Source organism: Rutidosis leptorrhynchoides, chromosome 4 (genome assembly GCF_046630445.1).
Source record: "Rutidosis leptorrhynchoides isolate AG116_Rl617_1_P2 chromosome 4, CSIRO_AGI_Rlap_v1, whole genome shotgun sequence".
Taxonomy (NCBI): domain Eukaryota; kingdom Viridiplantae; phylum Streptophyta; class Magnoliopsida; order Asterales; family Asteraceae; genus Rutidosis; species Rutidosis leptorrhynchoides.
In genome coordinates, this window is record NC_092336.1 from 132,218,799 (window position 1) to 132,362,977 (window position 144,179).

Genomic DNA, 144,179 nt, shown 5'->3' on the forward strand with positions numbered 1-144,179 from the left:
TGTTGATAATATTAATGATAATAGATATTAGTAAAGATAATATTAATTATAAGAAGTGATATTATTGATGATAATAATAATTTTTTTTTAAATAAAATGATTATTTTTAGTAATAATATTAATAATAAACATAATAACCAAAATTATAATTTTTACAACTAATTATAATATTAATGATATTAATAATAATAGTCTTGATAAAGATAATAATAATAATACATAATCATTTGTAGTAACTAATATTGTAATCTTACATCTAATTACGATTTGCATAGTGATAACAACAATACTAATAATACTAATAATAACAGTAGTTACATAACAAATCAATTATATCAAATTTCATATTTATATATATACAAAATAATAATAATAACATTGTTATTAATATTAGATACATATTCTAATAATAATAATGAAGGTAATAATAGTCTTATTATAACAACTTTATTTTAATTTGTTAATAATATATTATTAATTATGTAATATTTAATAACCATATAATATTTTATATAGTAATTCTTATAGATTCGTTATTATTTAAGTTTATATATATTATTATACATAGATCTCATATGTCTTTATATATAGATTCATTTTATATCGTGCTTAATTATTTTGTATCTTATTTTACATATCTAATTCAAATGTTTAAATTATATTTTATAATTTCAATTTACTACATATATTTACATTTATACATATTTATTTACAAACAATTGTTCGTGAATCGTCGAGAACAGTCGAAGGTCAAATGGATTTATAATGCAGTTAAAAAATTTTAAGACTCTACATTACAGACTTTGCTTATCGTATCGAAATCATTTAAAGATTTATGTTTAAATTTGGTCGAAAATTTCCGGGTCGTCACAGTACCTACCCGTTAAAGAAATTTCGTCCCGAAATTTGAGTGAGGTCGTCATGGCTAACAATAAAAAGGTTTTCATGACGATTATGAGTTGATAAATAGAGTTTTATCAATATTGAGTAATATTGATAAAGTAATTTGATTTACTCGAAGCGTACGAGCAAAGCTATCACAAAAGATTGAGATAGAGATTTAACTTTTGACGTAGTCACAGTGAATTTCCGGAATCTTAGGGATTTAAAAAAAATCTTCGAAATCTATATAAGATTTGATTCTTCGATAATTACGGAAGTTAGGATCCTCTTTGATTAAATGCGATAACCTGTTTTGATTGCTCTGTCGGATATTTCTCTATATATCCACCCTCTTCGTTTCCTTTATATTTTGAAGTTCCATACTTTTGTTTTCTCTTCTCGACTTTAAGTCAAGCGAATAATGATCTAGAATTCTTAGGTTTGGATTTTCGAATAATCCTAATGTTCTAGAAAGGAAAGTAATAGCATGATCTTGATTGGTTAAATTACCAGAATTCAAGAGAAGAGATAGAACTATCAGGAAGATATATTCTTGATATGTTTGGAGATGAAGTAGAATGTAAGAGTCGTGTAACATGGCACATAATGATGTTATGATCTGTGAATCATCATGTCCCATTAGAAACTCAGCATGACTTACTGTAATATAATCACGTTGATCAAGTGTCATTATATTATACTAATTCATGCATCAATTTCTTTACATTTCTCCAGAATTCATTCTTAAATTAAACTTAGATTTTACAAAAGTTTCCAATATAATGAAACACAGGAAGTACGAAGAGGTATATAATTTCGGATGAGAATATATATAAAAATATCCTCAGAAATATCGAAGATATTTATGATGATATTTTAGAATTTCCAAGTTCGAAGGTTGGTAAAGAAAAATTTTCCGCAAGATTTAACATGACTTCGGAGCAAGATATTCTCTAAAGATTTCAACGGATCCAGAATTACTTGGATTCTTTAGATATATGGTATGGTCCTTGTATTTGTCCTTGGTCTCCTTCATGGTTAGCTCAATCCGTTTTCCAGTTTCAATTTTTCTGAGCTTTTCCAACATACCATTCTTTATCATCAAACTTCCGACGATTAATGTCGTTTACGGTTGTCTACAGTTTCTGCTGCTTCCTTCAGCTTTTTCAAAGTTCAATGTAATGATTCATAGGCTGGTTGCTTTTCAAAATTTTTGAATGGAAGATCATAATTCTAAGAGATACATGTTATATATATATACATATAACTGTTGATGTAGTAACGCTATGAGATTTCAAAATACTGATTGCTAGTTCTCGGTATTTGGTATGGCAATTCTCGTTATAAGATGCGGATAGGATTTTGATAAATATAATGATTTTTCGGAAAATCAAAGATCAATGAAGTTGCTGGTAAGTTTGCTGCTAACGTGATGGAATATAAACGGTTCCCCGGTAACGATGACGAAAGGCATCTTATATATCAAAGTTATAATAGAGTTTATTCGAATGAAAAGCAGAAATTTATTTGCTGAAGCTGTGACAAAATTGGCTACTTTGGAATGGGATTGCAAAGTGATTTTCGGTAATAACAACGCCAAAGAAGCTAGCAAAAATACGTATTAAACGTTTACTCAGGTTCTGAGTGTTTTCAGGTGCATAACTATATGCATCAATCTCTTCTTCCGTAGATGAAGTGCGGTTGGTTCATCCTCTGGATTGAGGTGTTTTCAAGAATCATGAAAGGTTTGAACGCAGATTGGAATCATCAAGATATAAATGAGGTTTAATATGAAATCAAGTGGCAAACTTGAAGAAATGTTTAGTTTCATATGTTATAATCAATATTTTAATTCATTTTAATTGTCCAATATTATTAGTCCACGGTCGATAGTCCACAGTTAACAGTCCAATAATTCATATATAGTTTAATTTATAATATTTGAATTAATTAATACGTATCGTGACCCGTGTACATGTCTCAGACTCGATCATAACTCAAAGTATATATATTATTGTAGAATCAACCTCAACCCTGTATAGCTAACTCCAGCATTACTGCATATAGAGTGTCTATGGTTATTCCAAATAATATATATAGATGCGTCGATATGATATGTCAAAACCTTGTATACATGTCCCGATATTTAAAGTGCGTAAAATAAATAACAGAAATTAAATGACGATAAATTAAATTGCAGAATATAAATTGCGATAAATAAATTGCGATAAATAAAATGTAATCAGTTAGCTAGGAACAGTTAGCGTGGATTCTTAACAAAATTTCTCATTGTTAATTTGTTTGTTTCTAACAAATTTTATTTTGTCAAATGTTTTCTTCATTATGCCACTTGTTGGATTCTGATAGGTCAAAATCCAAATATGAAGTTGAATAAAAATGGTTATTCTGCGGTGAACGGATATGTATATCGGTGGTTGTAAGTAGGATAGTAAATGACTGTTGAATCAGCTTCGACGAATGTACAGTGTAACTTATTAAGGTGAAATCTAAATATTCCTCGGGTATTACCTACCCGTTAAAATATTTTCACCATTAACAGTGTGTACGAAAGAATTTTTAATTACAATCTTTATGAAAATATATATACATATATATTTTCTTCAGATGTAATCATGGATTTAATGAGTCAATATGATATTAAACTCATTTGATTTACCATTAGAACAAGAATATATAATCTCTAAACATTAGAGATTACATAATCGCCATGAAGAACGAAGATAATTGATGTAGAACGATACGTAGAACGATGATTATGCTCGAGGTACAAAATGAGATGTTGAGACATGTGATGTTTGAACTTGGGTTGTTGGTGGTACTGGTGCTGTTACTGATGGTAATGTTGGTGCCTGTGATGTTGCTGAAGCTGGTACGTTTTGCACCATGTTTTCCAAGGCTACAACTCGGGCGCGAAACTCGTTGACTTCTTCCATTATTTTGGGATGATTGTCGGTCAGAACGAGCGGATGAATAAGGTTTAGAATTGTGGATAGAATATAATCGTGTCAAGCTACCATATAAATGAGGCTGAGAATGATGTTTCGGATAGGTTCGCGGTAAGTGCTTAAGGTTTTTCGTGGTGGAAAGGATCGCCTTCTTCGCGTCTCCATTGATTAAGTCGACTACGAACCCATCAGATGAATTGGGAATGGATGATTGGTTGATTCATTCTGGTGACACTGCTTCCGGAGCTTAGGTGAAACTCCATATCGGAATAGCTGTCGGAATCCGAGGAATTCGAACTGGTTGAGGGATTCATCTCATATGATTAGATGAAGGATTTTCGATAAGAAATATATTATAGGATGTAGATTAGTACCCTGCAATACATAATTTACATATGCATATATAATACTAAAATCCCATAAGTTACAGATGAATCTACGGAAGCTGTTAGGTAAAGTCTATAGTAACAGATACGCTAAAATATGAATTTTATCTATACACTATCGATGCACTAACTGCAGTAAGACGTGTTTAGACTAAAAATGATAAGTAGGTAATTTTCTAAGGATGATAGCAAATGATTTCCGACTAGAAATGATAAGCAAAACTTTTGACATGCAGACATGGTCGGAGTCCAGACCCACTAATGCATCTAAACAACTATCAGTTAGACACACTAATGCAAGACCTGGTTCGCTAAGACCACCGCTCTGATACCAACTGAAGCGACCCATCCTAATCCATCCGGACGAAGTCCATATCGATTATAAATGATTCACAACAGTTGATTACATCGTGAGGTACTTGACCTCTATATGATACATTATACAAACATTGCATTCATTTTTGAAAAGATAATCTTTCATTACATCAAAAGTTGACGGCATGCATACCATTTCATAATATATACAACTATAATTGACTTAGTAATAATCTTGATGAACTCAACGACTCGAATGCAACGTCTTTTGAAATATGTCATGAATGACTCCAAGTAATATCCTTAAAATGAGCTAATGCATAGCGGAAGATTTCTTTCATACCTGAGAATAAACATGCTTTCAAGTGTCAACCAAAAGGTTGGTGAGTTCATAGGTTTATCATAAAACAATAAAATTCATCATTTTGATAGACCACAAGATTTAAATACTGCATGGTACAAATGGGTCCGAATTATATACCCACCTGTAATGTACATGCGATATCTTTTAAATACAGTACACCTTTCTCGTGTACGAAATCATCTTTCATAAATCTTAGTAACCGTACACATATCTCGTGCACAAAATAACATACACATAACCTGTGTATAAAATCATTCTCTCGATACATAACATTCACTTTTCATTTCTTTCATAGCTTGGCTTGGTAACCGACCTTAACATATAATGCGCATAATAATATTCCCCAAAACAGAACATCTCGTCTGTATAAATATATAAACTTCGAAGTACTAAACACCACACCCACTAGCTCTTCCTTCTAGTGAACATTCTGGGTGGGGGTGTTAAACCCGCTAGCTACCTTTAGGATTCGCGTGAATTAGGGCCATACCCGATTCTAATTCTTAGGTTACCAAGCAATAATAATCAGGAGAAAAATATTCATATCAATTGTGGTAATTATCACATCCACATAATTCAATGGTGGCAATTATCACGTCCACATAATTCATTCGAGGAATGTTTTGCTTGTGTCTATCTCGTCAAACATTTATAAAAGCATTTCATGTATTCGCAGTTCAAAATGTATTTCAAAAGTATTTAATAAAGCAGTTGTAAAAAACAGCGCATGTATTCTCAGTCTCAAAAATGTAAAGAGTAAAAGGGAGCAAATGAACTCACCATACTGTATTTTGTAGTAAAAATACATATTACGATATTGAACAAGTGTAGGGTTGGCCTCGGATTCACGAACCTATATCATTTGTATATTTATTAATATACATAGTTGTAATCGAACATATATGTATATAATTTTATTAGTTACATCCTTTTTATATTAATAATATTTATATGTTTCATTTATTTATTTTGTTATATAAAAATATTAATTTTCGTTATGTTATATGTATTATATATATATATATATATATATATATATATATATATATATATATATATATATATATATATATTGTTTGTTTGTTAAAATATAGTAACTAATATAATATTAACAATGGTAAAAATGATAATGACTATAATACTTAATATTACTAATAAAGATATTAAAGTTAATAATTTTGTTAATAATAATATTGATGATAGTTTTTAATTATAAATTTCATAATGATAATAACAGTAGTAAAATGAATAATCTAGTAATAATGGTAGTGAAAATAATAATTTTTATTATTAGTACATAATACTTAATAATAATAATTATAACAATCTTATTACTAATGGTATTCTTAATAATAATACTTTTGTTAATAACAATAATAATTCCTAAATGTTTTTAATACCAATAATAATGATAAAAAAATTTACTTTGCATCATAATAGTGATAATAAATAAACTTTGCAATAATAATAATAATAACTACAATTGTAGCTAAAATCATAATAATGATAATTACTACTTTATTAGTTTTGATAATAACAATAATAATTAATATCAGTAATAATCATATATAGAAATTTTTAGTTATTAATAATAATATGTGATAACTAATATTTTTATTAGTAGTAATAATAATAATAATAACTATAATATTAATCTTAATAAAAATTTCTATTGATTACAATAATAATAATAATAATAATAATAACAATAATAATTGATAACAATAATAATTATAATTGTAGAAGTCATAAAATTGGAAACTACCTCAAATAAAGCGAGTCTCAAAAAAAAAAATATCAGTCCATGCTTGGACTTGAACTCAGGACCAACTGATTAAACTAAACCCCTTCAACCATCACACTGTTTCGTTTTATCTGCCTATATACCCCAAATTATTTATATATCTCATATTTAACAGTATCCATATTCTTCTTCTTCAACTTCTTAAATTGATCGACCATAGAACGAATCCAATAATTGAATTAAATTTTTAATTTAAGATTCGTTAAATAAAAAAAAACTGACCTATAATGATTTTAGTTTCAATCAAAAGTAAAAAAAAAATAAATAAAAAGGCCTGCTGTAAACCTTTCACGATGAACAACAACTCAAACATGGATTTCGGAATTCAGACTGTTTTAGGGTACGGTTTCAACACAGAATAAATTATAAATCCTTCATAGAAATTTATTAAATCATCAATTGATCAAACAACATCAAAACAAATTGTAAATTTCGTGATTAACCAATTGTTTGACTTTTTATAAAATAACTTTGACTCCGAAATTAATCATTAATTTGATGAATTGTAGCTTGAAATTTTTACACAGAGCTTAAATGAAATACTTCTAACATCATCACATTAACAGGATTTGAAAAACTCACAAAAATTCGATACATGGATCGATAACAGACGCGAAACAGAACATGTCAGTTTACTGACCTTTCAAATTAAATAAAACAGATGATAGAAGGTAATTAGAATTATTATAGGTAATGGAAAATGGAAGGAATCTGTTTTAGCCAAATTATGGGTCAATCAATTGATATAGATGAGGAGAAAGTTGTCCTTGGTTCACGGGACAAACAGAAGACAGAAGAAATAAAGAACAGAATCCAAAACAATAGCGTATATATATCTGTATTATATATAAATAACTGAATTCTTTTATATGTGCTTAGATATTTATTTATATAGCTGTATATTTTACATAATTGTATTGTATATATATATATATATATATATATATATATATATATATATATATATATATATATATATATATATATATTTATGTATATATCTATTTTATTAAATTTTCGTAATATTAGTTATTAATTTAATTCTATTAGTAATTTTAATAAGAATTCTAATAATATTAGAAATATCATGTTGATAATATTAATGATAATAGATATTAGTAAAGATAATATTAATTATAAGAAGTGATATTATTGATGATAATAATAATTTTGTTTTTTTAAATAAAATGATTATTTTTAGTAATAATATTAATAATAAACATAATAACCAAAATTATAATTTTTACAACTAATTATAATATTAATGATATTAATAATAATAGTCTTGATAAAGATAATAATAATAATACATAATCATTTGTAGTAACTAATATTGTAATCTTACATCTAATTACGATTTGCATAGTGATAACAACAATACTAATAATACTAATAATAACAGTAGTTATATAACAAATCAATTATATCAAATTTCATATTTATATATATACAAAATAATAATAATAATAACATTGTTATTAATATTAGATACATATTCTAATAATAATAATGAAGGTAATAATAGTCTTATTATAACAACTATATTTTAATTTGTTAATAATATATTATTAATTATGTAATATTTAATAACAATATAATATTTTATATAGTAATTCTTATAGATTCTTTATTATTTAAGTTTATATATATTATTATACATATATCTCTTATGTCTTTATATATAGATTCATTTTATATTGTGCTTAATTATTTTGTATCTTATTTTACATATCTAATTCAAATGTTTAAATTATATTTTATAATTTCAATTTACTACATATATTTACATTTATACATATTTATTTACAAACAATTGTTCGTGAATCGTCGAGAACAGTCGAAGGTCAAATGGATTTATAATGCAGTTCAAAAATTTTAAGACTCTACATTACAGACTTTGCTTATCGTATCGAAATCATTTAAAGATTTATGTTTAAATTTGGTCGGAAATTTTCGGGTCATCACAAGAAATCACACTTCGAAAATTTTGCATACAATTCTTCTTTCTTGAGTACCTTTAGTACCAGTCTTATGTGTTGCTCATGTTCTTCGTTGTTCTTCAAGTAAATCAATATGTCGTCGATAAAAACAATGACAAATTTGTCTAAATACGGTCTGCAGATGCGATTCATTAGATCCATGAATACTGCTGGAGCATTAGTCAATCCAAAAGGCATGACTAAAAACTCATAGTGACCGTAACGGGTTCTGAACGCGGTTTTAGGAACATCTTCTTCCTTCACTCTCAGCTGATGATATTAGGAGCGTAGATCAATCTTAGAATAAATACTTGATCCTTGCAATTGATTAAACAAATCATCGATCCTCGGTAATGGGTACCGATTCTTGATCGTTAATTTGTTTAATTCTCGGTAATCTATGCACATTCTCATAGATTCATCCTTCTTGTTGACGAACAGAATAGGAGCACCCCAAGGTGAAAAACTGGGGCGAATAAATCCACGGTCCGATAATTCTTGTAACTGGTTTTGTAATTGTTGCATTTCTGAAGGTGCAAGTCTAAATGGGGATCGGGCTATAGGTGCGGCTCCTGGCACGAGATCAATATGGAATTCTACACATCTGTGTGGAGGTAGCCCAGGTAATTCTTCTGGAAATACTTCGGGATATTCTCTTACAACCGGCACGTCATCAATGCTTCTTTCTTCGGTATTGATCTTCTTCACGTGTGCCAGAATAGCATAACAACCTTTTCTTATAAGTTTATGGCCCTTCATACAGCTGATAAGGTTCAGCTTCGAGTTGCTCTTCACCCCATAAATCATTAATGACGTTTCATCCTTTCGAGGGATGCGGATCGCTTTCTCAGCACAAACAACTTCCGCTCTTGTTTTGGACATTTAGTACATGCCAACGATTATGTCAAAACTTCCTAATTCTACGGGTATCAAATCGCTTTTGAAGGTTTCACCAGCGAGATTTATTTAGCAACCATGGCAAATTTTATCTGCTTTTATCAGTTTACCATTAGCTAATTCAATAGTATATTTATCGTCTAGAGGCAATGATGCACATTTCAGTTTAGAACTAAAGTCTTTACACATATAACTTCTATCAGCACCCGTATCAAACATAATAGAAGCTAGTTGATTATTAACGGTAAACGTACCCGTGACAAGATCAGAATCCTCACGTGCTTCACTGGTACTAACATTAAATGCCCTCCCACATGCGGGTTTTTTGTTCTTCTCTTTATCAGGGCATTGATTTATAAATTGACCAGGCTTCCCGTATCCAAAACATTTCTTGACATCGGTCGGTTTTGTCTTTACTTTAGAAACGGTGACATAATAATCTTTCGCCACATGTCCTTTCTTGTTGCACTTATCACATACCACCTGGCAATAACCTGAATGATGGGTGTAACGTCTTTTGCAAAATGGATGGGGTCCCTTATAGTTTGGACTAGCAGTTGCCCCATCTTGTTTACCTTTAAAAGTCTCTAGCCTCTTCAGGTGAGTACTTTTGCCCTTATAGTCTTCCCATTTCCTCTTTCCTTCAGTTGTCTTGACTTCGATAATTGGTGCCTTAATCGAACTCTCCGTGATCTGGTCCATAAGTTAGTGTACCATTCTCATGGCTTCCTGTATCGTATTCGGTTTGGATGATGTAACATTTCCTTTGATATTGATTGACAAACTGTCAATATACATCTTCATCTTTCGTTTCTCGTTTGGAACTAATTCGGGACACAACAAGGCTAGTTCCATGAAATGCTTTTCATAGATATTGAGTTTCGTACCGACAACCTTCAGATTACGTAACTCAGCTTCCATTTTTCTGATCTCATTTCGAGGACAGTACTCCTCGATAAGCATATTTTTCAATTCTTCCCAAGAGATATCATATGCCGTATCTACTCCTTCTGCTTTAGCATAATTATTCCACCAAGTAAGTGCACCATCTTGCAACGTGCACGAAGCATACTTTAACTTATCTCCATTCGCACAATTACTGATTTTGAAAACGAACTCCATCTTTTCGAACCATCGGGTTAGACCGATTGGTCCCTCAGTTCCACTAAACGTCTGTGGTTTGCATGCTTGAAAAGTTTTGTATGAGCATCCGTTTCGTGAGTTTGTATTCACAGCTGCTGCTTCGGCTGCTGCTTAGGCTGTTGCTTTGGCTGCTGCTTCGGCTGCTGCTTTTGCCGCCTCAGCTGCAACAATTCTTTCATTCACACGTTTCTCGACTAGTTCCTCAAACTCAACATCCGACATTTGAGACATGTTTTTTCAATAAACACAACAGATATAATTAATCACATAGAATACTATAGATGTAGCGGGTAATTAATGGTACATCATGACATATTAATAATATGAACCCATTATTATAAAAGCTTTTTCTTCTTATTAGCATTTTATAATTATTTCTAGGGTATTACCTACCCGTTAAAGTTCATACTTAATAGCTTATCATTTCATGCTTTATTCTTCTTATTAGCGTTTTATAACTACTACAATTCAAATAATATTCTATTATGAAAAACTAATGCATTATCATTTCACGCTTTATTCTTCAATGCATTATGGTACAACAATATAATACAACCTATTCACATAAGTTTATTTTACATAAAACATATGTAGAATAAAGTAAAGCACACTAATTAATTTTATACAATGCGTGAAGTGATGTCGTAGCGGAAATGGTTTTTAAAATCGGCGAGGCTTCTTGTTATTAGGTACTGGAATAACGCTTATTTGAGCGGTACGTTTATATTTTTGTCGGGGTTCTGATGTACTTGATACCTCAATAGAGTTGGTAAGACAAGGATGCCTAGGGGTAGCAACATTAGGAGCAACAATTGCTTTATTAATTTTTGGATTCGGCAATTCTGGGTTGGTGACTACAAGTTCCTTTCCCGTGTTAACTTCTTTTTCAGTAATCTCCTTTACTTCCTTCTCCTCCTCACTGATCTCACCTAATGAACTGTCCGAGTCATGTGTAGGAGAATATGTTCGGCTGGTGGTCATGATCCAATATCTACCAGGCGTAATCGGCACAACCCGCCCTCGGCGGTGTATCTGGCCCAGTGTCCATGTTCGTTAAGAAATGGACGGCCCTCGTTTATTCCAGGGATTACGGTACCATCGAAATGATACTGTGGCTCTGGAAAACTAGGGCTGGGTGGAGCTGGGACCTCCTCTGGGTTTACCGGGAGTTGAGATTCCCGGGCTAACATAATTTCTTCTTTAATAGATATTGAAACACCCCTTTTAGTTGTGGAGAGAATAGATTCAGTGTCCGATTCTGAGTCGTACAAAATGATAGGATTAGAAGAAGTCATCTATCACATAATTGAAATAACAATTACGTTAGCATATAAATATATCACATATAGTGTTTTTGATAAAAATGATAAGCAAAAAAATCGGTAAAAACAGATACGGTCATAGTCCAGACTCACTAATGCATCCTAACAATTACCAGTTAAATACACTAATGCAAATTCTGGTTCCCTATGACCTCAAGCTCAGATACCAACTGTAATGACCCGTCAAAATCGCTATTGACGCGGTACGTTAATCATTGATTCCACAGTGAGGTTTTGACCTCTATATGATACGTTTTGATAAAATATTGCATTCATTAAAATAAGTAACTTTCTAAACATAGAAAGTTATAAACATATTGGCGAGTGCTTAAGTATAAGAAAATCCCTAAAATACATAAGTCTTTATTTTACAGGTTGACATCACAGTCAAATTATTTATTACACAACGTATTTTTGTTTTCGAATGCAATAAACTTTATACAAAGCATGAGAGACTCCATGCAGGAAACAAGCACATCACAGCGGAAGCAGTCTAAGAACCTGAGAATAAAACATGCTAAAAAGGTCAATACGAATGTTGGTGAGTTATAGGTTTAATTGCTCGAGTCATAAGTATATAAAGATGGACCACAAGATTTCATCAAAAGTTTATCAATAGATTCTACGTAACAGAGCACCCTGGTAACTAAACTTAACACTATAATAATAATTACCCCTGTTGTTTTAATACACGCAAACCAACGTGTCGTAAACTCAAGTAACATACGTCCGTTAAAAGGCTAGCGCTCTAGCTCGGATGGGGATATCAATCCCTATGGATCCATATACAATTACTCATGCCCACCAGTCCACATCATATGTACTGGCAGTTACTAGTTACCAAAGCTAAGGGATTTTCGGTTTAACTCAGTGTAGAATTAAGTATGTACTTGTGTCCATGCGTTTAAAGTGTATTGCATGTATTCTTAGCCCAAATATATTTAAAGTACTTAAAAAGGGATCTATAACTCACACAGTTTAATATTGAGATTCAATATTGTAGGTAAAATGTGTAGACGTAATGATAGTGGATGATTGTATGGTTGGTCTTGGATTCACGAACAATACCCAATATCTTCTTAGTTTAAAATTGTTTGAAACATAAAGCAAGGTGGTTATATGGGTTCTTGATTACTAGATGATGAGGGTGTTGGATTATTTATATGCACCGTATGTAAATATATATATAGATAAATGTGTCTAGTTTATTAAGTCCGTGATTCAAAAGTAATATGATGTGCACGTATGTGTAAAAGTAATATAAATATATATAGACATTGATAGATGTTGAAATATATAATACGCATTTTCACGTGAAAGAAATTGGTCCCCATTTCTTGTCTCTTGCACAACGTGAAAAAGCAAAAACAGTAATCAAACTCGTGATTCTACTAGCTGCCACCAACTTACATTCACTAGAAAGTGATAGTTTAAAATAATTAAAGCATAAAACCAGAAACAAAGACAAACCATTAATCGGATGATGAAATGATGAGGATATATATATATATATATATATATATATATATATATATATATATATATATATATATATATATATATATATATATATATATATATATATATATATATATATATATATATATATATATATATATCGTGTACTTGATAATAATAAAAAAAATGTTTTCCATATTCAGTGTATGGACAAAAGATACTATGCAAGAATAGTATTAGCCAAATGATTAAAGGCTTTTGATAGTTCATGAAACGTGCAAAAGTAGAAGTCACATAAAGTGGCTATAATTGATATTTGTTATTTAAATTTAATTTAAATAAATTTACTACTAATTCTATATCCTATCTAACCATGTTAATTATTGTTATGTTAATAATTATATTATAATATAAGTTGGTGTTAAATATCTACATAAGGATGAGAGTGAATATCGATATTATTATGATTGAAATTATTGAATGTAAATAAAATGGGATATAGTCTGGGATTTACTTAACTTTATTATTTTATTGTTATACTTCAATAGAATAGATAGAATAAATGTAGATACCCGTAATACTTTTAGATATATTTACTTATCTCTTATGTTTCTAAAACACGATTTATAACTTAATTTATTAATATAATAAAATGAATAAAACTATTATGTGTATATTAATAAATTACATATGTAATTACTTTATATTTATATAAAATATGTTTTTAATAATATATTTTATTACATTCTTAAATATATTTTAAAACTAATTGTATTTGAAAATGGTTTTAATAATAAAATTCATTATATCAAAAATCATTAAAATATAATATTTTATTATTATATTAAAAATATATTTATATTATATCAATTTAACATTCATTGTTCGTGAATCTTCAAAATATTCAAAAGGGTGAATAAATGTATGAAAACATTTTAATGTAACACATCAAATTGCTTATCGTGTCGAAAATATTAAATCATATCAAGAATTTGATTCAAAGTAAGTCGAAATTTTTTCGGGTTATTTCAATCAGCCTTAGCATCAAACTTGCCTAGCTGATCCCTATTGTTTAGAATGAAACAGGGAGTGCCAAATATATGAAAAAATGAAATTGAGGGTCTTCCGCCTTTGAGAACTTCATAAGCAGTTTTCTGATGTCTTTTCACAATTAAAGATCTATTCTGGGTAAAATAAGTAGTGTTCACAGCTTCTGCTCAATATGAATTTTTCAACACAGACTCAGCCAACATAGATCTTTTTGCTTCAATGAGAGTTCTATTTCTTCTTTCTGCAACACCATTCTGTTGAGGTGTTCTCACAGCAGAAAAGTTCTGTAAAATACCTTTGTCAGCACAAAATTCTTCCAATATTGCATTTCTGAATTCTGTACCATGCTCACTTCTAAGCTGCTTCACCAGTTGCCCATTCAATAGTTCCATTCTTTTGATAAAATTGATAATTTCATCAGCAGCTTCACTCTTTTGCTTAAAAAAGAACACCCAAGTGTATCTGGAATATTCATCAACAATCACCAGTGTATACTTCTTCCCACTACAGCTGGCTATATTAACAGGACCAAAAAGATCCATATGAAGAAGGTGAAATGGTTTCTCAACATATGAAATATGCTTTGATTTGAATGAGGCATGGTGATGCTTCCCTTTTTCACATTCAGGACATAATCGGTCCTTCACATAAGACTTTGTGGGTAGCCCAGACACCAAACTTTTACTAGATAACTTATGAATATCTTTGAAGTTGAGATATGAGAGTCTCTTGTGCCATAACCACTTGAGGTTGTCTACTGCCTTTGAATAAAAACAAGTATCAGTTGTTGTGACTGCTGTGTTCATGTCAATTTGATACATGTTCTCATGTCTTTTTGCTGTCAGCAGTGGCTTCCATGTCTTATCAAAAATAGTGCCAATCTTCCTTCTGAACTGGACTATCTTACTTTTGCTTGTCAGTTGGCTTATGCTGAGTAGATTATATTTAAGCCCAACGACATATGCTACATTTGAAAATGTAACATTCCGATTTGTTAAAGTACCAAAACCCTTTGTGTAACCCAATGAATTATCTCCATATGATACAACTGGACCATCCTTTTCTTGATAGTCCATCAGCAGGGACTTACATCCGGTCATATGTCTCGAACAACCACTATCGAGATACCAGATTTGCTTGTTTTGAATGCCTTGCACAGTAGCTAAGAGATTAGTTCTTTTTGGGAACCCATCCAAGGATGGGTTCTGGAAGGGTCATCTTTGAGGATCTCTTCCTGTCTGCTGGTTTACTTGAAGAGGCAGCAGCAGATGGGGTTAGGGTTAGAGTACACCGGTTGGCTAAGTGAAACTTGCTGCCACATTTGTAGCATTTTCTCACATTTGGTATCGGTGACTGGTCATACACTGAGTAAATGAGTGCAGTAAGATCGGGTCTACTTTCAGATATGGTAGCTATGAGCTGGTCAAGCTTGACAGTCATTATCTCAGTGATAGATAACCCAGCACTTGATTCCACAATTTGGTTCACTTTAGCTTTTCCCTTAAGGGCAGCTTTCCTTTTAGAACCAGTACCATAATCATGGTATACTGCTTTGCCTTTGTTCGACGAGTCAGTGTGGGAAGTTACTGACCCGTCAGCTGATGCTGGTCAATTCTTGTGAATTTTGATTGCTGCCTTTGACTTGCCAGTACTGCGTTTTGCTGGCTTGTCAGCAACTACTGGTTGACCAGTATGATTTTCATCAGCTAGCTCAGCATTGGTGGAATTAGAACACGAAGGGGAATCAATTGATTTTAACTTTCTTTGATTGTTTTCAGTGATTTCTCTTTTAATGCGTCTTTATTTTGGAGTCATATAGTAAATGCTTGAGGGATCAGTAGTTTCATCAATTGAAATACTGGTTTCCTTGGTTTTTACTTCATCCTCCAAAATTTCTTTTATGGACGGTGGTGGGGTCTCAGTAGGTCTGACAAACTTATTTGTTAAAACCTTTTTACCCTTAACTATCTTGGAAAAGGTATTTGGCAAGACAACTTCAGGATCTGTTTCAAGAATGGGGTCCATGTAAGTAACTTCTGCGAGAGCAGCAGCAGCAGCATAGTCACCAGCAAAGAAAGCTTCAACTTGGGTAGGCACCTGCTCATTTACATACTTAGCTGTGCGTTGAGCAGATGTACACCATGAAGCAACAACCTTCTTGAGGTCGTTTAGCTGGTTCTTAACATCTGCTACCTCAACGTGAAGAGACTTTAAAGCAAAATTTTGTTTTTCAAGTTTTGAAATTTCATCCTTCAAGATCTTAATTTCATCAGTTTTGCTTTTAAGTTTATCATTTAAAGATTTGTTATCATTTTTCAAAACTTCTTCACGTTTACTGCCTCTACATAAATCAACTCTTAGGTAGTCAAACATTTCAACTTTTTCATCATCAGTATAAGCTCGAAAATTATCAACCTTATATAGCATTTCAGATTTCCATTGAGGTGAATCCTTTTTTCGATCAGCTTCCCTCATATCAGCCAAAAACATACTACCATTATCATCCTCATCAGACTCTTCGACTTCCTTGGCCATCAAACACAGCTTTTTACCAGAAGCATAAACAGCATCATCATCATCAGTATCACTGTTAGAAGATGAAGAAGAGCTGGTTTCATCCCAATCATGATGGTCAGCAACTAGAACCTTTTCTGGCTTCTTTCCCTTCTTATCAGCCTTTGCACTTTCCTTCATCTGAGCCTTCTTGGCTTTGTACTTGTTCTTGTACTTATCAGCTTTTGAGAAGGAGTTAGCATGTGATGTTGAAGGTTTCCTGGACACGCATTCAGCAGCAAAATGTCTAACCTTCCCACAATTGTAACACTCCGATTTAGGACCCTTGACTGATTTTCTGATATACCTAGCACTTGGTTTCTTACTCCCTTTGTATGGCTTGCTGGTTCTATTACGATTGAACCTTTTGAGCTGCCTAGAAAGCAAAGCCATACCTTCAGCAAACCCTTCCACATCATCTTCATCATCACTGCTTTCTTCAGACCCAGTACCACTATCCACCTCATCTTCAGCTGACTCGTCTTCTGCCATCAACTTTTGAACCAGTAAAGCTTTTTGAGCTTTCTTTTTAGCAGCAGCAATAAGAGCAGTTTCATCAGTTTTTGAGGATTTTGAGGTGGTAGGGGCAGACTTAAAGTTTTCCTTTAAATTCAGTTCAAGTTTAGCTTCTGCCTTCTCATGGTTCCAAAGTGTACCATAAAGAGAGGACATGTTAAAGTTCTTTAAGGTCTGGGTGGTTCTTAAGGGGTCAGTGACAGGTTTCCATTTACTAGGCAGTGAGTCAATGAATTTGTTTACTTGTTCAAAATCAGTATATGTGATTTTTAAAGTAAGCAGGTCAGCAACTAAGTAGTTAAACCTAATGAAGGTTTGCTTAAGGATCTCATTCTTATAGGCAAAGAACATTTCATACTCTCTTTTCAAAGCAATAATCTTATTCAGCCTAACCTCATCCATGCCTTCATAAGTGACGTCTAGATAGTCTAACATAAGCTTAGCATTCAGCTTTCCCTTAATCAGTTTGAACAGGTGGTTAGGTAAAGTTATAGCTAATAGAGTTCTGATCTTAGGGTTAAGTCCAACATGACGTTTGTCCTCAGCATCCCATCTGGCTAGAGTGAGAATAACCTCTCTACCAGGAACGACAGGAGTGTCAGCAGTAGCTGGGATGCTATCAATAGTCTCAGTTAGGACAAATGGACCATCTGTGGCAATACCAGGCATAAGTGGGTCAATAGACTCCAGGAGAAGCATGAACCTTGCCTTCCAAGTTTCATACTCATCTTCATCAAATTTGGGTGGTCTATTAGATTAGAAATTTTCAAGGTAAGTTGTATTTGAGTATGCAGCTATGAGAGAATTCAGATCCAAGATATTAAATTATCAAGACTGAAGCTTTGATACCAGTTGTTGGTCCCTTGATTAACAACAGGAGTATTGTAGGGGGGGTGAATACAATTTCTTTTAATTAACTAACCAATTAAACACAGTTTAGTATTCGAGCATGTAATTTAAATAGAGTCAAAGGTAAATTTTCAACTGTTATTCTTTATTGATTAAATCACAAAGAATTACAACTATCCTTGGCAGAATGATAGTTGGTTGATACAGATTTACCTAAGTATAGCTATGAGGATAGACTTAAAGCTATTACATGTTTTGGACTCTAAATAAATAAACCCACACCACTAGTTGTTACAATAGTGGATACAAAAATTTATAGTAGTCCTATTAACTGTATAATGGTTCTATTGTCCACTCGTACATATGATGTCTGTACTTGTGGGGACAACTGCATCAGAGAGCGTGCTCTCCACTTTCCTCTTTGGTAGCTATTTGCAGGAACACCCCAATTTGGTTTGACACCACTATTCATTTAAACAAATAGAATGTTGTGTTCCCTAGGCATTGACAAAGTATAGCACATGTCTGCACATGCGTTAAACTTCTGCATTCCTACGTGGTCTTGTACGGTCACTTGTCAGCCGTCGACGCGTGTCCTTTCCTGTTCAACTTTTGTCTTTGACTTTTGTTGAATAGTACAATTGATGTAGACCACTCGGGAAACCACCATGCTTGTAATGGAGCATGGCTGTCTTGTGTTGTATGCTGCTTACCAGGTTTACTGGTTCTTCTTATGCTGAGTCACTTGATATTCTTGAATTGCTGAGTACTCATCCGGTGCTGATTCGAAGAATACACTCTACCTTATGCTGGTATACTAGGCAGCATACTAAACACTTGACATAGCAATATTTGCTGTCTATACATAAACAAACTTGTGCTGGCTGCACATAACATTTTAGTGCAAATAAATTACAGTTTTGTCATAATTAAATCCTCAATTATTTTGGGGACTCAACAACTACTGATATAAGGTATATGATATGCATGTTATTGGAAAGCTGGCAAAAAATTAATAACTTTTCATTTAGAAATCGCGTGATTTCACTGAACGGAATAAAATATATGATCAACTGAATTATGTTTGACGTTAATTGAAATTGTGTTTGAAACTGTAAATTAATATTTAAACAACTTGTCTATGAGATTGATAAATTGGATTTTTAGATATTACTCATCGAGTAAATGAATTTCTATATAAGGCACGGCTCGTTTTGTTGAACAATTGTCAAAGTTGACCATCTTATCATGTTTTAAAGCTTTATAAACACTATAATCTGATTCTAGAAGTATTGGAAAACTATGTGAAATAATAAAATATTTTCGATTGCCATGTTAATTGATGATGTAGCGTGAGGGTACGAAATAGTATTATTTTTAATACAAAATACTACAAAATATGACACAAGTTTTATTAATTTACGGATGGGATATACCTAAACCTTGCTACAACACTATAGGCAGTGTACCTAATCGTAGAGTAGTGTAGTTTTTAGTAAGTCCGGTTCGTTCCACAAGGAGCTGGTGATACTTACTATATTTTTAACAACTATATTTATACAAAATATATATAATTATATAAGTAGTAATATTATTATAAAAGGGGGGTTTTACCGTTTAATGACCGGTTTGTCGATTCTATATTTTAAGCGCAAAGATAAATGACGATAATTAAAGTGCGTAAAATAATGACAATAAATAAAATGACAGTAAATAAAATTGCGAGTAATAAAATGACAGTAAATAAAGATACGATGAGAAATATAATAAAAGAATTATGCTTATTTAAACTTCCGTAATCATGATGTTTGACGTGTTGATTTTAATTTATTACCATGGGTTAATTGTCCTTTGTCCTGGTTTATTTGATACGTCTATCTGGTTTTTGTCCATAATAGTCCATCGGTCATAAATATAAAGTGCGAGTATCCTCGTCAAATTACCCTTATACCCGAAGTCAAATATTCCAACTGATTAAGGATTTAAACTGTGACGCAGTTATCACTTCTGTCAACAATTACACCAGTTATCACTGTATGTAATCCACCCCTGTTTTAATTAGTTTATGAATATTAATTCATCCACTTGATCAGAATGAATAATCAATTACCCAACCCAATTGATTAATTAAATGATTATAACAGATTCCATATGAACATCACTAAATAGGACAACCATAATCATTATTAATTATTAGGTTAATTAATTTGAAGATAGGTTCGACAGACTCCAATGAGTTGTCACTCAATTAGACAATACCCCCCATCTATTAATAGTCAATAGTTCAATTTCCACAAGTGTCGGTCTTTTGCCCAAACCTTAATTATGGTCCAAAGTTCAATAACCCCTTCTTAATATTTTAGCCCAACATCACGATTACTTCGGCTCAAATAAGCATAATAATAACTTAGTTACGATACATTAATTTAAAAAGGAAGAACATAGCTTACAGTGGTGATTAATCGCGTAGCGTTACACGGGCAGAGTTTCGACTTTAAAACCCGTAAAATATTTCTTACAATAACCTAATTATTATTAAACTTAAATTAAACTTAATATTATAAATATAAATATATATATTCTTACAGAGGGAAAGAAAGAAAAATGAAGTGAAGGTGTTCTTTTTCATTACTACGTGAATTCCATTTTATAGGCAAATGTTGATTTGAAATTTGCACTTATGACCCCTTAACTATGCTCAATTAACAACTTTTTATTATTTATTATTATTCTTATTATGAATTATTTAAATATTATATTATATTCTTGTGCATAGTTGACTTGTACTTTCAGCTCCGTTGCGTCGAGCGTTGATAGTTGGCTCAGGTACCGGTTCCGGATTTTCGAACGTCCTTTCGTATAATTTAATATCTTGTACTTTGCATTTTGTAACTTGTACTCTTGTCATTTTTAGACGTTTCTCATCAATAAATTAAACCTTTTGAATTGTATCTTGTACATTTGAGCTTTTTGGACGTTTTGGTCTTTCAAATCTTTGTTTTTGTCTTTAAATCTTCATTTTCGAGCGATTTGCGTCTTTCGTCTTCGCACTTATTTATTTAACTATTACAACTAAAAATAAGGAAATTACATTTAAAAACTTTACATATTGGAACGATATTGCTACTAAATATATGTTCATTTGGAGCACTATCAAATATCCCCACACTTGAACGTTGCTTGTCCTCAAGCAATACAGTCTTGAAACAATATAATACATCACACGAGTCACTTCTTTATCCTTCACACTTTGTACATCAGTGATTTTGATATAGCGGTATAAACAATGACAGTAACGATGGTTAAAGGTGGGTGTGTCATCCACAGTTGCCTCGGGTTTAGGTCAACGACACTTGCAATCAAATAGCCGATTTACTTTCGGTTTCCAAAGCAAAGTGCACATTTGAAAGGTGGTTTACTGTCCCACATGACTATGAAAATGTAGATCCTTAAGGAAATTGGATCTTTATGAAAACATTTGATCTTTTTGAAAATTTAATCTAGCTTTTACCCTAGATAAGTTTTCCGGAATAACCTTTCACCGGTGTTTGCAAAATATTTTTTTTGTGGGTTGTGTGGGTTTCAGATTTGAAAATTTTAGCTCAACACTTGTGGTTTTGTGTTACCCACTTGCTAACCTTGTATTGGGAAAGCAACACGTCCAGTTTACTTGTTCCGTATATTACCTTTCGGTAAACTACCGTCCGGTTGTAAAGGAAAGCGATGAACAAGAAACTGTTACGGCAATGTCTAATGACATGCATATGATTATGGTCTTAAAGTGTCGGATGCTAGTACTATCCTTTGTAGGAGCAATAGTAAAGATCATCATATGATTTTTCGGTCTGGCACAAGGTCCTGTCTCCGACCATGCTATGCAACCACCGTTTCTTACGGTTGACACCCGATTTGGTTCAGGTGACCTAATGAATTCTGATGAATTCTCAGGATTTTACGTTCAATGGTAATGAACGCATTGAAAATAGGTTTTCAGAAAACAAATCGGTTTTATTTTTGATCAAAATATTTTCTCGTTCAAGCTCGAGTTTTGATATCATTGAATTCCATGAGTTTGTAATTCTCAATCTTTAAGGTCAATCTCTAGGATTGAGTAATATCAGTCTTAAAAGCTGATTTTTGATCTTTAAGGAGATTATCCTTTCTGGGGATTTGATTTATTAGTCTTATCAAGCTAATTTGCACGGTGCCCCCCATTGTGCGAGATAAATCCTTCTCATGGTTAGGATAAATCTGACCACATGGCGACCCTGTTTGATGTTGAGGTCCGTGGATTTCCTGCTGATTTTAGAGATGAATTTTCTAGATTTTTCGTCAACCTACAGCTGGTCTGGACGACAACTTCTTGACCTAAATCAAGAAGCGCGTGTCTTTTTCGGAAGACTTTACTTCCTTTTAATGATGGAATTGATTCATCGTGTAGATCCATCTTTCTTTAAAATATATTACAGTAAACTGGGTAAAACTGATTAGTATCGTCCAAAGCAAAAGTACCTGCAATAATTCTTATACAAAAATGTGATAGATAGTTTTTAATTGAATAACTTGGTACATTCTCCCCACACTTAGCTTTTATTTATTCTTTTCTTTGCCTTTTTATTCTCTTCTATCCCATTTTAAATGAATTCAAGCGTTTTGGGTTGTTTCTCAATTTATATCCTCGAGGTAACAATAATTTCGGCATTAACACCTAGTTTTATCGTTCATAAATATGTATTAACATGATTTTGAATTCATTTAGTTGAAATTTTTTCAAATTTTCACAAAATTTGGCAATTAAAATAAGTGTAAACCCGAAAGAATTTATAACCCTTCCCCACACTTGAGATCTTGCAATGCCCTCATTTGCAAGAAATCAGTAAAAATTTAAATTCATGAGGTGATTAGTGTAGAAAAATGATTAAAAATACCGAGTTTGCAAACATATTGTTGTTATTTCACATTTGATATTTTGTTTCTTGTCGTCAAAATTAGTACCTTTTTCTGAACTTAATGACAGTCTTTGAAAGTGCGTTATTTTACCCTGTTTTGTATATAACATAAAATACAAACATACATAATTTTGAAGTTGGGTATATTACCCCACGTTCAAAAATTTATAAAATCTAATATATTTTTTTTGGCATACTTTAAATCAATTAAATTAAAAATAATGATAACAAAATTTCTCGTCCCGCCCTCGGTTAAAGTAATTTCGGTTCAACTACCTAATCTTCAACTCACGACGAATTTTAGAAATCATTTTTTTACTTAATGAAATAAAGTAAATTTTATTTTTAAATTCACACAAAACTTAAATTTAAAAAGCATATTAATTTCATATAAAACCTACAAAATAAAAAAAAATCAGAATGGGGGGAGAAAACTAGTTCTTTAGTGTCTGCTAGCGGAAAAGACCAATCGAATTCCATTCTCGGAACTACACGAGAACAGAACAACTAACTCCAAACAGCATTTTCTTTTTAGAATATTTGAATCTCCTCACACTTAGGTAGATGTGGTGTCGAAATTGTGATTAACTTCATCGTCAATTTCTCTTGGACCATAATCAACTTGCATATCTGTGACTTTTGCTTTAAGCCAGTGACCAGCTTTTTCCGTAATATCCACAAATTCAACTAGCTTCGCCTTTTCTTTAGGCGATAGATTGGATACTAACCGGTTATATAACTTAAAGTTTCCCTTACTTTTAGCATCAATAACCCGTTTAAAAAGTTTCTTCATTGAACTGTTAATAACGGGGTTATTTAATTTCGTATCAACTATGGGGTTCTTTATTATCAAGTCATCATTAGGTGTTACTTCATTTTCCCCACACTTAGGCGTTCTATTATTGTTAAGCATTACCGTTGGAGTTGGTAAAACAACATGGTTCTTACCAATCGTTTTTGTCGGTTCAACGGTTTTGGTTTGTGGATATTTAGACTGTCGAATCATAAAGGTGATCGATTTCTCATCATTACTAAGTGTCATTCTACCCTTTCTTACATCAAATAACGCCCCGGTGGACGCTAAGAATGGTCGACCTAAAATTAGAGGAATGTTTGAGTCCTCTTCTATGTCAATGACAATGAATTCGACTAGAAAGGTTAAATTACCTACTTGAACGGGTAGGTTGTCAGCAATTCCAACTGGGTGCTTAATGGTTTGATCAAGGAGTCGAACACTCATATCCGTTGGAGTTAACTCACCTACACCTAATCTCTTATATAATGAAAGAGGCATAACACTCACACTTGAACCTAAATCTGCTAGTGCATCATACATGACACAGTCACTAAGTAGACAAGGAACAATAAATTCACCCGGATCACCTACCCTAGGTGGAGGATTTGGTGGAACTGTCTTCATCGGGTTTACTTCTACTGTTTTTGTTTCTTGCACTTTTTTATTCTTCTTCTTCTTCTTTCCAGAGGTATCACAAACTTTATTACCTATTACTTGCTCATACTCAACTCCTTTTCTTGGAAACGGGATGGGTGGTCTGTATGGTGCCACCACTGGCTTTACATACTCGGGTGGTGGTGGTGGTGTAACTTCTTCATTGTTACTTACATCTAAAACTTTCCCATCTTCTGGTATTGGTTTTTCAGAATTTGTTGATATCATGTTAACATTTTCATTTCGAGGATTTACTTCATTATTACTCGGTAGCTTTCCTTGTTCCCTTTCACTCATCAATCTAACAAGAGTACCTACTTGTTTTTCTAGATTCAAAATGGAAGCTTGTTGAGTTCTAAATGACTGATCAAACCTCTCATTCGTTTGGGTTTGAGTTTCAATAAATTGTGTTTGAGATTCAACTAGCTTAAATACCACTTCTTCCAGATTTGACTTCTTCTCGTCGGTTTGTTGTGGTGGTTTATACAAGCCAGGTCTTTGTTGATTGAAAGTGTTGTTTTGAGTTGGTTGGTTATTCGGACCTTGTTGGTTATACGAGTTATTGTCGGGTCCTTTTGGATTGTAAAGAATGTTTTGATTTCGATTGAAGTTTGGCCTTGGCGGTTGATAATTATTCTGATAACTATTTCCCAGCCTTTGGTTCATGTAGACAACATTCTCACGTTGTTCCATCGTTTGTTCAATGTGACAGTCTTTCATTAAGTGTGGTCCACCGCATTGCTCACAACTGATTCGTATTGCGTGAATATCTTTATTCGTCTTTTCCATTCGTCTCTCGAAAGCATCTATTTTTGCGGAAACGGAATCAAAGTTATGGCTAGAATCGGCTCTAGCCGCTTTAGATGAACGATATATATCTTTCTCTTGGTGCCACTCATGAGAGTGGGAGGCTGTGTTATCAATAATTTTGTAAGCTTCAGTTGCGGTTTTCTTCATAATGGAACCACCAGCTGTTATGTCGATGTCTTTTCGTGTAGCAACGTTGACACCTTGGTAGAATATTTGTACTATTTGATAAGTGTCTAAACCGTGTTGAGGACATCCTCTCAACAACTTTCCAAATCTTGTCCACGCCTCATATAGAGTTTCATTTGACTTTTGTGTGAACGTAACAATTTCTCCTTGAAGTCTCACGGCTTTAGATGCCGGAAAGAATCTTTTAAGAAATTTCTCAACTAAAACATCCCATGTGTCAATCGCCCCTTCAGGTAACGATTCTAACCAATCTTTGGCTTCCCCCTTTAAAGTCCAGGGAAACAACATGAGATAGATCTGTTCATCCTCAACTTCTCGGATTTTGAATAGTGTACATATCCTATTAAACGTACGAAGATGTTCGTTTGGATCTTCCTTCGGCGCACCACTATATTGGCACTGATTAGTTACCATGTGTAGGATTTGTCCTTTGATTTCATAATCTGGCGCATTAATGTCTGGCTTAATAATGGCGTGACCTTGGCCCGTGCGTGTGGCTCTCATTCGGTCTTCCATACTTAGAGGTTCCAGATTTTTCATAATTGAATTTGTTGAATACGAATCACTAGAAGATTCTGATTTAATGGTTTGTGGTTCAGGAGGAATGATTAGTGGTTCTGGATCTTGGAATTGTCCCTGAATATTCTCCGGATTCTCAATTGTGAGGTCGGGTTCAAAAGATGGATTATCGGAAATTTGAGTTGGAGTTCTTGGTCGACTAGATGATGATTCTAAAGAAAAATCAACGGCGACAATATTGGCTAGATGTCTTGATCGAGTTATAGGTGGTGAACGTATGAAAGGTGGTGAACGTTTTACTCGGTGCATTCACTGAATATCCTATTAGTTTTTAAAAGGAAAGAAAAATTATATAAGTTATCCAATTAATAGACTTTTCTGATTTTGCCCACGTTTCGAATAGCCAAAAGATGCAGCAGAGGGGCAGGATTCGTTTGGTCTCAATATAATTGAGTACTGTTTGGCTCCAATAACCCGGTCCACGTACAAATTCAACTATTACTACGAACCAGAAAATTTTGATGTCTATCAATTTAACCACTTAAAATAAATTTTCGTAATTTTAAGAAATTTAGATAAGAAGTAGAATAAAAATCTTATCCTAAAACTAGAATAGCGAGAAATAAGAAAGAAAAAAAAAACGCGTCGAAAAAGGTCGAAAAATAAAAGGTCGAAAAATAGGCGTCGAAAAATAAAAATAAGAAAGTAGCGCGAAAAACGGCGTCGCAAAATTCTAAAGCACATAAATCTTAGTCTAAGGAATAAGCACTTAAGGGATTTTATGGCAAACCTAAAAATTCTAGAAATAAAAATAACTATGGCAAAACTAAACTTAATACTAAAAATTGTAACTAGAGTCTAAAAATCTAAAGGTAATAAAAAAATTTTTTTTTTTTTTATATTTCGTTTTTAAGGATTTAAAATTTTTTTTTTAAAAATTTTTTTTAAAATTTTTTTTTTATATATATTTTTTTAAAAATTTTTCTTTAAAAAAAACGATTTTTTTACAAATTTTTTTTTTAAAACGAATTTTTTTTTTAAAAAAAAACGATTTTTTTTCTTTAAAAAAAACGATTTTTTTTACACAAATTTTTTTTTTTTTTTAAAAAACGAATTTTTTTTTTTTTAAATGATTTTTTTTTACCCAAATTTTTTTTAAAGAAATTAATACTTTTTTTATTATTATTATTTTTTTTTCAAAACTTTTTTTTAACTCATTTACTATTCATGAATAGTAAATGAAAAGAAATTAATTAATTTACTATTCACATGAAAGCGACATGATAGAAATTATTAATTGCAAGTTACATAATATACCCCTGAAATATTTAATAAATACGACTTTTTAAAACTTTTACGATTCAAAATAGTAAAGGAAAGAAATTAATTAATTTACTATTCACATGAAAGCGACATTGTAGAAATTATTAATTATAAGTTACATAATATACCCCTGAAATATTTAATAAATACGACTTTTTAAAACTTTTAAAACTTTTACGTATCAAATTTGATTCTAAAATATTATTATATTATTATATTTTATTTCAATATTATTATATTATTATATTTATTAAATTATTATATTTAAATTAATATATCTTTAATCAATCAAAAACTAAAAAAAAAAACCTAAATACCCCGTGAAAACACAAAAAGTGTCCCCGAAATTACTTTTTTTATAACTATATTTTTACAGATATAAATTAAAAATATAGCGTTTTAGCGCTCCCCGGCAGCGGCGCCAAAAACTTGATGATGTAGCGTGAGGGTACGAAATAGTATTATTTTTAATACAAAATACTACAAAATATGACACAAGTTTTATTAATTTACGGATGGGATATACCTAAACCTTGCTACAACACTATAGGCAGTGTACCTAATCGTAGAGTAGTGTAGTTTTTAGTAAGTCCGGTTCGTTCCACAGGGAGCTGGTGATACTTACTATATTTTTAACAACTATATTTATACAAAATATATATAATTATATAAGTAGTAATATTATTATAAAAGGGGGGTTTTACCGTTTAATGACCGGTTTGTCGATTCTATATTTTAAGCGCAAAGATAAATGACGATAATTAAAGTGCGTAAAATAATGACAATAAATAAAATGACAGTAAATAAAATTGCGAGTAATAAAATGACAGTAAATAAAGATACGATGAGAAATATAATAAAAGAATTATGCTTATTTAAACTTCCGTAATCATGATGTTTGACGTGTTGATTTTAATTTATTACCATGGGTTAATTGTCCTTTGTCCTGGTTTATTTGATACGTCTATCTGGTTTTTGTCCATAATAGTCCATCGGTCATAAATATAAAGTGCGAGTATCCTCGTCAAATTACCCTTATACCCGAAGTCAAATATTCCAACTGATTAAGGATTTAAACTGTGACGCAGTTATCACTTCTGTCAACAATTACACCAGTTATCACTGTATGTAATCCACCCCTGTTTTAATTAGTTTATGAATATTAATTCATCCACTTGATCAGAATGAATAATCAATTACCCAACCCAATTGATTAATTAAATGATTATAACAGATTCCATATGAACATCACTAAATAGGACAACCATAATCATTATTAATTATTAGGTTAATTAATTTGAAGATAGGTTCGACAGACTCCAATGAGTTGTCACTCAATTAGACAATACCCCCCATCTATTAATAGTCAATAGTTCAATTTCCACAAGTGTCGGTCTTTTGCCCAAACCTTAATTATGGTCCAAAGTTCAATAACCCCTTCTTAATATTTTAGCCCAACATCACGATTACTTCGGCTCAAATAAGCATAATAATAACTTAGTTACGATACATTAATTTAAAAAGGAAGAACATAGCTTACAGTGGTGATTAATCGCGTAGCGTTACACGGGCAAAGTTTCGACTTTAAAACCCGTAAAATATTTCTTACAATAACCCAATTATTATTAAACTTAAATTAAACTTAATATTATAAATATAAATATATATATTCTTACAGAGGGAAAGAAAGAAAAATGAAGTGAAGGTGTTCTTTTTCATTACTACGTGAATTCCATTTTATAGGCAAATGTTGATTTGAAATTTTCACTTATGACCCCTTAACTATGCTCAATTAACAACTTTTTATTATTTATTATTATTCTTATTATGAATTATTTAAATATTATATTATATTCTTGTGCATAGTTGACTTGTACTTTCAGCTCCGTTGCGTCGAGCGTTGATAGTTGGCTCGGGTACCGGTTCCGGATTTTCGAACGTCCTTTCGTATAATTTAATATCTTGTACTTTGCGTTTTGTAACTTGTACTCTTGTCATTTTTAGACGTTTCTCATCAATAAATTGAACCTTTTGAATTGTATCTTGTACATTTGAGCTTTTTGGACGTTTTGGTCTTTCAAATCTTTGTTTTTGTCTTTAAATCTTCATTTTCGAGCGATTTGCGTCTTTCGTCTTCGCACTTATTTATTTAACTATTACAACTAAAAATAAGGAAATTACATTTAAAAACTTTACATATTGGAACGATATTGCTACTAAATATATGTTCATTTGGAGCACTATCATTAATTTAAATATAATATAACTCCTGAAATAAGTAATATTTTGAGTTTGATAAACTATAAATTCGTTCAATTATCAAGACTTATACTATGTTAATAAACATGTATAGATTTAAAGATCATATTGGTTCAGGTTGACTTTTGAGATGACTATTGTTAACTTTTACATGTCGGTCTCGAGCATTAGGATTGTGGTACACTATGACCCGACCTAGCTTGTTAGACATTTATTGACCAACATATGTTCTCTAGGTTGAGATCTACGATTATTTTGCTTTCCGAGTTTCGGTCACATTTTGGTGAATGACCTTATGTGCTGCTAAGGTGAGTTTCATTTGCTCCCTTTTTTTAATTGCTTTTGCAATCTATATTTTTGGGCTGAGAATACATGCACTTTATTTTAAACGTAATGGATACAAGTACATACTAAATTCTACAACGAGTTTGAACCGAAAATTCCTTAGATTTAGTAACTAGTAACTGCCAGTTATAAGAACTGGTGGGCGCGAATAGTGGTATATGGATCCATAGGGCTTGACATCCCCGTCTGTTCCAGGTATAGAAACTCTAGCCTGAACTATAAAACAGACGTATGCTTTTTTGAGGTTAGTACACGTTAGATTGCGTGTATTGTACATGTTGGTTGCATGTATGTTAAAACAGGAGTACTTATTATTAGGGATGGCAATGGATGTTCCATCCATGGACATCCACCCGATTCAATCCATTTATAATGGATATGGATGTCGTAAATGGACGATTAACGGATATGGATATGGATATGGATGGTCTAAATATTTCATGGATCGGATATGGATCACAACTTATCATCCACGGATATATCCATTATCACCCGAAATACATTTATATATACATATATACATGCTAAAATATAAGCATATGCATCTACATATTGATATACATATACATATAACCTACAAAATTTTAAATTATTCACGAAAATAAGAGTTGTGATAGTCACAATTATTAAATTGTTACTAACAATATTCAAAGTTACGTATTTGGATTAGTTTAAACTTATATTTACTTATATTATAACGTATTTTGCTCATTTAAATTCATGATCAGCGACAAATTACAATCAAAACATGTGTAACAAATCAAAAAACATAAAGATTAAATATTTACATTTGTTATAATCTATATTAAATTTATAAAATCGTCGCTAGATAAACATTTTATCTGATATCCAACGGATATCCATTAACCCGCTTAATCCATCGGATATGGATATGGACGTATGAACTTAAATTAAATGGATATGGATATGGATATGGATGAGCAAAAATTAAATGGATATGGATGTGGATATGGCATCATCCGATCCATATCCAATCCATTGCCATTCCTACTTATTATAACGTTAAATTTTAGTTACCAGGGTGTTCAATCTTGTAGAATATTTTGATAAATATTTCTGGATGAAACAACTGAAATCTTGTGATCCACCTTTATATACAGATTATACGCAACATTAAAACTATGAACTCACCAACCTTTGTATTGACACTTTTAAGCATGTTAATTCTCAGGTTCCTAGAAGTCTTCCGCTGTTTGCTTATATGTGATACAAGCTATGTGCATGGAGTCATACATGCTTTATTCGAGAAAATGTTGCATTCACAAAATCATCACCATATATCTTATTTTGACTGCATTATCAACGGATGTAGTATTGTAAACTATTAATTACAGTGATTGTCTATATGTAGAAATCATCAATCGTTAAAAACCTTGGAATTTGATATTCAATTATGGTGTGCCTTTCCAAAAGAATGCAATGTTTACAAAACATATCATGTAGAGGTCAGTACCTCACTGTGAAATCGATGAATGATGTATTCATCCAAATGGATTTGGACGGGTCATCACACATCTTTTCAACAACTTTTATTCTTTAAATCATGGGATGAGAAACATATACGTTTTATACTTTATACTTTGAACACAAGTACGGAAACAAACATTCCACATGCGAGTTAGAATAAAAAGTATCAATTCAATTATCATTAGTTACACTTGTGAGGTGTAAACGTGAACTTATGTTGTGTGGATCCATACGGGCTTGACGCGCCCTCATTCGGACGGTTCGCTACCGTTAGCGGATGAAATATATTTTCGAGTATAGTGTAGGTTCTAACACTATGATAACAAGGTTCGTAAAACAGTTAAGTCTTGATAATTGGGTTCTCGCGAACGTACAACAACTTGGAATGCAAACGATTTAGATAATCAACTTTATATTAAATTTTGTGGTTCAATACAATATACTTACTAAACCTATGATTTCACCAACGTTTTTCATTGACAGTTTCTATATGTTTTCTCAGGTCCTTGAACGCTAAGTGATACATGCTTCCGCACTCTATTTTGATACTTGCTTGGATGTCGAGTATACATGCATACATGAAGCATCTTTTGACTTTACTTTAAATTGTGTCGTATAGGTTTCATTTATACTTTAAGCGTTGTAATGTAACTAGTTGTTAAACTACTTTGTAAACTTTAAAACATCTTTACATTTGAAATGAATGCGGCATATTTTGGTCAAACTTGGTTTTAAATACTTATGACCACGTTACGGGACCTAAGTTGACGGTGCCGTCCATGACGATTTTGTCGGGTCGACACATGTGGTATCAGAGAGTTGGTTGTAGGGATTTAGAGTTCAATGGTGTCAACCTCGAGTCATAGGGTGCATTAGTGAGTCTAGACTACAACCGGCATATAGACTTGAAGTAGGACTTGCTTGACTACTTGTACATTTATACTTGAACTCTTCTATTCGTATCTAACTCCTATTTCATCTTAATCTCACATTGTTTAATTTGATTGACACACCATCTTGACCTTATGAGGTAATGTCGAATGCACATATGAATTAGGGTAATATAATTGCCGGGATTATACGGTGACTCATATGGACATTCCGACATTATAACATAAAGAATTGAGGGCGGGTCAAGGGAAATTTTCTCTCTATCATTATTCCATATCACGATTAGTATTATTAAGAATACTAATCAATGATATTCTTGTGTCTTGAAGGAACAATGGCTCGCCGAGGTTAACGCAATACTCCTCCCAAAACTCTCGAACAAGCTCTTCAACGAATGATAGCCACAGCCATAGATGCGGCCATGGCCGGTCACTCCTCCAACAACAATAACAACAACCACAACAACAATAGCAACCACAACAACAACAACCATGGAGCCGGTAACTCAAACGAGGGATGCTCCTACAAGAACTTCATGGGGTGCAAACCTCACACTTTCGATGGAATCGGGGGACCGGTTGCCCTCACCCGATGGTTTGAGAAAATGGAAGCCGTTTTTAGCATAAGCGGTTGCCGGGACCAAGACAAGGTCAAGTATTCCACCCACACTTTCGCCGGTATCGCTCTCACATGGTGGAGTACATATGTACAATCGGAGGGTACCGATGAATCCCATGCACTCTCTTGGGCAAACTTAAGAGAAAAGATGATCACCGAATACTTATCACATGAAGAGACTCGAAATCTCGAAAGCGAGCTAAGAAGTTTAAAAGCGGTCTGAAATGAACTCAAAGCTTATAATCAACAGTTTGCCGAGCTAGCCCTAATGTGTCCAGCCCTCGTGACTCCTGAGTCCCTAAGGTTTGAACTCTACATGGATGGCCTCCCTAAGAGCATTAAACACGGGGTAATAACATCCAAACCCGCTAACCTACAAGAAGCTTTAAAGATGGCCCGCCAATTAATAGAAACGGTGGATGAAATTGATGTGCTGGCACTAAAGGTCGAGGATAAATTGGGTGGCAACAAGAGAAAGTGGGAAGCCCCTCAATCAAGCAACTACAACAACAACAACTTCACCAAGAAGCCCTTCACTTCCGACGACAAGAAAGGTTATGCCGAAAATCAACCTTTTTTCAACAAGTGCCACTGATAATGCTAAAAACGAACATATATTTCATAGCATTATACCTCAAGAAAAACAAGCTTTTAGTTGCAATTGTTCTATTTAAAAGTGATATTCGTTTAAATAATAAAAGGTGAAGATAAAAGACAGATTCGATGAATTGAAGACGCAAACGACCAAAAAGCTCAAAAGTACAAAATACAATCAATGAGGTTCCAATTATTGATAAGAAACGTCTCAAAATTACAAGAGTACAAGATTCAAAACGCAAAGTACAAGATATTAAATTGCACGCAAGGACGTTCGAAAATCCGGAACCGGGACCAGAGTCAACTCTCAACGCTCGACGCAACGGACTAAAAATTACAAGTTAACTATGTATATAAATATAATATAATATATAATTAATTCTTAAAATTAATATATATATTATAATATATTTATAAAACGTCGGCAAATTAAAAGACAAACCTTTGTGAGCTGGAATTACGAACTCCTCGAGTTGCGGAGTATGGAGGCCAAAAATGCCGCGACTCGCGGAGCAGCCAAATACGAAAATCCCTATAAAACCCAACAAATTCTGATCATTTTTATCATCTAATATATCAATCTCTCTATATCTATACGTAATATTTATATTTATATTTATATTTTTATTTTAATTTTAATTTTAATTTTAAATCCTAATAATAAGGGTATGTTAGCGAATGTTGTAAGGGTGTAAGTCGAAATTCTGTCCGTGTAACGCTACGCTATTTTTAATCATTGTAAGTTATGTTCAACCTTTTTAATTTAATGTCTCGTAGCTAAGTTATTATTATGCTTATTTAAAACGAAGTAATCATGATGTTGGGCTAATTACTAAAATTGGGTAATTGGGCTTTGTACCATAATTGGGGTTTGGACAAAAGAACGACACTTGTGGAAATTAGACTATGGGCTATTAATGGACTTTATATTTGTTTAACTAAATGATAGTTTGTTAATGTTAATATAAAGATTTACAATTGGACGTCCCTATAAATAACCATATACACTCAATCGGACACGATGGGAGGGATATTTATATGTACGAATAATCGTTCATTTAACCGGACACGGGAATGGATTAATAGCCACTAGAATTATTAAAACAGGGGTGAAATTATGTACAAGGACACTTGGCATAATTGTTAACAAAGTATTAAAACCTTGGGTTACACTCAGTCGACATCCTGGTGTAATTATTAAACAAAGTAATAAAACCTTGTTACAGTTTAAGTCCCCAATTAGTTAGAATATTTGACTTCGGGTATAAGGATAATTTGACGAGGACACTCGCACTTTATATTTATGACTGATGGACTGTTATGGACAAAAACCAGATGGACATATTAAATAATCCAGGACAAAGGACAATTAACCCATGGGCATAAAACTAAAATCAACACGTCAAACATCATGATTACGGAAGTTTAAATAAGCATAATTCTTTTATTTCATATTTAATTCCTTTTATTTTATATTTAATTGCACTTCTAATTATAACACTTTTATTTATTGTTATTGTATTTAATTGCACTTTTAATTATCGTACTTTTTAATCGCAAGATTATTTTATTGCACTTTTATTATTCGCAATTTCATTATCGTTATTTACTTTACGCTTTAAATTAAGTCTTTTATTTATTTAATATTTTACATTTGGTTTTAACTGCGACTAAAGTTTTAAAATCGACAAACTGGTCATTAAACGGTAAAAACCCCCCTTTATAATAATAATATTACTTATACATATATTTGTATTTTTATAAAAGTAAACTAATATAGCGTTAAGCTTTGTTTAAAGATTTTCCCTGTGGAACGAACCGGACTTACTAAAAACTACACTACTCTACGATTAGGTACACTACCTATAGTGTTGTAGCAAGGTTTAGGTATATCCCATTCTATAAATAAATAAATATCTTGTGTAAAATTGTATCGTATTTAATAGTATTTCCTTGTAAAATATAAATCTATTTTATATACACCTCGCACGACATCAAGTTGTTTTTGGCGCCGCTGCCGGGGAACAATCTAGCTTAAAAGCCAGAAGCGTAACGCTAAATTTTTTAAAAAAAAAAAGATTTTTATTTTTAGTTTACTTTTATTAAAATTCACTTTTGTAAAAATACGTTTTTAATTATTCGAAAATATAAAAAGAAAACAAAAATTTATATATTGTTTTTAAGATTTTGTTAAATATTTAAGTTTTATAAAGTTTCTTTATTTTTATTTTATAAAAATATAAGTTTTATTTAAATATTTTTATTTAAAACATAAAAAAAATCGAAATTTTTTTTTATATATATATAAATCTATTTTTAAGATATTTTTAAAATTATAAAGTAGTTCTATTTTTATTTTAGTTTTTAAATATAAGTTTTTATTATATAAATATTTTTATTTAAACAGAAAATATAAAACAGAATATAAAAAAAAAACGCGTCGAATTTTAATCAACCTGTCATCTGAAAATTGGAACCCCGCGACTCGCGGAGTTTGCAGCTTCGAATACCGCGACTCGCGGAGACACTCTGACACGCCGACAGAAACCCTAATCAGGCATTAAATACGGGGTAATTATTAATTATTATTATTATTAACCCTAATTACTTATTATTATTATAATTAGTTTTAAGTTTCTTTTTATTTAATTTATATATTTAGTTAAATTAGTTTAATTAATGTAAAATTACTAGTTTTAATAAATAAATAATATAAAAATAATATTTTTATAAAAATTGTACTTTTTACAACTTTTTGTATATTTTTATATTTTCTCCCTTTTTAATTGTTTTAGCGTAATATTTGTATTTTTCGTTAATTTTTAGTTTTAAACTTAGTTTTTGCCATAATTATTTTTTTACTTCTAGATTTTTAGGCTTTGCCGTAAAATCCCTTAAGTGCCTTTTCTTTAGACTAAGATTTAGGTACTTTAGAATTTTGCGACGCCTTTTTAAGTTTTAGTTTCTTTTTAAGTTATTGCCATTTGGGATATAGTTTTTCTTGTAAGCTTTAATATTTTTAAACACCTTTTACCTATGTATCAATTATCATTCCAATTAGTAATCTCAATTTGCGATTATAATTTTAAGTTAGTGATAGTAATAAGGTTGGGTTAGTCGAGTGTTTTTAAGTTCTATAAGTCACTCTTTTTCTTTCTTATTTTTATTTTTCGATCTTTTTCCGACGCACTCTATTTCTTTCTTATTTCTCGTTATTCTAGTTTTAGGACATAGATTTTTATTCTACTTCTTATCTAAATTTCTTAAAATTACGAAAATTTATTTTAAGTGGTTAAATTGATAGACATCAAAATTTTCTGGTTCGTAGTAATAGTTGGATTTGTACGTGGACTGGGTTATTGGAGCCAAACAGTCCTCAATTATATTGAGACCAAACGAATCCTGCCCCTCTGCTGCATCTTTTGGCTATTCGAAACGTGGGCAAAATCAGAAAAGTCTATTAATTGGATAACTTATATAATTTTTCTTTCTTTTTAAAAACTAATAGGATATTCAGTGAATGCACCGAGCAAGACGTTCACCACCTTTTGTACGTTCACCACCTGTAACTAGATCAAGACATTTAGCAAATATTACCGCCGTTGATTTTTCTTTAGAATCGTCATCCAGTCGACCAAGTACTCCAGTTCAAATTTCCGATAATCCATTTTTTGAACCCGACCTCACAATTGAGAATCCAGAGAATATTCAGGGATGATTCATAGATCCTGAACCATTAAATTTTCCTCCGGAACCACCAATCATTCAAACAGAGATTGTTGAGGAACGAACCATTAAATCAGAATCCTCTAGTGATTCCGATTCAACAAATTCAATTATGGAGAATCTGGAACCTTTAAGTATGGAAGACCGAATGAGAGCTAAACGCACTGGCCAAGGTCACGCAATTACTCATCCAGACATTAATGCGCCAGATTATGAAATCAAAGGACAAATTCTATACATGGTGACTAATCAATGCTAATTTAGTGGTGCACCGAAGGAAGATCCAAATGAACATCTTCGTACCTTTAATAGGATCTATACTCTATTTAAAATAAGAGAAGTTGAGGATGAACAGATATATCTCATGTTATTTCCCTGGACTTTAAAGGGAGAAGCCAAAGATTGGTTGGAATCGTTACCTGAAGGGGCGATTGATACATGGGACGTTTTAGTTGAAATTTTCTTAAACAGTTCTTTCCGGCATCTAAAGCCGTAAGATTTCAAGGAGAAATTGTTACGTTCACACAGAAGCCAAATGAAACTCTATATGAGGCGTGGACAAGATTTGGAAAGTTATTAAGAGGATGTCCGCAACATGGTTTAGACACCTGTCAAATAGTACAAATATTCTACCAAGGATGCGACATCACCACAAGGAAAGACATAGATATAGCAGCTGGTGGTTCCATTATGAAGAAAACCGAAACTGATGCTTACAAAATTATTGATAACACTGCTTCCCACTCACATGAGTGGCACCAAGAAAAAGATATCGTTAGATCATCTAAAGCAGCTAGAGCCGATTCTAGCCATGACGTAGATTCCATTTCCGCAAAGATAGATGCTGTCGAGAGACGAATGGAAAAGATGACTAAGGATATTCACTCAATACGAATTAGTTGTGAGCAGTGTGGAGGACCACATTTGACAAAAGATTGTCTTAGTATTGAATTAACAATGGAACAAAGAGAGAATATTTCATACATAAACCAAAGGCCTGGAAATAATTATCAGAATAATTATCAACCGCCAAGACCGATCTACAATCAAAATCAGAATTATAACCGAAATATTCCATACAACAACCAACAAGGTCCTAGCAATCAACAAGTCTCCAACAATAATTACAATCAGCAAAGACCTAATTTTCAAAACAAACCACCACAACCCGATGATAAAAAGCCGAATTTAGAAGATATGATGACGAAGCTAGTTGAAACTCAAACGCAGTTTTTCACATCTCAAAAACAAACCAATGAACAAAATGCTCAAGCATTTAGAAATCAACAAGCTTCTATTCAAAACTTGAAACAAGAAGTAAGTAACCTAGCAAGGTTAATAGGTGAAAGAAAACCGGGAAGTCTACCTAGTGATACAAATGCTAACCCCCGGAATGAAACAGCTAAAGCCATTACCACAAGAAGTGGTACAACACTTAAACCACCTGAAATACCTGTAACTTCTGATGAACCCTACTCCACAAGAACCACAACCTGATCAAGATAAGAAAAAAAAACCGGTAGTTGAAAAGCTTAATGAAGATAACACAGTTAAGGCTAAACCTTATGTTAAACCATACAAACCACCACTTCCTTACCCGAGTAAAATGAAGAAAGAGAAACTTGAAGCCGAGCAATCCAAATTCTTGGATATGTTTAAACAGATAAATGTAAATCTTCCTTTCATTGATGTGATTTCAGGAATGCCTAGATATGCTAAATTCTTGAAAGATCTAATCTCAAATAGAAAGAAAATGGAAGAACTCTCGGCTGTTACTGTGAATGCTAATTGTTCAGCGGTGTTGTTGAATAAAATACCAGAAAAACTATCTGATCCAGGAAGTTTCACAATTCCATGTTTTTTGGGTAGTCTTAGTTCAATAGAAGCATTAGCAGACTTAGGTGCTAGTATAAATCTAATGCCGTATTCACTATACGCTAAACTAGACCTTGGAGAATTGAAACCAACCAGAATAAGTATACAACTAGCCGATAGATCAATAAAATATCCTAGAGGGATAATGGAGAACATGCTAGTTAAAGTTGGTACTTTAGTATTTCCAGTAGATTTTGTTGTTCTGGACATGGAAGAAGATTCTCAAGTTCCTCTCATATTAGGAAGACCATTCTTAAACACGGCTAAAGCAATGATAGACGTGTTCAGTAAGAAATTGACCCTAAGTATGGAGGACGAGAGTGTTACCTTTTCAGTTGATAGAGAAATGCAACAACCACAATCTGCAGATGATACATGTTATTATATTCTAACTATAGATGCACATGCAGAATTATTAGAAGAATTTCCAGAATTACAAGGAACAAGAGAATGTTCTTTAGGAGAAGGAACTGAACAAATTGATGAAGCTGAAATGTTAGCTACACTTATAGCTAATGGATATGAACCAACAACGGAAGAAATTCAAATGCTAAAAGAAGAAGACAGATATCGATATAAATCATCGATAGAAGAACCTCCGAAATTAGAGTTAAAGCCACTTCCAAACCATTTGGAATACGCTTATTTATATGGTGAATCTGAATTACCTGTAATAATATCGTCTTCTCTTACTGAAAATGAGAAATCACAACTCATTTCTGTGTTGAAAGCTCATAAACCAGCCATTGCATGGAAGATTCATGATATTAAAGGAATAAGTCCTTCGTATTGCACACATAAAATCCTTATGGAAGAAGGTCATAAAACGTATGTGCAACGCCAACGAAGACTAAATCCTAATATGCAAGATGTAGTTAAGAAAGAGATTATTAAACTGCTAGATGCAGGTTTGATATATCTAATTTCTGATAGTCCATGGGTAAGCCCAGTTCAATGCGTGCCTAAGAAGGGTGGCATGACTGTCATTACAAATGAGAAAAATGAGCTTATTCCTACTAGGACTGTAACAGGATGGCATGTGTGTATTGATTATAGAAAATTAAATGACGCCACCAGAAAAGATCACTTTCCCTTACCTTTCATTGATCAAATGTTGGAAAGATTAGCCGGAAATAGTTACTATTGTTTTCTTGATGGATTTTCCGGATATTTTCAAATTCCAATAGCACCCGAGGACCAAGAGAAAACCACATTCACGTGCCCTTATGGTACTTTTGCTTACAAACGCATGCCATTTGGACTTTGCAACGCCCCTGCAACCTTTCAAAGGTGTATGATGGCGATTTTTCACTACATGATAGAAGAATGCATGGAAGTTTTCATGGATGATTTTTCAGTCTTCGGTGATACATTTGAATCATGTCTAGTTAATCTAGAACGAATGCTTATTAGATGCGAACAATCAAATCTAGTACTTAATTGGGAGAAATGCCATTTCATGGTTAAAGAAGGCATCATTCTTGGACATAAAATCTCAAAGGAAGGAATTGAAGTGGATAGAGCTAAAGTAGATGTAATTGCTATCTTCCACATCCCACCAATGTTAGAGGAGTTAGGAGTTTTCTAGGGCATGCCGGTTTTTACCGACGTTTCATAAAAGATTTTTCTAAAATTGCCACTCCTATGAATAAACTCCTAGAAAAGGATGCTCCATTCATCTTTTCAGATGAATGTATCAAATCTTTTAATATTCTTAAAGAGAAACTTACTAATGCGCCGATCATGATAACACCAAATTGGAATCTACCGTTTGAATTAATGTGCGATGAAGTGATTTTGCAATGGGAGCCGTTTTAGGACAAAGGATTGAAAAACGATTTCAACCTATATATTATGCTAGTAAGACGTTACAAGGAGCACAAACGAATTACACAACTACTGAAAAAGAACTCCTTGCTATTGTCTTTGCTTTTGACAAATTTCGTTCATATCTCGTTCTAGCAAAAACGGTAGTCTATACCGACCATTCTGCTCTTAGATACCTATTTTCGAAACAAGATGCTAAACCAAGATTAATCCGTTGGATCTTACTCTTACAAGAGTTCGATATTGAAATCCTAGATAAAAGAGGAGCAGAAAATCTCGCCGCTGATCATCTTTCTCTTCTTGAAAATCCCGAATTAGAAGTTCTAAATGAATCGGCCATACAAGACAACTTTTCTGATGAATATCTATTGAAGATAGATTATAATGAAATTCCATGGTTTGCAGACTATGCAAACTATTTAGTATGTGGATTCCTTGAAAAAGGATTATCGTACCAAAAACGAAAGAAATTCTTCAGTGATATAAAACACTATTTCTGGGAAGATCCACATCTGTTTAAAAGTTGTCCCGATGAAATAATACGCCGATGTGTATTCAGAGATGAAGCTAGTAAAATTTTAAACCATTGTCACACAGGACCAACAGGAGGGCATTATGGGCCTCAACTAACAGCAAGAAAAGTTTACGATGCTGGATTCTATTGGCCTACAATTTACAAAGATGCACACCTTCTTTGCAAATCCTGTGATGCTTGTCAAAGGGCCGGAAAAATAAGTCAACGTGATGAAATGCCACAAAATGTCATACAAGTATGTGAAGTATTTGACATTTGGGGTATTGACTTTATGGGTCCATTTCCAAAATCTCATAATAATCTCTACATTCTCGTTGCCATTGATTATGTATCTAAATGGGCGGAAGCACAAGCTCTCCCAACTAACGATGCACGAGTTGTAGTGAACTTTTTAAAACGTCTTTTTGCAAGGTTTGGAACACCGAAAGCTTTAATAAGTGATCGGGGTACTCATTTCTGTAATAATCAACTTGAGAAAGTTCTTAAAAGATATGGAGTAACTCATAAAATCTCCACTGCTTATCATCCACAAACAAGTGGGCAAGTTGAAAATATCAACCGAGCTTTAAAACGTATTCTAGAGAAAACCGTAGGATCAAATCCGAAGGAATGGTCCATTAAATTGGAGGATGCACTCTGGGCTTTTAGAACAGCCTACAAAACTCCAATTGGAACCACACCTTTTAGACTTGTTTATGGAAAAGCATGTCATCTTCCAGTAGAAATTGAACACAAAGAATTTTGGGCTTTGAAGACATGTAATCTTGATATACATGAAGCTGGACGTCTACGATTAAGTCAACTAAATGAATTAGAAGAATTAAGACATGAAGCATACGAAAATTCGTTAATCTATAAAGAAAGAATGAAGAAATGGCATGATAAAAGAATCAGAAGTTTAAAAGTATTTAAAGAAGGAGACAGAGTTCTTCTTTTCAATTCATGATTCAATCTATTTCCTGGAAAATTGAAATCAAGATGGTCTGGACCATTCATAGTCAAAAGAGTTTTCCCATACGAAACGATAGAATTAATAAATTCAAATGGGATTGAATTTAAAGTTAATGGTCACAGAGTTAAACACTACATAGATAGTCCAATGGAAGTTGACAACGAAGTTAATCACAATTTCGATACCACAGCTAACTAAGTGTGGGGAGAATCAAATCTTTAAAGGATTTTATGTATTTCTGTTAGAGTTAGATTGTCTGTTTTCGTGTAGTTCTCGAAAATGGAACCCGAATGGTCTTTCCCTAGCAGACCCTAAAGAACTAGTCTTCTCCCCCCATTCTTAATTTTTATTTTTTTAGGTTTTTACGAAATGAAGACTGCCTGTGAACTAAACCATGGTCTAATGCTACACGCTTTGATCACTAAACGTAATAATGACACACTTCCGAGTGAAATAGTATCAGTAATCAGAGAAAGATTGGACGGAGTAAGAAAAGAATCCAGATGCGAAGATAATAAGTAACAATTTGGTAAAGGAAAATCAAAATCCGCAGCGAAAAGAAGAGCACGACACCTAGAAAGATATCACAAATGCGGAAAATGGTCACATGGAGGTAAATGTTCAAATAATCAAACCTATTCAAATACCGAATTTGTTACTTTATGCAGAGACGGACCGTTCATATGTTTAGAAGAAAAAACACTGAATGCTCTAGGTTACGCCTATGTAGCCATGGAAAACCAATTAAACCGACTATCTTATGAATGGGATAGATCATATAACTAAGAATACTATCTCACAGGTAAGTCTGTACAGTTTTTATTTTTATTTTTATTTTTAACCTTTTGATAATAAACGCTAATTTGTTCGCTATAAAGTATTAAATTGGTATTGAATAAAATTAGGTTTGGCGACCGAAATTATTGATATCATTCAAAAATTTATTACATCACTGCGAAATTTAACGTTTATTCTTAAGGTATAAATATCTTTAATCAATCAACCCAAAATATTTCAAAAATTCGTCATGAGTTAAATTAGGTCTTGGAACCGAAATTACTTTACCGAAAAGAGGGGCGCATATTTTTGATAATATTTGATTGATTAAAGTGGGATAAGAGCCAAAAAGATTTTTAATTTTATTTTTACCATGTTTTTAAAATTAATATATAAATGTTAAATTAATATTGTAAACTTTGTAAAATCAATATATTTAAAATTGTAAATATTTGAAAAATTAATATAAGTTTGGTGTGAATTTATAATATAAATTTTTAAATTAAGTTTGGTGTGAATTTTTAATTTTTAAAAATATGAATTTTATTTTTATGCATTTTAAATTATAAGTTTGGTATGAATTTTTAATATTAATTTTGAATTTTATATTTTAAGTTTGGTGTGAATTTAAAAACAAAAATTTACTTTATCTCATTAAGTTAAAAATATGATTTTTAAAATTCGTCGTAAGTTGAAGACTAGGTCGTTGAACCGAAATTGCTTTACCCGAGGGAGGGACGAGAACTTTTATTATCATTATTTTTAATATTATTGAATTAAAGTATGACAAAAATATTAAAAAACTAAAAAATCTAAGCTTTTAAAACAATCGCTTGAAAAAGACAAATTTTAAAATTTTGTCAAAGGACGGACTAGGACATCGATCCGAAACGACCTCATCCTAAATAACAAGGGAAACAAAATTTTAAAATTAATTACTTAATTGTTTTAATTAGTATAAGATGTTTAAAAAAAAAAATACAAACTCCGCGACTCGCGGAGGGACCAAAATACAGAAAAAAATAAAACGCCAAAACTGATCAGTTGAACATCCCCACACCACAAAAACTGCGAAAATAACCCGAAAAAACCCGAAAAACAAACACCAAATTCGCAATTTTTGACAGTTAATCATCAAATCTTTTACTAAAATCATGTTGAGAAGGATGCTATCAAGGAATTACTCAAGAAAAACGGTAAATTTCTACACCTAAACACCATTTAATCCGAAAATTAGTGTTCTTGAGCAATTTTATACCCAATTTGATTTTGATGCTTTTTAGTGTAATTATGCTTAAATTGCTTATGTATTATGCTTGTATAACCTAGATTGATGCTATTTAACATGATTAGGAGCCTTAAACTTCAAATTTTGAGTAATCTAGGGTTTGTGTTCTTGAGTAAATTTGGGGCTTTTTGATATAAACAGGTTATGGCCGATTTTTGTCATGAATTGTTGCTAAATTAAGTAGTGTAACATGTTTAGGTAGTTAAATGATCCAAACTTTGAGCCTAAACATGATTTTGAGAATTAAAGTGGACTTTTTCAAGTCTAAAATTCATGAACTTGATTTTTTAGAGATAATGCCATTTGAAACTTGTTTAATTGCTAGTAATGATTATTTTGACATGTTATTTGAGTTGAATGCTTATGAACTTGGCGAACATTTTCCTATATGCTTAATTGAAAAAGTGTAGATTTGATGAAAATATGAAAATGAGCTTAAGTTTGATATAAATTGATCATGTCATTGTAATTATTTTGATTGATGATTTTGCTAACACTAATGCATATTTGGATGCACAAAAATTGTGTTTGATGTGTTTTGCAGACTGAAAGGGGTAAATCTTCATCCCAAGCTCGCAATGCTCTTGCTGAGAATACGGAACAACAGGAGGTAGATAACTACTACAAACAAGATATACCTCATCCAGTCATGACATTTTCTGATATGCACTTGGAGGATTTGCACCCGAACCTGAGATTTGACAGACTTTGGATAGATTATCCAAAATACCAAAGGGGTTTGCATACTCTTCATTCTAAAGTTGTTGAAGTACCTAGGGTCATAGAATGGGGACAATTAGAAGCTGTAGAATTGGCCGGGCCAATTAGGGAATTACTTGAACAGAGGTATGGTAATTCTACTTTTAACGATTGGGTACGGTTATTCAACATGTGTAGACCTGTATATAAAGTATGGTGTGAAGAATTGTTATGTAGTATAGAAATAAATGATCGGGTAGCTAGTTTAACCGATCGATCTTTTTTTAGATTTTTGTTAGGAGGTTCGATGCGCCACATGTCTTTACTAGACATGGATCAGGCTTTACGTATATATACGCCTGAGGAGTTAGCATCTGCCGATTGTAGAGGTTTGATACTAAATGGTAGAAAGATAGACGAAAATTTTGATACGCATGGTGTATGGAGTCAAATGACTAGCCATCACCGATTCAAAGGGGGAAATTACTCTTATTTGGATATAGATAGAGCAAAGTTAAGAGTAATTCATAGGTTTTTAGCTAATTCGATTACACAAAGAGGTAAGAATAAGGAAAAGGTAAATGAACAGGATTTGTTTTACCATATGTGTATTCGAGACCCACAAAGCGCTGTAAGTATACCTTATTGTGTGGGTTATTATTTATCAGCTATGGTTAGGGGGATGAGACCGCATAGCATAATAGGAGGTGGTATATTTATTACTTTGATTGCTGAATATCTCGGTGTGGATATAAGTCGGGGGGATTATTAGTCGAAGAACCAGAACCCCGCGATACAATAGGTTTAAATGTATACCATGGTGCGAAGGTTTTGAATAGGCGAAATAATGCCGCAGTACAATACCATGGTAGACATCCACAGGTTGAGAGAAACCAACAGCAAGGTAATGTAGGAGGGGGAAATGAAATGGCAGAAATGCAATGGTTTATAGCTTCACAAGAGTATGAAAATGCTAGACATAGAGCATTTGAAGATTGGCAAGTTCATCAAAACCAAATCATAGCTTATTGCCAACATATAGGTAGAAACTATATTCCTACTCCATCGCCCATATTCCCTCCCTGGTCTATAGAGATCCAACAATCGTATCCTACGTATAACCCAGCCAAAACATTTTATAACACATATGCTTATGCATGGAACCCCTTCTGGTATCAGTATCATTCCTAATCTACTTAGTTTTTTTTTTTATTATTTGTAATGTTGATACATTTAATACTTATGTTAGATTTGTAATAGTTTTATTATTTTCTAAATTTTATTATTAGATTTTAATAATTTTTGAATGTGGGGTAATATACCAAACTTCAAAAATATGTATATATGTTTGCAGTTTATTTTATGTACACAACAGGGTAAAACAACACATTTTCAAAGACTGGCATTAAGTTCAGCAAAAGCAACTAATTTTGACGACAAGATGCAAAATAAATGTGATATAACAACAAGACGGAATGAACAAATGATATGCACCATTTATCATTCAGCAAACAAACGCCAATATATTTGGAAACTTTGGTAAAATTTAATCATTTTCACACAAATCACCCTCAATAATTTAAATTGTTACTGATTTCTTACAAATGAGGGCATTGCAAGATCTTAAGTGTGGGAAGGGGTTAAATTCTTTTGGATTTTTAAATTTTTTATCTTAAACACTTGGTTACCATTAAAAATACTAGTAAAGCAGTAGTTGTATTAGAACCTAGTGCTCTCTGATAATAAAGAACAGCCCTAGTCTTATATACTGACTACCCAATTCTAGTAAAATTTTTCAAAATTTTCAATTAAATGAACTCAAAATCATGTTTATACATATTTATGAACGATAAAACTAGGTGTTAACACCGAAATTATTGTTACCTTGGAAAGGACATAAATTGATAAACAAACCAAAATGTTAGAATTCATTTAAAATGGAATAGAGGACAATAAAAAGGAAAATAAAAGCCAAGTGTGGAAAAAATTACCAAGTTATCTTAAAAATATGTCACATATTTCTGTAACAAAATAACTAAAAATACTTTTGCTTTGGACTAAACTAGTCTTCCGAAAAAGAAACGCGCTTCTTGATTTATGTCAGGAAGTTGTCGTCCAGACCAGCTGTAGGTTGACGAAAAATCTAGAAAAGTCATCACTAAAATCAGTAGGAAATCCACGGACCTCAGCATAAAACAGGGTCGCCAAGTGGTCAGATTTATCCTAACCATGAGAAGGATTTATCTCGTACAATGGGGGGGCACCGTGCAAATTAGATTGATAAGACTAATAAATCAGATCCCCAGAAAGGATAATCTCCTTAAAGATTAAAAATCAGCTTTTAAGCCTGATATTACTCAATCCTAGAGATTGACCTTAAAGATTGAGAATTCAAACTCATGGAATTCAATGATATCTAAACTCGAGCTTGAACGAGAAAATATTTTGATCAAATTATAAACCGATTTGTTTTCTGAAAACCCATTTTCAATACGTTCATTACCATTGAACATAAAATCCTAGAAATTCACCTGGAATTCATTAGGTCACTTGAACCAAATCGGGTGTCAACCGTAAGAACGGTGGTTGCATAGCATGGTCGAAGACAGGACCTTGTGCCAGACCGAAAAATCATAAGGGTGAGCTTTACTATTGCTCCTACCAAGGATAGTAATTGCGTCCGACACGTTATAGACCATAATTAAAAGCATGTCAGGGGACATTGCCTTAACAGTTGCTTGTTCAACGCTCTCCTTTACAACCGGACGGTAGTTTACCGAAAGGTAATATACGGTACAAGTAAACTGGACGTGTTGCTTTCCAAATACAAGGTTAGCAAGTGGGTGACACAAAACCGCAAGTTTTGAGCTAAAATTTTCAATTCTGAAACCCACCAAACCCACAAAAAGAATTTGCAAACACCGGTGAAGGGTTATTTTGGAAAACTTATCTAGGGTAAAAACTAGATTTAATTTTTAAAAGATCAAATGTTTTCATAAAGATCCAATTTCCTTAATGGATCTAAATTTTTATAGTCATGTGGGACTGTAAACCATATCGTTACTACCATTGTTTATACCGCCATATAGAAATCACTGATGTACAAAGTGTGAAGAATAAAGAAGTGATTCTAGTATTTCAAGACTATATTGCTTGAGGACAAGCAACGCTCAAGTGTGGGAATATTTGATAATGCTAAAAACGAACATATATTTCATAGCATTATTCCTCAAGAAAGACAAGCTTTTAGTTGCAATTGTTCTATTTAAAAGTGATATTCGTTTAAATAATAAAAGGTGAAGATAAAAGACAGATTCGACGAATTGAAGACGCAAACGACCAAAAAGCTCAAAAGTACAAAATACAATCAATAAGGTTCCAATTATTGATAAGAAACGTCTCAAAATTACAAGAGTACAAGATTCAAAACGCAAAGTACAAGATATTAAATTGCACGCAAGGACGTTCGAAAATCCGAAACCGGGACCAGAGTCAACTCTCAACGCTCGACGCAACGGACTAAAAATTACAAGTTAACTATGTATATAAATATAATATAATATATAATTAATTCTTAAAATTAATATATATATTATAATATATTTATAAAACGTCGAAAAATTAAAAGACAAACCTTTGTGAGCTGAAATTACGAACTCCGCGAGTTGCGGAGTATGGAGGCCAAAAATGCCGCGACTCGCGGAGCAGCCAAATACGAAAATCCCTATAAAACCCAACGAATTCTGATCATTTTTATCATCCAATATATCAATCTCTCTATATCTATACGTAATATTTATATTTATATTTATATTTATATTTTAATTTTAATTTTAATTTTAAATCCTAATAATAAGGGTATGTTAGTGAATGTTGTAAGGGTGTAAGTCGAAATTCTGTCCGTGTAACGCTACGCTATTTTTAATCATTGTAAGTTATGTTCAACCTTTTTAATTTAATGTCTCGTAGCTAAGTTATTATTATGTTTATTTAAAATGAAGTAATCATGATGTTGGGCTAATTACTAAAATTGGGTAATTGGGCTTTGTACCATAATTGGGGTTTGGACAAAAGAACGACACTTGTGGAAATTAGACTATGGGCTATTAATGGACTTTATATTTGTTTAACTAAATGATAGTTTGTTAATGTTAATATAAAGATTTACAATTGGACGTCCCTATAAATAACCATATACACTCAATCGGACACGATGGGCGGGATATTTATATGTACGAATAATCGTTCATTTAACCGGACACGGGAATGGATTAATAGCCACTAGAATTATTAAAACAGGGGTGAAATTATGTACATGGACACTTGGCATAATTGTTAACAAAGTATTAAAACCTTGGGTTACACTCAGTCGACATCCTGGTGTAATTATTAAACAAAGTAATAAAACCTTGTTACAGTTTAAGTCCCCAATTAGTTGGAATATTTGACTTCGGGTATAAGGATAATTTGATGAGGACACTCGCACTTTATATTTATGACTGATGGACTGTTATGGACAAAAACCAGACGGACATATTAAATAATCGAGGACAAAGGACAATTAACCCATGGGCATAAAACTAAAATCAACACGTCAAAAATCATGATTACGGAAGTTTAAATAAGCATAATTCTTTTATTTCATATTTAATTCCTTTTATTTTATATTTAATTGCACTTCTAATTATAACACTTTTATTTATTGTTATTGTATTTAATTGCACTTTTAATTATCGTACTTTTTAATCGCAATTTTATTTTATCGCACTTTTATTATTCGCAATTTCATTATCGTTATTTACTTTACGCTTTAAATTAAGTCTTTTATTTATTTAATATTTTACATTTGGTTTTAACTGCGACTAAAGTTTTAAAATCGACAAACCGGTCATTAAACGGTAAAAACCCCCCTTTATAATAATAATATTACTTATACATATATTTGTATTTTTATAAAAGTAAACTAATATAGCGTTAAGCTTTGTTTAAAGATTTTCCCTGTGGAACGAACCGGACTTACTAAAAACTACACTACTCTACGATTAGGTACACTGCCTATAGTGTTGTAGCAAGGTTTAGGTATATCCCATTCTATAAATAAATAAATATCTTGTGTAAAATTGTATCGTATTTAATAGTATTTCCTTGTAAAATATAAAGCTATTTTATATACACCTCGCACGACATCAGCCACAAACATCATTACGGTGAATGTGGCAAGCCATTTTGCAACAAGTGTCAAAGAAGTGGCCATTTGGCAAACGAGTGTAGAAATACCACCCCCGTCGCTCAAAAGGGGCCTAATGCATCAAAAACGGGTGTTTGCTATGAATGTGGCCAACCATGTCATTATAAGAACGCATGCCCAAAGAAGAAAGCTAACCCTAATGCACGCGGTCGAGCTTTCAACATTAACACCGAGGAGGCCCGAGATGACAATGAACTAATCACGGGTACTTTACTTCTCAATAACTCTTATGTTTCTTGCTTATTTGATTCGGGTGTCGATAAGAGCTTTGTATCCAAGACCTTGACTCATTCTTTTTGCACTCTACCACTCCCACTAGATACTACTTATACCATTAAAGTGGCCAACGGGAAACTATTGTGTGCCAAAAAATTTTATCGGAGGTGTACGTTAAACTTATTGGGTAAAGAGTTTGAAATTGACTTGATACCTATAGAACTAGGGAGCTTCGATGTAATAATTGGTATGGATTGGTTAGCCAAAACTAAATTTCACATCCTTTGTGATCTTAAAGCAATTCAAATTCCTATCGAGAATGGTGAACCCTTGATTGTCTATGGCGATAAGAGTTGCACCGGACTCAACCTAGTTTCGTGCCTTAAAGTTGAAAAATATCTTCGTAAAGGTTGTTTTACGATCCTAGCCCACGTTAGGAAAGTTGAGACAGATGAGAAGCATATCGATGATGTGCTAATTGTTAGTGACTTTTCCGATGTCTTTCTCGAAGAATTGCTGGGTCTTTCACCTCATCGACCGGTTGAATTCCAAATCGATCTTATTCCAAGAGCCACACCCGTAGCACGTGCACTGTATAAACTTGCCCCATCCGAAATGCAAGAATTACAAAGTCAAATTCAAGAACTACTTGATCGTGGTTTTATCTGACCTAGCCATTCACCATGGGGTGCTCCAATTTTATTCGTTAAGAAGAAAGATGGATCCCTACGAATGTGTATCAATTACCGTGAACTAAATAAATTGATGGTTAAGAACCAATATCCTCTTCCATGCATCGATGACCTCTTTGATCAACTACAAGGGTCTTATGTCTATTCAAAAATCGATCTCCGCTCGGGTTATCATCAACTAAGGGTTAAGGGGGAAGATGTCTCCAAACCCGCTTTTTGGACTCGTTATAGTAGTTATGAGTTTCTTGTAATGCCATTCAGATTAACTAATGCATCGACGGTGTTCATGGACCTTATGAACCGCGTCTGCAAATCGTATCTCGACAAATTCGTCATCATGCTCATAGATGATATTTTAATCTACTCAAAAAGTGAAGAAGAACACGAACAACACCTCCGACTCATGCTCAAACTCTTGAGACAAGAACGACTCTATGCCAAATTCTCCAAGTGTGAATTTTGGTTAAAGGAAGTTTAATTTCTTGGGCATATTGTAAGCGATCAAGGTATTAAAGTCGATCCCGCAAAAATCAAAGCTATTAGTAAATGGGAAACCCCTACTACTCCTACTCACATTCGTCAATTCTTAGGCCTCGCCGGGTATTATCGTAGATTCATCGAAAATTTCTCTTTGGTTGCACGTCCTCTAACCGCGTTCACTCACAAGGGAAAGAAATTCGTTTGGGCAACCGAACAAGAGTCCGCATTTTAAATCTTGAAGAAAAAGTTAACCACCGCTCCTATCTTGTCTCTCCCCGAAGGCAATGATGATTTTTTTATATATTGCGATGCCTCGAAACATGGTTTTGGGTGTGTATTAATGCAATGAAAGAAAGTTATTGCTTATGCCTCCCGACAATTGAAAATCCACGAACAAAACTACACGACACATGATCTCGAACTTGAAGCCGTTGTCTTTGCACTCAAAATGTGGAGACACTATCTTTATGGAACCAAAAGTACCATCTTCACCGACCACAAAAGCCTCCAACACATCTTCGATCAAAAACAACTAAACATGAGACAACGATGGTGGATTGAAACTTTGAACGATTACGATTGTGAACTTTGTTACCATCCCGGGAAGGCAAATGTAGTAGCCGATGCCTTAAGCCGAAAAGAAAGAATGGTGCCTCTTCACGTCCGAGCCTTAAACATCACCATCCACACCAATCTCAATAGCCAAATCTGGGTAGCCCAAGATGAGGCTCTCAAAGATGAAAATATATCATACGAACACTTGAATGTTCTCGTCTCTCGATTCGAAGTTAAGGAGACCGGACTCCGATATTTCGCCGGAAGAATTTGGGTGCCTAGTTATGGGGACTTACGAAGCCTTATTTTAGACGAAGCCCATATGTCAAGGTACTCGATTCATTTCGGAGCCGGTAAGATGTACCACGATCTCAAAGAATAATATTGGTGGCCGAACATTAAAAGGGACGTCACTACTTATGTTGGAAAGTGCCTAACTTGCTCTAAAGTCAAATTCGAACATCAAAGGTCATCCGAGTTACTTCAACAACCAGAAATTCCACAATGGAAGTGGGAAAGAATAACGATGGACTTTATCACAAAACTACCAAAAACGGAGGGTGGTTATGATACCATTTGGGTTATTATTGACCGTCTCACCAAATCCGCCCACTTCCTAGCCATGAAAGAAACCGACAAAATGGACAAACTTGCACAACTTTATAAAAGAAATTGTATCCCGGCATGGTGTACCCCTATCGATTATTTTCGACCGAAATGCCCGTTTCGCTTCTAGATTTTGGGGTGCCTTACAAGAGGCTTTGGGAACACGTTTAGACATGAGTACCGCATATCATCCACAAACCGACGGACAAAGCGAACGCACGATTCAAACATTAGAGGATATGTTATAAGCTTGCGTTATCGATTTCAGAAAAGCTTGGGAAAATCATTTGCCTCTAGCCAAATTCTCTTACAATAATAGTTATCACGCGAGTATTAACACCACACCTTTCAAAGCGTTATATGGCCGCAAATGTCACTCTCCTATTTGTTTGGCCGAAGTAGGTGACAAGCAAATCACCGGACCCGAACTCATTCATGAAACAACCGAGAAGATCGTTCAAATCCGAGATAGGCTCAGGACGTCCCGTAGTCGTCAAAAGAGCTATGCCGACATTAGAAGAAAGTATCTCGAGTTCCAAGTGGGTGATCGTGTAATGTTAAAAGTCACACCTTGGAAAGGAGTAATCTGTTTCGGGAAACGTGGAAAGCTGAATTCGCGATATATTGGTCCTTTTGAAATCTTGGAGCGTATTGGACCCGTTGCTTATCATTTAGATCTTCCGACTCAATTGAGCTCCGTTCATCCTACTTTCCATGTATCAAACTTGAAGAAGTTCCTTGCCGAACCCAAACTCGTCATCCCCCTCGAGGAGCTTACTATTGATGACAAACTTCACTTCGTGGAAGAACCGGTTGAAATTGTGGACCACTCCATCAAGACGCTAAAACAAAGTAAAATCCCGATTGTGAAAGTTCATTGGAACGCCAAAAGGGGACCCGAGTTTACTTGGAAAATACAGGATCAAATGCAAAGAAAGTATCCTCACTTATTCGTTGAGTTGGCAATGCAAGATCCCGAGGAAGAAACGATGACCACTACAACTACTTAAATTTCGGGACGAAATTTCTTTTAAGGAGTAGGTAATGTAACAACCCACTTTTTTTTCCATTTACTTTCGTTTATTTATTTTAAAGTCCGTTATTAATTATAACATCTCTCGTTTACTCTACGTATTTAAGGTAATTCGTTTGGTTAATTCACGCACCCGCTTATAAACTCGAGGGACTAAACTTGCCAAGGGACCAAAGGTTTGATTAGGTCAACTAGTCAAACACTTCTCCTCCACCCACTCATTTACCTCCCCATCTTCTTCTTTACTTTTACTTTTTGCTCTCAAACACCCAAATCAAAGATTCATCATCTAAATTCGATCTAGCAAGCATCCTTCAAAACAAATTACACATTCGGAATCCTTGCATCTTCCTCTTCAATTCCATACCAATTTCATCTCTTTTGGGTAACTTTCTAAAAACTCTAGATTTCATGTTCTTAGTGTTTTTAACTTAAAAGTGTGTTAATTAGTGTCTATGGCTCAAGTCTAACATGAATATGTGATTTATTTGCTTGTTCTTGTCATTTTGGTGTAACTAGCTTAAACTTGAAAATGACTAGTTTGATCTTGAGACTTGGTTGTTTAAATGTTGTTACATGTTAAAAGAGCATGTATTAAATGTGTTACTAGCATCACTAGCTTCAATTTGGTATGTAGGTTGACTTGAAAAGACTCTATTAACATGATTGTTGAGTTTATGATTTTTGGCTAGGGTTTGGTAGCATTGAATGTGAATTTTGATGCATTAAATGCTTTGCAAGGTTGTTTGTAAGTGTTTAGTAGTATTGTATGCATAATTACCTACGAAACGGCGTATTATATGTGTGTGTGTTAAGTTTCCGAATCATTAATTGCATTTATGAGCTTGAAACATTAAATGATGAGCATTAAATGATCATTCGACGAGTTTTAGGTTATCGTACATGTTGGTTTTGGTTAATGAAATGTGTTTAGTTGTATTCCTCGTTAAATTACCTTTCTAACGATGTATGGCATGCGTTTTAAGTGTTTACGGTTCATTAGTTATGTTTAAATGAAGTTTGGTTCGAGACTTGAACATTTGAAACAGCCAGGAACCAGCTCACGCCTTCTGGTGCGGCGCGGCCCTCATTTGTGGCGGCGCGGCATTTGCCGCGTTTAGGGGCTGTTCAAATGTCCTTTTTCATGTTAAATTCTAACTATGCTACGCACCTCCGATTAACATGTAACTTGTTCTAACATGCTCATATATGATTAATTAGCTCAGAAAAATTGTCCGAGACCCGACCCGAATGTGTTGACTTTTTTGTTGACTTTGACTTGACCAAAGTTGACTTTTATTCAAACTTAACCAATACTTTGTTTAATCGTTCTAACATGCTTTTATACTTATATCTTGCATGAAACTTGACAACTTGACTCATATGCTAGATATAATCGAGTCATAACGAGCCATAGGACTAATTGAACAACTTTGACCGACTTCATACTTTACCGATATTGATACGACCTATTGTTTAGGTCAAGACTAGCATACGTTCTTGCACACGTTTACTTTGTGAAGTACCTATATACTCGTGCACTCGAGGTGAGATCATAGTCCCATCTTTTCAACAACTTTTATTCTTTAAATCATGGGATGAGAAACATATACGTTTTATACTTTATACTTTGAACACAAGTACATAAACAAACATTTCACATGCGAGTTAGAACAAAAAGCCTCAATTCAATTATCATTAGTTACACTTGTAGGGTGTAAACGTGAACTTATGTCGTGTGGATCCATACGGGCTTGACGCGCCCTCATTCGGACGGTTCGCTACCGTTAGCGGATGAAATATATTTTCAGGTATAGTGTAGGTTCTAACACTATGATAACGGGATTTGTAAAACAGTTAAGTCTTGATAATTGGGTGCTCGCAAACGTACAACAACTTTGGAATGCAAACGATTTGGATAATCAACTTTATATTAAATCTTGTGGTTCAATACAATATACTTACTAAACCTATGATTTCACCAACGTTTTTCGTTGACAGTTTCTATATGTTTTCTCAGGTCCTTGAATGCTAAGTGATACATGCTTCTGCACTATATTTTGATACTTGGTTTGAATGTCGAGTATACATGCATACATGGAGCGTGTTTTGACTTTACTTTAAATTGTGTCGCGTAGGTTTCATTTGTACTTTAAGCGTTGTAATGTAACTAGTTGTTAAACTACTTTGTAAACTTTAAAACATCTTTACATTTGAAATGAATGCGGCATATTTTGGTCAAACTTGGTTTTAAAGACTTATGACCACGTTACGGGACCTAAGTTGACGGCGTCGTCCATGACGATTTTGTCAGGTCGTCACAATTAAGGTGGATTAATTAACATCCACCTGAACCACTATAAATCCTTGTGTTTATGTTCTTTACTTTACTTTCTGCATCATTACAAACATAAACATACCACACATTAGTTTGAGTTGACTAACGTGATCAATCATTGTTCATATCGTATTGATCATCGAAAAAGTTTCAAAAATCATATTAAGTAACTATTTACCCCCTCTAGTTACTTACATAAGTGTTATTAGAAGTATTATTTAAGTTTGGATTTGTTTAAAACTTGAGTTATGAGTCAAACTTGGTTATGGTTTGGGTTTTGGTGTAAATGGTGAAATTAACACTTATGATTATGTGTTAATAAGTGAAAGGAAGTGTTTTGATGTTTAAGAATTAATTAAATTGGAAGAATTGAGTTAAAATCATATAAGGTCAATTTTGGTGTAATTGGCTTTATTTATTGGAAATTAACACTTATGAATTAATGTTATTAACTTAATTTAATATACTAATATACTAATTACTGTTACGATATGGATGGATTCTCATTTTGTACGCATGCAGATGAATAGAGGTGATTGATAATCTTGCACAGTAAAATTATGAATTATTGATTACTATTTCACCTAATCTATAATTGAAAATGAAAACGAATAATGTACAGTTAACTTTTATTATTATAAATACTCACTGAATTGTAAGGATATGTACACCATTCTTGAATAAGAATTTAATCTCTTCATTCTTACTACTAAATTATAACACGTTATCAGCACGATTGTCTCAACATTTATACTAAATATGGTTGGCTCTGCCACCTACATAATATATGGTCGGTTATACCACCTAAATGATATATGGTCGACACTGTCACCTAAATTACATTTATGTTATCTAACATTTATTTATGTATACTAACATTTACATTTATGTTATCTAACATTTATATTTATGTTATCAGCCATCTATTTATGGTTACTTACATTTATTTATACACCGTCATATCACCACCAGAGTAGCTACCTCACGGTTGAAATATACACCTTTGCAGCTCCAAAGAACGTTGCCCTCCTGCTCTTCCCTGCCGCCATCAACATACGGCACCTTTTGGAATTTTCATCATCTTCTTCACTAAACCTCTCAACACCATTTTCTCTTTTTTTTTTAAAAAAAAAGGAAGGGCCGCACCACTGTCCGCCGTCAGTTATTCTTCCAGTACGCTCGTCTAGCGACTCTGCTGATCAAAACTCATATTTCAATTCTAATTTGTGACTTAGTTTGCTCCTGATCTATGATCTGCTCACGATTTGTTGTTGTATTTGGTGAGAGAGAGAGAGAGAGAGGCGGATCTTAGTGGAGGCTGGAAGGGGCACTCATCCCCCTGGATTTTGGGTAACTAGTGTGTATTTGAAACGATTTACAGTATATTATAATACTTCAAGATGTGATTTTGAAGAAGAAAACATAGGAAGAGAAAAACTGACAGAGAAAGAGGGTGAAGGAAGAAAAAGGCTTTCTCTATGTCACTATGTGTCTTCTTTTTGACCACATAATGGCTACTAAATAAATAATAAAAGGTACATTTCCAATCACTGATTATTACTCCATATATAATTATTAGTCCGTATTAATTTATTACTATATATATTAATATTAATTATGTGGAGTATTTGAATTTTTTTGTGTGTTATGTCTTGGACTATAAATAACAATCATATATGTTACGGTTCTTCTTTTTATCTAATACTCCGTAATATACACACTGGCGAATCTAGTTGTATGGGTATGGGGTCCTATGACCCCACTACTTTGAGATTTTTTTACCATATACTCTTCAAATTATAAAGGACACCACTAAATTTATGTATGGAACCCCATATATTGTTAGGAATTATGTTTTTTTAAGATAAAGTACCATTCAAATATATTTTACTTAGAAAAAATTTTTGGGACCCCAATAAAGTTTCATCCTGGATTCGCCACTGAATATACAGTATGTTTTTAATAATTAGTTTGTGTGTTTATAGCTGAATTATTATAAGACTAATAATTAGATATTATCGTTTAGATGTACTATATGTATAAACTTTTCCCGTAAAAATTTGCCCCCTTAAAAGATTCATCCAAGTTCAGCCAATGGAATATAAAGGTTAAATAAAAGTCATCAAATTGATTTGTGTGTCCAGACATGGATATATAAAGATTTAAAGTCATTCAATCAAACATGCTTTCCCACTATCATTATTATTATCACCCTTATTACTCCGTATTATAAGCATGCGCATACAAGGAGTATTATTTTTGGTCCCACTAATCATTTAGTTTTTAATGGTTGTGAGGATAAGCCACCTAGCTAGACTACGTTCCAAACCTCGAAAAATAATAATAAAACAAAATAATAATAATAATAATAATAATAATAATAATAATAATAATAATAATAATAATAATAATAATAATAATAATAATAATAATAATAATAATATCTCCTGATAAAGACTGTTATCATCGACAATGTTCAATGCCCGAGTCCAACTCAATCCTTAGGCAAAATAAGTCACGACATAAAAAAAAAAAAAAAAAACCGTTACGGAAAAGAAAACGAGAGTGAATCTTTTGAAAACCTCGATTAAGTAAACCCTAAGCAACCTTAGACTTAAATGATCTGAATTTCTAAAGATGCCTAGATTGTTATGAGTCACTCATAAATAAAATATTTTAGACCATAACACATACATGTTTATTATGTGTTATCTTTTATGTAATGCAGATTGTAACTTGTTTGTAGGTAATAGATTTTGATTATCTTGTTGAAATTTTAATATGAATACTGCTAGAGTACAAAATGAATCACATTGTGGACATATTTTGTATTGCAGATAGTGGTACCACACACACTATATTCAATTCTAAGAAATATTTCATTGATTTGAAATCAACTAAAAGAATTATAAATACTATATCAAGTACTGCAAACTTGATAAAAGGAACGGTAAAAACAAAATTCATGTTACCAAATAGTATGAATTTTGTGATAAATAATGCTTGTTTTCTCCAAATCAAAGAGAAATTTGTTAAGTTTCGGTAATACCCCATCAGAATCTACTAACGGCGTATTAACTCTGGTCCCAATGCTTGGCTTGACTTCTACATAACAGCAGTGTTCTACAGCAGAATCAACTAATACCTGAGATAAAACATGCAAAACAGATCACCATAAAGTTGAGTGAATCTACAGGTTTGAGTAAATAGTTCTCGTATGTTCATAAAACAGTTTCCATAAATCGTTGGTCGAAAATCATTTCTCAAAATCATTTATCTGAATAAACCACTAAGGTTTAATCTCAAAAGTTTGCATATAGCAAATGCTAAATAATAAACTGTTTGTAAGATGTCAAGTTTCAACTGTGAGTGACATCAAAAAGTTCTTTTTGTTTCATCTGCTTGTAGACATTATCATGTCTAGTTAAAGTTTGTAAACATCATGTTTAAGTAACATTATTCGTAAGTTAGGCCAAGAGATTTCTGAAAAGCTTCGTAATAATATACACTTATCATGAGCACTTGATTATAAAGCTTTAACATTTGCGTGAAGCGAGCCCACGTCTTTAGTTTACCCTATCATTGCGCTACACCGATCAAGTGTACAAGTAACAACAGAATAGACGCCTGCTATGTTTTAGGTGAGGTTTGTCAAACCTAACGGTACCATCCCTATAAGTTGAGCTTACAAAGTAACTAATATAATCAAGCTAAGGGATTGTTGATCTGAACTCATATGTATATTCTTGGTAAGTTACTCGTGCCCAATATGTAAAACATTCGTAAAAACAATTTAAGAAATAGTTTCAAAAGCATCATGTATCTCATCCCAAAAATGTTGCTGAAAAAGGGGCTGTAGACTCACCTTAGCAAAAGCACTTGAATATCTTAGCAAAACGTACTGTAGTCGAACAATCTCGACTGAATAACGCAACCTAACCATGTAAGTCATCTTAAGTATACACATATAGGTCATACTATGTCAACCCATAGTGTACGCAAAGTCCTAGTGCTCAGACTGACTCAACGAACAAGTAAAAGTCAACTAATCTAATTAAGTCAACCAAAGTCAACCCTAAATTCAACTCGGTTAAAGTGGTCAACTAAAGTCAAACATCTCAATAGGTCATGCAAACATGGTCAACAAATCAAACCTAGGTCAAGTATCACTTTACAAGTCATAATTAAGCATATTGTACTTTCGCACTTTAAAGCACGTCTTAGAAATTCATACGTGATAAAATAATCAAAGACATCTCTTAAGCCAATTTGTACAGATTTGCAAACTTTTACAGACCTTCCAGTTTTGTTCATCAAACATACATATCATTTAGACGAGCATATATCTCATGGCAAATCATGTTCTCGCAAGTTCGCATACAAATGAAACATGTCAAGTAGCATATAAACTAACATATTCCAGAAGATCAAAGTCTAAATCAATTCCTAGTTCACTCTAGCAATTTTTATGTAACTTTGAAAACAGATCCAGCTCACTTAACAACACGAAACTTCATTTTGACATAACGGGATCATTACATAACCTTTTGACGCAAATCTTAAGTCTAAATCACATAACTTTTCATAAGGAATACATTAGTATACTTTTTATAAACTAAAACATAAAGCATGCAACTCATAAAATTCGGATTACATGTGAAACCCTAACGAAACTTCTATTAATCATAACTTAAGCATACGATAACGAAATCAAGCAAAATCAAAGTCCAAACTTATTAATTTTTCAAGATCTATCCATCTAGATATAATAAAAAATCAGTACATAAACTAATTTGATCAGATCAATAGCAAACAAATTCGTGATTCATAGCAACGACAACAATCGAGCAATTTAACGACTAACAACGACTCCAATCGCAATCAATTGAGCACTAGACTCTTGTACACTATGTAATTGAATAAAATCAGATTTAATAACATTAAGATTTATATTTTTATACCTTAAAAATACAATCAATTGATACTAGCATGTAGAGGACGATCAAAGGAAGCACTTTCGTGTTGAAGGTTCAAGCAAATAATCAAAATTGAATGGAGGATGATGATGATGATGAAGTCGATGATGGAGAGGGGTTTTAGAGCTACCCAATTCATGACATAGGGTAAAGGGTGGAAGAATGGATGTATTTTCTTAATTAAGGATATAATTAGGGCATAAATTAAGCTTAATGGACATAAAGAAGCAAGTAGTAAGCTAAAATAAATCATAAAGGATGTGGGTTGATGGGAATTCGGCCAAGGGCTGTAAAAAGGGAGTTATTGAGATCACCAATGTTGCTAGATAAATTCCCTAAGTGTACCCACTAAGTGTCATTAGCCGACGACGCAAATCAGATAGATAAACGTTAATTTCTCGCGTTCTTAATCTATATAAATTCTAATAAATTGAAAGTATGTTTAAAACATAATAATTACATAAAATAATTATTAAAAGTAAAATACCATTCGTTTCGTTATTTTCTTGTACGCGCATGGTCCGTTTCGAGTGCCGTTAACCGTACCGGATCTCCGGAACGTTAACTAGTCGTTGAAACAAATTCACCGAGTTTAACTTAATAAATAAATAATAAATTAAATAAGTTTTTCATAAAGTCAATAATTATTAGAAATAATTATTTTATCATTTTTCTGAGTTCCGTAAACTGAAAAGCTTCCTAGGAGATTATCTTAATCGTGACGTTTTCTAGTTATTTCGCTATCCTAAATAAGTTCATAAATTAATATAACATATTAATTCAAGTAATCCACTAGGATAAAGTATGCATTTAATTTTATTAAACACATAAAGTCAAAGTAATCACCGTTAAATACTTAACGGACAAGTAACGATAGTAACGGAAAAAGTCGGGTTGTTACATTACCCACCTGTTATGAAAACTTTCGTCCCGAAATTTTAGTTCACGTCCGCCGTAGTCGTCTCCTCGGGGAACAGTTGCAGATACTTTTTGCCTCATCTGACCTTCACGTTCCCACGTGAATTCTACTCCTCTACGGGCGCTCCTCCGATCTTTAACAATCGGTATGTTGCTCTGCTTTACACGTTTGACCTTACGATCCGTAATTCAATAGGTTCCTCAATGAAATGAAGCTTGTGATCAACTTGTATCTCTTCTAAATGAATTACCAAACTTTCGTCTGATAAGCATTTTCTCAAGTTAGAAACATGGAAAGTGTCGTGAACTTCCCTGAGTTCTTGCGGTATCTCTAGTATATACGCTACCGGTCCAATTCCTTCGGTAATCTCAAACGGTCCAATATACCTTGGACTTAGCATGCCTCGCTTACCAAAACGCACTACCCCTTTCCAGGGTGATACTTTGAGCATATCTTTGTCTGCAACCTAAAATTCCAAATCTCGCCTTCTAACGTCTGCATAACTCTTTTGACGATCTCGCGCCATTTTCATTCTCGCTTGTATCTGTACGATCTTCTCAGTTGTTTCCTGTATGATCTCAGGACCAGTCAATTGACTATCTCCCAACTCAGTCAAACATACGGGTGATCTGCACTTCCTGCCATATAGTGCTTCAAAAGGCACTGCCTTTATACTTGCGTGATAACTATCATTATATAAAAATTCTACTAACGGTCTTCTAATGTTTGGATGGTTCTCTCGCTTTGGCCATCTTTTTGCGGGTGATATGCTGTGTAGTGACCCGAACTTTTCCATGTTATATATATTAAATGAAATTGATATTTACATGATTAAATGTTTCCAACATGTTAAGCAATCAAACTTGTTAAGACTTGATTAATTGAAATAGATTTCATGTAGACAATTGACCACCCAAGTTGACCGGCGATTCACGAACATTAAAACTTGTAAAAACAATATGATGATATATATATATATATATATATATATATATATATATATATATATATATATAGTTAACATGATATTATGATAAGTAAGTATTCACTAGGTATATTAACAATGAGTTATATACATAAAAATGAGGCTACTAAGTTAAGAAACTCGAAATGATATATATAATGATTATCGTTATAACAACGTCTTACTAAATACATATGGATCATATTAAGATATGGTTACACTACATTTAACATGATAAAATGATAATTATATATATCATCAAGTATGTTAACAATGAACTACATATATAAAACAAGACTATTAACTTAAAGATTTTCGAAACGAGACATATATGTAATGATTATCATTGTAACGACATTTTAATGTATATATGTCATATTAAGATATATTCATACATCATAATATCATGATAATATAATAATTTAACATCTCATTAGATATAATAAACAATGGGTTAACAACATTAAATGAGATCGTTAACTTAAAGGTTTCAAAACAACACTTACATGTAACGACTAACGATGACTTAACGACTCAGTTAAAATGTATATATATGTATCGTATTAATATGTATTGATAAACTTTTGAAAGCCTTAAAGACACATATCAAAGTACTTCTACTTATCAAAGTTGGTGACAAATACATTCTCATTCCTTTTCATCAATAATTTTACTCATATCCATCCGTATTCGTACTCGTACAATACACAACTCCTAGATGTATTTACTATTGATATATACACTCAATAATATGATCTTAGCAGCCCTAAATAACTCATCATCCATTATAGAAACATGTAGAGATTAACCTTTGTCATTTACCATGATTGATTAAGCTAGATTACAAAATGATGGAGCCTTTATCTTGCTCCTAAGTTCACGTGAACTAAGACACATACAAACACAATTTCATTTCAATTTTATGCATCAAATTACTCTCTCTCAAAACTCTCTCTTCATGTTCTAAGTATTCTTCATCATCTTCATCAAAATCTAGCTCATAAATCCTAACCTAGATCAACTTACAAAATAACTACTCAAGAACACACCAAGAACACTTTCAAGTTTACTAGCTTACTTCCAATCTTGCAAATTCATTTCAAGTGATCATCCAATCTCAAGAAATCTATCTTATTTACAGTAAGATATCTTTCTAATTCAAAGTAATACTCATATTCAAACTTTGATTCAATTTCTATAACAATAACAATCTTATTTCGAGTGGAAATCTTACTTGAACTTGTTTTCGTGTCATGTTTCTACTTCAAGAACTTTCAAACCATCCAAGAATCCTTTGAAGCTAGATCAATTGTTGTCACTTCCAGTAGGTTTACCTACTAAACTTGAGGTAGTAATGATGTTCATAACATCATTCGATTCATATATGTAGTGACCCAAAATTTTCCATGTTTATATATCTTAATTGAGATTGATATTTACATGACTAAATGTTTCCAACGTGTTAAGCAATCAAACTTGTTAAGACTTGATTAAATGAAATAAGTTTCATATAGACAATTGTTCACCCAAGTTTACCGGCGATTCACGAACGTTACAAATTTGTAAAAACTACATGTTGTGGTATATATAGACATATATATATGGTTGACATGAGATTATGATGAGTAAGTATCTCACTAAGTATATTAACAATGTGTGATATACATAAGAAATGAGATTACTAAGTTAAGAAACTCGAAATGATATATATAACGATTATCGTTATGATAACGTCTACTAAATATATGTGTATCATATTAAGATATTGATACACTATATTTAACATGATAAAATGATATTTAAATATATCATTAAGTGTGTTAACAATGAACTACATATGTAAAAACAAGACTACTAACTCAAGAATTACGAAACGAGACTTATATGTAACGATTATCGTTGTAACGATATTTTAATGTATATATCATATTAAGAGATATTCATACATCATAATATCATGATAACATAATAATTTAACATCTCATTTGATATAATAAACATTGGGTTAACAACATTAATTGAGATCGTTAACTTAAAGGTTTCAAAACAACACTTACATGTAACGACTAACGAAGACTTAACGACTCCATTAGAATGTATATACATGTTGTGTTTTGATATGTATTCTTACACTTTTGAAAGACTTCAAGACACATATCAAAGTACTTCTACTTAACTAAAATGCTTACAATTACATCCTTGTTCAGTTTCATCAACAATTCTACTCGTATGCACCCGTATTCGTACCGGTACAATACACAGCTTTTAGATGTATGTACTATTAGTATATACACTCCAATGATTAGCTCTTAACAGCCCATGTGAGTCACCTAACACATGTAGGAACCATCATTTAGAAAATAGCATGAAATATCTCATAAAATTACAAAAATATTAGTAATCATTCATGACTTATTTACATGAAAACAAAATTACATATCATTTATATCTAATCCATATACCAATGACCAAAAACACCTACAAACACTTTAATTATTTAATTTTCTTCATCTAATTGATCTCTCTCAAGTTCCATCTTCAAGTTCTAAGTGTTCTTCATAAATTTCGTAAGTATATTTTCATAAAAATCAAGAATACTTCCAAGTTTGCAAGTCTACTTCCAAGCTTTCTAATCCATTCCAAGTAATCATCTAAGATCAAGGAACCTTTTTTATTTAAAGTAGGTTATCTTTCTAATTCAAGGTAATATTTATATTCAAACTTTGATTCAATTTCTACAACTATAACAATCTTATTTCGAGTGAAAATCTTACTTGAACTGTTTTCGTGTCATGATTCTGCTTCAAGAACTTTCAAGCCATCCAAGGATCCTTTGAAGCTAGATCCATTTTTCTCATTTCCAGTAGTTTTATCCAGAAAACTTGAGGTAGTAATGATGTTCATAACATCATTCGATTCATACATATAAAGCTATCTTATTCGAAGGTTTAAAATTGTAATCACTAGAACATAGTTTAGTTAATTCTAAACTTGTTCGCAAACAAAAGTTAATCCTTCTAACTTGACTTTTAAAATCAACTAAACACATGTTCTATATCTATATGATATGCTAACTTAATGATTTAAAACCTGGAAACACGATGAACACCATAAAATCGGATATACGCCGTCGTAGTGAAACCGGGGGCTGTTTTGGTTTGGATAATTAAAAACTATGATAAACTTTGATTTAAAAGTTGTTCATCTGAGAAAATGATTTTTCATATGAACATGAAACTATATCTAAAAAACTTGGTTAAACTTAAAGTGAAAGTATGTTTTTCAAAATGGTCATCAAGATGTCGTTCTTTCGACGGAAATGACTACCTCTTTAGTAATTGACATGTAACTTAAATTTCCAACTACAAACCTATACTTTTTCTATTTGGATTCTTAAATTATAGTTCAATATGAAACCATAGCAATTTGATTCACTCAAAACGGATTTAAAATGAAGAAGTTATGGGTAAAAGAAGATTGGATATTTTTGATCTTTTTAGCTACGGGAAATGTTTAACAAATCTATACAAATCATATCCTAGCTAACTTATATTGTATTATACATGTATTCTTATATATTATGTAATCTTGGGATACCATAGACACGTATGCAAATGTTTTGACATATCATATCGACCCACGTATATATATAATTTGGAACAACCATAGACACTCTATATGCAGTAATGTTGGAGTTATCTATAAAGGGTTGAGGTTGATTCCAAAAATATATATACTTTGAGTTGTGATCTAGCCTGAGACGTGTATACACTGGGTCGTGGATTGATTCAAGATAATATATATCAATTTATTTCTGTACATCTAACTGTGGACAACTAGTTGTAGGTTATTAATGAGGACAGCTGACTTAATACACTCAAATCTTTAAAACATAATAAAAATGGTTGTAATTATATTTTGATTATACTTTGATATATATGTACATATTTGTATAGGTTCGTGAATCGATCCGTGGCCAAGTCTTATTTTCGAGGAAGGAAATATCTGTGAAAGTGAGTTATAGTCCCACTTTTAAAATTTAATATTTTTAGGATGAGAATACATGAAGGTTTTATAAATGATTTACAAAATAGACACAAGTACGTGAAACTACATTCTATGGTTGAATTATCGAAATCGAATATGCCCCTTTTTATTAAGTCTGGTAATCTAAGAATTAGGGAACAAACACCCTAATTGACACGAATCCTAAAGATAGATCTATTGGGCCTGATAAACCCCATCCAAAGTACCGGATGCTTTAGTACTTTGAAATTTATATCATATCCGAAGGGTGTCCCGGAATGATGGGGATATTCTTATATATGCATCTTGTTAATGTCGGTTACCAGGTGTTCACCATATGAATGATTTTTATCTCTATGTATGGGATGTGTATTGAAATATGAAATCTTGTGGTCTATTGATACGATGTGATATATATAGGTTAAACCTATAACTCACCAACATTTTTGTTGACGTTTAAAGCATGTTTATTCTCAGGTGAATACTAAGAGCTTCCGCTGTTGCATAATAAAATAAGGACAAGATTTGGAGTCCATGTTTATATGATATTGTGTAAAAACTGCATTCAAGAAACATATGTCGATGTAATATATTTCTATTGTAAACCATTATGTTGTGGTCATGTGTAAACAGTTTATTTTAGATTATCATTATTTGATAATCTACGTAATGCTTTTAAAACCTTTATTGATAAAATAAAGGTTATGGTTGTTTTAAAAATGAATGCAGTCTTTGAAAAACGTCTCATATAGAGGTCAAAACCTCGCAACGAAATCAATTAATATGGAACGTTTATAATTAATATGAACGGGACATTTCAGTTGGTATCCGAGCGTTGGTCTTAGAGAAGCAGGAAATCTGCATTAGTGTGTGTTATAGAGTTTGTTAGGATGCATTAGTAAGTCTGGACTTCGACCGTGTTTTCTTTAAAAATGATTGCTTAACATTTTTGTTGGAAACTATATATTATTAACATGTAAATATTATGTGATATATTAATCTCTTAATATGTTTGATATTGTGTGATAGATGTCTACCTCTAGCACAAATCCCATTGACTCACCTAATAATAATGAAGAGTCGAATATATATTGGCAAGATTCACAAGTTCCCGAAGAACCGAAAGAAGAGGAAACGGAACCGGAAGAAGAGGAACCGGAACCGAAAGAAGAGGAACCGGAAGAAGAGGAACCAGAAGAAGAGGAACTGGAAGAAGAAGAGGTTCCGGAGGGGGGAATAGTAGGAACCACAGAAAACCGGTCAAATAAAAGAAAATCCTCAACCAATGGACCAAAGTTAATAATGGTCAATGGTGTTTCCGCTAAGGAAGCAAAATATTGGGAAAATTACCAATTTTTCGATGAATCGGATCCTGATGAGGATTCCAATGATGTTATAGAAATTACCCCGACCCAATTTAATGAGGAAAAAGAAAATAATAAGGGAAAAGGCATCAAAATAGAGAAATATGATTTCCGACCCCGATGAACTTTATATGTACCGTCAACACCCGTATTTTCAATATCATGACAATAACCCGGGAACCTCTAAACCACCAGGTTTTTCTAAACCAATGTGGAAAACGATGGCTCATATTAGAGGAATATCATATATCCCTAGAAAATTAGGAAAAAGAACCAAGTCCGAAGAAGAAGAAACCAGTGATTCAGATTAGAGGGGCGTGAGCATGTTATGTAATAAATGTATTGTAGTGTGCTTGTACTTTAATGTTCTATGTAAAAATTGCTTGTGTTGTTTGTTATTACGAATCTAATCCTTGTCTATTTTACAGTATAAAAATAAAATGGACGTTAAGGGTAGACAAAAGAATATTTTAGAAGACCTACCAGAGGATATGATTGAGGAAATCTTGTCTAGAGTCGGTCAGAATTCATCAGCACATTTAGTTATGGCGAAATTAACTTGTCAAACATTTGAAAGACTTTCCAGAAATGCCTTAGTTTATAAAAGGCTTTCCTTTGATAGGTGGGGTATATCACATTGGGGAGACTTTAAGTTACGCCGTGTTTTCTTTAAAGCGTTAAATGCGGGGAACCCAAATGCAATTTTACGCTACGGGTTAAGAACCTATTTTGACTCAACATATCCCAACATAGGATTTTGTGAATTAGAAAGAGCTTCTAACATGCAACATAAAGAAGCATGTTATGCTTACGGGTTAGTGATGTTCGCTTCTTACCAAAGTGAGAAAAAGAACATCGGATTGCAGCTTTTAAATAAAACTTTCCCACAAGTGACGGATTCAGTAGTTGGGGTGAGAAACAAGGTTTTTAGATTATTATGGGGTTGTTGGACATTACGAAACCCTCGTCCTTTTGACGACATTACAACATGCTGCCTAGCTAATGGTCATTGTAGTGACCCGAACTTTTCTATGTTTATATATATATTAAATGAAATTGTTATTTACATGATTAAGTGTTTCCAACATGTTAAGCAATCAAACTTGTTAGGACTTGATTAATTGAAATAGGTTTCATATAGACAATTGACCACCCAAGTTGACCGGTGATTCACTAACGTTAAAACTTGTAAAAACTATACGATGACATATATATGGTTATATATATAGTTAACATGATTTTATTATAAGTATGTATCTCATTAGGTATTTTAACAATGAGTTATATACATAAAAATGAGACTATTAATTTAAGAAACTCGAAAATGATATATATAACGATTATCGTTATAACAACGCCTTACTAGGTACATATGAATCATATTAAGATATTGATACACTTGGTTAATTATGTTAAATGATAATTAAATATATTATTAAGTGTATTAACAATGAAATACATATGTAAAAATAAGACTACTAACTTAATGATTTCGAAATGAGACATATATGTAACGATTGTCGTTGTAACGGCATTTAACTGTATATATATCATACTAAGATATATTATATATCATAATATCATGATAATATAACAATTTAACATCTCATTTGTTATAATAAACAATGGGTTAACAACATTCAACAAGATCGTTAACCTAAAGGTTTCAAAACAACATTTACATGTAACGACTAACGATGACTTAACGACTCAGTTAAAATGTATATACATGTAGTGTTTTAATATGTATTCATACACTTTTGAAAGACTTCAAGGCACTTATCAAAATACTTCTACTTAACAAAAATGCTTACAATTACATCCTCGTTCAGTTTCATCAACAATTCTACTCGTATACACCCGTATTTGTACTCGTACAATACACAGCTTTTAGATGTATGTACTTTTGGTATATACACTCCAATGATCAGCTCTTAGCAGCCCATGTGAGTTACATAACACATGTGGGAACCATCATTTGGCAACTAGCATGAAATATCTCATAAAATTACAAAAATATGAGTAATCATTCATGACTTATTTACATGAAAATAAAATTACATATCCTTTATATCTAATCTATACACCAACGACCAAAAACACATACAAACACTTTCATTCTTCAATTTTCTTCATCTAATTGATCTCCCTCAAGTTCTATCTTCAAGTTCTAAGTGTTCTTCATAAATTCTAAAAGTTCTAGTTTCATAAAATCAAGAATACTTCCAAGATTGCAAGTTTACTTCCAAGTTTTCTAAATCCATTCCAAGTAATCATCCAAGATCAAGAAACCTTTGTTACTTACAGTAGGTTATCTTTCTAATACAAGTTAATAATCATATTCAAACTTTAATTCAATTTCTATAACTATAACAATCTTATTTCGAGTGGAAATCTTACTTGAAATTGTTTTCGTGTCATGATTCTGCTTCAAGAACTTTCAAGCCATCCAAGGATCCTTTGAAGCTAGATCTATTTTTCTCATTTCCAGTAGGTTTATCCAAGGGACTTGAGGTAGTAATGATGTTCATAACATCATTCGATTCATACATATAAAGCTATCTTATTTGAAGGTTTAAACTTGTAATCACTAGAACATAGTTTAGTTAATTCTAAACTTGTTCGCAAATAAAAGTTAATCCTTCTAACTTGACTTTTAAAATCAACTAAACACATGTTCTATATCTATATGATATGCTAACTTAATTATTTAAAACCTGGAAACACGAAAAATACCGTAAAACCGGATTTACGCCGTCGTAGTAACACCGCGGGCTGTTTTGGGTTAGTTAATTAAAAACTATGATAAACTTTGATTTAAAAGTTGTTATTCTGGGAAAATGATTTTTTATTATGAACATGAAACTATATCCAAAAATTATGGTTAAACTCAACGTGGAAGTATGTTTTCTAAAATGATCATCTAGACGTCGTTCTTTCGACTGAAATGACTACCTTTACAAAAATGACTTGTAACTTATTTTTCCGACTATAAACCTATACTTTTTCTGTTTAGATTCATAAAATAAAGTTCAGTATGAAACCATAGCAATTTGATTCACTCAAAACGGATTTAAAATGAAGAAGTTATGGGTAAAACAAGATTGGATAATTTTATCAACTTGTATTGTATATTATGTAATCTTGAGATACCATAGACACGTATACAATGTTTCGACCTATCATGTCGACACATCTATATATATTTCGGAACAACCATAGACACTCTATATGTGAATATTGGAGTTAGCTATACAGGGTTGAGGTTGATTCCAAAATATATATAGTTTGAGTTGTGATCAATACTGAGATACGTATACACTGGGTCGTGGATTGATTCAAGATAATATTTATCGATTTATTTCTGTACATCTAACTGTGGACAACTAGTTGTAGGTTACTAACGAGGACAGCTTGAAATGTCCCGTTCTTATTGATTAAAAACGTTCCATATTAATTGATTTCGTTGCGAGGTTTTGACCTCTATATGAGACGTTTTTCAAAGACTGCATTCATTTTTAAACAAACCATAACCTTTATTTCATCAATAAAGGTTTAAAAAGCTTTACGTAGATTATCAAATAATGATAATCTAAAATATCTTGTTTACACACGACCATTACATAATGGTTTACAATACAAATATGTTACAACAAAATAAGTTTCTTGAATGCAGTTTTTACACAATATCATACAAGCATGGACTCCAAATCTTGTCCTTATTTAAGTATGCGACAGCGGAAGCTCTTAATAATCACCTGAGAATAAACATGCTTAAAACGTCAACAAAAATGTTGGTGAGTTATAGGTTTAACCTATATATATATCAAATCGTAACAATAGACCACAAGATTTCATATTTCAATACACATCCCATACATAGAGATAAAAATCATTCATATGATGAACACCTGGTAACCGACATTAACAAGATGCATATATATAAGAATATCCCCATCATTCCGGGACACCCTTCGGATATGATATAAATTTCGAAGTACTAAAGCATCCAGTACTTTGGATGGGGTTTGTTAGGCCCAATAGATCTATCTTTAGGATTCGCGTCAATTAGGGTGTCTGTTCCCTAATTCTTAGATTACCAGACTTAATAAAAAGGGGCATATTCGATTTCGATAATTCAACCATAGAATGTAGTTTCACGTACTTGTGTCTATTTTGTAAATCATTTATAAAACCTGCATGTATTCTCATCCCAAAAATATTAGATTTTAAAAGTGGGACTATAACTCACTTTCACAGATTTTTACTTCGTCGGGAAGTAAGACTTGGCCACTGGTTGATTCACGAACCTATAACAATATATACATATATATCAAAGTATGTTCAAAATATATTTATAACACTTTTAATATATTTTGATGTTTTAAGTTTATTAAGTCAGCTGTCCTCGTTAGTAACCTATAACTAGTTGTCCACAGTTAGATATACAGAAATAAATCGATAAATATTATCTTGAATCAATCCACGACCCAGTGTATACGTATCTCAGTATTGATCACAACTCAAACTATACATATTTTGGAATCAACCTCAACCCTGTATAGCTAACTCCAACATTCACATATAGAGTGTCTATGGTTGTTCCGAAATATATATAGATGTGTCGACATGATAGGTCGAAACATTGTATACGTGTCTATGGTATCTCAAGATTACATAATATACAATACAAGTTGATTAAGTTATGGTTGGAATATATTTGTTACCAATTTTCACGTAGCTAAAATGAGAAAAATTATCCAATCTTGTTTTACCCATAACTTCTTCATTTTAAATCCGTTTTGAGTGAATCAAATTGCTATGGTTTTATATTGAACTCTATTTTATGAATCTAAACAGAAAAAGTATAGGTTTATAGTCGGAAAAATAAGTTACAAGTCATTTTTGTAAAGGTAGTCATTTCAGTCGAAAGAACGACGTCTAGATGACCATTTTAGAAAACATACTTCCACTTTGAGTTTAACCATAATTTTTGGATATAGTTTCATGTTCATAATAAAAATCATTTTCTCAGAATAACAACTTTTAAATCAAAGTTTATCATAGTTTTTAATTAACTAACCCAAAACAGCCCGCGGTGTTACTACGACGGCGTAAATCCGGTTTTACGGTGTTTTTCGTGTTTCCAGGTTTTAAATCATTAAGTTAGCATATCATATAGATATAGAACATGTGTTTAGTTTATTTTAAAAGTCAAGTTAGAAGGATTAACTTTTGTTTGCGAACAAGTTTAGAATTAACTAAACTATGTTCTAGTGATTACAAGTTTAAACCTTCGAATAAGATAGCTTTATATGTATGAATCGAATGATGTTATGAACATCATTACTACCTTAAGTTCCTTGGATAAACCTACTGGAAAAGAGAAAAAAATGGATCTAGCTTCAATGGATCCTTGGATGGCTCGAAGTTCTTGAAGCAGAATCATGACACGAAAACAAGTTCAAGTAAGATCATCACTTAAAATAAGATTGTTATAGTTATAGAAATTGAACCAAAGTTTGAATATGATTATTACCTTGTATTAGAATGATAACCTACTGTAAGAAACAAAGATTTCTTGAGATTGGATGATCACCTTACAAGATTGGAAGTGAGCTAGCAAACTTGAAAGTATTCTTGATTTTATGAAACTAGAACTTTTGGAATTTATGAAGAACACTTAGAACTTGAAGATAGAACTTGAGAGAGATCAATTAGATGAAGAAAATTGAAGAATGAAAGTGTTTGTAGGTGTTTTTGGTCGTTGGTGTATGGATTAGATATAAAGGATATGTTATTTTGTTTTCATGTAAATAAGTCATGAATGATTACTCATATTTTGGTAATTTTATGAGATATTTCATGCTAGTTGCCAAATGATGGTTCCCACATGTGTTAGGTGACTCACATGGGCTGCTAAGAGCTGATCATTGGAGTGTATATACCAATAGTACATACATCTAAAAGCTGTGTATTGTACGAGTACGAATACGGGTGCATACGAGTAGAATTGTTGATGAAACTGAACGAGGATGTAATTGTAAGCATTTTTGTTAAGTAGAAGTATTTTGATAAATGTATTGAAGTCTTTCAAAAGTGTATAAATACATATTAAAACACTACATGTATATACATTTTAACTGAGTCGTTAAGTCATCGTTAGTCGTTACATGTAAGTGTTGTTTTGAAACTTTTAGGTTAACGATCTTGTTAAATGTTGTTAACCCAATGTTTATAATATCAAATGAGATTTTAAATTATTATATTATCATGATATTATCATGTATGAATATCTCTTAATATGATATATATACATTAAATGTCTTTACAACGATAATCGTTACATATATGTCTCGTTTAAAAATCATTAAGTTAGTAGTCTTGTTTTTACATATGTAGTTCATTGTTAATATACTTAATGATATGTTTACTTATCATAGTATCATGTTAACTATATATATATCCATATATATGTCATCATATAGTTTTTACAAGTTTTAACGTTCGTGAATCACCGGTCAACTTGGGTGGTCAATTGTCTATATGAAACATATTTCAATTAATCAAGTTTTAACAAGTTTGATTGCTTAACATATTGGAAACATTTAATCATGTAAATATCAATCTCAATTAATATATATAAACATGGAAAAGTTCGGGTCACTACAGTACCTACCCGTTAAATAAATTTCGTCCCGAAATTTTAAGCTGTTGAAGGTGTTGATGAATCTTCTGGAAATAGATGCGGGTATTTCTTCTTCATCTGATATTCACGCTCCCAGGTGAACTCGAGTCCTCTACGAGCATTCCATCGAACCTTAACAATTGGTATCTTGTTTTGCTTAAGTCTTTTAACCTCACGATCCATTATTTCGACGGGTTCTTCGATGAATTGAAGTTTTTCGTTGATTTGGATTTCATCTAACGGAATAGTGAGATCTTCTTTAGCAAAACATTTCTTCAAATTCGAGACGTGGAAAGTGTTATGTACAGCCGCGAGTTGTTGAGGTAACTCAAGTCGGTAAGCTACTGGTCCGACACGATCAATAATCTTGAATGGTCCAATATACCTTGGATTTAATTTCCCTCGTTTACCAAATCGAACAACGCCTTTCCAAGGTGCAACTTTAAGCATGACCATCTCTCCAATTTCAAATTCTATATCTTTTCTTTTAATGTCAGCGTAGCTCTTTTGTCGACTTTGGGCAGTTTTTAACCGTTGTTGAATTTGGATGATCTTCTCGGTAGTTTCTTGTATAATCTCCGGACCCGTAATCTGTCTATCCCCCACCTCACTCCAACAAATCGGAGACCTGCACTTTCTACCATAAAGTGCTTCAAACGGCGCCATCTCAATGCTTGAATGGTAGCTGTTGTTGTAGGAAAATTCTGCTAACGGTAGATGTCGATCCCAACTGTTTCCGAAATCAATAACACATGCTCGTAGCATGTCTTCAAGCGTTTGTATCGTCCTTTCGCTCTGCCCATCAGTTTGTGGATGATAGGCAGTACTCATGTCTAGACGAGTTCCTAATGCTTGCTGTAATGTCTGCCAGAATCTTGAAATAAATCTGCCATCCCTATCAGAGATAATAGAGATTGGTATTCCATGTCTGGAGATGACTTCCTTCAAATACAGTCGTGCTAACTTCTCCATCTTGTCATCTTTTCTTATTGGTAGGAAGTGTGCGGATTTGGTGAGACGATCAACTATTACCCAAATAGTATCAAAACCACTTGCAGTCCTTGGCAATTTAGTGATGAAATCCATGGTAATGTTTTCCCATTTCCATTCCGGGATTTCGGGTTGTTGAAGTAGACCTGATGGTTTCTGATGCTCAGCTTTGACCTTAGAACACGTCAAACATTCTCCTACGTATTTAGCAACATCGGCTTTCATACCCGGCCACCAAAAATGTTTCTTGAGATCCTTGTACATCTTCCCCGTTCCAGGATGTATTGAGTATCTGGTTTTATGAGCTTCTCTAAGTACCATTTCTCTCATATCTCCAAATTTTGGTACCCAAATCCTTTCAGCCCTATACTGGGTTCCGTCTTCCCGAATATTAAGATGCTTCTCCGATCCTTTGGGTATTTCATCCTTTAAATTTCCCTCTTTTAAAACTCCTTGTTGCGCCTCCTTTATTTGAGTAGTAAGGTTATTATGAATCATTATATTCATAGATTTTACTCGAATGGGTTCTCTGTCCTTCCTGCTCAAGGCATCGGCTACCACATTTGCCTTCCCCGGGTGGTAACGAATCTCAAAGTCGTAATCATTCAATAATTCAATCCACCTACGCTGCCTCATATTCAGTTGTTTCTGATTAAATATGTGTTGAAGACTTTTGTGGTCGGTATATATAATACTTTTGACCCCATATAAGTAGTGCCTCCAAGTCTTTAATGCAAAAACAACCGCGCCTAATTCCAAATCATGCGTCGTATAATTTTGTTCGTGAATCTTCAATTGTCTAGACGCATAAGCAATCACCTTCGTTCGTTGCATTAATACACAACCGAGACCTTGCTTTGACGCATCACAATAAATCACAAAATCATCATTCCCTTCAGGCAATGACAATATAGGTGCCGTAGTTAGCTTTTTCTTCAATAACTGAAACGCTTTCTCTTGTTCATCATTCCATTCAAATTTCTTCCCTTTATGCGTTAATGCAGTCAAGGGTTTTGCTATTCTGGAAAAGTCTTGGATGAACCTTCTGTAGTAACCAGCTAGTCCTAAAAACTGGCGTATGTGTTTCGGAGTTTTCGGGGTTTCCCACTTTTCAACAGTTTCTATCTTTGCCGGATCCACCTTAATACCTTCTTTGTTCACTATGTGACCGAGGAATTGAACTTCTTCCAACCAAAATGCACACTTTGAAAACTTAGCGTACAATTCTTCCTTTCTCAATACTTCTAACACCTTTCTCAAATGTTCACCGTGTTCTTGGTCATTCTTTGAGTAAATAAGTATGTCATCAATGAAAACAATGACAAACTTGTCAAGGTATGGTCCACACACTCGGTTCATAAGGTCCATGAACACAGCTGGTGCATTAGTTAAACCAAACGGCATGACCATAAACTCGTAATGACCATAACGTGTTCTGAAAGCAGTCTTTGGAATATCATCTTCTTTCACCCGCATTTGATGATACCCGGAACGTAAGTCAATCTTTGAATAAACAGACGAGCCTTGTAGTTGATCAAATAAGTCGTCGATTCTCGGTAGTGGGTAGCGGTTCTTGATGGTAAGTTTGTTCAACTCTCGGTAGTCGATACACAACCTGAATGTACCATCTTTCTTCTTGACAAACAAAACAGGAGCTCCCCACGGTGATGTGCTTGGTCTAATGAAACCACGCTCTAAAAGTTCTTGTAATTGGCTTTGCAGTTCTTTCATCTCGCTGGGTGCGAGTCTGTAAGGAGCACGAGCTATTGGTGCAGCTCCTGGTACAAGATCTATTTGAAATTCAACGGATCGATGTGGGGGTAATCCCGGTAATTCTTTCGGAAATACATCGGGAAATTCTTTTGCAATGGGAACATCATTGATGCTCTTTTCTTCAGTTTGTACTTTCTCGACGTGTGCTAGAATAGCATAGCAACCTTTTCTTATTAGTTTTTGTGCCTTCAAATTACTAATAAGATGTAGCTTCGTGTTGCCCTTTTCTCCGTACACCATTAAGGGTTTTCCTTTTTCTCGTATAATGCGAATTGCATTTTTGTAACAAACGATCTCTGCTTTCACTTCTTTCAACCAGTCCATACCGATTATCACATCAAAACTCCCTAACTCTACTGGTATTAAATCAATCTTAAATGTTTCGCTAACCAGTTTAATTTCTCGATTCCGACATATATTATCTGCTGAAATTAATTTACCATTTGCTAATTCGAGTAAAAATTTACTATCCAAAGGCGTCAATGGGCAACTTAATTTAGCACAAAAATCTCTACTCATATAGCTTCTATCCGCACCCGAATCAAATAAAACGTAAGCAGATTTATTATCAATAAGAAACGTACCCGTAACAAGCTCCGGGTCTTCCTGTGCCTCTGCCGCATTAATATTGAAAACTCTTCCGCGGCCTTGTCCATTCGTGTTCTCCTGGTTCGGGCAATTTCTAATAATGTGGCCCGGTTTTCCACATTTATAACAAACTACATTGGCATAGCTTGCTCCGACACTACTTGCTCCGCCATTACTCGTTCCGACACCATTTGTTCCTTTCGTTCTATTAACCCCTGGTCCGTAGACCTCACACTTCGCCGCGCTATGACCATTTCTTTTACACTTGTTGCAAAATTTGGTGCAGAACCCCGAGTGATACTTTTCACACCTTTGGCATAGCTGCTTCTGATTGTTGTTGTTGTTGCGGTTATTATTGTTGTTGGGATGATTTTTGTAGTTGCTGTTGTTGTTGTTGTTGTTGTTGTTGTTGGGCCGTTTGTTGTAGTTGCGATTGATGTTGCGATTGTTGGGATAATTGTTGCGATTGCTGTTGTTGTTGTATTGGTGATTCTTATCACCATTTTCCTCCCACTTTCTTTTGACTTGCTTCACATTGGCCTCTTCAGCAGTCTGTTCTTTAATTCTTTCTTCAATCTGGTTCACTAGTTTGTGAGCCATTCTACATGCCTGTTGTATGGAGGCGGGCTCGTGTGAACTTATATCTTCTTGGATTCTTTCCGGTAATCCTTTCACAAACGCGTCGATCTTCTCTTCCTCATCTTCGAATGCTCCCGGACACAATAGGCACAATTCTGTGAATCGTCTTTCATACGTGGTAATATCAAATCCTTGGGTTCGTAACCCTCTAAGTTCTGTCTTGAGCTTATTGACCTCGGTTCTGGGATGGTACTTCTCGTTCATCAAGTGCTTGAATGCTGACCACGGTAGTGCGTATGCATCGTCTTGTCCCACTTGCTCTAGATAGGTATTCCACCATGTTAACGCAGAACCTGTGAAGGTATGCGTAGCGTACTTCACTTTGTCCTCTTCAGTACACTTACTTATGGCAAACACCGATTCGACCTTCTCGGTCCACCGTTTCAATCCGATCGGTCCTTCGGTTCCATCAAATTCCAAAGGTTTGCAGGCAGTGAATTCTTTGTAGGTGCATCCTACACGATTTCCTGTACTGCTAGATCCAAGGTTATTGTTGGTATGTAGCGCAGCCTGTACTGCGGCTATGTTTGAAGCTAGAAAAGTACGGAATTCCTCTTCATTCATATTCACTGTGTGTCGAGTAGTCGGTGCCATTTCCTTCAAAATAGTCAAATGGAACATGTTAATCATACAGAATATTAAGAGTAGTTAATAGTATTTCGTAGCATAATATGAACTCATTTATAAAAGCTTTTTCTTCTTATTAGCATTTTATAAGTTTAAATTCGGGTAGTACCTACCCGTTAAGTTCATACTTAGTAGCTAATATACAATTCAACTACTACAATTCTATATGAAAAACTGATTATAATAATATTTCGCGTTCAAACTTTTATACAATATTTTACAAACTTACAATACCGCTTATTTTACATAAAGCATGAAATATAGCACACAATAACTTTGATACAAGATAGTTGTGAAGATAATTCTAGCTAGTACACAAGTCGTTCAGCAAAGGAAATAAAGACACGTAATTCATACGTCCAGAAACAAGTCATGCATTCTGGTTTTACTAGGACTACTTCCCATCCTTGGTCTTGTGCAACATAACCGTTATGGCCGTTGATAAGACAGCGTGTTGTAACGTCATCAAAGGGACGAGGGTTACGTAATGTCCAACAGTCCCGTAATAATCTAAAAACCTCATTTCTTACCCCAATTACCGACTCCGTCACTTGTGGAAACGTTTTGTTTAATAGTTGTAGCCCGATGTTCTTGTTCTCACTTTGGTGAGAAGCGAACATTACTAATCCGTAAGCATAACATGCTTCTTTGTGTTGCATGTTAGCCGCTTTTTCTAAATCACGAAGTCCAATATTCGGATATATTGAGTCAAAATAATTTCTTAACCCGTTGCGTAAAATAGCATTTGGGTTCCCCGCAATATATGCGTCAAAGTAAACACATCGTAACTTATGGGTTTCCCAATGTGATATCCCCCATCTTTCAAACGAAAGTCTCTTATAAACCAAGACATTCTTGGAACGTTCTTCGAATGTCTTACAAACTGATCTCGCCTTAAATAGTTGTGCCGAAGAATTCTGGCCGACTCTAGACAAGATTTCATCAATCATGTCTCCGGGTAGGTCTCTTAAAATATTGGGTTGTCTATCCATTTTGTGTTTTTAAACTGTAAAATAGACAAGAGTTAGTTTCATAAAAAAATACTTATTAATACAAGCAATTTTTACATATATCATAAAGCATAAGAACACTATATTACATATATTACACCACACGAATACAACTATCTTATTCCGACTCGCTCGTTTCTTCTTCTTCGGTTTTGGTTCTTTTTGCCAAGTTTCTAGGGATATATGATGTTCCCCTAATACGAGCCGTCGTTGTCCACATTGGTTTAGAAAAACCTGGTGGTTTAGAGGTTCCCGGGTCATTGTTACAACTTAAGGACTTCGGGGGTTGACGATACATATAAAGTTCATCGGGGTTGGAATTAGATTTCTCTATTTTTATGCCCTTTCCCTTATTATTTTCTTTTGCCTTTTTAAATTCAGTTGGGGTAATTTCTATAACATCATCGGAATTCTCGTCGGAATCCGATTCATCGGAGAATTGGTAATCCTCCCAATATTTTGCTTCCTTGGCGGAAACACCATTGACCATAATTAACTTTGGTCGGTTGGTTGAGGATTTTCTTTTACTTAACCGTTTTATTATTTCCCCCGCCGGTTCTATTTCTTCATCCGGTTCCGATTCTTCTTCCGGTTCCGATTCTTCTTCCGGTTCCGACTCTTCTTCCGGTTCCTCTTCGGGAACTTGTGAATCAGTCCACGAATCATTCCAATTTACATTTGACTCTTCATTATTATTAGGTGAGTCAATGGGACTTGTTCTAGAGGTAGACATCTATCATATAATATCAAACGCGTTAAGAGATTAATATATCACATAATATTCACATGTTAAAAATATATAGTTTCCAACAAAATTTGTTAAGCAATCATTTTTCAAGTAAACACGGTCGAAGTCCAGACTCACTAATGCATCCTAACAAACTCGATAAGACACACTAATGCAAAATTCTGGTTCTCTAAGACCAACGCTCGGATACCAACTGAAATGTCCCGTTCTTATTGATTAAAAACGTTCCATATTAATTGATTTCGTTGCGAGGTTTTGACCTCTATATGAGACGTTTTTCAAAGACTGCATTCATTTTTAAACAAACCATAACCTTTATTTCATCAATAAAGGTTTAAAAAGCTTTACGTAGATTATCAAATAATGATAATCTAAAATATCTTGTTTACACACGACCATTACATAATGGTTTACAATACAAATATGTTACAACAAAATAAGTTTCTTGAATGCAGTTTTTACACAATATCATACAAGCATGGACTCCAAATCTTGTCCTTATTTAAGTATGCGACAGCGGAAGCTCTTAATAATCACCTGAGAATAAACATGCTTAAAACGTCAACAAAAATGTTGGTGAGTTATAGGTTTAACCTATATATATATCAAATCGTAACAATAGACCACAAGATTTCATATTTCAATACACATCCCATACATAGAGATAAAAATCATTCATATGATGAACACCTGGTAACCGACATTAACAAGATGCATATATATAAGAATATCCCCATCATTCCGGGACACCCTTCGGATATGATATAAATTTCGAAGTACTAAAGCATCTGGTACTTTGGATGGGGTTTGTTAGGCCCAATAGATCTATCTTTAGGATTCGCGTCAATTAGGGTGTCTGTTCCCTAATTCTTAGATTACCAGACTTAATAAAAAGGGGCATATTCGATTTCGATAATTCAACCATAGAATGTAGTTTCACGTACTTGTGTCTATTTTGTAAATCATTTATAAAACCTGCATGTATTCTCATCCCAGAAATATTAGATTTTAAAAGTGGGACTATAACTCACTTTCACAGATTTTTACTTCGTCGGGAAGTAAGACTTGGCCACTGGTTGATTCACGAACCTATAACAATATATACATATATATCAAAGTATGTTCAAAATATATTTATAACACTTTTAATATATTTTGATGTTTTAAGTTTATTAAGTCAGCTGTCCTCGTTAGTAACCTATAACTAGTTGTCCACAGTTAGATATACAGAAATAAATCGATAAATATTATCTTGAATCAATCCACGACCCAGTGTATACGTATCTCAGTATTGATCACAACTCAAACTATACATATTTTGGAATCAACCTCAACCCTGTATAGCTAACTCCAACATTCACATATAGAGTGTCTATGGTTGTTCCGAAATATATATAGATGTGTCGACATGATAGGTCGAAACATTGTATACGTGTCTATGGTATCTCAAGATTACATAATATACAATACAAGTTGATTAAGTTATGGTTGGAATATATTTGTTACCAATTTTCACGTAGCTAAAATGAGAAAAATTATCCAATCTTGTTTTACCCATAACTTCTTCATTTTAAATCCGTTTTGAGTGAATCAAATTGCTATGGTTTCATATTGAACTCTATTTTATGAATCTAAACAGAAAAAGTATAGGTTTATAGTCGGAAAAATAAGTTACAAGTCATTTTTGTAAAGGTAGTCATTTCAGTCGAAAGAACGACGTCTAGATGACCATTTTAGAAAACATACTTCCACTTTGAGTTTAACCATAATTTTTGGATATAGTTTCATGTTCATAATAAAAATCATTTTCTCAGAATAACAACTTTTAAATCAAAGTTTATCATAGTTTTTAATTAACTAACCCAAAACAGCCCGCGGTGTTACTACGACGGCGTAAATCCGGTTTTACGGTGTTTTTCGTGTTTCCAGGTTTTAAATCATTAAGTTAGCATATCATATAGATATAGAACATGTGTTTAGTTTATTTTAAAAGTCAAGTTAGAAGGATTAACTTTTGTTTGCGAACAAGTTTAGAATTAACTAAACTATGTTCTAGTGATTACAAGTTTAAACCTTCGAATAAGATAGCTTTATATGTATGAATCGAATGATGTTATGAACATCATTACTACCTTAAGTTCCTTGGATAAACCTACTGGAAAAGAGAAAAAAATGGATCTAGCTTCAATGGATCCTTGGATGGCTCGAAGTTCTTGAAGCAGAATCATGACACGAAAACAAGTTCAAGTAAGATCATCACTTAAAATAAGATTGTTATAGTTATAGAAATTGAACCAAAGTTTGAATATGATTATTACCTTGTATTAGAATGATAACCTACTGTAAGAAACAAAGATTTCTTGAGGTTGGATGATCACCTTACAAGATTGGAAGTGAGCTAGCAAACTTGAAAGTATTCTTGATTTTATGAAACTAGAACTTTTGGAATTTATGAAGAACACTTAGAACTTGAAGATAGAACTTGAGAGAGATCAATTAGATGAAGAAAATTGAAGAATGAAAGTGTTTTTAGGTGTTTTTGGTCGTTGGTGTATGGATTAGATAAAAAGGATATGTTATTTTGTTTTCATGTAAATAAGTCATGAATGATTACTCATATTTTTGTAATTTTATGAGATATTTCATGCTAGTTGCCAAATGATGGTTCCCACATGTGTTAGGTGACTCACATGGGCTGCTAAGAGCTGATCATTGGAGTGTATATACCAATAGTACATACATCTAAAAGCTGTGTATTGTACGAGTACGAATACGGGTGCATACGAGTAGAATTGTTGATGAAACTGAACGAGGATGTAATTGTAAGCATTTTTGTTAAGTAGAAGTATTTTGATAAATGTATTGAAGTCTTTCAAAAGTGTATAAATACATATTAAAACACTACATGTATATACATTTTAACTGAGTCGTTAAGTCATCGTTAGTCGTTACATGTAAGTGTTGTTTTGAAACTTTTAGGTTAACGATCTTGTTAAATGTTGTTAACCCAATGTTTATAATATCAAATGAGATTTTAAATTATTATATTATCATGATATTATCATGTATGAATATCTCTTAATATGATATATATACATTAAATGTCTTTACAACGATAATCGTTACATATATGTCTCGTTTAAAAATCATTAAGTTAGTAGTCTTGTTTTTACATATGTAGTTCATTGTTAATATACTTAATGATATGTTTACTTATCATAGTATCATGTTAACTATATATATATCCATATATATGTCATCATATAGTTTTTACAAGTTTTAACGTTCGTGAATCACCGGTCAACTTGGGTGGTCAATTGTCTATATGAAACATATTTCAATTAATCAAGTTTTAACAAGTTTGATTGCTTAACATGTTGGAAACATTTAATCATGTAAATATCAATCTCAATTAATATATATAAACATGGAAAAGTTCGGGTCACTATACAGCTGACTTAATAAACTTAAAACATCAAAATATATTAAAAGTGTTGTAAATATATTTTGAACATACTTTCATATATATGTATATATTGTTATAGGTTCGTGAATCAACCAGTAGCCAAGTCTTACTTCCCGACGAAGTAAAAATCTGTGAAAGTGAGTTATAGTCCCACTTTTAAAATCTAATATTTTTGGGATGAGAATACATGCAAGTTTTATAAATGATTTACAAAATAGACACAAGTACGTGAAACTACATTCTATGGTTGAATTATCGAAATTGAATATGCCCCTTTTTATTAAGTCTGGTAATCTAAGAATTAGGGAACAGACACCCTAATTGATGCGAATCCTAAAGATAGATCTATTGGGCCTAACAAACCCCATCCAAAGTACCGGATGCTTTAGTACTTCGAAATTTATATCATATCCGAAGGGTGTCCCGGAATGATGGGGATATTCTTATATATGCATCTTGTTAATGTCGGTTACCAGGTGTTCACCATATGAATGATTTTTATCTCTATGTATGGGATGTGTATTGAAATATGAAATCTTGTGATCTATTGTTACGATTTGATATATATAGGTTAAACCTATAACTCACCAACATTTTTGTTGACGTTTAAAGCATGTTTATTCTCAGGTGAATACTAAGAGCTTCCGCTGTTGCATACTAAAATAAGGACAAGATTTGGAGTCCATGTTTGTATGATATTGTGTAAAAACTGCATTCAAAAAACTGATTTCGATGTAACATATTTGTATTGTAAACCATTATGTAATGGTCGTGTGTAAACAGGATATTTTAGATTATCATTATTTGATAATCTACGTAAAGCTTTTTAAAACTTTATTTATGAAATAAAGGTTATGGTTTATTTTAAAAATGAATGCAGTCTTTGAAAAACGTCTCATATAGAGGTCAAAACCTCGCAACGAAATCAATTAATATGGAAAGTTTTTAATCAATAAGAACGGGACATTTCAGTTGGTATCCGAGTGTTGGTCTTAGAGAACCAGAATTTTGCATTAGTGTGTCTTATCGAGTTTGTTAGGATGCATTAGTGAGTCTGGACTTCTACCGTGTTTACTTGAAAAATGATTGCTTAACAAATTTTGTTGGAAACTATATATTTTTAACATGTGAATATTATGTGATATATTAATCTCTTAACATGTTTGATATTGTGTGATAGATGTCTACCTCTAGCACAAATCCCATTGACTCACCTAATAATAACGAAGAGTCGAATATATATTGGACTGATTCACAAGTTCCCGAAGAAGAACCGGAAGAACAATCAGAACCGGAAGAAGAATCAGAATCGGAAGAGGAGGAACCGGAGGAGGAAATAGAACCGGTGGGGGAAATAATAAAACGGTTAAGTAAAAGAAAATCCTCAACTAACCGACCAAGGTTAATTATGGTCAATGGTGTTTCCGCCAAGGAAGCTAAATATTGGGAGGATTACCAATTCTCCGATGAATCGGATTCCGACGAGAATTCCGATGATGTTATAGAAATTACCCCAACTGAATTTAAAAAGGCAAAAGAAAATAATAAGGTAAAGGGCATAAAAATTGAGAAATCTAATTCCAACCCCGATGAACTTTATATGTAAAATCAACCCCTGAAGCCCTTAAGTTGTAACAATGACCCGGGAACCTCTAAACCACCAGGTTTTTCTAAACCGTTGTGGAAAACGACAGCTCGTATTAGGGGAACATCATATATCCCTAGAAACTTGGCAAAACGAACCAAAACCGAAGAAGAAGAAACGAGCGAGTCGGAATAAGATAGTTGTATTCGTGTGGTGTAATATATGTAATATAGTGTGCTTATGCTTTATGATATATGTAAAAATTGCTTGTATTAATAAGTATTTTTTTTATGAATCTAACTCTTTTCTATTTTACAGTATAAAAACACAAAATGGATAGACAACCCAATATTTTATGTCACACCCCCAAATAGGGCCTGGGGTATTTGTGACTAATTATATCAAATCACAGTTGTATAAACGAGAACGACTCTACATGAGACGTTTTGTTGAGTTTTGCAGCGGAAGATAAATATGTCTTTAATTGATATGATATGTAATGAAGACTCCAAGCATAGCAAGCAATCATCATCAAAGCAGTAGATATACAGCGGAAGCAATATTTAAGTACCTGAGAATAAACATGCTTAAAAAGGTCAACACGAGGTTGAGTGAGTTCATAGATTTGTCATAAATAATGATTTCAGTAATAGTGTTAGACCACAAGATTTCTTCTCGTAAGTAGATCACTCAGATCCAGTCAACTTGATCTCCCACAGGATCAAAAAGTTATGCCAGTGCGTGATATTTAGACTAAACGTTGTTTGCCCCGTGACAAGTTGTTCTGTCCTTGTCGTTTAATTTCATTATCAAGTAATACAAAGACTTAGTCAAATGTATCGGGGACATTACTCCCGATAGGCCTATCCCCAATAATTAAGAATTCCGCAGCAATTAAAAATATCACTGTAGGGACTTAGTCGGACATAGCCGGGTATAGCATAGTTTTAACAGTTGGTACTGATATTTAGACTAGACTTTCAAGTTTACCTCGCACAAGTTATCGTTTATACTTGTCGGTTGGGGACTTGCTGGTCATAGCCCAACATATCACAGTTTAATAGTTGGTACTGATATTTAGACTAGACTTTCAAGTTTGCCCCGTACAAGTTATCGTTTATACTTGTCGGTTGGGGACTTGCTGGTCATAGCCCAACATATCACAGTTTAATAGTTGATACGTGTAAAACAGTTGTAAAAGTTGCGCATGTATTCTCAGCCCAAAAATATATAAAAAGGGAGCAGATGAACTCACATTAAATAGCAGTTGAAGTATTCCACGCAAGAAGGAAAGTAAAGCAAGTAAGTGATCTGGATATCAACCTTGAGGTATAACGTTTGATTAGTTAATGTCTAACTTGACATAAAGTATGTTTATTAATATAGCAACTATATTGACAGTGACGGTTTTCGAGAAAAGTTCATATTTCTCAAAAGTTTCTATTTTTGGAAACCTACTATTTATGAAAAACTTCCACTTATAGTAAGCTTCTAGTTTAAGAATGTTCGGGTTATAATTCTTAACAAAGATGTTGTACAATCTCGCCCAAACTTCGTCGCTAACATGCAAGTCACTCGAATGATCTATTGTTACCGAGCGGCCCAGGATCTCTTGACCAGAATCTAAGTCTTGGCATTCGAGATCCACAAGCGTCCCATAATGGTAACAAGGATCACCCTAGGCCACAAGTAGCGGTGATGTTTGTAGTCTTTGTACGCTATCTTTAATTATAACCTTCACGTTAGGTGCGTATATACATATATATTCATTAATTCGATTTTAATTATAACTCCTATATATTAATTCATAAAAATACTTTTATAATTTTTAGTAACATATATTACTAATTATAACATGTTATTTATTTTAATTTTAATTGCATATAATTTATAACATTATTTACATGTTTCGGTAAAAAAAATAATAAATCGAAGTAAATAGTAAAAATTAAAAAGTAAAAAAGTAAAAACTAAAAAGTAAAAAGTAAAAAGTAAGAAAAGAATACTTACTAGTAGTAATTCTTTAAAGAGAGAATGAGAGAAATTTTGGTGTGAGTATGAATGAGAAATTAGGGATATTTATACTTGAAAAAATTAGGTAAAAAGAATAAAATAATTAAAAGAAAAAGAAATATTTTAATTTTTAATGGGATTTTAAAATTCAAAAGTATTAAATGTTAGGTCATAGGATAATGCATATAATAAAATAATAAAAGTAGTTTTCCATTATAATTTTTAATTAAAAAGTAATTTATTTATTTATTTATTTATTTATTTATTTATTTATTTTATTAAAAAAATCATTTATTTTAAGGATTTTTTATATATATATATTTTTTTAAAATAAATAAATTGATTTACTACTTTTCCAAGAATATTTGTCAATATTTTTTTTATTCATAATAACAATACTGATAATAAAGATATTAATTATTGATATCTTGTTTAAAAAGGATATTAATAATAATAATATTAATATATCAAATTAATGCGTAATTATTTACAAATAATTGTTCGTGAATCGTCGGAATTAGTCGAGGTTAAATGAAATCATATAAAGATTTTTGTTTAAATTTTGCCGAAAATTTACGGGTTGTCACATTTTAAGAGACCTACCCGGAGACATGATTGATGAAATCTTGTCTAGAGTCGGTCAGAATTCTTCGGCACAACTATTTACGGCGAAATCAGTTTGTAAGACATTCGAAGAACGTTCCAAGAATGCCTTGGTTTATAAGAGACTTTTGTTTGAAAGATGGGGGATATCACATTGGGAAACCCATAAGTTACGATGTGTTTACTTTGACGCATATATTGCGGGGAACCCAAATGCTATTTTATGCAACGGGTTAAGAAATTATTTTGACTCAATGTATTCGAATATAGGACTTCATGATTTAGAAAAAGCGGCTAACATGCAACATAAAGAAGCATGTTATGCTTACGGGTTAGTAATGTTCGCTTCTCACCAAAGTGAGAACAAGAACACCGGGCTACAACTATTAAACAAAACATTTCCACAAGTAACGGAGTCAGTAGTTGTGGTGAGAAACAAGGTTTTTAGATTGTTACGGGACTGTTGGTCATTACATAACCCTCATCCCTTTGACGACGTTACAACACGCTGTCTTATCAACGGCCATAACGGTTATGTTCCACAAGACCAAGGATGGGAAGTAGTCATAGTAAAACCAGAATGCATGACTTGTTTCTGGACGTATGAATCAAGTGTCTTTATTGCCTTTGCTGAACGACATGTGTACTAGCTAGAATTATCTTCACAACTATCTTGTATCAAAGTTATTGTGTGCTATATTTCTTGCTTTATGTAAAATAAGCGGTATTGTAAGTTTATAAAATATTGTGTAAAAGTTTGAACGTGAAATATTATTATAATCAGTTTTTCATATAGAATTATAGTAGTTGAATTGTATATTAGCTACTAAGTATGAACTTAACGGGTAGGTACTACCCGAATTTAAACTTATAAAACGCTAATATGAAGAAAAAGCTTTTATAAATGAGTTCATATTATGCTACGAAATACTATTAACTACTCTTAATATTCTGTATGATTAACTTGTTCCATTTGACTATTTTGAAGGAAATGGCACAGACTACTCGACACACCGTGAATATGAATGAAGAGGAATTCCGTACTTTTCTAGCTTCAAACATAGCTGCAGTACAGGCTGCGCTACATACCAACAATAACCTTAGATCTAGCAGTACAGGAAATCGTGTAGGATGCACCTACAAAGAATTCACTGCCTGCAAACCTTTGGAATTTGATGGAACCGAAGGACCGATCGGATTGAAACGGTGGACCGAGAAGGTCGAATCGGTGTTTGCCATAAGTAAGTGTACTGAAGAGGACAAAGTGAAGTATGCTACGCATACCTTCACAGGTTCTGCGTTAACATGGTGGAATACCAATCTAGAGCAAGTAGGACAAGATGATGCGTACGCACTACCGTGGTCAGCATTCAAGCACTTGATGAACGAGAAGTACCGTCCCAGAACCGAGGTCAATAAGCTCAAGACAGAACTTAGAGGGTTACGAACCCAAGGATTTGATATTACCACGTACGAAAGACGATTCACAGATTTGTGCCTATTGTGTCCGGGAGCGTTCGAAGATGAGGAAGAGAAGATCGACGCGTTTGTGAAAGGATTACCGGAAAGAATCCAAGAAAATATAAGTTCACACTAGCCCGCCTCCATACAACAGGCATGTAGAATGGCTTACAAACTAGTGAACCAGATTGAGGAAAGAATTAAAGAACAGACGGCTGAAGAGGCCAATGTGAAGCAAGTCAAAAGAAAGTGGGAGAAAAATGGTGATAAGAATCACCAATACAACAACAACAGCAATTACAATAATAATCGCAACAATTATCCCAACAATTGCAACATCAATCGCAACTACAACAAACGGCCCAACAACAACAACAACAACAACAACAACAGCAACTACAACAATCATCCCAACAACAATAACAACCGCAACAACAACAATCAGAAGCAGCTATGCCAAAGGTGTGAAAAGTATCACTCGGGGTTCTGCACCAAATTTTGCAACAAGTGTAAAAGAAATGGTCATAGCGCGGTGAAGTGTGAGGTCTACGGACCAGGGGTTAACAGAACGAAAGGAACAAATGGTGTCGGAACGAGTAATGGCAGAGCAAGTAGTGTCGGAGCAAGTTATGCCAATGTAGTTTGTTATAAATGTGGAAAATCGGGCCACATTATTAGAAATTGCCCGAACCAGGAGAACAAGAATGGAAAAGGCCGCGGAAGAGTTTTCAATATTAATGCGGCAGAGGCACAGGAAGACCCGAAGCTTGTTACGGGTACGTTTCTTATTGACAATAAATCTGCTTACATTTTATTTGATTCGGGTTCAGATAGAAGCTATATGAGTAGAGATTTTTGTGCTAAAATAAGTTGTCCATTGACGCCGTTGGATAGTAAATTTTTACTCGAATTAGCAAACGGTAAATTAATTTCACCAGATAATATATGCCGGAATCGAGAAATTAAACTGGGTAGCAAAATATTTAAGATTGATTTGATACCAGTAGAGTTAGGGAGTTTTGATGTAATAGTTGGCATGGACTGGCTGAAGAAGGTGAAAGCAGAGATCGTATGTTATAAAAATGCAATTCACATTGTACGAGAAGAAGGAGAACCCTTAATGGTGTACGGAGAAAAGGGCAACATGAAGCTACATCTTATTAGTAATTTGAAGGCACAAAAACTAATAAGAAAAGGTTGCTATGTTGTTCTAGCACACGTCGATAAAGTACAAACTGAAGAAAAGAGAATCAATGATGTTCCCGTCGTAAAAGAATTTCCCGATGTATTTTCGAAAGAATTACCGGGACTCCCTCCACATCGATCTGTTGAATTTCAAATAGATCTTGTACCAGGAGCTGCACCAATAGCTCGTGCTCCTTATAGACTCTCACCCAGCGAGATGAAAGAACTGCAAAGCCAACTACAAGAACTATTAGAACGTGGTTTCATTCGACCAAGCACATCGCCATGGGGAGCTCCTGTTTTGTTTTTCAAGAAGAAGGATGGTACATTTAGGTTGTGTTTTGACTACAGAGAGATGAACAAACTTACCATCAAAAACCGTTATCCACTGCCGAGAATTGACGACTTATTTGATCAACTACAAGGCTCGTCGGTTTATTTGAAGATCGATTTACGTTCTGGATATCATCAAATGCGAGTAAAGGAGGATGATATTCCAAAAACTGCTTTTAGGACGCGTTATGGTCATTACGAGTTTATGGTTATGCCGTTTGGATTGACTAACGCACCAGCTGTGTTCATGGACCTTATAAACCGAGTGTGTGGGCCATATCTTGACAAGTTTGTCATTGTTTTCATCGATGACATACTTATTTACTCAAAGAATGATCAACAGCACGAAGAACATTTGAGAAAAGTGCTAGAAGTATTTAGGAAAGAAAAATTGTACGCTAAGTTTTCAAAGTGTGCATTTTGGTTGGAAGAAGTTCAATTCCTCGGTCACATAGTGAACAAAGAAGGTATCCAGGTGGACCCGGAAAAGATCGAAACTGTTGAAAAGTGGGAAACCCCAAAAACTCCGAAGCATATACATCAATTTTTAGGATTGGCTGGTTACTACAGAAGATTCATCCAAGATTTCTCCAAAATAGCAAAACCCTTGACTGCATTAACGCATAAAGGGAAGAAATTTGAATGGAAGGATGAACAAGAAAAGGCGTTTCAATTATTGAAGAAAAAGCTAACTACGGCACCTATATTGTCATTGCCTGAAGGGAATGATGATTTTGTGATTTATTGTGACGCATCAAAGCAAGGTCTCGGTTGTGTATTAATGCAACGGATGAAGGTGATTGCTTATGCGTCTAGACAATTGAAGATTCACGAGCAAAATTATACGACGCATGATTTGGAATTAGGCGCGGTTGTTTTTGCATTAAATACTTGGAGGCACTACTTATATGGGGTTAAAAGTATTATATATACTGACCACAAAAGTCTTCAACACATATTTAATCAGAAACAACTGAATATGAGGCAGCGTAGGTGGATTGAATTGTTGAATGATTACGACTTTGAGATTCGTTACCACCCAGGGAAGGCAAATGTGGTAGCCGATGCCTTGAGCAGAAAGGACAGAGTGTAACATCCCGCCTTTTTCCAGTTACTTTCCGTTTAACTATTTTAAAGTCCGTTATATATTTATAACATCTTTCATTAATACGCATTTTAAATTATCTCGATTAGGTAATTCACGCACCCGATTTAAACTTGAGGGACTAAACTTGCCAAAATTCCAAAATGGTGACTAGGTCAAAGGAGTCAAACTCCTCTCATCCATTCATTTCATCTTCTCCATCTTTCTTCTTCTTCTTTTTTTCTCAAAAACACCAACAAGAATTCATCATCTAAATTCGGATTAGGAAGTTAGCAACAAAATAAATTACAAATTCGTGATCCTTGCATCTTCTTCTTCGATTCCATACCGATTTCATTACATTTGGGTAACTTTCTAAAGTCACTAGATTTTGTGTTCTTGATGTTTTTAACTTATAAAAGTGTTAATTAGTGTCTATGGCTCAAGTCTAACATGAATATATGAATTGTATGCTCGATCTTGTTGTTTTGAAATAACTAGCATGAACTTGAATTTTGGTGTGTTGTTCTTGAGTTTTGGATGATCATATGTTGTTAGATATTAAAAGTTCATGTTCTAATTGTGTTCCTAGTATCACTAGCTTCAATTTGATGTGTAGGTTGCTTTAGAAAAGTTCATGAACTTGATTTATGATTTTGGTGAATTTGGGTTAGGGTTTGATGAACTTGAAATGGACTTTTGATGCATTGAATGCCATGGATTATTATTGGTAAGTGTTTAGTTGGATTGTATGCTTGATTACCTTCGAAACGGCATATCATTCATGTAAATTGGTTGCACGAATCATTGAATTGCATTTATGAACTTGTATGCGGTTAATGTTAAGCATTAGATGCGGTTTTGGTTGTTGTAATAGGTAGATTGATTGATGAAATGTGTTTAGTTGTTTTCCTCGTCAAATTACCTTCCCAACGGTATAAGATACTTGTCTTGATTGTTTGCGGATCATAAATTGTGTTTGTTTGGATTTTGGTTCGTGCACTTGAGACTTTCAGCAAACAGAACCTGAATACTAATCTGGACGCCGTCCAGATATTAGGACGCCGTCCAGTTATTCGATACTGGACGCCGTCCAGATATTGGGACGCCGTCCAGTCCTTTATTACTGGACACCGTCCAGAAAATCTGGACGCCGTCCAGTTACACTTGAAGTTTCTGTTTCGTTTTACCATTTTTCGAAAAATGTTTACTATGCTACGCACCTCCGATTCACATGTAACTTGTTCTAACGTGCTCATATATGATTAAAAACCTCAGAGAAATAGTTCAAGACCCGACCCGAACGTGTTGACTTTTTCATTGACTTTGACCCGACCAAGTTGACTTTTAATCAAACTTAACCAAATGTTTGTGCAAATCGTTCTAACATGCTTTTATACTCGTATCTTGCATGAAACATGACAATTTGACTCACATGTTGTAGTATTCGAGTCGTAACGAGCCATAGGACTAATTGAACATCTTTGACCTATCGTGATTACCGTTATTGATACAACCTATTATTTAGGTCAAGACTAGCATTGTTCTTTGCACACGTTTACTTGTTGAAGTACTTTACTACTCGTGCACTCAAGGTGAGATCATAGTCCCACTTTTACTCTTTTGAAACTTACATTTGGGTTGAGAAAACATAAACGTTCCTTTTTAACTAAGTGAACACAAGTACAGGAAAACAAACATTCTACATACGAGTTTAGAACAAAAATCCTCAATTCGATTATCATTAGTTACACTTGCCGGGTGTAAGCGAGAACTTATGTTATATGGCCATATGGGTTTGACAAACCCTCATTCAAATGGTTCGCTACCGTTTACGAATGAAATATATTTTCGAGAAACAGTGTATGTTCTAGCACTAAGGTGATGGGGTTCTATGGAAGGAATGTTAAGCATTGATAATTGGGTGCTCGTGATAACAAATTTTTGGAATGGTTAACTATTATTGAAATGTTATAAATCTTGTGGTTCATTTGTACTTACTTACTTAAACCTATGATTTCACCAACGTTTTCGTTGACAGATTTCTATGTTTTTCTCAGGTCCTTGAACGATACATGATACATGCTTCCGCTCATTATTTTGATACTTGCATTGGATGTCGAGTATATATGCATACATGGAGCGTCTTTTGGCTACTTTTAAATTGTGTCGCATAAGTTTCATTTGTACTTATAACTTTGTAACGTAACTTGTGGTGGAACTATTCTTGTAAACTTTGAACAATCTTTACATTTGAAATGAATGCGACATATCTTTTGGTCAAACGTTGTTTTAAAGACTTATGACCACGTAACGGGACCTAAGTAGACGGCGCTGTCAATGACGATTTTGTCGGGTCGCTACAGATGGTATCAGAGCGTTGGTTGTAGGGATTTAGAGTTCATTGGTGTCAACCTCAAGTCATAGGGTACATTGGTGAGTCTAGACTACAACCGGCATATAGACTTGAAGTAGGAATTACTTGACTACTTGTGCATTTATACTCGAACGCTTCTACTCATATCTACTCTTAGTTCATCTTAATCTCACGTTGTTTAATTTGATTGACACGCTACCTTGACTATATGAAATGATGTCGAATGCACATATGAATCAGGGTAATATAATTTCCGGGATTATATTACGGTGACTCATATGAACGTTCCGACATTGTGGCATAAAGAATTTAAGGCGAGTCAAGGAAAATTTTCTCTCTATTTTTATTCCATATCACGGTTAGTATTATTTAGAATACTAACCAACGGTATTCTTTTGTTTTGAAGGAACAATGCCTCCTCGCCGTGCGCCACGCCGTGAAACTCCCGAACAAGCTCTACAACGCATGATAGCCACCGCCGTAGATGCGGCCATGGCCGGTCACTCATCCAACAACAATAATAATAACAACAACAACAACAACAACAACAACAACAACAACAACAACAACAACAACAACAACAATGGAGCCGGTAACTCAAACGAGGGATGCTCCTATAAAGCTTTCATGGGGTGCAAACCTCACACTTTCGATGGAACCGGAGGACCGGTTACTCTCTCTCGATGGTTTGAGCAAACGGAAGCCGTTTTTAGCATAAGCGGTTGTCGGGACCAAGACAAGGTCAAGTACTCCACTCACACTTTCTCCGGCGTCACTCTCACTTGGTGGAACACCTATGTACAATCGGTGGGTACCGATGAAGCCCACGCTCTCTCTTGGTCCGATTTGAAAGGAAAGATGATCACCGAATACTTTCCGCGCGAGGAAACCCGAAAGCTCGAACAAGAGCTAAGAACTCTAAAAGCGGTCGGAAACGATCTCAAGGCCTATAATCAACGATTTTCTGAACTAGACTTGATGTGCCCAAACCTTGTGAACCCCGAGTCTTTAAGGGTTGAACTTTACATGGATGGTCTTCCAAAGAGCATCAAACACGGAGTAATGTCATCCAAACCCCCTAATCATCAAGAAGCTTTGAACATGGCCCGCAAATTGATAGAGACGGTGGACGAAATCGTAGTACCGACACCTAAAGCCGAGGACAAGTCGGGTAACAACAAAAGAAAATGGGAAGATCCCCAATCAAGCAACAACAACTTTGCCAAGAAATCTTTCACCTCCGACGGCAAGAAGGGTTATGCCGGAAATCTACCTCTTTGCAACAAATGCAACAAACATCACTTTGGCGAATGTAGTAAGCTAATTTGCCATCGGTGCCAAGGAATTGGTCATAAGGCCAACGATTGTAAAAGTGCCACTCCCGTCGCTCGAAAGTGGCCCAATGCACCAAAGACGGGCACTTGTTACGAATGTGGCCAAACGGGTCATTATAGAAATGAATGCCCAAAGAAGAAAGATAACCCCAACACGCGCGGCCGAGCTTTCAACATCAACACCGAGGAAGCCCGGGATGACACTGAACTAGTCACGGGTACGTTTCTTCTCAACAATTCTTATGTCTCTTGCTTATTCGATTCGGGTGCCGATAAATGCTTTGTATCCAAGACTTTGACTCATTCTTTTAGCACTCCACCTCTTCCATTAGATACCACTTATACCATTGAAGTGGCTAACGGGAAACTATTAAGTGCCGACACATATTACCGGGGGTGTACGTTAAACATTTTGGGTAAGGAATTTGAAATTGACTTGATACCCATGGAACTAGGAAGCTTTGATGTAATAATCGGTATGAATTGGTTAGTCAAAACGAAATCTCACATCCTTTGTGATCTTAACGCAATCCGAATTCCTATCGAGAATGGTGAACCTTTGATTGTTTATGGCGATAAGAGTTGCACCAGACTCAACCTCGTTTCGTGCCTTAAAGTTAGAAAACTACTCCGTAAGGGTTGTTTTGTGATCCTTGCCCATGTTAAGAAAGTCGAGTCCGATGAGAAGCATATCGATGATGTGCCAATTGTTAGTGACTTTTCCGATGTATTTCCCGACGAATTGCCGGGTCTTCCACCTCATCGACCGGTAGAATTCCAAATCGATCTTATTCCGGGAGCCGCACCCGTAGCACGTGCACCGTATAGACTTGCTCCATCCGAAATGCAAGAATTGCAAAGTCAAATCCAAGAACTACTTGACCGTGGTTTTATCCAACCTAGCCATTCACCATGGGGCGCTCCGATTTTGTTTGTTAAAAAGAAAGATAGATCCCTACGAATGTACATTGATTATCGTGAACTAAATAAATTGACGGTTAAGAACCGATATCCTCTTCCTCGCATCGATGACCTCTTTGATCAACTACAAGGGTCTTGTGTATATTCGAAAATCGATCTCCGCTCGGGTTATCATCAATTAAGGGTTAAGGGGGAAGATGTCTCCAAAACCGCTTTCCGGACTCGTTATGGTAGTTATGAATTCCTTGTCATGCCATTTGGTCTCACTAATGCACCGGCGGTGTTCATGGATCTTATGAACCACGTGTGCAAACCGTATCTCGATAAATTCGTTATTGTTTTCATCGATGACATATTGATCTATTCTAAAAATGAAGAAGAGCACGAACAACATCTCCGACTTGTGCTTGAACTCTTGAGACAAGAACGACTTTATGCCAAATTCTCCAAGTGTGAATTTTGATTGAAGGAAGTTCAATTTCTTGGTCATGTTGTAAGTGATCAAGGTATTAAAGTTGATCCCACAAAAATCGAAGCCATTAGTAAATGGGAGACTCCTACTACTCCTACTCACATTCGTCAATTCTTGGGTCTCACCGGGTACTATCGTAGATTCATCGAAAACTTCTCTTTGGTTGCACGTCCTCTAACCGCATTAACTCACAAGGGAAAGAAATTCATTTGGGCGACCGAGCAAGAATCCGCGTTTCAAATCTTGAAGACAAAGCTAACCACCACTCCTATCTTGTCACTTCCCGAAGGCAATGATGATTTTGTTGTATATTGCGATGCCTCGAAACATGGTTTTGGGTGTGTATTGATGCAACGGAAGAAAGTCATTGCTTATGCCTCTCGACAACTAAAAATTCATGAACGGAATTACACGACTCATGATCTCGAACTCGGAGCCGTTGGCTTTGCACTTAAAATGTGGAGACACTATCTTTATGGAACCAAGAGTACTATCTTCACCGATCACAAAAGCCTTCAACACATCTTCGATCAAAAGAAAATAAACATGAGACAACGACGGTGGATTGAAACTTTGAATGATTACGATTGCGAGCTTCGTTACCATCCCGGGAAGGCAAGCGTAGTAGCCGATGCCTTAAGTCGAAAAGAAAGAGCGGTGCCTCTTCGTGTCCGAGCTTTAAACATCACCATTCACACCAACCTCAATAGTCAAATTCGTGTAGCCCAAGATGAAGCTCTCAAGGATGAAAACATCTCTCTCGAACACTTGAACGTCCTCACCTCTCGATTCGAAGTTAAAGAAACTGGACTCCGATATTTCGCCGGAAGAATTTGGGTACCTAGTTATGGGGACTTGCGAAGCCTTATTTTAGACGAAGCCCATAAGTCAAGATATTCGATTCACCCCGGTGCCAATAAGATGTACCATGACCTCAAAGAACAATATTGGTGGCCGAACATTAAAAGGGACGTCGCTACTTATGTTGGAAAGTGCCTAACTTGCTCCAAAGTCAAAGCCGAACATCAAAGACCGTCCGGACTACTTCAATAACCCGAAATCCCGCAATGGAAATGGGAAAGGATAACGATGGATTTTATCACCAAACTACCAAAGACGGTTGGCGGTTATGATACTATTTGGGTCATTGTTGACCGACTCACCAAATCCGCGCACTTCCTAGCCATGAAGGAAACCGACAACATGGAGAAACTAGCACAACTCTACATCAAAGAAATTGTAGCCCGACACGGTGTACCCTTATCGATTATCTCCGACCGAGATGGCCGTTTTGTTTCTAGATTTTGGCATACTTTGCAAGAAGCATTGGGAACGCGTTTAGACATGAGCACCGCATATCATCCACAAACCGACGGACAAAGCGAACGCACAATTCAAACCTTGGAAGACATGCTACGAGCTTGCATTGTCAACTTTGGAAAAGCTTGGGATAAGCACTTGCCTCTCGCCGAATTCTCCTACAACAATAGTTATCACGCGAGTATTAACGCCGCACCATTCGAAGCATTATATGGCCGAAAATTTCGTTCTCCTCTTTGTTGGGCCGAAGTAGGCGACAAACAAATCACCGGTCCCGAACTTATTCATGAAACAACCGAGAAGATCGTTAAAATCCGAGATAGGCTTAGGACGGCCCGTAGTCGTCAAAAGAGCTATACCGGCACTAGACGCAACGACCTCGAATTCCAAGTCGGTGATCGCGTAATGTTAAAAGTCGCACCTTGGAAAGGTGTAATTCATTTCAGGAAACGCGAGAAGCTAAATCCGCGGTATATTGGTCCTTTCAAAATCTTGGAGCGTGTTGGAACCGTTGCTTATCGTTTAGATCTTCCGCCTCAACTGAGTTCCGTTAATCCTACTTTCCATGTATGTAACTTGAAAAAGTGTTTAGCCGAACCCGAACTCGTCATCCCTCTCGAGGAGCTTACTATCGATGACAAACTTCATTTTGTGGAGGAACCGGTTGAAATTGTGGACACCTCCGTCAAAACGTTAAAACAAAGCCGAATTCTAATTGTCAAGGTCTGTTGGAATGCCAAAAGGGGACCCGAGTTTACTTGGGAAAGACAAGATCAAATGCAAAGGAAGTATCCTCATCTATTCGTGAATTCGGAAACGCAAGATCTCGAGGAAGAAACAACGACTACTACGCCTACTTAAATTTTGGGACGAAATTTCTTTTAAGGAGTAGGTAATGTAACATCCCGCCTTTTTCCGGTTACTTTTCGTTTAACTATTTTAAAGTCCGTTATATATTTATAACATCTTTCGTTAATACGCGTTTTAAATTATCTCGATTAGGTAATTCACGCACCCGATTCAAACTTGAGGGACTAAACTTGCCAAAATTCCAAAATGGTGACTAGGTCAAAGGAGTCAAACTCCTCTCATCCATTCATTTCATCTTCTCCATCTTTCTTCTTCTTCTTTTTCTCTCAAAAACACCAACAAGAATTCATCATCTAAATTCGGATTAGGAAGTTAGCAACAAAACAAATTACAAATTCGTGATCCTTGCATCTTCCTCTTCGATTCCATACCGATTTCATTACATTTGGGTAACTTTCTAAAATCACTAGATTTTGTGTTCTTGATGTTTTTAACTTATGAAAGTGTTAATTAGTGTCTATGGCTCAAGTCTAACATGAATATATGAATTGTATCCTCGATCTTGTTGTTTTGAAGTAACTAGCATGAACTTGAATTTTGGTCTGTTGTTCTTGAGTTTTGGATGATCATATGTTGTTAGATGTTAAAAGTTCATGTTCTAATTGTGTTCCTAGTATCACTAGCTTCAATTTGATGTGTAGGTTGCTTTAGAAAAGTTCATGAACTTGATTTATGATTTTGGTGAATTTGGATTAGGGTTTGATGAACTTGAAATGGACTTTTGATGCATTGAATGCCATGGATTATTATTGGTAAGTGTTTAGTTGGATTTTATGCTTGATTACCTTCGAAATGGCATATCATTCATGTAAATTGGTTGCCCGAATCATTGAATTGCATTTATGAACTTGTATGCGGTTAATGTTAAGCATTAGATGCGGTTTTGGTTGTTGTAATAGGTAGATTGATTGATGAAATGTGTTTAGTTGTTTTCCTCGTCAAATTACCTTCCCAACGGTATAAGATACTTGTCTTGATTATTTGCGGATCATAAATTGTGTTTGTTTGGATTTTGGTTCGTGCACTTGAGACTTTCAACAAACAGAACCTGAATACCAATCTGGACGCCATCCAGATATTAGGATGCCGTCCAGTTCTTTGATACTGGACGCCGTCCAGATATTGGGATGCCATCCAGTCCTTTAATACTGGACGCCGTCCAGAAAATCTGGACGCCGTCCAGTTACACTTGAAGTTTCTGTTTCGTTTTACCATTTTTCGAAAAATGTTTACTATGCTACGCACCTCCGATTCACATGTAACTTGTTCTAACGTGCTCATATATGATTAAAAACTTCAGAGAAATAGTTCAGGACCCGACCCGAATGTGTTGACTTTTTCGTTGACTTTGACCCGACCAAGTTGACTTTTAATCAAACTTAACCAAATGTTTGTGCAAATCATTTTAACATGCTTTTATACTCGTATCTTGCATGAAACATGACAATTTGACTCACATGTTGTAGTATTCGAGTCGTAACGAGCCATAGGACTAATTGAACATCTTTGACCTATCGTGATTACCGTTATTGATACAACCTATTGTTTAGGTCAAGACTAGCATTGTTCTTTGCACACGTTTACTTGTTGAAGTACTTTACTACTCGTGCACTCAAGGTGAGATCATAGTCCCACTTTTACTCTTTTGAAACTTACATTTGGGATGAGAAAACATAAATGTTCCTTTTTAACTAAGTGAACACATGTACAGGAAAACAAACATTCTACATACGAGTTTAGAACAAAAATCCTCAATTCGATTATCATTAGTTACACTTGCCGGGTGTAAGCGAGAACTTATGTTATATGGCCATATGGGTTTGACAAACCCTCATTCAAAGGGTCGCTACCGTTTACGAATGAAATATATTTTCGAGAAACAGTGTATGTTCTTGCACTAAGGTGATGGGGTTCTATGGAAGGAATGTTAAGCATTAATAATTGGGTGCTCGTGATAACAAATTTTTGGAATGGTTAACTATTATTGAAATATTATAAATCTTGTGGTTCATTTGTACTTACTTACTTAAACCTATGATTTCACCAACGTTTTCGTTGACAGATTTCTATGTTTTTCTCAGGTCCTTGAACGATACATGATACATGCTTCCGCTCATTATTTTGATACTTGCATTGGATGTCGAGTATATATGTATACATGGAGCGTCTTTTGGCTACTTTTAAATTGTGTCGCATAAGTTTCATTTGTACTTATAACTTTGTAACGTAACTTGTGGTGGAACTATTCTTGTAAACTTTGAACAATCTTTACATTTGAAATGAATGCGACATATCTTTTGGTTAAACGTTGTTTTAAAGACTTATGACCACGTAACGGGACCTAAGTAGACGACGCCGTCAATGACGATTTTGTCGGGTCGCTACACAGAGAACCCATTTAAGTAAAATCTATGAATATAATGATTCACACTAACCTTACTACTCAAATAAAGGAGGCGCAACAAGGAGTTTTAAAAGAGGGAAATTTAAAGGATGAAATACCCAAAGGATCGGAGAAGTATCTTAATATTCGGGAAGACGGAACCCGGTATAGGGCTGAAAGAATTTGGGTACCAAAATTTGGAGATATGAGAGAAATGGTACTTAGAGAAGCTCATAAAACCAGATACTCAATACATCCTGGAACGGGGAAGATGTACAAGGATCTCAAGAAACATTTTTGGTGGCCGGGTATGAAAGCCGATGTTGCTAAATACGTAGGAGAATGTTTGACGTGTTCTAAGGTCAAAGCTGAGCATCAGAAACCATCAGGTCTACTTCAACAACCCGAAATCCCGGAATGGAAATGAGAAAATATTACCATGGATTTCATCACTAAATTTCCAAGGACTGCAAGTGGTTTTGATACTATTTGGGTAATAGTTGATTGTCTCACCGAATCAGCACACTTCCTGCCAATAAGAGAAGATGACAAGATGGAGAAGTTAGCACGACTGTATTTGAAGGAAGTCGTCTCCAGACATGGAATACCAATCTCTATTATCTCTGATAGGGATGGCAGATTTATTTCAAGATTCTGGCAGACATTACAGCAAGCATTAGGAACTCGTCTAGACATGAGTACTGCCTATCATCCACAAACTGATGGACACAGCGAAAGGACGATACAAACGCTTGAAGACATGCTACGAGCATGTGTTATTGATTTCGGAAACAGTTGGGATCGACATCTACCGTTAGCAGAATTTTCCTACAACAACAGCTACCATTCAAGCATTGAGATGGCACCGTTTGAAGCACTTTATGGTAGAAAGTGCAGGTCTCCGATTTGTTGGAGTGAAGTGGGGGATAGACAGATTACGGGTCCGGAGATAATACAAGAAACTACCGAGAAAATCATCCAAATTCAACAAAGATTAAAAACCGCCCAGAGTCGACAAAAGAGCTACGCGGACAGTAAAAGAAAAGATATAGAGTTTGAAATTGGAGAATTAGTCATGCTTAAGGTTTCACCTTGGAAAGGCGTTGTTCGATTTGGTAAACGGGGGAAACTAAATCCAAGGTACATTGGACCATTCAAGATTATAGATCGTGTCGGACCAGTAGCTTAGCAACTGGAGCTACCTCAACAACTCGCGGCTGTACATAACACTTTCCACGTCTCAAATTTGAAGAAATGTTTTGCTAAAGAAGATCTCACTATTCCATTGGACGAAATCCAAATCAATGAAAAACTTCAATTCATTGAAGAACCCGTCGAAATAATGGATCGTGAGATTAAGAGACTTAAACAAAACAAGATACCGATTGTTAAGATACCGATTGTTAGCGTCGCGCTTCTGGCGTTTAAGACATTCCCCGGCAGCGGCGCCAAAAATACTTGATGTGGTAGCGGGGTGTATATAAAATAGCTTTATATTTTAGCAGGAAATACTATTAAATACGATACAATTTTACACAAGATATTTATTTATTTAGAGAATGGATATACTTAAACCTTTCTACAACACTTATAGGCAGTGTACCTAATCGTACAGTAGTGTAGTTTTTAGTAAGTCCGGTTCGTTCCACAGGGAAAATCTTTAAACAAAGCTTAACGCTATATTAGTTTACTTTTATAAAAAATACAAATATATATATAAGTAATATTATTATTATAAAGGGGGGTTTTTACCGTTTAATGACCGGTTTGTCGATTTTAAAACTTTAGTCGCAGTTAAAACCAAATGTAAAATATTAAAAATAAATACAAGACTTAAATTAAAGCGTAAAGCAAATAACGATAATGAAATTGCGAATAATAAAAGAGCGATAAAATAAACTTGCGATAATTAAAAAGTACGATAATTAAAAGTGCAATTAAATACAATAACAATAAATAAAAATGCGATAATTAGAAGTGCAATTAAATATAAAATAAAGGAAATAAAATATGAAATAAAAGAATTATGCTTATTTAAACTTCCGTAATCATGATGTTTGACGTGTTGATTTTAGTTTTATGCCCATGGGTTAATTGTCCTTTGTCCTGGATTATTTAATATGTCCATACGGATTTGTCCATAATAGTCCATCAGTCATAAATATAAAGAGCGAAAGCCTTCGTCAAATTATTCTTATTCCCGAAGTCAAATATTCCAACTAATTGGGGATTCGAATTGTAACAAGGTTTTAATACTTTGTTTAATGAATACACCAGGTTATCGACTGCATGTAAACCAAGGTTTTACTACTTTGTTAACAATTACACCAATTACCCTTGAATGTAATTCACCCCTGTTTCAACAAGTCTATTAACTATTAATCAAGTTCTGTATCCGGCAAAATGAATAATTATTGGTATTTATAGATATCCCGCCCACCGTACCCAGTCAAGCGTATGTGGTTATATATAAATACGCCGAATTATAAGTTTGTATATTAAATTAACAAGGTATTGTTTAGTTAATATAAAACCCATTGATAGCCCATAGTCTAATTTCCACAAGTGTCGTTCTTTTATCCAAACCCCAATTATGGTACAAAGCCCAATTACCCAATTTTAGTAATTAGCCCAACATCATGATTACTTCGGTATAAATAAGCATAATAATAACTTAGCTACGAGACATTAAATTAAAAAGGTTGAACATAACTTACAATGATTAAAAATAGCGTAGCGTTACACGGACAGAATTTCGACTTACACCCTTACAACATTTGCTAACATACCCTTATTATTAGGATTAAAATTAAAATTAAAATTAAAATTATAATATATATATATATATATATATATATATATATATATATATATATATATATATATATATATATATATATATATATATATATATATATATATATATATATTACGATATAGATAGAGAGATGGATATATTTTGTGTGTTAAAAAATGATCAGAATTCGGTTGGCTTTATAGGGACTTTCAGAATTTGGGCCTCCGCGACTCGCGACCCTTTTTGCCTTCAAACTCCGCGAGTCGCGGAGTTTGTAAATACAGCTCACAAAGTTTGGAGTCTTTCTTGCCGACGGTTTTTTTATTATTTATATAATATATAAATAATTATAAGAATTATTTAAATATTATATTATATTTATGTGCATAGTTGACTTGTAATTTTTAGTCCGTTGCGTCGAGCGTTGAGAGTTGACTCTGGTCCCGGTTCCGGATTTTCAAACGTCCTTGCGTACAATTTAATATCTTGTACTTTGCGTTTTGAATCTTGTACTCTTGAAATTTCGAGACGTTTCTTATCAATAATTGGAACCTCTTTGATTGTCTTTTGTACTTTTGAGCTTTTTGATCGTTTCGTCTTCAATTCGTCGAATCTGTCTTTTGTCTTCACCTTTTATTATTTAAACGAATATCACTTTTAAATAGAACAATTGCAACTAAAAGCTTGTCTTTCTTGAGGAATAATGCTATGAAATATATGTTCGTTTTTAGCATTATCAAATATTCCCACACTTGAGCGTTGCTTGTCCTCAAGCAATATCGTCTTGAAATACTAGAATCACTTCTTTATTCTTCACACTTTGTACATCAGTGATTTCTATACGGCGGTATAAACAATGGTAGTAACGATATGGTTTACAGTCCCACATGACTATAAAAATTTAGATCCATTAAGGAAATTGGATCTTTATGAAAACATTTGATCTTTTGAAAATTAAATCTAGTTTTTACCCTAGATAAGTTTTCCTGAATAACCCTTCACCGGTGTTTGCAAAATATTTTTGTGGGTTTGGTGGGTTTCATATTTGAAAATTTTAGCTCAAAACTTATGGTTTTGTGTCACTCACTTGCTATCCTTGTATTTGGAAAGCAACACGTCCAGTTTACTTGTCCCGTATATTACCTTTCGGTAAACTACCGTCCGGTTGTAAAGGAAAGCGTTGAACAAGCAACTGTTAAGGCAATGTCCCCTGACATGCTTTTAATTATGGTCTATAACGTGTCGGACGCAATTACTATCCTTTGTAGGAGCAATAGTAAAGCTCACCCTTATAATTTGTCGGTCTGGCACAAGGTCCTGTCTTTGACCATGCTATGCAACCACCGTTCTTACGGTTGACACCCGATTTAGTTCAGGTGACCTAATGAATTCCAGGTGAATTCCTAGGATTTTACGTTCAATGGTAATGAACGCATTGAAAATAGGGTTTTCAGAAAATAAATCGGTTTGTAATTTTGATCAAAATATTTTCTCGTTCAAGCTCGAGTTTAGATATCATTGAATTCCATGAGTTTGTAATTCTCAATCTTTAAGGTCAATCTCAAGGATTGAGTAATATCAGGCTTAAAAGCTGATTTTTGATCTTTTAAGGAGATTATCCTTTCTGGGGATCTGATTCATTAGTCTTATCCAGCTAATTTGCATGGTGCCCCCCATTGTACGAGATAAATCCTTCTCATGGTTAGGATAAATCTGACCACTTGGCGACCCTGTTTAATGCTTAGGTCCGTGGATTTCCTGCTGATTCTAGTGATGACTTTTCTAGGTTTTTCGTCAACCTACAGCTGGTCTGGACGACAACTTCATGACCTAAATCAAGAAGCGCGTTTCTTTTTCGGAAGACTTTACTTCCTTTTAATGATGGAATTGATTCATCGTGTAGATCCATCTTTCTTTTCTTTCATCGGGTAAAACAGTTTAGTTTAGTCCAAAGCAAAAGTATTTTCAGTTATTTGTTACAGAAATATGTGATATATGTTTTGAATAACTTGGAGAATTTTCCCACACTTGGCTTTTATTTTCCTTTTTATTGTCCTCTATTCCATTTTAAATGAATTTTAACATTTTGGTTTGTTTCTCAATTTATGTCCTTTCCGAGGTTACAATAATTTCGGTGTTAAAACCTAGTTTTATCGTTCATAAATATGTATAAACATGATTTTGAGTTCATTTAATTGAAAATTTTGAAAAATTTTACTAGAATTGGGTAGTCAGTACATAAGACTAGGGCTGTTCTTTTATTATCAGAGAGCACTAGATTCTAATACAACTACTGCTTTACTAGTATTTTTAATGGTAACCAAGTGTATAAAGTAAAAATTTTAAAATCCGAAAGAATTTAACCCCTTTCCACACTTAAGATCTTGCAATGCCCTCATTTGCAAGAAATCAGTAACAATTTAAATTATTGAGGGTGATTTGTGTGAAAATGATTAAATTTTTACCAAAGTTTCCAAATATATTGGCGTTTGTTAGCTGAATGATAAATGGTGCACATCATTTGTTCATTCCGTCTTGTTGTTATTTCACATATATTTTGCATCTTGTCGTCAAAATTAGTTGCTTTTGCTGAACTTAATGCCAGTCTTTGAAAATGCGTTGTTTTACCCTGTTGTGTACATAAGATAAACTGCAAACATATATACATATTTTTGAAGTTTGGTATATTACCCCACATTCAAAAAATTATTAAAATCTAAGAATAGAAGTTAGAAAATTATAAAAACTATTACAATATTAACATAAGTATTAAACGTATCAACATTACAAATTACAAAATAAATAAAAATAAGTAGACTATGTATGATACTGATACCAATAGGGGTTCCAAGCATAACCATAGGTGCTATAGAATGCTTCGGCAGGGTTATACGTAGGATACGGTGGTTGCATCTCTATAGACCAGGGAGGGAATATGGGTTTTGGTGTAGGAATATAGTTTCTACCTATATGTTGGCAATGAGCTATGATTTGGTTTTGATGAACTTGCCAATCTTCAAATGCTCTCTGTCTAGCATTTTCGTACTCCTGTGAAGTTATAAACCTTTGCATTTCTTGCATTTCATTTCCCCCTCCTACATTACCTTGCTGTTGGTTTCTCTCAACCTGTGGATGTCTACCATGGTATTGTACTGCGGCGTTATTTCGCCTCTTCAAAACTTTCGCACCTTGGTATACATTTAAACCTATTGTATCGCGGGGTTCTGGTTCTTCGACTAATAATCCCCCCCCCCCCGACTTATATCCACGCCGAGATATTCAGCAATCAAAGTAATAAAAATACCACCTCCTATTATGCTATGCGGTCTCATCCCCCTAACCATAGCTGATAAATAATAACCCACACAATAAGGTATACTTACAGCGCTTTGTGGGTCTCGAATACACATATGGTAAAACAAATCCTGTTCATTTACCTTTTCCTTGTTCTTACCTCTTTGTGTAATCGAATTAGCTAAAAACCTATGAATCACTCTTAATTCAGCTCTATCTATATGTAAATAAGAGTAATTTCCCCCTTTGAATCGGTGATGGCTTGTCATTTGACTCCATACACCATGTGTATCAAAATTTTCATCTATCTTTCTACCATTTAGTATCAACCCTCTACAATCGGCAGATGCTAACTCCTCAGGCGTATATATACGTAAAGCTTGAGCCATGTCTAGTAAAGACATGTGGCGCATCGAACCTCCTAACAAAAATCTAATAAAAGATCGATCGGTTAAACTAGCTACCTGATCATTTAATTCTATACTACACAACAATTCTTCACACCATACTTTATATACAGGTCTACGCATGGTGAATAAACGTACCCAGTCATTAAAAGTAGAATTACTATACCTCTGTGCAAGTAATTCCCTAATTGGCCCGACCAATTCTACAGCTTCTAATGGTCCCCATTCTATGACCCTAGGTACCTCAACAACTTTAGAATGAAGAGTATGCAAACCCCTTTGGTATTTTGGATAATCTATCCAAAGTCTGTCAAATCTCAGGTTCGGGTGCAAATCTTCCAAGTGCATATCAGAAAATGTCATGACTGGATGAGGTATATCTTGCTTGTAGTAGTTATCTACCTCCTGTTGTTCCGCATTCTCAGCAGAAGCATTGCGAGCTTGGGATGAAGATTCACCCCTTTCAGTCTGCAAAACACATCAAACACAATTTTTGTGCATCCAAATATGCATTAGTGTCAGCAAAATCATCAATCAAAATAATTACAATGACATGATCAATTTATATCAAACTTAAGCTCATTTTCATATTTTTATCAAATCTACACTTTTTCAAATAAGCATATACGAAAATGTTCGCCAAGTTCATAAGCATTCAACTCAAATAACATGTCAAAATAATCATTACTAGCAATTAAACAAGTTTCAAATGGCATTATCTTTCAAAAATCAAGTTCATGAATTTTAGACTTGAAAAAGTCCACTTTAATTCTCAAAATCATGTTTAGGCTCATAGTTTGGATCATTTAACTACCTAAACATGTTACACTACTTAATTTAGCATCAATTCATGACAAAAATCGGCCATAACCTGTTTATATCAAAAAGCCCCAAATTTGCTCAAGAACACAAACCCTAGATTACTCAAAATTTGAAGTTTAAGGCTTCTAATCTTGTTAAATAGCATCAATCTAGGTTATACAAGCATAATACATAAACAATTTAAGCATAATTACACTAAAAAGCATCAAAATCAAATTGGGGAAAAAATTGCTCAAGAACACTAATTTTCGGATTAAATGGTGTTTAGGTGTAGAAATTAACCGTTTTTCTTGAGTAATTCCTTGATAGCATCCTTCTCAACATGATTTTAGTAAAAGATTTGATGATTAACGGTTAAAAATTGTGATTTTGGGGGTGTTTTCTCGTGTATTTTCGGGTTTGTGTTCGCAGTTTTTTTAGCTGTATGTGGTTTTGTGGTGTGTGGTTTGATCAGTTCTTAGCATTTTATTTTTTTCTGTATTTCGGTCCCTCCGCGAGTCGCGGGGTTTAATGCTTCAAACTCCGCGACTCGCGGAGTTTGTTTTTTTGTTTTTTTTTATATATATCTTATACTAATTAAAACAATTAAGTAATTAATTTTAAAATTTTGTTTCCCTTGTTATTTAGGACGAGGTCGTTTCGGATCGATGTCCTAGTCCGTCCTTTGACAAAATTTTAAAATTTGTCTTTTTGTAGCGATTGTTTTAAAAGCTAAGATTTTTGGGTTTTTTTTTTTTATGTTTTTGGCATACTTTAATTCAATAAGATTAAAAATAATGATAATAAAAGTTCTCTTCCCTCCCTTGGGTAAAGCAATTTCGGTTTAAAGACCTAGTCTTCAACTTACGACGAATTTTAAAAGTCATATTTTTAACTTAATGAGATAAAGTAAATTTTTGTTTTTAAATTCACACAATTTAAATATAAAATTCAAAATTAATATTAAAAATTCACACCAAACTTAATTTAAAAATTCATATTATAAATTCACACCAAACTTAATTTAAAAATTCATATTACAAATTCACACCAAACTTAATTTAATTTTTCAAATATTTACAATTTTAAAAATATTGTTTTTACAAAGTTTACAATATTAATTTAAGATTTAAATATTAATTTTAAAAACATGGTAAAAATAAAATTAAAAATCTTTTTGGCTTTTTATTCCACTTTAATCAATCAAATATTATCAAAAATATGCGCCCCTCTTTTCGGTAAAGTAATTTCGATTCCAAAACCTAATTTAACTCATGACGAATTTTTGAAATATTTTGAGTTGATTGATTAAAGATATTTATACCTTAAGAATAAACGTTAAATTTCGCAGTGATGTAATAAATTTTTGAATGATATCAATAATTTCGGTCTTCAAACCTAATTTTATTCAATACCAATTTAATACTTTATAGCGAACAAATTAGCGTTTATTATCAAAAGGTTAAAAATAAAAATAAAAACTGTACAAACATACCTGTGAAATAGATTTCTTAGTTATATGATCTATCCCATTCATAAGATAGTCGGTTTAATTGGTTTTCCATGGCTACATAGGCGTAACCTCGAGCATTCAGTGTCTTTTCTTCTAAACATATGAACGGTCCGTCTCTGCATAAAGTAACAAATTCGGTATTTGAATAGGTTTGATTATTTGAACATTTACCTCCATGTGACCATTTTCCGCATTTGTGACATCTTTCTAGGTGTCGTACTCTTCTTTTCGCTGCGGATTTTGATTTTCCTTTACCAAATTGTAACTTATTATCTTCGCATCTGGATTCTTTTCTAACTCCATCCATTCTTTCTCTGATTACTGATACTATTTCACTTGGTAGTGTGTCATTATTACGTTTAGTGATCAAAGCGTGTAGCATTAGACCATGGTTTAGTTCACAGGCAGTCTTCATTTTGTAAAAACCTAAAAAAATAAAAATTCAGAATGGGGGGAGAAGACTAGTTCTTTAGGGTCTGCTAGGGAAAGACCATTCGGGTTCCATTTTCGAGAACTACACGAAAACAGACAATCTAACTCTAACAGAAATACATAAACCCCCTATACTTAGTTGAAATTGTGATTAACATTATTTTCAATTGAATCATCAACAACTTGTATATCTTTGACTTTTACTTCAATCCATTTGTTGATTTCCTCCGTAACTTTCACAAATTCAACTAACACTGCCTTTTCTTTTGACGATAAATTGGATATTAATCGGTTATATAGCTTAAAGTTTTCTTTAATCTTAGCATCGTGAATCCGTTTATAAAGTTTCTTCGTTGAACTGTTAAAAATGGGTTCATCTAATTTCGTATAATCAACGGCATTCTTTGTGATTGGATCATCATTAAGTGTTTCTTCATCTTCCCCACCCTTATGCATTTTTATTGGTCTAACAGTTTTGGTTTGTGGAGATCTAAACTTTCGGTTCACAAAGGTGATCGATGTATCACCATCCCTAAGTGTCATTCTACCTTCTCTTACATCAATGAATGCCTCGGTGGTTGCTAAAAATGGGCGACCTAGAATTAGAGGAATATCAAGGTTTTCCTCCATATTAATCACTATGAAGTTTGCAACAAAGGTCAAACTTCCCACGTTAACAAGTAAATTATTTGCTATTCCAACCGGGTGTTTAATGGTTTGGTCAAATGATTGAACACCTATTTTGGTTGGTTTTAATTTACCCATGCCTAATCTTTTGTATAAGGAAAGAGGCATAATATTTGCACTTGCTCCTAAATCTGCGAGTCTATTATATACAGCACCATCATTAAGTAAGCAAGAAATGATAAATTCACCCGGGTCTTCTGCTTTAGTAAGTCGAGTTAGTTTGTAAACCTTTTTCGGGTGTTCTTTCCTTGGTTCTTTCACTTCTATTTGAATTTCTTGTTCACATTTTTCTTCGTTTCTTGGAATGGGAGGTTTATATAAGAATTCTTCTTCATCACTCAAATTTGAATCCTCCTTATATTCTAATCTTGATTTTTCATTTGTTGTTGATAACATATTTATGTTTTCATTTTGAAGGTTTTCTTTGGTGGTGAAATTATGATTAACTTCATTATCAACTTCCATCGGACCATGTATGTAATGTTTAACTCTGTGACCATTAACTTTAAATTCAATCCCATTTGAATTTATCAATTCTACAGTTCCGTATGAGAAAACTCTTTTGACTATGAATGGTCCAGACCATCTTGATTTCAATTTTCCAGGAAATAACTTGAATCGTGAATTGAAAAGAAGAACTCTGTCTCCTTCTTTAAATTCTTTTGAACTTCTGATTCTTTTATCATGCCATTTCTTCGTTCTTTCTTTATAAATTAACGAATTTTCGTATGCTTCATGTCTTAATTCTTCTAATTCATTTAGTTGACTTAATCGTAGACGTCCGGCTTCATGTAAATCAAGATTACATGTCTTTAAAGCCCAAAATGCTTTGTGTTCAATTTCTTCTGGAAGATGACATGTTTTTCCATAAACAAGTCTAAAAGGTGTGGTTCCAATTGGAGTTTTGTAGGCTGTTCTAAAAGCCCAGAGTGCATCCTCCAATTTAATGGACCATTCCTTCGGATTTGATCCTATGTTTTTCTCTAGAATACGTTTTAAAGCTCGGTTGGTATTTTCAACTTGTCCACTTGTTTGTGGATGATATGCGGTGGAGATTTTATGAGTTACTCCATATCTTTTAAGAACTTTCTCAAGTTGATTATTACAGAAATGAGTACCCCGATCACTTATTAAAGCTTTCGGTGTTCCAAACCTTGCAAAAAGACGTTTTAAAAATTTGACTACAACTCGTGCATCGTTAGTTGGGAGAGATTTTGCTTCCGCCCATTTAGATACATAATCAATGGCTACCAGAATATAGAGATTATTATGAGATTTTGGAAATGAACCCATAAAGTCAATACCCCAAATGTCAAATACTTCGCATACTTGTATGACATTTTGTGGCATTTCATCACGTTGACTTATTTTTCCGGCCCTTTGACAAGCATCACAGGATTTGCAAAGAAGGTGTGCGTCTTTGTAAATTGTAGGCCAATAGAATCCAGCATCATAAACTTTTCTTGCTGTTAGTTGAGGCCCATAATGCCCTCCTGTTGGTCCTGTGTGACAATGGTTTAAAATTTTACTAGCTTCATCTCCAAATACACATCGGCGTATTATTTCATCGGGACAACTTTTAAACAGGTGTGGATCTTCCCAAAAATAGTGTTTTATATCACTGAAGAATTTCTTTCGTCTTTGGTACGATAATCCTTTTTCAAGGAATCCACAAACTAAGTAATTTGCATAGTCTGCAAACCATGGAATTTCTTTATAATCTATCTTCAATAGATATTCATCAGGAAAGTTGTCTTGTATGGCCGATTCATTTAGAACTTCTAATTCGGGATTTTCAAGGCGAGAAAGATGATCAGCGGCGAGATTTTCTGCTCCTCTTTTATCTCGGATTTCAATATCAAACTCTTGTAAGAGTAAGATCCAACGGATTAATCTTGGTTTAGCATCTTGTTTTGAAAATAGGTATCTAAGAGCAGAATGGTCGGTATAGACCACCGTTTTTGCTAGAACGAGATATGAACGAAATTTGTCAAAAGCAAAGACAATAGCAAGGAGTTCTTTTTCAGTAGTTGTATAGTTCGTTTGTGCTCCTTGTAACGTCTTACTAGCATAATATATAGGTTGAAATCGTTTTTCAATCCTTTGTCCTAAAACGGCTCCCATTGCAAAATCACTTGCATCGCACATTAGTTCAAATGGTATATTCCAATTTGGTGTTATCATGATCGGCGCATTAGTTAGTTTCTCTTTAAGAATATTAAAAGATTTGATACATTCATCTGAAAAGATGAATGGAGCATCCTTTTCTAGGAGTTTATTCATAGGAGTGGCAATTTTAGAAAAATCTTTTATGAATCGTCGGTAAAAACCGGCATGCCCTAGAAAACTCTTAACTCCTCTAACATTGGTGGGATGTGGAAGTTTAGTAATTACATCTACTTTAGCTCTATCCACTTCAATTCCTTCTTTTGAAATTTTATGACCAAGAACGATGCCTTCTTTAACCATGAAATGGCATTTCTCCCAATTAAGTACTAGATTTGATTGTTCGCATCTAATAAGCATTCGTTCCAGATTAGCTAGACATGATTCAAATGTATCACCGAAGACTGAAAAGTCATCCATGAAAACTTCCATGCATTCTTCTATCATGTCGTGAAAAATTGCCATCATACACCTTTGAAAGGTTGCAGGGGCGTTGCAAAGTCCAAATGGCATGCGTTTGTAAGCAAAAGTACCATAAGGGCACGTGAATGTGGTTTTCTCTTGATCTTCGGGTGCTATTGGAATTTGAAAATATCCGGAAAATCCATCTAGAAAACAATAGTAACTATTTCCGGCTAATCTTTCCAACATTTGATCAATAAAAGGTAAGGGAAAGTGATCTTTTCTGGTGGCGTCATTTAATTTTCTATAATCAATACATACACGCCATCCTGTTACAGTCCTAGTAGGAATAAGATCGTTTTTCTCATTTGTAATGACAGTCATGCCACCCTTCTTAGGCACGCATTGAACCGGGCTTACCCATGGACAATCAGAGATTGGATAAATTAGACCTGCATCTAGCAGTTTAATAATCTCTTTCTTAACTACATCTTGCATATTAGGATTTAGTCTTCGTTGGCGTTGCACATACGTTTTATGACCTTCTTCCATAAGGATTTTATGTGTGCAATACGAAGGACTTATTCCTTTAATATCATGAATCTTCCATGCAATGGCTGGTTTATGAGCTTTCAACACAGAAATGAGTTGTGATTTCTCATTTTCAGTAAGAGAAGACGATATTATTACAGGTAATTCAGATTCACCATGTAAATAAGCGTATTCTAAATGGTTTGGAAGTGGCTTTAACTCTAATTTCGGAGGTTCTTCTATTGATGATTTGTATCGATATCTGTCTTCTTCTTTTAACATTTGAATTTCTTCTGTTGTTGGTTCATATCCATTAGCTATAAGTGTAGCTAACATTTCAGCTTCATCAATTGGTTCATTACCTTCTCCTAAAGAACATTCTCCTGTTCCTTGTAATTCTGGAAATTCTTCTAATAATTTTGCATGTGCATCTAAAGTTTGAATATAATAACATGTATCATCTGCAGATTGTGGTTGTTGCATTGCTCTATCAACTGAAAAGGTAACACTCTCATCCTCTATACTTAGGGTCAATTTCTTACCGAACACGTCTATCATTGCTTTAGCCGTGTTTAAGAATGGTCTTCCTAATATGAGAGGAACTTGAGAATCTTCTTCCATGTCCAAAACAACAAAATCTACTGGAAATACTAAAGTACCAACTTTAACTAGCATGTTCTCCATTATCCCTCTAGGATATTTTATTGATCTATCGGCTAGTTGTATGCTTATTCTGGTTGGTTTCAATTCTCCAAGGTCTAGTTTAGCGTATAGTGAATACGGCATTAGATTTATACTAGCACCTAAGTCTGCCAATGCTTCTATTGAACTAAGACTACCCAGAAAACATGGAATTGTGAAACTTCCTGGATCAGATAGTTTTTCTGGTATCTTATTCAAGAGTACTGCTGAACAATTAGCATTCATAGTAACAGCCGAGAGTTCTTCCATTTTCTTTCTATTTGAGATTAGATCTTTCAAGAATTTAGCATATCTAGGCATTCCTGAAATCACATCAATGAAAGGAAGATTTACATTTATCTGTTTAAACATATCCAAGAATTTGGATTGCTCGGCTTCAAGTTTCTCTTTCTTCATTTTACTCGGGTAAGAAAGTGGTGGTTGGTAATGTTTAACATAAGGTTTAGCCTTAACTGTGTTATCTTCATTAACCTTCTCAACTACCGGTTCTTTTTCCTTATCTTGATTAGGTTGTGGTTCTTGTGGAGTAGGAATAGCTTCATCAGAAGTTACAGGTATTTCAGGTGGTTTAAGTGTTGTACCACTTCTTGTGGTAATGGCTTTAGCTGTTTCATTCCGGGGGTTAGCATTTGTATCACTAGGTAGACTTCCCGGTTTTCTTTCACCTATTAACCTTGCTAGGTTACTTACTTCTTGTTCCAGATTTTGAATAGAAGCTTGTTGATTTCTAAATGCTTGAGCATTTTGTTCATTAGTTTGTTTTTGAGATGTGAAAAACTGCGTTTGAGTTTCAACTAGCTTCGTCATCATATCTTCTAAATTCGGCTTTTTATCATCGGTTTGTTGTGGTGGTTTGTTTTGAAAATTAGGTCTTTGCTGATTGTAAGTATTATTAGATTCTTGTTGATTGCTAGGACCTTGTTGGTTGTTGTATGGAATATTTCGGTTATAATTCTGGTTTTGATTGTAAATCGGTCTTGGCGGTTGATAATTATTCTGATAATTATTTCCAGGCCTTTGGTTTATGTATGAAATATTCTCTCTTTGTTCCATTGTTAATTCAATACTGAGACAATCTTTTGTCAAATGTGGTCCTCCACACTGCTCACAACTAATTCGTATTGAGTGAATATCTTTAGTCATCTTTTCCATTCGTCTCTCGACAGCATCTATCTTTGCGGAAATGGAATCTAAGTCATGGCTAGAATCGGCTCTAGCTGCTTTAGATGATCTAACGATATCTTTTTCTTGGTGCCACTCATGTGAGTGGGAAGCAGTGTTATCAATAATTTTGTAAGCATCAGTTTCGGTTTTCTTTATAATAGAATCACCAGCTGCTATATCTATGTCTTTCCTTGTAGTGATGTCGCATCCTTGGTAGAATATTTGTACTATTTGACAGGTGTCTAAACCATGTTGCGGACATCCTCTTAATAACTTTCCATATCTTGTCCATGCCTCATATAGAGTTTCATTTGGCTTCTGTGTAAATGTAACAATTTCTGCTTGAAGTCTTACGGCTTTAGATGCAAGAAAGAATTGTTTAAGAAATTTTTCAACTAAAACATCCCATGTATCAATCGCCCCTTCAGGTAACGATTCTAACCAATCTTTGGCTTCTCCCTTTAAAGTCCAGGGAAATAACATGAGATATATCTGTTCATCCTCCACTTCTCGGATTTTAAATAGTGTGCAGATCCTATTAAAGGTACGTAGATGTTCATTTAGATCTTCCTTCGGCGCACCACTAAATTGGCATTGATTAGTCACCATGTGTAGAATTTGTCCTTTGATTTCATAATCTGGGGCATTAATGTCTGGATGAGTAATTGCGTGACCTTGGCCAGTGCGTTTAGCTCTCATTCGGTCTTCCATACTTAAAGGTTCCAGATTCTCCATAATTGAATTTGTTGAATCGGAATCACTAGAGGATTCTGATTTAATGGTTCGTTCCTCAACAATCTCTGTTTGAATGATTGGTGGTTCCGGAGGAAAGTTTAGTGGTTCAGGATCTACAAATCGTTCCTGAATATTCTCCGGATTCTCAATTGTGAGGTCGGGTTCAAAAAATGGATTATCGGAAATTTGAACTGGAGTACTTGGTCGACTGGATGACGATTCTAAAGAAAAATCAATGGCAGTAATATTTGCTAAATGTCTTGATCTAGTTACAGGTGGTGAACGTACAAAAGGTGGTGAACGTCTTGCTCGGTGCATTCACTGAATATCCTATTAGTTTTTAAAAGGAAAGAAAAATTATAATAAGTTATCCAATCAATAGACTTTTCTGATTTTGCCCACGTTTCGAATAGCCAAAAGATGCAGCAGAGGGGCAGGATTCGTTTGGTCTCAATATAATTGAGGACTGTTTGGCTCCAATAACCCGGTCCACGTACAAATCCAACTATTACTACGAACCAGAAAATTTTGATGTCTATCAATTTAACCACTTAAAATAAATTTTCGTAATTTTAAGAAATTTAGATAAGAAGTAGAATAAAAATCAATGTCCTAAAACTAGAATAGCGAGAAATAAGAAAGAAAAAGAGTTCGTCGAAAAAGGTCGAAAAAGAAAAATGGTTGAAAAATAAAAGGTGACGGAAAAATAAAAGAAACTTATAACACTTAAAAACACTTGACTAACCTAACCTTATTACTACAACTAACGTAAAATTATAATCGCAAATTGAGATTACTAATTGGAATGATAATTGATACATAGGTAAAAGTCGTCTAAAAATATTAAAGCTTACATGAAAAACTATATCCCAAATGGAAATAACTTAAAAAGAAACTAAAACTTAAAAAGGCGTCGCAAAATTCTAAATCACCTAAATCTTAGTCTAAAGAAAAAGCACTTAAGGAATTCTACGGCAAAGCCTAAAAATCTAGAAGTAAAAATAACTATGGCAAAAACTAAGTTTAAAACTAAATATGAGCGAAAAATACAAATATTACGCTAAAACAATTAAAAAGGGACAAAATATAAAAATATACAAAAAGTTGTAAAAAGTACAATTTTTTTATAAAAATATTATTTTTATATTAATTATTTATTAAAACTATTAATTTTACAATTTAATTAAACTAATTTAACTAAATAAAACAAATTAAATAAAAAGAAACTTTAAAATAAAACTTAATTATAATAATAATAGATAATTAGGGTTTATAATAATAATAATTAATAAATACCCGTAATTAATGCTGAATTAGGGTTCTGTCGCGTGTCAGAAAAGCTCCGCGAGTTGCGGTATTCGAAGAAGCAAACCTCCGCGAGTCGCGGGGTTTCAAAATTCAACTGACAGCTTGTTTAAAATTCGACGCGTTTTTATTTTTTTTTTATTTTTTTTTCTGTTTTAAATAAAAACCAAATAGTTAAATAAGACTTATATTTTTATAAAATAAAAATAAAGAAACTTTATAAAACTTAAATATTTAACAAAATCTTAAAAATACTTATATTTTTGTTTTTCTTTTTATATTTTCGAATATTTAAAACGTATTTTTATAAAAACGAATTTTAATAAAAGTAAACTAAAAATCTTTTTTTTTATATTAGCGTCGCGCTTCTGGCGTTTAAGACATTCCCCGGCAGCGGCGCCAAAAATACTTGATGTGGTAGCGGGGTGTATATTAAATAGCTTTATATTTTAGCAGGAAATACTATTAAATACGATACAATTTTACACAAGATATTTATTTATTTAGAGAATGGATATACTTAAACCTTTCTACAACACTTATAGGCAGTGTACCTAATCGTACAGTAGTGTAGTTTTTAGTAAGTCCGGTTCGTTCCACAGGGAAAATCTTTAAACAAAGCTTAACGCTATATTAGTTTACTTTTATAAACAATACAAATATATATAAGTAATATTATTATTATAAAGGGGGGTTTTTACCGTTTAATGACCGGTTTGTCGATTTTAAAACTTTAGTCGCAGTTAAAACCAAATGTAAAATATTAAAAATAAATACAAGACTTAAATTAAAGCGTAAAGCAAATAACGATAATGAAATTGCGAATAATAAAAGAGCGATAAAATAAACTTGCGATAATTAAAAAGTACGATAATTAAAAGTGCAATTAAATACAATAACAATAAATAAAAATGCGATAATTAGAAGTACAATTAAATATAAAATAAAGGAAATAAAATATGAAATAAAAGAATTATGTTTATTTAAACTTCCGTAATCATGATGTTTGACGTGTTGATTTTAGTTTTATGCCCATGGGTTAATTGTCCTTTGTCCTGGATTATTTAATATGTCCATACGGATTTGTCCATAATAGTCCATCAGTCATAAATATAAAGAGCGAAAGCCTTCGTCAAATTATTCTTATTCCCGAAGTCAAATATTCCAACTAATTGGGGATTCGAATTGTAACAAGGTTTTAATACTTTGTTTAATGAATACACCAGGTTATCGACTGCGTGTAAACCAAGGTTTTACTACTTTGTTAACAATTACACCAATTACCCTTGAATGTAATTCACCTCTGTTTCAACAAGTCAATTAACTATTAATCCAGTTCCGTATCCGGTAAAATGAATAATTATTGATATTTATAGATATCCCGCCCACCGTACCCAGTCAAGCGTATGTGGTTATATATAAATACGTCGAATTATAAGTTTGTATATTAAATTAACAAGGTATTGTTTAGTTAATATAAAACCCATTGATAGCCCATAGTCTAATTTCCACAAGTGTCGTTCTTTTATCCAAACCCCAATTATGGTACAAAGCCCAATTACCCAATTTTAGTAATTAGCCCAACATCATGATTACTTCGGTATAAATAAGCATAATAATAACTTAGCTACGAGACATTAAATTAAAAAGGTTGAACATAACTTACAATGATTAAAAATAGCGTAGCGTTACACGGACAGAATTTCGACTTACACCCTTACAACATTCGCTAACATACCCTTATTATTAGGATTAAAATTAAAATTAAAATTAAAATTATAATATATATATATATATATATATATATATATATATATATATATATATATATATATATATATATATATATATATATATATATATATATATATATTACGATATAGATAGAGAGATGGATATATATTGTGTGTTAAAAAATGATCAGAATTCGGTTGGCTTTATAGGGACTTTCAGAATTTAGGCCTCCGCGACTCGCGACCCTTTTTGCCTTCAAACTCCGCGAGTCGCGGAGTTTGTAAATACAGCTCACAAAGTTTGGAGTCTTTCTTGCCGACGGTTTTTTTTATTATTTATATAATATGTAAATAATTATAAGAATTATTTAAATATTATATTATATTTATGTGCATAGTTGACTTGTAATTTTTAGTCCGTTGCGTCGAGCGTTGAGAGTTGACTCTGGTCCCGGTTCCGGATTTTCAAACGTCCTTGCGTACAATTTAATATCTTGTACTTTGCGTTTTGAATCTTGTACTCTTGAAATTTTGAGACGTTTCTTATCAATAATTGGAACCTCTTTGATTGTCTTTTATACTTTTGAGCTTTTTGGTCGTTTGCGTCTTCAATTCGTCGAATCTGTCTTTTGTCTTCACCTTTTATTATTTAAACGAATATCACTTTTAAATAGAACAATTGCAACTAAAAGCTTGTCTTTCTTGAGGAATAATGCTATGAAATATATGTTCGTTTTTAGCATTATCAGACCTGAGTTCACCTGGGAGCGTGAAGATCAGATGAAGAAGAAATACCCGCATTTATTTCCAGAAGATACGTCAACACCTCCAACTGCTTAAAATTTCTGGACGAAATTTATTTAACGGGTAGGTACTGTAGTGACCCGAACTTTTCCATGTTTATATATATATTAAATGAAATTGTTATTTACATGATTAAGTGTTTCCAACATGTTAAGCAATTAAACTTGTTAGGACTTGATTAATTGAAATAGGTTTCATATAGACAATTGACCACCCAAGTTGACCGGTGATTCACGAACGTTAAAACTTGTAAAAACTATACGATGACATATATATGGTTATATATATACAGTTAACATGATTTTATTATAAGTATGTATCTCATTAGATATTTTAACAATGAGTTATATACATAAAAATGAGACTATTAATTTAAGAAACTCGAAAACGATATATATAACGATTATCGTTATAACAACGCCTTACTAGGTACATATGAATCATATTAAGATATTGATACACTTGGTTAATTATGTTAAATTATAAGTAAATATATTATTAAGTGTATTAACAATGAAATACATATGTAAAAATAAGACTACTAACTTAATGATTTCGAAACGAGACATATATGTAACGATTATCGTTGTAACGGCATTTAACTGTATATATATCATACTAAGATATATTATATATCATAATATCATGATAATATAACAATTTAACATCTCATTTGTTATAATAAACAATGGGTTAACAACATTCAACAAGATTGTTAACCTAAAGGTTTCAAAACAACATTTACATGTAACGACTAACGATGACTTAACGACTCAGTTAAAATGTATATACATGTAGTGTTTTAATATATATTCATACACTTTTGAAAGACTTCAAGGCACTTATCAAAATACTTCTACTTAACAAAAATGCTTACAATTACATCCTCATTCAGTTTCATCAACAATTCTACTCGTATGCACCCGTATTCGTACTCGTACAATACACAGCTTTTAGATGTATGTACTATTGGTATATACACTCCAATGATCAGATCTTAGCAGCTCATGTGAGTCACCTAACACATTTGGGAACCATCATTTGGCAACTAGCATGAAATATCTCATAAAATTACAAAAATATGAGTAATCATTCATGACTTATTTACATGAAAACAAAATTACATATCCTTTATATCTAATCCATACACCAACGACCAAAAACACCTACAAACACTTTCATTCTTCAATTTTTTTCATCTAATTGATCTCTCTCAAGTTCTATCTTCAAGTTCTAAGTGTTCTTCATAAATTCTAAAAGTTCTAGTTTCATAAAATCAAGAATACTTCCAAGATTGCAAGTTTACTTCCAAGTTTTCTAAATCCATTCCAAGTAATCATCCAAGATCAAGAAACCTTTGTTACTTACAGTAGGTTATCTTTCTAATACAAGGTAATAATCATATTCAAACTTTAATTCAATTTCTATAACTATAACAATCTTATTTCGAGTGGAAATCTTACTTGAAATTGTTTTCGTGTCATGATTCTGCTTCAAGAACTTTCAAGCCATCCAAGGATCCTTTGAAGCTAGATCTATTTTTCTCATTTCCAATAGGTTTATCCAAGGAACTTGAGGTAGTAATGATGTTCATAACATCATTCGATTCATACATATAAAGATATCTTATTCGAATGTTTAAACTTGTAATCACTAGAACATAGTTTAGTTAATTCTAAACTTGTTCGCAAATAAAAGTTAATCCTTCTAACTTGACTTTTAAAATCAACTAAACACATTTTCTATATCTATATGATATGCTAACTTAATTATTTAAAACCTGGAAACACGAAAAACACCGTAAAACTGGATTTACGCCGTCGTAGTAACACCGCGGGCTGTTTTGGGTTAGTTAATTAAAAACTATGATAAACTTTGATTTAAAAGTTGTTATTCTGGGAAAATGATTTTTATTATGAACATGAAACTATATCCAAAAATTATGGTTAAACTCAAAGTGGAAGTTTGATTTCTAAAATGGTCATCTAGACGTCGTTCTTTCGACTGAAATGACTACCTTTACAAAAACGACTTGTAACTTATTTTTCCGACTATAAACCTATACTTTTTCTGTTTAGATTCATAAAATAGAGTTCAATATGAAACCATAGAAATTTGATTCACTCAAAACGGATTTAAAATGAAGAAGTTATGGGTAAAACAAGATTGGATAATTTTTCTCATTTTAGCTACGTGAAAATTGGTAACAAATCTATTCCAACCATAACCTTATCAACTTGTATTGTATATTATGTAATCTTGAGATACCATAGACACATATACAATGTTTCGACCTATCATGTCGACACATCTATATATATTTCGGAACAACCATAGACACTCTATATGTGAATGTTGGAGTTAGCTATACAGGATTGAGGTTGATTCCAAAATATATATAGTTTGAGTTGTGATCAATACTGAGATATGTATACACTGGGTCATGGATTGATTCAAGATAATATTTATCGATTTATTTCTGTACATCTAACTGTGGACAACTAGTTGTAGGTTACTAACGAGGACAGCTGACTTAATAAACTTAAAACATCAAAATATATTAAAAGTGTTGTAAATATATTTTGAACATACTTTGATATATATGTATATATTGTTATAGGTTCGTGAATCAACCAGTGGCCAAGTCTTACTTCCCGACGAAGTAAATATCTGTGAAAGTGAGTTATAGTCCCACTTTTAAAATCTAATATTTTTGGGATGAGAATACATGCAGGTTTTATAAATGATTTACAAAATAGACACAAGTACGTGAAACTACATTCTATGGTTGAAATATCGAAATCGAATATGCCCCTTTTTATTAAGTCTGGTAATCTAAGAATTAGGGAACAGATACCCTAATTGACGCGAATCCTAAAGATAGATCTATTGGACCTAACAAACCCCATCCAAAGTACCGGATGCTTTAGTACTTCGAAATTTATATCATATCCGAAGGGTGTCCCGGAATGATGGGGATATTCTTATATATGCATCTTGTTAATGTCGATTACCAGGTGTTCACCATATGAATGATTTTTATCTCTATGTATGGGATGTGTATTGAAATATGAAATCTTGTGGTCTATTGTTACGATTTGATATATATAGGTTAAACCTATAACTCACCAACATTTTTGTTGACGTTTAAAGCATGTTTATTCTCAGGTGAATACTAAGAGCTTCCGCTGTTGCATACTAAAATAAGGACAAGATTTGGAGTCCATGTTTGTATGATATTGTGTAAAAACTGCATTCAAGAAACTGATTTCGATGTAACATATTTGTATTGTAAACCATTATGTAATGGTCGTGTGTAAACAGGATATTTTAGATTATCATTATTTGATAATCTACGTAAAGCTTTTTAAACCTTTATTTATGAAATAAAGGTTATGGTTTGTTTTAAAAATGAATGCAGTCTTTGAAAAACGTCTCATATAGAGGTCAAAACCTCGCAACGAAATCAATTAATATGGAACGTTTTTAATCAATAAGAATGGGACATTTCAGTCATAACGGTTATTTTCCACAAGACCAAGGATGGGAAGTCGTCTTAGTAAAACCATAATGCATGACTTGTTTCTGGACTTATGAATTACATGTCTTTATTTCCTTTGGTGAACAACTTGCGTATTAACTAGATTTATCTTCAAAACTGTCCTGTATCATAGTGTACTATATTTCATGTTATATGTAATATAGCGAAGTTGTAAGTTTGAGGAATATTTGTATGTGATATATTATTATAATCAGTTTTTCATATGGAATTGTAGTAGTTGAATTGTATATTAGCTACTAAGTATGAACTTAACGGGTAGGTACTACCCGAATTTAAACTTATAAAACGCTAATATGAAGAAAAAGCTTTTATAAATGAGTTCATATTATGCTACGAGATACTATTGACTACTCTTAATATTCTGTATGATTAACTTGTTTCATTTGACTATTTTGAAGGAAATGGCACCGACTACTCGACACACCGTGAATATGAATGAAGAGGAATTCCGTGCCTTTCTTGCTTCAAACATAGCCGCAGTACAGGCCGCGCTACATACCAACAATAACTCTGAATCTAGCAATACAGCTAACGGCGTAAGAAATCGTGTAGGATGCTCCTACAAGGAATTCACTGCCTGCAAACCATCAGAATTTGATGGAACCGAAGGACCAATCGGATTAAAACGGTGGACCGAGAAAGTTGAATCGGTGTTTTCCATAAGTAAGTGTGCTGAAGGAGACAAAGTGAAGTACGCTACGCATACCTTCACAAGTATTGCATTAACATGGTGGAATACGTATCTAGAGCAAGTGGGCCAAGATGCTGCTTACGCGCTACCGTGGTCAGTATTCAAGCACTTGATGAACGAGAAGTACCGTCCCAGAACCGAGGTCAATAAGCTCAAGTCAGAACTTAGAGGGTTACGAACACAGGGATTCGATATTACTTTGTACGAAAGATGATTCACAGAATTGTGCCTATTGTGTTCGAGAGCGTTCGAAGATGAGGAAGAGAAGATCGACACGTTTCTGAAAGGGTTACCAGAGAGAATCCACGAAGATATAAGTTCACACGAGCCTGCCTCCATACAAAAGGCATGTAGAATGGCTCACAAACTAGTGAACCAGATTGAGGGAAGAATTAAAGAACAGGCAGCTGAAGAGGCCAACGTGAAGCTAGTCAAAAGAAAGTGGGAGGAAAACGGTGATAAGAGTCACCAATACAACAACAACTATCCCAACAATCGCAACATCAATCGCAACTACAACAAATGGCACAACAATAATAACAACAACTACAACAATCATCCCAACAACAATAACAACCACAACAACAACAACAATCAGAAGCAGCTATGCCAAAGGTGTGAAAAGTATCACTCGGGGTTCTGCACTAAATTTTGAAACAAGTGTAAAAGAAATGGTCATAGCGCAGCGAAGTGTGAGGTCTACGGACCAGGGGTTAACAGAACGAAAGGAACAAATGGTGTCGGAACAAGTAATGGCGGAGCAAGTAGTGTTGGAGCAAGTTATGCCAATGTAGTTTGTTATAAATGTGGAAAACCGGGCCACATTATTAGAAATTGCCCGAACCAGGAGAACACGAATGGACAAGGCCGCAGAAGAGTTTTCAATATTAATGCGGCAGAGGTACAGGAAGATGCGGAACTTGTTACTGATACGTTTCTTATTGACAATAAATCTGCTTACGTTTTATTTGATTCGGGTGCGGATAGAAGCTATATGAGTAGAGATTTTTGTGCTAAATTAAGTTATCCATTGAAGCCGTTGGATAGTAAATTTTTACTCGAATTAGCAAACGGTAAATTAATTTCAGCAGATTATATATGCCGGAATCGAGAAATTAAACTGGGTAGCGAAATATTTAAGATTGATTTGATACCAGTAGAGTTAGGGAGTTTTGATGTAATAGTTGGCATGGACTGGCTGAAGGAGATGAAAGCAGAGATCGTATGTTATAAAAATGCAATTCGCATTATACGAGAAGAAGGAGAACCCTTAATGGTGTACGGAGAAAACGGCAACACGAAGCTCCATCTTATTAGTAATTTGAAGGCACAAAAACTAATAAGAAAAGGTTGCTATGCTGTTCTAGCACACGTCGAAAAAGTACAAACTGAAGAAAAGAGCATCAATGATGTTCCCGTCGCAAAGGAATTTCCCGATGTATTTTCGAAAGAATTACCGGGACTACCTCCACATCGATCTGTTGAATTTCAAATAGATCTTGTACCAGGAGCTACACCAATAGCTCGTGCTCCTTACAGACTCGCACCCAGCGAGATGAAAGAACTGCAAAGCCAACTGCAAGAACTATTAGAACGTGGTTTCATTCGACCAAGCACATCACCATGGGGAGCTCCTGTTTTGTTTGTCAAGAAGAAGGATGGTACATTTAGGTTGTGTATTGACTACAGAGAGTTGAATAAACTTACCATCAAAAACCGTTATCCACTGCCGAGAATTGACGACTTATTTGATCAACTACAAGGCTCGTCGATTTATTCGAAAATTGATTTATGTTCTAGATATCATCAAATGCGAATAAAGGAGGATGATATTCCAAAAACTGCTTTTAGAACGCGTTATGGTCATTACGAGTTTATGGTTATGCCGTTTGGATTGACTAACGCACCAGCTATGTTCATGGACCTTATGAACCGAGTGTGTGGGCCATATCTTGACAAGTTTGTCATTGTTTTCATCGATGACATACTTATTTACTAAAAGAATGATCAAGAGCACGAAGAACATTTGAGAAAAGTGCTAGAAGTATTGAGGAAAGAAAAATTGTACGCTAAGTTTTCAAAGTGTGCATTTTGGTTGGAAGAAGTTCAATTCCTCAGTCACATAGTGAACAAAGAAGGTATCCAGGTGGACCCGGTAAAGATTGAAATCGTTGAAAAGTGGGAAACCCCAAAAACTCCGAAGCATATACGTCAATTTTTAGGATTGGCTGGTTACTACAGAAGATTCATCCAAGATTTCTCCAAAATAGCAAAACCCTTGACTGCATTAACGCATAAAGGGAAGAAATTTGAATGGAAGGATGAACAAGAGAAGGCGTTTCAGTTATTGAAGAAAAAGCTAACTACGGCACCTATATTGTCATTGCCTGAAGGGAATGATGATTTTGTGATTTATTGTGATGCATCAAAGGAAGGTCTCGGTTGTGTATTAATGCAACGAACGAAGGTGATTGCTTATGCGTCTAGACAATTGAAGATTCACGAGCAAAATTATACGACTCAAGATTTGGAATTGGGTGCTGTTGTTTTTGCATTAAAGACTTGGAGGCATTATTTATATGGGGTCAAAAGTATTATATATACCGACCACAAAAGTCTCCAACATATATTTAATCAGAAGCAACTGAATATGAGACAACGCATGTGGATTGAACTATTGAATGATTATGATTTTGAGATTCGATACCACCCGGGGAAGGCGAATGTGGTAGCTGACGCTTTGAGTAGAAAGGACAGAGAACCTATACGGGTAAAAGCTATGAATATAATTATTCGTACTAACCTTACTACTCAAATAAAGGAGGCGCAACAGGGGGTTGTAAAAGAAGGAAAGTTGAAGAATGAGATACCCAAAGGATCAGAGAAACATCTTAATATTAGGGAAGACGGAACCCGATATAGGGCTGATAGAATATGGGTACCAAGGTTTGGAGATGTGAGAGAAATGGTACATAAGGAAGCACATAAAACCAGATATTCAATACATCCCGGAGCGGGGAAGATGTATAAAGATCTCAAGAAACACTTTTGGTGGCCGGGTATGAAAGTCGATATTGCTAAATATGTAGGAGAATGTTTGACGTGTTCAAAGGTCAAAGCTGAACATCAGAAACCATCAGGTCTACTCCAACAACCTGAAATCCCAGAATGGAAATGGGAAAACATTACCATGGATTTCATTACTAAATTGCCAAGGACTACAAGTGGTTATGATACTATTTGGGTAATAGTCGATCGTCTCACCAAGTCAGCACACTTCCTGCCAGTGAGAGAAGATGACAAAATGGGGAAGTTGGCTCGATTGTATTTGAAGGAGGTTGTCTCCAGACATGGAATACCCATCTCTATTATCTCTGATAGGGATGGTAGATTTGTTTCAAGGTTCTGGCAGACGTTGCAACAAGCATTGGGGACTCGTCTAGACATGAGTACTGCCTATCATCCACAAAATGATGGGCAGAGCGAAAGGACGATACAAACGCTTGAAGACATGCTACGAGCATGTGTTATTGATTTCGAAAACAGTTGGGATCGACACCTACCGTTAGCAGAATTTTCCTACAACAACAGTTATCATTCTAGTATTGAGATGGTGCCTTTTAAGGCACTTTATGGTAAAAAGTGCAGGTCTCCGATTTGTTGGAATGAAGTGGGGGATAGACAGATTACGGGTCCGGAGATAATACAAGAAACTACCGAGAAAATCATCCAAAGTCAACAACGATTGAAAACCGCCCAGAGTCGACAAAAGAGGTACGCGGACAGTAAAAGAAAAGATATAGAGTTTGAAATTGGAGAAATGGTCATGCTTAAGGTTTCACCTTGGAAAGGTGTTGTTCGATTTGGTAAACGGGGGAAACTAAATCCAAGGTACATTGGACCATTCAAGATTATAGATCGTGTCGGACCAGTAGCTTACCAACTAGAGCTACCTCAACAACTCGCAGCTGTACATAACACTTTCTACGTCTCGAATTTGAAGAAATGTTTTACTAAAGAACATCTCACTATTCCATTGGACGAAATCCAAATCAGTGAAAAACTTCAATTCATTGAAGAACCCGTCGAAATAGTGGATCGTGAGGTTAAGATACTTAAGAAAAACAAGATACCGATTGTTAAGGTTTGATGGAATGCTCGTAGAGGACCCGAGTTCACCTGGGAGCGTGAAGATCAGATGAAGAAGAAATACCCGCATCTATTTCCAGAAGATTCGTCAACACCTTCAACAGCTTAAAATTTCGGGACGAAATTTATTTAACGGGTAGGTACTGTAGTGACTCGAACTTTTCCATGTTTATATATCTTAATTGAGATTGATATTTACATGACTAAATGTTTCCAACGTGTTAAGAAATCAAACTTGTTAAGACTTGATTAAATGAAATAAGTTTCATATAGACAATTGTTCACCCAAGTTGACCGGCGATTCACGAACGTTACAAATTTGTAAAAACTACATGTTGTGGTATATATAGACATATATATATGGTTGACATGAGATTATGATGAGTAAGTATCTCACTAAGTATATTAACAATGTGTGATATACATAAGAAATGAGATTACTAAGTTAAGAAACTCGAAATGATATATATAACAATTATCGTTATGATAATGTCTACTAAATATATGTGTATCATATTAAGATATTGATACACTATATTTAACATGATAAAATTATATTTAAATATATCATTAAGTGTGTTAACAATGAACTACATATGTAAAAACAAGACTACTAACTCAAGAATTACGAAACGAGACATATGTAACGATTATCGTTGTAACGGTATTTTAATGTATATATCATATTAAGAGATATTCATACATCATAATTTCATGATAACATAATAATTTAACATCTCATTTGATATAATAAACATTGGGTTAACAACATTAATTGAGATCGTTAACTTAAAGGTTTCAAAACAACACTTACATGTAACGACTAACGAAGACTTAACGACTCCATTAGAATGTATATACATGTTGTGTTTTGATATGTATTCTTAAACTTTTGAAAGACTTCAAGACACATATCAAAGTACTTCTACTTAACAAAAATGCTTACAATTACATCCTCGTTCAGTTTCATCAACAATTCTACTCGTATGCACCCGTATTCGTACCCGTACAATACACAGCTTTTAGATGTATGTACTATTGGTATATACACTCGAATGATCAGCTCTTAGTAGCCCATGTGAGTCACCTAACACATGTGGGAACCATCATTAGACAACTAGCATGAAATATCTCATAAAATTACAAAAATATTAGTAATCATTCATGACTTATTTACATGAAAACAAAATTACAGATCCTTTATATCTAATTCATATACCAACGACCAAAAACACCTACAAACACTTTCATTCTTCAATTTTCTTCATCTAATTGATCTCTCTCAAGTTCCATCTTCAAGTTCTAAGTGTTCTTCATAAATTCCATAAGTATAGTTTCATAAAAATCAAGAATACTTCCAAGTTTGCAAGTCTACTTCCAAGCTTTCTAATCCATTTCAAGTAATCATCTAAGATCAAGGAACCTTTGTTATTTACAGTAGGTTATCTTTCTAATTCAAGGTAATATTCATATTCAAAATTTGATTCAATTTCTACAACTATAACAATCTTATTTCGAGTGAAAATCTTACTTGAACTGTTTTCGTGTCATGATTCTGCTTCAAGAACTTTCATGCCATCCAAGGATCCTTTGAATCTAGATCCATTTTTCTAATTTCCAGTAGTTTTATCCAGAAAACTTGAGGTAGTAATGATGTTCATAACATCATTCGATTCATACATATAAAGCTATCTTATTCGAAGGTTTAAAATTGTAATCACTAGAACATAGTTTAGTTAATTCTAAACTTGTTCGCAAACAAAAGTTAATCCTTCTAACTTGACTTTTAAAATCAACTAAACACATGTTCTATATCTATATGATATGCTAACTTAATGATTTAAAACCTGAAAACACGATGAACACCATAAAATCGGATATACGCCATCGTAGTGAAACCGGTGCTGTTTTGGTTTGGATAATTAAAAATTATGATAAACTTTAATTTAAAAGTTGTTCTTCTGGGAAAATGATTTTTCATATGAATATGAAACTATATCCAAAAATCTTGGTTAAACTCAAAGTGAAAGTATATTTTTCAAAATGGTCATCAAGATGTCGTTCTTTCGACGAAAATGACTACCTCTTTAGTAATTGACATGTAACTTAAATTTCTGACTATAAACCTATACTTTTTCTGTTTGTATTCTTAAATTAGAGTTCAATATGAAACTATAGCAATTTGATTCACTCAAAACAGATTTAAAATGAAGAAGTTATGGGTAAAACAAGATTGAATATTTTTGATCTTTTTAGCTACGTGAAATGTTTAACAAATCTATACAAATCATATCCTAGCTAACTTATATTCTATTATACATGTATTCTAATATATTATGTAATATTGGGATACCATAGACACGTATGCAAATGTTTTGACATATCATATCGACCCATGTATATATATTATTTGGAACAACCATAGACACTCTATATGCAGTAATGTTGGAGTTAGCTATACAGGGTTGAGGTTGATTCTAAAAATATATATACTTTGAGTTGTGATCTAGCCTGAGATGTGTATACACTGGGTCGTGGATTGATTCAAGATAATATAAATCGATTTATTTCTGTACATCTAACTGTGGACAACTAGTTGTAGGTTATTAACGAGGACAGCTGACTTAATACACTCAAATCTTTAAAACATAATAAAAATGGTTGTAATTATATTTTGATTATACTTTGATATATATGTACATATTTGTATAGGTTCGTGAATCGATCCGTGGCCAAGTCTTATTTCCAAGGAAGGAAATATCTGTGAAAGTGAATTATAGTCTCACTTTTAAAATCTAATATTTTTGGGATGAGAATACATGCAGGTTTTATAAATGATTTACAAAATAGACACAAGTACGTGAAACTACATTCTATGGTTGAATTATCGAAATCGAATATGCCCCTTTTTATTATGTCTGGTAATCTAAGAATTAGGGAACAGACACCCTAATTTACGCGAATCCTAAAGATAGATCTATTGAGCCTGACAAACCCCATCCAAAGTACCGGATGCTTTAGTACTTCAAAATTTATATCATATCCGAAGGGTGTCCCGAAATAATGGGGATATTCTTATATATGCATCTTGTTAATGTCGGTTACCAGGTGTTCACCATATGAATGATTTTTATCTCTATGTATGGGATGTGTATTGAAATATGAAATCTTGTGGTCTATTGTTACGATTTGATATATATAGGTTAAACCTATAACTCACCAACATTTTTGTTGATGTTTAAAGCATGTTTATTCTCAGGTGAATACTAAGAGCTTCCGCTATTGCATACTAAAATAAGGACAAGATTTGGAGTCCATGTTTGTATGATATTGTGTAAAAACTGCATTCAAGAAACATATGTCGATGTAATATATTTCTATTATAAATCATTATGTAGTGGTCATGTGTAAACAGTATATTTTAGATTATCATTATTTGATAATCTACGTAATGCTTTTAAAACCTTTATTGATAAAATAAAGGTTATGGTTGTTTTAAAAATGGATGCAGTCTTTGAAAAACGTCTCATATAGAGGTCAAAACCTCGCAACGAAATCAATTAATATGGAACGTTTATAATCAATATGAACGGGACATTTCAATATATATATATATATATATATATATATATATATATATATATATATATATAACAATCTTATTCGAAGATTTGAACTTGTAATCACTAGAACATAGTTTAGTTAATTCTAAACTTGTTCGCAAACAAAGTTAATCCTTCTAACTTAACTTTTAAAATCAACTAAACACGTGTTCTATATCTATATGATATGCTAACTTAATGATTTAAAACCTGGAAACACGAAGAACACCTTAAAACCGGACATACGCCGTCGTAGTGAAACCGGGGGCTGTTTTGGGTTAGATAATTAAAAACTATGATAAACTTTAATTTAAAAGTTGTTCTCCTGGGAAAATGATTTTTCTTATGAACATGAAACTATATACAAAAATCATGGTTAAACTCAGAGTGGAAGTATGTTTTTCAAAATGGTCATCAAGACGTCGTTCTTTCGAATGAAATGACTACCTCTTACAAAAATGACATGTAACTTATTTTTCGGACTATAAACCTATACTTTTTCTGTTTAGATTAGTAATCTTTGGTTCGATATGAAAACATAGCAATTCGATTCACTCAAAACGGATTTAAAACGAAGAAGTTATGGGTAAAACAAAATTGGTTAAAAATGGTAAATTTGATTATGGGATGATTTTACAAAAATCTATACCAACCATATCCTAACTAACTTATATTGTATTATACATGTATTCTAACATATATTATCTAATATTGATAGATCATAGACACGTATACTATGTTTTGACATATCATATCGACGTCATCTATATATATTATTTGGAACAACCATAGACACTCTATATGCGGTAATGCTTGAGTTAGCTATACAGGGTTGAGGTTGATTCCTAAATAATATATATACTTTGAGTTGTGATCCAGTATGAGACTTGTATACACTGGGTCGTGGATGGATTCGAGAAATTATATTGATTTATTTATGTACTATTAACTGTGGACAATTAATTGTGGACTACAACGTTGGACTGTCAACTTAACAAACTTAAATCGTTAAAACATAATAAAATATGGTATGAATATATTTCGATCATACTTTGATATATATGTATATATTTGTTATAGGTTCGTGAATCGACCAGTGGCCAAGTCTAAGTCTCGACGAATTAAGAATCTGTGAAAGTGAGTTATAGTTCCATTTTTACTATCTAATATTTTTGGGATGAGAATACATGAAGTTTTGAAAATGATTTACAAAATAGACACAAGTACTTGAAACTACATTCTATGTTGAATCGTTATACCGGATATCGCCCTTGTTGAACTTGGTAGCCTAAGAATTGGTGTTTATTATAATTGCCACCAATTGACGTGAATCCTAAAGATAGATATATGGGCCTTGACACGTCCCAGTCAGAGAATTTGAACTGCTTTAGTACTTCGATGTTTATATGGGGATATTCTAGATACATTTTGTTAATGTCGGTTACCAGGTGTTCAACCATATGAATGATTTTTATGCAGATTGCATGTTATTGAAAGATGAAATCTTGTGGCCTATTATTACAATTTGATATATAGGTTAAACCTATAACTCACCAACTTTTTTGTTGACATTTAAAGCATGTTTATTCTCAGGTGATTATTAAGAGCTTCCATTGTTGCATGCTAAAATATGGACAAGATTTGATGTCAGCATGCTTGTATAATATCGTTTTAAAATTGCATTCGAGATCTTACTTTGTTGTAACATATTCATATTATAAACCAATATGTATTGGTCGTGTGTAAGTGTGATATTTTTTAGATTATCATTTCTTGATAATCTAGGTGGTGTCCTTTAAACCTTGTCGATAAAATAAAGGTTATGGTTTGTTTTTAAAAATGAATGCAGTCTTTGAAAAACGTCTCATATAGAGGTCAAAAACCTCTCAAAGAAATCAATTAATATGAAACGTTTATAATCAATATGAACGAGACATTTCAGTTGGTATCCGAGCGTTGGTCTTAGAGAACCAGAAAATTGAATTAGTGTGTCTTATCGAGTTGATTAGGATGCATTAGTGAATCTGGACTTCGACCGTATTTTCTTTAAAAATGATTGCTTAACACTTTTTGTTGGAAACTATATATGGTTAACATGTAAATATTATGTGATATATTAAACTCTTAACGTGTTTGTTATTATGTGATAGATGTCTACCTCTAGTACAAATCCCATCGACTCACCTAATAATAATGAAGAGTCGAATATAATTTGGGAAGATTCACAAATTCTCGAGGAAGAACCGGAAGATGAGGAACCGGAGGAGGACGAACTGGAAGAAGAAGAAGTTCCGGAGGAAGAAATATTAATAAATACAGAAAAACGGTTAAATAAAAGAAAATCATCAACAAATGGACCCAAATTAAAAATGATTTGTGGTGTCTCCGCGGAGGAGGAAAAATATTGGGAAAATTACCAATTTTCTGATGAATCGGATCCCAACGAGGATTCCGATGATGTAATAGAAATTACCCCGACCCAATTTGAGAAATCAAAAGAAAATAATAAAGGAAAAGGCATCAAAATAGAGAAACCTGATTACAACCCCGATGAACTTTATATGTATTGTAAACACCCATACTTCTTAAATTTTAACAATAACCCGAGAACCTCTAAGCCACCAGGTTTTTCTAAACCATTTGTGAAAGCAACGGCTCGTATTAGAGGAACACCATATATTCCTAGAAAATTAGGAAAACGAACCAAGTCCGAAGAAGAAGAAACCAGTGATTCAGATTAGAGGGTTGTAATCATGTTGTGTAATATATGTATTGTAGTTTGCTTGTACTTTTATGTTCTATGTAAAAATTGCTTGTATTGTCTGTTAATTATCTTTTACGAATCTAATCCTTGTCTATTTTACAATATAAAAACACAAAATAGACGTTAAGGATAGACGACCGAATATTTTAGAAGACCTACCAGGGGATATGATTGATGAAATCTTGTCTAGAGTCGGTCAGAATTTATCAGCACAACTATTTGTGCAAAATTAGTTTGTCAAACATTTGAAAGACGTTCCAGGAATGCCTTAGCTAATAAAATGCTTTCCTTTGATATATGGGGTATATCACATTGGGGAGACCATAAGTTACGTCCGTGTTTTCTTTAAAGCATTGAATGCGGGGAACCCAGATGCAATTTTATGCTACGGGTTGAGAGCCTATTTTGGCTCTACCTATCCCAAGATAGGACTTCGTTCTTTAGAAAGAGCTTCAAACATGCAACATAAAGAAGCATGTTATGTCTACGGGTTAGTAATGTTCGCTTCTCACCAAATCGAGAAAAAGAACATAGGATTGCAACTACTAAATAAAACATTCCCACAAGTGACGGATTCAGTAGTTGGGGTGAGAAATAAGGTTTTTAGATTATTACGGGACTGTTGGGCATTACGTAACCCCTGTCCTTTTGAAAATGTTATTACAAGACCAAGGATGGGAGATAGTATTAATAAAACCAGAATACTTGACTTGTTTCTGGACCTATGAATTACGTGTCTTTATTGCCTTTGCTGAACGACTTGCGTATTAACTAGAACTGTCTTCACAACTACCTTGTATCAAAGTTATTGTGTGCTATATTTCATGCTATATGTAAAATAGCGGTATTGTAAGTTTGTAAAATTGTATAAAAGTTTGAACGCGAAATATTATGATCAGTTTTTTATATAGAATTGTAGTAGTTGAATTGTATATTTGCTACTAAGTATGAAATTAATGGGTAGGTGGTACCCGAATTAAAACATATAAAACGCTAATATGAAGAAAAAGCTTTTATAAATAAGTTCATATTATGCTACGAAATACTATTAACTACTCTTAATATTCTATATGATTAACTTAATTCTTTTGGCTATTTTTGAAGGAAATGGCACCAACTACTCGACACACCATGAACATGAGCGAAGAAGAATTCCGTACCTTTCTTGCTGCGAACATAGCCGCAGTGCAGGCCACAATGCAAAATAACAACAATAACTCCGAATCTAGCAGTGGATCTAATTCCACAAGAAATCGTGTAGGATGCTCCTATCAAGAATTCACTGCCTGTAAACCTTTGGAATTTTATGAAACCGAAGGACCAATCGGATTAAAATGGTGGACTGAGAAGGTTGAATCGGTGTTTGCCATAAGTAAATGTACTGAAGAAGACAAAGTAAAGTACGCTACGCATACCTTCACGGGTACTGCATTAACATGGTGGAACACCTACCTCGAGCAGGTGGGACAAGATGCTGCTTACGCACTACTGTGGTCAGCATTCAAGCACTTGATGAATGAGCAGTATTGTCCCAGAAACTAGGTCAATAAGCTCAAGGTAGAGCTTAAAGGGTTACAAACACAAGGATTTGATATTACCACGCATGAACGACGATTCATAGAGTTGTGCCTAATGTGTTCAGGAGCGTTCGAAGATGAATAAGAGAAGATCGACGCGTTTGTAAAAGGGTTACCAGAAAGGATTCAAGAAGATGTGAGTTCACACTAGCCCGCCTCCATACAAAAGGCAAGTCGAATGGCTCATAAACTCATAAATCAGATTGAGGGAAGAATTAAAGAGCAGGCGGCCGAAGAAGCCAACACGAAACAAGTCAAGAGGAAGTGGGAAGAAAACAGTGACAAGAGTCACCAACAAAACAACAGTAACTATCGCTTCAACAACCAACATAGCAATCACAACTACAATCGCCCCATTTTTCACAAAAACATACGCAACAACAACTATCCCAACAACAACAACAACCACAATAACTGTCCTAACAACAATAACAATCACAACAACAACCAAATCAATAACAACAATGGCAACAACAATCAGAACAATAAATGTCTAAGGTGTGGAGGGTATCATCCAAATAAGTTCTGTGTAGTAGTGTGTACCAAGTGTAACAGAACCGGACATAGTGTAACGAAGTGTGATGTCTATGGACCAAAGGCATATAAAAATAACAGAACAAATAATTCCATTATTTGTTACGGATGCGGAAAGCCGGGCCATTTCAGCAAAGTATGCCCTAATCAAGGGAATAATAATGGGTAAGGCCGTGGACGAGTCTTCAACATTAATTCGAAAGAAGCGCAGGAAGACCCAGAGCTTGTTACGGGTACGTTTCTTATTGACGATAAATCTGCTTATGTTTTATTTGATGCAGGTGCGGATAGTAGCTATATGAGTAGAGATTTGTTTGTCAAATTAAATTGTCCATTAATGCCTTTGGATAATAAATTTTTACTCGAATTAGCAAACGGTATTACAGCAGATAAAGTATGTCAGGATAGAGAAATTAAACTGGTTGACAAAACTTTTAAGATTGACTTAATACCAGTCGAGTTAGGGAGTTTTGACGTAATAATTGGCATGGACTGGTTGAAAAAGGTGAGAGCAGAGGTCATTTGTTACAAAAATGCAATTCACATTATGCGCAAAAAAGGAAAACCTTTAATGGTGTACGGAGAAAAGAACAACGCGAAGTTAAATCTTATTAGTAGTTTTAAGGCGCAAAAACTAATAAGAAAAGGTTGATATGTCATTCTAGAACACATCAAAGAAGTCAAACCTGAAGAAAAGAACATCAGAGATGTTCCCGTCGCAAAAGAATTTCCCGACGTATTTCCGAAAGAATTACCGGGACTACCCCACATCGATCCGTTGAATTTCAAATAGATCTTGTACCGGGAGCTGCACCAATAGCTCTTGCTCCTTACAGACTCGCACCCAGCGAAATAAAGGAATTACAAAGTCAACTACAAGAACTGTTAGAACGTGGTTTCATTCGACTAAGCACATCACCGTGGGGAGCTCTTATTTTGTTTGTCAAAAAGAAGGATGGTACATTTAGATTATGTATCGACTACCGAGAGTTGAACAAACTTACCATCAAGAACCGTTATCCACTACCGAGAATCGATGACTTATTTGATCAACTACAAGGCTCGTCGGTTTATTCGAAGATCGATTTACGTTCCGGGTATCATCAAATGCGGGTGAAGGAGGATGATATTCCAAAGACTGCTTTCAGAATGCGTTACGGTCATTACGAGTTTATGGTTATGCTGTTTGGATTGACTAACACACCAGCTGTGTTCATGGACCTCGTGAACCGAGTGTGTGGGCCATATCTTGACAAGTTTGTCATTGTTTTCATCGATGACATACTCATTTACTCAAAGAATGATCAAGAGCACGAAGAACATTTGAGAAAAGTGCTAGAATTGTTGAGGAAGGAACAACTGTACGCAAAATTTTCAAAGTGTGCATTTTGGTTGGAAGAAGTTCAATTCCTCGGTCACATAGTGAACAAAGAAGGTATTCAGGTAGATCCGGCAAAGATTGAAATCATTGAAAAGTGGGAAACCCCGAAAACTCCGAAGCATATACACCAATTTTTAGGACTGGCTGGTTACTACAAAAAGGTTCATCCAAGTTTTTTCCAAAATAGCAAAACCCTTGACTGCATTAACGCATAAAGGGGAGAAATTTGAATGGAAGGATGAGCAGGAGAAAGTTTTTCAATTGTTGAAGAAAAAGTTAACTACGACACCTATATTGTCATTGCCTGAAGGGAACGATGATTTTGTGATATATTGTGACGCCTCAAAGCAAGGCCTCGGTTGTGTATTAATGCAAAGAATGAAGGTAATTGCTTATGCATCTAGACAATTGAAGATTCACGAGCAGAATTATACGACACATGATTTGGAATTAGGCGCGGTTGTTTTTGCATTAAAGACATGGAGGTACTACTTATATGGGGTCAAAAGTATTATATATACCGACCACAAAAGTCTCCAACACATATTTAATCAGAAACAACTAAACATGAGGCAGCGTAAGTGGGTCGAACTGTTGAACGATTGCGATTTTGAGATTCGTTACCACCCGGGTGTGAAGACCCGTCCTAATCCATCCGGACGAAGTCCATATCGATTATAAACGATTCACAACAGTTGATTACATCGCGAGGTACTTGACCTCTATATGATACATTTTACAAACATTGCATTCGTTTTTGAAAAGACAAACTTTCATTACATCGAAAGTTGACAGGCATGCATACCATTTCATAATATATCCAACTATAATTGACTTGATAATAATCTTGATGAACTCGACGACTCGAATGCAACGTCTTTTGAAATATGCCATGAATGACTCCAAGTAATATCTATAAAATGAGCAAATACACAGCGGAAGATTTCTTTCGTACCTGAGAATAAACATGCTTTAAAGTGTCAACCAAAAGGTTGGTGAGTTCATTAGTTTAACTTAAACAATCGTTTCCATCATTTTAATAGACCACAAGATTTCAGATTTCCATTTCTCATAAACATACGTCCCATGCATAGAGACAAAAATATCATTCATATGGATTGAACACCTGGTAACCGACATTAACAATATGCATATATAAGAATATCCCCATCATTCCGGGATCCTCCTTCGGACATGATATAAATTTCGAAGTACTAAAACATCCGGTACTTTGGATGGGGCTTGTTGGGCCCGATAGATCTATCTTTAGGATTCGCGTCAATTAGGGTGTCTGTTCCCTAATTCTTAGATTACCAGACTTAATAAAAAAGGGCATATTCGACTTCGATAATCCAACCATAGAATGTAGTTTCACGTACTTGTGTCAATTTCGTAAAACAGTTATAAAAGTTGCGCATGTATTCTCAGCCCAAAAAATATAAAGGGTAAAAAGGCAAATGAAACTCACGATACTGTATTTTGTAGTAAAAATACATATGACGTCATTGAACAATGCAGGGTTGGCCTCGGATTCACGAACCTATATCAATTGTGTATATATTAATACGTATAATGTAAGTTACAAAATTTCATTTATTAATATGTATTATTTATATATTATAGTTTTGTAGAATTTATTCTAACCTTTATTTTAAAACGTATACTTATATTATATTTTAAGTTATATTTTATATATATATCGATTTTATGTATATATATCTATAATGATTTACGTTTATATAAATAGTGACATTAATATATTTATATACATATATTTGTGGTTAGTATTGTATTTATGAAATTTTATTAGTTTGTTATGTGAATTATTAATACAATCCTAGTATATACCATAAGTATATATATAGTGTACAAAAGATTTATTTGTTAAAATAATAATTTAGATAATAATGATTTACTAATAATAATAATAATTTTATTAATAATGATAATACTAATAGCAAAAAAAATAAAAATGATAACTGTTAATGATACTAATAATAATAACTCTAAAATAATATTAATACTAATACTAATACCATACTTATGTTAATAATAAGGGTTCTAATATTTATAAAATGATAAATGATAATCATAATAATACTAGTAAATATTAATGATGATACTGATAAATATGATATTATTAATTGTAAATGTACTGATGATACTATTATTTATAAACCGGTACAAATTCTAATATTGATGATAATAATATATTTTTATTTCCTTCATAATAATAATAATGATAATCATAATCATAATCCTAATGATGATAAAATACTAAAATGATAAGTTTATTACTAATAATAATATTATTAATACCTATCATAATAATAATAGTAATGTCTATAATACTTTCAAATATGATAACAAGTATGATACTAATAATAACAATAACAATAACAATCAAAACAATCACAATAATAATAATAATACTAATAATAATTAATATATAATAACAATAATAAAATTAGAAAAGAAAACTACCTCACATGAAAAGAGTTTCAAAAAAAAAAAAAGAAACTGCCGTCCTCTGGACTCGATCTCGTGACCACATGCTCACACGCAAACACTCTCGACCATCCCACCAACTCTGATTCTCTGTACTAATATCGAATTTAAATTTTATATATAAACTGTTTTTCTTCTATTCCTCTTCTTCTCCACAAGTCTCATGGATTCAACAAAACATCAATAACCAAAAAAAAAAAACAAAATCGGGGTTCCCTTTAAAGCTTCAAAACATTACAGAAAAAAAATAATTTGGGTTCTAAAATAAAAAAAATATATACTAAAGGCCTACTGCAGCGTCGGTTCTAGGAACAAAAAAAAAAAAAAAAATTGATTTCGTAATAGATAACATTATAGATAATGTTTATAACACGAAATAGTTTTCTAAACATGTATAAAAACTACTGGAATCGTCAATTTGATCAGAAACATATACACGAACGCGAATTTGTC